The sequence below is a fragment of the Cavia porcellus genome, unplaced genomic scaffold (genome assembly GCF_034190915.1).
Source record: "Cavia porcellus strain 051 isolate PalLab524CR breed Dunkin Hartley unplaced genomic scaffold, mCavPor4.1 scaffold_22, whole genome shotgun sequence".
Classification (NCBI taxonomy): domain Eukaryota; kingdom Metazoa; phylum Chordata; class Mammalia; order Rodentia; family Caviidae; genus Cavia; species Cavia porcellus.
Genome location: NW_026947505.1, coordinates 22727255 through 22871433, shown reverse-complemented (window position 1 = coordinate 22871433; position 144179 = coordinate 22727255).

Sequence of the window (144179 nt, the reverse complement as noted above, 5' to 3'; positions counted from 1 at the left end):
TTGTTGTAGTGGGAAGCTATGGATGACAAATTATTTTATTTTTGTTTAACTGTGAAAAACTCATCTTCCTGTCTTTCTTTCTTGAAAGTTACTTTATGTGGCCATTAATGTCTTAATAGATCATGTAGTCCCTTCAGCTCCCTCAAACCTCCCTGTCTCTGCTTCTACAGGTTATTCATTGTTTCTTGACTTGCTTTGTTTCTGATAAGAAGTCAGAATCCGGGGCTGGGGATTTAGCTCAGTGGCATAAGTACCTGCCTTGCAAGCAGGCGGTCGTGAGTTCGATCCCTGGTATTGATAAAAATGAAAAAGACAAAAAAAAAAAGAAGTCAGAATCCATTCCTTCCATTCCTTGTTTTGAAGATTCTTTATCTACAATTTTTAAGATTGATACATAAAAGTATTGTGAGAACAACCTTCATTGTTATGAGAAATAAATCAAATAAAACACAGTTAGAATATGGCCTATGTAATTGGAGATCCTGATACACATTATTAATGATAGTTGTGTAATTTAAAATGGATACGTAAAAGGAAATAAAGACAGCAATTAGAATGTTGAGTCAAAGGCAATGAGGACCATTTGCATAGAATGTGCTCTATGGAGAATCACTGCCAGATGCAAGATCACTGAATCGCCCATCATTGTCCTATCTTGATGTCAAACTCAGTACAGCTAAATCAGAACTCAAAACTAAAGTTTTATGTTACCAACTGAACATGATAAGAAGAGGTGACTTTAAATAAAAATGTGTAAGGTGAGGAATTACCTTTTAAATAGCTATTAAATAGCTCCATGACTGTCATCTTGTTCATACTACAGAAGGCCACCCACCCACATATGCATAGTGGTTGTAGCCCACAAATCTGTGTCCTTGGCTTGCTTGTACATTGTGGTTTTCTCAAGTCAGTGTTGCACACTGTTGATGATTCTGTCTTACTGAGGTCTCTAGAGCAGATGTCCTGTCCTGGTTTCAACAGACAAACCAATAGAGAATCTCTGCAGTAGTTCTACTCCTGCAATACCTCTATTCCTATGCCTGGCTTCCCATATCTTTCTTTAAAATCTCAATGAATGTGAAAGTAATATCACAGCTTTTGCATTTTACATGCCTGCAGAATTATATACCACATGAATACAAACAAGAAATATGCAAAAGGGAAATTGAGATTAAATGCCAGACTACTTTGCAATAGCCAATCCTTGTGGGAACTAATGGGATCTCGGGATAACTAGGTTAATTCCTTCCAAAGATGGTACCTTTAGTGAATGGCTTCCCATTAGGCCTCACATCTTAAAAACTTCACCAACTCTCAGTATTGCCACAGCAAAAACTAAACTTCCAGTACATGAACTTTTGGGGGATACACCTCACTGAAACTATAGCACATATGAGAACACTTAAAATACTACCTAGGGCATAGTAAATACTTGATACATTCTACCTTTGATAGCATATAATTTATGAAAATAAAAAGATATTGGAGTAATTTCTGTAAAACAATGACACTTATTTGATTTAGTATATTTCAAGGTCAAACTTAAATATGTTAATGAATGTGAACAGAATGCAGTAAAATAATAGACATAAATTTGATAATCTAAAATAGCTCTACAAATGATTATGTATTTTAAGTATTAGAGATTATAATAGCTGGATAAGCATCTGTTATGTGAAGGAATACATTTTATAATTTTTTATTCAACATGTATAAAAATTGAAGGAAAATTGCTTTAAAAAAAACTAACAAAATATAAGTACTATGATTCTGTTATACACTTGTATAAAATTAGAAATACACTTTTTTAAAGTTTTATTTTGCCATATTAGTTTATGTAATTTTAAGAAGATAATTCATCGATTAATCATAAATAACAAATCAAATTTATTTCCCATATGTAGGCTCACTTTCATGAATTCATTATTTAATATAAAATGAGAGGAAAAAGTAAAATATAACTTTATATTATACTCACATATAAACTTGTAGTAATATGTTTTCTTTTTGAAAACATGATACTGTAATGAGAAATTTCTTTATACTGTATTATATTTCACAGGTTGAAAAAGTAAACCAATTCCTGCCTATATATTTCAATTTTTATCAATTTTAATAAATGTATTTTCTAATATTGGGAAATATAGTTGATATGAGAACTTATATTATTAAAAATTCAGCTAATCCTCAACTTGATAATGTTATTTGATACTAAAACATTGAATCTTGGGCTGGGGATATAGTTCAGTAATGTAAGTGCTGGCCTGTAGTGCAAGGTCCTGAGTTTGGATCCCAATAACAAAAAACAAACAAATAAGCAAACAAAACAAAACAAAAAGCTGAATTTTTCATTCAGATGGGCATGAACTTTTTAAAAACATCCTAACTTTCAAAAGACAGCTATTGTCCACTTCATCAATGATATATACAGAACTTGGAAGTCATTATTTCCATTCCTACAATAAGAAAAACAGGCAGACTCTGAAAATCAATGATTTTATTGATTCCAGGAAAAAACTGGGGTTATAGTGTGAGTTACCACCACAAATCTGAAGAGTGAGATGTTTCCAGACACACATAGCAAGATTACTTGCCTAAAGTAAAATCCAGCAGAGATATAGACTAGAAGGAAATTTAAACATGTGAAGTGCTCAGGTTGAGAAAAGGCAGCCACAAGAGTAGGAAGCTCCAAGGAGAGAATTCCAGGAAACCTCTAACAATTTTCCTTAGTTTTCTCACCAGAATTCTACCATTTTCTTATGATTAGAATCCCTAAGAGACACTTGTGGTCTAACAGAAGAGAGAACTGGCTTGAAACATACTTACAGCCTTCTTCTTCACAAAGGCTTTCTATGGAAAGCATCATGCCAACTGCCAGCACTCAAGCACTGTCCTGTCCATTGTCCACTCTTGCAGGTTTCCTTACTTATTGAAGGGAGTAAGAGAAATAGTACCACGGATTCAGTCATTCTGAGAAATGGGCGAGGGATGACATATACAGAGAAAGTAGAGATCAGGACCATGAAGAACAATTACGGCTGCAGAAAAGATTGAACACTGGTGAAGTCTGCATCCTTCACTGGTGAAGACTGAGATTTAATTGGAGTGTTAAAGACCATTCCTCTCCCCTCACCATCAAGGCTCTAGAATAATGAATGAGGAATCACATAGACATAAAATGTGCAGTTACAGACTCTGAGAAATGCTTAAAGAAGAGCCAGGTCAAAGAAGGAAGATAAAAATAACTGAACAGTTTTTACCATCTCATAGCTACATCTATGATAATCACTTAGCACAGGATTCTTTATAAAACTAGCATAAATCTTCATACTAAAGGATTATATACCTTAACTCTTTTTATTTAATCTACTTTTCTATTTAAAAAAATGACAAGACCTGCCAAAAAGGCAAGAAAAAAATAGTCTGGAGAAATAATGCAGCCATCAGAGTCAAATTCACATAAGACACAGATCTTGGAATTATTTGATATCCAATTTAAAAACAGCTGCAATTAATGTGTGCCCCTAAGTCTTCATATATTGATGTTCTAATCCCCAGAATGTAACTATGTTTGGGAATAATCTTCAAGGAGATGATTTCATTAAAGTAGATCTTTAGATCTAAGGTGCAAACCAAGGGGAAATGATCCTTCACTGCAGAAGGAACCAACCCTGTCAACACTTTGATCTGTGACTTTTAGCTTCCATGACTGTAGGGGAAAATAAAGCCTCTGCTATCAAAAACTTCCTAGTCTATGGTACTTTGTTATAGCCCACACAAATGAATACAGGCACTAGTAATTAGAAATTACAATTTGTAATTAGAAATTACAACTAGAAATTACAATTAGTAATTTCATTTGGAAAACAGACCATTTGATTTCTTTATCTAAATTTAACCTTTACCTAAGGGTAATTAAGAAATTCTGTTCTTTTCAAAAGAATAGATTTTATGTTATTTTCATTAAAACCTTTCTCCATAAAACTCCAAATTTCTAAAGCACATAATGCAATGAATTCACATTGTGGACAATCAATAAGCTTCTTCTTGATGTGCTACAGATACTTCAACACTGACATTTTACTGCCTTTCCTCTAGGTTGAACATGTCTTTCTCTGCATTGTTCATTGTTAGAAATCAGAGAAGACCCTACTTCCAGTTTAGAAGCTTAAGAATCATTGTGTAACTAATTAACGCTATAGATGTAGTTAAGAAATTGCCTCTTTTCTACGATTCCTTAAAGAGGTCATATTTGTTATAAAACATATATACTAATGATCAGAACTTTTGAATAACAATAGCAATCTTAGTAGTCATAACCACGTTGATTTTTAGAGTTTATGAAATCTTACAACTAATTTTTCATTCATTTAACCAACATGGTTGCCAAGCCGCAGAAATGATAAATAAATATGCTACCTGGCTCCAACCTATGAGCGAGGCATTATTAGTTTGGGTTCCCTGACTCTAGGTCCTTGCTCTTCCCACTCATCAAATGTTAATAATGCAAGTAAAATGTAATTTCAAACAAGAGAATTTAGTGAGATGAAAAGTTGAAATTATCTAAAGGAATCAGATGTTCTGCCTAGCACAAAACTAAATGTAATTCTTCTGTCACTGAAAATGATCAATCTCCATATGCAATGAGAAATAGAAACATAATAGCATGAAACCTTGATGTCTGTGATTGTTAAGTTAAACCCCTGCAACAGCAAAACAGCTGGCATAAAAAGGTAAAAATGACAAAAATGCTTTTGTAAGAACGATTTTAAATACTCCTACTTTTAGAGTGATGTCAGATTAAGACTGGCAGTAAGACCAGAATAGTGAGTTCTTTCCCTACACTGTTCTACTCAGCAAACTTGAGAAACAATAAAATGTTAGACGGTAGAGTTTACTTTTTCTGAAAAGAAATCAATTCATGCTCCCACGGTGTTGAACAACATGAAATGACAGCTCTTGTTTTATATCCAACAATAAACCAGAAAAGAACTACTAAAAATGTTATGTTTCTTTTAATAAGAAAACAGTATGTTTATGAGCTACACAGATACACACACACACACACATATAAACACACACACATATACACAGAGACATAAAGAGAGAGAGAGAGAATAAAAATTGGGTGATGTGGTAATGCATTAATATCTTCTCAGGATGTTGCTCACTTTAACAAAAATGTACTGAATGAAAGCAATTCTCAGATGAAAGCTGTGCATTCTACCAAAAGATTCTCTTAGTTTGGAAAAGTGATTATTTTTGTGATGTGTCCTGATCAAACAATAATCTCCTGGTGTTATGAGAAACAGAATTTTGAATAGAGCATGTTTGTCGCTCTGCTATTTCAAGTATCTTTTATTTTGTGGTAGTGTTCCCATGACACAATGATTTCAAACTTAATTTCAGCCCCTCTTCCTTCAGGAACTTGCTTTGGAATCCTCAAACTGTAAAGCATAGGAAAACCACATTGCTGCCTTGTCTCCTTTCTGTAGCTTTCCAATAAGAAAGGAGGGAATATGGGATTGTTGTTCGGTCAGGAAGAGTTTATATTAAAAATATTTTCCTCATGTTTTTAAGCCCAGTAGGATTCTGTGGTTTATTTAAAACACAAAAAGCGATATACCTCTTCTAAACCTTTCTACTTTTGAAAAGAGTGATCTAACTGAATGTTTAAAATCTTAAGTGAAATTATAATTTGATGCCTCGATCCAACTCTTTTCCTTTGAAGTATAGAAATATTTCATAAATGGCAAGTGCATAATTATTTATATGGAATCTTTTGGCAGCACAAGAACATCTTTCTTACCCAGCATGACTTTGAACAGGCAGGTCCTGCTTGACAGGAGAGATAATCACATTGACTGTTCTGAACCACAGGTTTAGAAAAATCGATCTCCAGGGAGAAGCAGCAGCCCTGCTTCAATTCCAACTCATCTTGGAAGAAATAAAGTGAACCGCTTCTCTAAATGGCTTTTCGAGGGGTCTGTACGTTTGAAAATACTTCTACTTGATCACACTTTGCTGTACATTAGCTACGTGTCCCTAATGCCACCAACATTACCATACATGAGCGATAGGCAAAACTGTCCCACAGACACCAATGAGACCTGTTTATCTCTAAAACATGAAGCAGACAAAATAAAAATACAGAAATGAAACCCAACAAGAAAAGCTTGTCGAGTTGTCCTGTTTATTAGCAAATGACCTTTCTCCTGTCTTTAACTTTGAAGACAGAGGAGTCAAGCTACGCTTTTTTGGTTTATTTATAATGAGAAAAAGACTACATACAATTCTGGAAAGTCTTTAATTTTTTTTCTTTTTTTTTTTTTTTTTTTTTGACTGTCACAACCCTTTTCCTAAAATTGAAAAGCAGTTTTATTGCACATTTTATAGACGGTCATTAACTTTGCCAAGCCTCTGACTATGTGGACTCCTCTTTCTTGCCATTACCCTGACCACCTCTGCTCTTCTGTGTTTAGTTTGACACCTCGTCTCTCAAGCATAGCACCGAGGCAAAGCATTTATTAAACATTCCTCCTCCACTTTCCCTAAGCCTCAAACTGATGATTCTACTCTATTGCTACCTCCATCCTTAAAAATCTCTTCAGAATCATCCATGAGAAAGTGCACTATTTAATAGCAAGGAGTTCACAGTATTTGTATTTAATTTCCATTCCTTCAATATAGTGTCTATCACATTATAAATGATAAATTTGTATGTCTTGCCATAATATATAGGAAAATAGACAAAAAACTCACAATTTTCTCCCAAAGTATTTAAATGTGTGTGATTATTGTAGTCACTTCCAAAATTATGAGGCCATTCAGTAAAATTCTCATATAAAAATAAATCTGACAAGGTTGTTATTTCTATTAACAAGGACTACTGGATTTTTCTTCTTGCTCTGTGCAAATTATGCTGGTCCAATTTGACACCTGCTGTCACGATCTGGCACTCATCAATCGTATCATGTTCCTTGCAAAGACTTCATTTTGAGTCTTTCCTAGTGAACTCAAAGTCGTTTTCTGTATTTACTGGTCCTGTGAATTTGTCCCTGCCAGCTTGCCTGCTTTCCTTTAATCCCCCAAATAACTGCAAATTCTCTTATATAATTTCAGCTTGCTCCTGAAATTTGTAGAAATGACTACAATTCTTTAGCCTTGCTAAAAATTATTTGCCTACATGTGTAGAATATGCCTTAAAAAACTGCAGTGGATTTTATGGTGCTATTTCTTCAACAAAGCAAACAACTAGAAAGACAGGAGAAAAAGATCTATCAGGCTAAAATTTCTGAGTTGTTTTGCCGCATTTTACTATCTGCAAAAAAGTAGTGAAGTTCATAATTAAATATTTAATAAACAAAGTGAACATCTATGGCTTAGCACATGACTGGCATTCCTAAACATTATCAATGATATTTCATCTCAATGGCTTATTTCTCCATAGAAAATATTTGTGCTTATTATCTGAACATACACCCTAAGGCATTTTTCACTGTTATATTAACTGTATTTGTCCAGCATGCCTCCCCAAACATTGAAGTAATGTCTATATTTCCCTATACCTCGTGACAAAGGAGTGGCATTCTTTTTCTTTGGAAATCTTAAATTCCCTCCTTATGTGGCAGTCCCTCAAAGTAGCTCTAGTTGTAATCTGTAAGCACTGATTTCTGTTGCATACTTCTCTCTAGAAAGTTCCCAGATGCTCTGTCCATTCATCTAGGAATGATTGGAATCCAAGTTAGTTCCAGCTAACTTTACATTTGTCATGGTTTATGTCTGTGGCCCCTGGGCCTTATGCCTTTGCATTATGCATCTGTGATTGGTTCATTTTATAGTGCTTGGATTGATGGTGTCAGTGCTACACCCATGTAGGGGTGGAGCCAGGATAGAATGTAATGGCAGGAAGAAGATGTGGCTCACTTTCTTGCTGGTTTCTGCCTTGATGTTTGCAGCTGCCATGAACTGTGGCCCTGCCATGCCTCCTTGCCTTGGAGCCAACTGAGTACGTACTAAAACCTCCAAAAACTGTAAGAAATAATCCTTTCCTTTCCCAACATTGGGCATCAGCTGTTTTGCCTCAGTGACAAGTAAAAAGTAACTAAGACAACATTCTTCAACAATTTTGCAGAAAAAGATATTAACAACAAAAGCGAGCAAACACACACATTTGTTAAAAAAGGAAAAAATTTACTCCTTCAAGTTGTATTTTTTTAATCTATTCTGAGTTCACCTGGCCTGTGGGAAATGTCATCTGATGTTCTCATCTTTGGAGTTTCAAATTAGATGAGGCCAGTGATTTTGAAATCTGAATATTTTGGAATCAAAACAAAATATTTTGGGTAACTGTTTTTTCAACACTGGGAATTGAACCTAGGGGCTTCATACTGAACTCCATCTCAGCCCTTTTTACTAAAGGATGGGATCTTATCAAGGTTTGCACTTGCCCTGGTTGGGCTTGAACTTGACTGTCTCTCGGAGAGAGTAATGAAACTACAGGTACATGACACCATTCGGAGCTGGTGTTTTGAAATAAAACCAAAATGAACCAAAAAACCCAACATCTTAGACTATGTTTCTTAAATGTTTCAAGTGCATGTGAATTACTAGAGGACATATCCTCTAAAATGCAGGTCTGTAGTAGAATAAAGCCTGACATTCTATTTGCAAACTCTCAGAGGAGGCACACCTACACACATCTTAGAAGAAAGGCCTCAGGAAGCACTTTCCACACTGTAGTCAAGATATCTTACCACTGGAAAGTTCATATTTTGAAGAGGTAGCCCTAGTGGACACATGCCGACTTATACACCTTCCCTGAACCAGTATTAAAAACAAATAGACTGACTCAACAATGAGAGAGCTATGAATGAGAACCAATAGCCTGCTGCAGTGCAGGTACTATAGGCACTACTGAAGTACAAAACCATTCATTATTTTTTTATGATTGAAACTTTTTATTTATATAAAAGCAGCATTCTAACAGGATATTTAAATAAAATAGTTCAGGTATATGTAGCTTGCGTGTTTATGAGTTTCAAAATAACAAGCATGAATAACAAATAATGTACATGTATGCTTAACTGTATGTGTACCAGAGTACTGTGAAATGATCAAGTATAATTTCATACCTATAGCTGAGATGTTTAAAAAACATGCTGTCACTACTCTTGAGGCTGTTACTATGATACATTTCTGGCATTATTAATGTCACACACCTGGCATGTTGCCACTTATCAGTTCTTATTATCTAATTTCAATTGGAGAAGCTTCTACCTTCAACTCAGTATCAGATATTACTAATGAAAAATTTGGGAAAAAAGATAAGTTATTTAAAGTTGCATAATGCATTGCTAAAAGATTACCTGAGACAGAGATAAGAAACAAATTGTCAAACAAATGACTGCTATTATATTTTGTATAATAAGTACTTAAAAAGAATTATTAAAGTAGACTTCACATTTATAACCAACATACAGCAGGCTTAGGTCATTTTAAGTAGTAGAAATGAATCTTTACTTAGTCTTAGTGCCTGATCTTCTTAGTAGGCACTTTGAGAATCACATTTTAATTTCAAGCTATTAATATACTTGGAGAATACACTAAAATGTGGCTTTATACTAATTATGCTATGAGCATGTGATTTATGTTGCATATTGGTGGCTGGTGCCATAGGATTTTAGGTGTTTTTATTAGGGCCACAATATTCAACTGTGCAATAATCAGTACAGTATTAGTAGGTGCCTGGAATTCTTATAGTCCCATAAGGAAAACAGATTAGAGTCCACAGGATTCTTTGCAGTCTACCGGACACCTTTGTTGATAAAAGACTTTAGAAAGTACTGATCTAAATAAAAATGGATTTCTTTTTTAAAAATATTGTTAGCACTGATTAAATCTTTATAATATCTGATAAGTAAAGAAATATGGCATTATCTTTCATTGGTATAAGTGGAGCATAAGAAAATGCGATCTTTTGAATTCAACTATATAGGTAAATATTACATACCTTGATTTCAACCAAGCATGGTGGAGCAAACCTGTAATACCAGCACCCAAGAGGTTGAGGCAGGAGAATCATCACGAGTTTGAGGTCAGTGTGTACTATATGGTTAGTCCAAACCAGCCTGGACTGCATAGCAACATCCTGTCTTGAAAGACAAAAACAAAAAAACATAAAACAAATTAAAACATTAAATAAATAAAATCTTGATTATATACTGTATACCACTCACTGAAAATTATACTGATATCTGGAAATTACTCTATTATGATTGCATGGCTAGCCTATGCATTTTGGCAAGAACCTATCTCAATCTAAAATTAAAAAGTGGTCTGTTGGTATAATTCTGTGATAGTTTGCATACCCAATATATGGGAGGCCCTGGATTTAATCCCAAGTAAAAATAATAATAATAATAATAATAATAATAATAAGAAGAAGAAGAAGAAGAAGAAGAAGAAGAAGAGGAAGAAGAAGAATTTTTATTTCTGTATGTACTTTTGGCATGTAGAACATTTCTGGATTTGGAATCTAAATTAAAAAATAGCTACTTTAGTACAAGTTGCTTTATTCATAAGAAATGATTTAATAGTTTTAGTAATAATTGTATGAAATTTTATTTTAAAAAATTAAAATATGCAGTGAAAATTATTTGTGACCTTTAGTGAGTACTTTGCAATAGTAAATATGCTTAAAACTAAAAATGCATTTAAAAATATAGCATCTCTAATGTATGTAATGCATCATGAGCTGAAGGAGAAAAACAAAAAGAGAGGTGTTTTTAACAAAATCATTAGAATTACAACAGCAATAAACCATACTATTTCTAGGTTTTAAATAGTTTCTGACAAGCTAGATTTAACAAAATATTCTACAGAAAGGATATTTAAATGTATGTCTAGTCCTTTTCAATTCTCACCCAATTTGTATCATTCTCTGGATGAATTTGTGGCTGGTTTATTTGGTTTTGAAGACCTGGCTCATATTAGTACATATTCATTTCTGCTTTCTTGCTATGTTGAGCTTTAATTCATTAGTTAATACAAAGAGTTTGCTTTCCTCAAAAATGAATTACAAAGGGATGGTTATGGTATCTCAGCTCTCAGCTTTGAAAATTGGGTGTGACTGATCTATAACAATGAGCAATTATTCTTTATGCTGGGCTGCTAGCAGGAATGGCATTTTAAAGCACTTTGGCATGTGGAAAATTTCCTGGTTTGGACTCTAAATTAAAAAGTAATTACTTATGTGCACAGTCACTTTATTCACAAAAAAACCATTTAACAGGCCATAGTCAATGGTGTGCAGAATATAACTCCACATTTATTATAGAGTTCTGGGCTGTTGGAAGCTGGTGAATAACTAAAATTATGTAATACTTTTAATTAGAATGCATGTAGAAGTAATACAAAACATTCTTTAAAGCATAAAGTGCTACAAAAAGTTAAGAATTATATTTGCATTTTAAAAATATTGCCAACACATTTAAGCAATGTAGAAGGCAGAAGAAAAAAATCATGATTACAAATTTAAGAAATGTTGGAAATTTTTAAAATAAAAGAGAGCACAGGACATGAGTATGCACAATGACTTATAAAAAATAGCAAGGAGATGTCACCTCCTTAGCTAGAATAGCAAGAACAGCAGCACTGTAACCAGCACCGATTAGGACACCCGACCCATTTCTACTACTCAGAAAAAGATAGCAGGAGAGCCAGAATTTAAAGCATAAGACACAGTTTACAGGTATAACAAAAATAATTGAAAAATCAATTCTACAAAGAATCTTGATATAAATTTTATGTCTTATTAAAACACTTTTTTGCAGGAGATATAAGGTAGCAAGAGTGTCAGCCGTGCATAATTACATTTCAATTATTAAAATAGACAAAATGATGACATGAAAACTGTTTAACAATCTTTTCAGTATGAAAGGGTGATATAAAGTAACTTAAGATTATAGGCACTAATGTCTACCATTCATGTAATATTATGATATTGAACATTGATTATGTGTCTGCCAAATGACATATATAGAATGTTTCTCAAAGTGGAGTCATGAAAATTAGAATAATTATTTTCAATGTTGAATAAAGGCTAAGATCTCAAGGTCACAGCAATAGTCTGCCTCAAGTTGAGGACTGAGTTTTAGAATCACCATTTTAGATTTTAAAGACCCCAATGATGTTAATTCAAGCAAATATTTTAGAGCTACTACTAATACAAGACAGCACTGGTCACATACACAGGAAAAAATAGACATGCATGCATTTATATGTGCATATGTTCTTATTAATTTCATATATGAACATATATAGTATATGTGCACATACCAAGATACGTATAACCGTAAGTACACAATATACTAATAGCCGTTACTATTTTTCATGATTTATTCCCTACTGTCATCAATATATCATTATAAACAGACTGGTAATTCTTTACCTTCCCTACTTGCTCATATTGCCACATGGAAAATTAAAAGAACTAATTTTTATTCATATTCATGTAACAGTAAATTTATCGTTTTGCCCTAGTTGGTATATAGCATAAATGGTAAAAGATATTCAGCTGTAGTAAAACTCTGCACAAGACATAAACATACAGGTAGAAATTCAAACAGTAGAGAATTATTACCAAACAATTATCTATATCATTTGATCATTTGATTGTATCTGAATGACATTCCAATTTAATATTTACATTCTAAACTGATACTCTGCGGTAGGAAAGTTTTAATAATATTGAATTTGCAACCTGATGATACACTGAGTGGTTTTTTTTCATAATGCAAACTCATTTAGGGAAAATCATGACAATGTAATTATTATTTGACATTCTGCCAGGAAACATCATCTTTGAAACTGCCAAATTATAAAATGAAGTTTCTAATGAAAATAATAAATATTAAACATTCCTGTTTGCACAGAATAATACTCACTATTAAAATGAGTTCATATTTATTTGAGCAAAGAAAGTTTTTCTGATAGAAAAACTTACCCACAATTTTGGCAGTATGTATGTGCTACTACATTATTAGAAATGTGTAGCTAATGATGTTATTTGTAGAGACCCAAAAATTATTTATTGAATATAAGAATCATTTATTATAATGAAATAATTATATAAACAAAAGTCTACCAGATGGTTCGACTTATATATTTCATGATGATTTCAGAATGTTTTTATGTGTATATTAATAAGAGACTTTTAACTTTAATGTTATACATGATGAGTTGGGTTACTATACTTGTATTGGGACATGTTTCTATGTTGCTTGCCTGTGCATCAGAGACCATGAAACAAAAACTACATCTCTCCTGAAGACAAAACCAAAAAAAAAAAAAAAAACACCACCTTACAAAGAGATCTACATGGTTTTTTTGCACTCGATTGATTCGTAATGCCCTTTCATGGCAGTTCAGAAGGATCAAAGTGTAATAAAGAAGTTTTACTGATCTTATCAGCATCAGTAGTTCTGATAGCTGTAAATTTATCCTGAGATTTCAGCTACAGTGCTATAATATGGAACGAACAAATGTGACACCTTCTTAATGACCCAGCTTTATGATTGTGCAATTCTCTGGGTAGCACAATTCCTAGGACAGTTCTGAAAATTCTTCAGGAAATCTGTTTTGCAAAATGCTCTAATGATTCTTCCCAAATTTTTTTAAAACTTTGATTTATGCTTTCTATTATCTGCAAATGAACTCTTATTATCAGATTAATGACATTTGAGAGGAATTTGAAAGCTTTTCTATCATTATTGCATATGTGACATTAATTTGGGAATTATGCAAATTCAAAGTCCTATCAAACTGAACCTTCCTCCATATAACATAGCACACTGAAGCAATAGCAAAAATAAATTTTCTACCACTTACCAAATTCCATAAGCACCATTTTATGTAGTAAGAAATAAAATGTGCATATCTCTTTGAAATATAAGATTATAGAAAAGAAGTATTCAGGGAGGAGCAAAGATGGCAGATAGATAACAACTGGCTGCAGTAGCTCCCTGAGACAGTCAACTTAGAATTCAACATACTACAGAGTGGGGATCCCCAAACAGAGGGAGATGAATTCTCTTGTCCCAAGAAGAAATTAAAGCGACTTGCCAACCATTCGGGGTCCCATAGAGAGTGGCCAACACTGTGACTTGCCAGGGTCCTGGCATGACTGGACGGAGTCCTGCTGCCACTGGCCGGGGCATGACTTGCTGGGGTCCTGCCATGACTTCCTGGCACCCTGCCGTGACTTGCCAAGTCATCCAAGGTCCCATCGCTTTAACTCACTGGAGATGCAGTTACATTGAGTTCAGGGGTTGGTGAGTCAAATGGAGAGCTGAGTTGGCAGGGAGCCTACATTGACCTGTGGTGAGTGACAGGAGTAGAGCCATTCCATAAGTAGGGGGCTCTGGCAGATGACATTCTGGGATTGGGCAGAACTGGCAAGTACAAGAGGCAGCAGTAACTTTAGTCAATTGTCCCCTTCCCGAATGGGATTGGTGGAGTGAGCTAGGCCTGGGTCACGTGACCTGGTTGAAACCCAATAGGTTATCCAAGGTCAAGTCCTGGCAGCGATGGCACACACTAACCACACTGCCCCAGTGGGGCCTCAGCGGTTTGGCTGGTCTGGAGGGAGGCAGTGCAAAATAATACAGTATTGCAGGCCACAACAGCTTAACTGATCTGGAGGGGAGGGGCCAACATACCCTGTCCCTGTCTGCAACTCACTAAAACAGTGCAGTGCGAAGGGTCATCTAGCTAGCGCGTTTCAGAATTGTAACCAACAAAGAAAGAAACTGGGGCCTCCTGGAAGGAGCAAAAAAGATGGGAAGATGAAGCAACAACAAAAAGTCCCCAAACCCCAAACCTGAGAACACTGACCCAGGACAGGTAAATGCAAAGGAGAATAAGAACAGCAAAAATGCAATATCAGACAAAGCACCAGTGGACATAAAGAGATATATTCGGGACCTCATAGATCAGTTCAAAAGTGAGATATTTAGCCAAATAAAGCAACGTATAAGAAGACTAATAAAAGAGACACTAAGCACCCCTCAAACAGACACAGATGGAAGAAGGGAGGAACTCAAAAACAGGAGGGAACCATTTGGTGAAGAATATAAAAGAAATATAGAATACATGAAGCAGATTCAAAGAGATCAACAGGAAATTAAAAAATCTATGGAAAGATGGCAAATCAGCTTGAAAGAAACTATGGATAGATTATCCAAACTGGAGGACAATTTTGCAATGTGAGAGTATGAAAGGGAAAACTTTGTAAAAATGACAAGGAAACAAGCAGTAACAATACAAAGGCTAGAAGATGACAAAAGGATCTATAACTTGAGAATAAAGAATGTAATTGAAGAAGCTGGAATATAAACCAAGGAACTACAAAGGTTATTCACAGAAATAATTACAGAAAACTTCCCAAACATAGGAATAGGAAATTATATTCTTATATATGAGGCACACAGAACTCCAGCCACCTACAACCAAAACAGAGCTACACTCAGGCATATAATAATCAAGATCCCAGATTCAATATAGGAACAGAATATTAAAAGATGATAGAGACAAGAAACAGATAACCTTGAGAGGAAGGCCCATCAGAATAATGGAAGACTTTCTCGACACAAACCATCAAGTCAAGAAGAGCCTGCAGTGAAATATTCCAAGCCCTGAAAGAAAATAACCACCATCTCAGATTGATATGCCCTGCTAAACTGTCTCTAGAAATTAATGGAGAAACAAGATACTTCCAAGACAAAGAGGAACTGGGGAAATTTGCAACCACCAATCCAACTCTACAGAGAATACTGCAGGGCATTCTAGAGAGAGAGAAAAATAATAGGACTCCAGGAACAGTGGGAGAGAGGCCTCAAAGAATGGAGCAGAAAACAGAATGAAGAAGATAAGCAGACAACTGATGGCAAAAAAGAGTATAACCGAAATGAAGCAGAGAAGATTTTATTCAAAACTGATATGATTGATGGTATCAAGTCTGAGAGTATAGGCAACTACACTGAAGATGACAAGACTCTACGATACACATTCTGGTTTGATAACTGCTGGTTTTTGAAGTTCTATGCTATGTACAAAGTTATGTTTTTATTAATACTGTTATGTATTGACATATTAAATTATACTATGTCTGATGATATAGCCAATTCTACTGTAGATAACAAGAGACAACACAGGAACCATGGTAGAATTCTTTGTACAATGGTCTTATATGTTTATTTTGTTTTATGTGTTTGTAGAATATGTTTTGCTTTGCCTTGCTTTGTTTTGTTTCTCCCTCTAATATTGAAAGGATACAAATACATGTTAAGACTAATGCATGTGTAGAATCCGTAAACAGGTTACGAGAACTGATCATATGACACATGATGACATGTATAGATACTTTGATGAAAAAGAGACACTAAAATACCCAGTGCTGAACTTGGAGTGTCATAATGTGAAACCCAGCAATAGTATTATTCTTTGTTCAGAGTGATATTAGCCTGCTTGGTTTATTCAGTCTCAACATAATTGAAGAGATGGATAACTGCATGTATGTTTAAGTGTATAGGATTGATAACCATATTTCTAAGTTTTTGTTGGATAGTTGAACAGTACTGGTTGCAATCTCACTGTTTGAATCCCCACTTTATATACTCCACTTTAGTGTCTTGGATAACTATTTGTAAGAAGACAATCTGTAATAATCAACTAGTGATTTCTTACTGTTTATTTTTTTTAAAAATATATATCATTTCTACCCATAATCTGTTTTAATTTTTCTTTAAATTAAATTTAATAAAAAAGACACTATAGTACCTAGTACTGATCCTGCAGTGTCATGATGTGAAATACAGCAATACTATTATTCTTTGTTCAGAATGATTTTAACCTGCTTTAATTTGTTTAATCTAAACATAAATGAAGCTATGGATAACTGCAAGTATGTTTAAGTGTATAGGATTGACAACCATGTTACTAAGTTTTTATTGGACAGTTGAACAGAACTGTGTGGTCTCGCTGTTTGAATTCCCCCTTTACATGTTCCATTTTTGTATCTTGAACAACTATTTGACAAACAACAATATGTAAACATTAACTAGTGATTTCTTAGTGTTTATTTTTTTCTCTGAATGTATGTATTATTTCTACCTATTTTCTGTTTTGCTTAGTCTTTCTTTAAATAAAATTTTAAAAATTTAAAAAAAGAAATATAAGATTATAAACACGTCAAATACAAAAGTAAATAAAGCCTTATTTAGAACATTCTTCCCTGAATCATTTGAACAGATTTTGTAGCAGTCTGCAACATGATTGTTTTAAATATTGTAGCAGATAAATCAGATATTTTTCTTCTACTGTGTATGTGAATTTGAAGGTATGTGTGAGTGCACATGTGTGCATGTGTATATATGTCTCATAGATTCTCATAGGTTTGATCTCAAGTGAATACATATATATATATATATATATATATATACACACACATTTCTGTTATTTGGTAGAAAATACAAAACCTCATGTTTGCCAGGCAGTCTCTGTGCCACTGAGCTACATCCCTGGCCCAAAAAATCTGTTTCTATACATAACCAATTTGGTTTAGTGATTATTCAACATAGTGGCAGAATTGATTAATCTGTAATTATCTTTGGAAAAAATTTATAAAGAAATCTAATACAAATGATCATTCTTTGTGGAATTTGAAATTAAAATTACCCTAGATTATCCTAATGTATATAAAATTTATCTTAGAAATCCAGTTTATAAATAGCTTGAGCATATCTTACAGGAAGAACTGCCCCAATAACAATGTATCTTGGTGTACCAACAGTGTTAGCCAACCAACTACTGGATGGGACTGTGATTTTATTATATTGCACACTTTATGTAATTTCATTGTTGAAAAGAATAGAAAATCTCAACACTCAATTCTTACGTTTCAAATTTTAATTTTACAAACATTTACTGAGTGTAGTATGTAGTGATGTTTGGAATTGGGTGTAAGGAGCTTCCTAAGGCCAGAATGAGGAGGAGACAGACTTCCTATGCAAATTCCCACAATGTGCTGTGTACACATTTATATTCAACAAAACCATGCATTCTTTCCATTTGTAATATGATCTGTAAAATAATTATCACAGTAAAACAGAACAAAAACTGTTTACTCATCCCCACAGAACTTGTTTAATGATATGTAACACCGCTTAGCTGTTTTTCCAAGTTATTAGAGCTAATTTGACTCATTTCAAATCTTGTCTCAACATTAACCCAATGGGATTCTATTTAATATGTGAGAGCCTAAAATATAAGATCATCCTCTGAAAATAGCTTTTTAAAACTATAAGAAGTCATTGCAGTTTAAATGGAAAAGTGTGAAAGAGCATTAATTTTAATAAAACCATATTCATCTCATTCATTTAAAAAGTAATTTAATTTAAAAAGATCAAATGATTTGATAGAAGTATATTTCCAAATGCTCAACAGGAGGGTATTGGTAATGAAAAGAAACCTGACTTTCATCTTTATGATGTGCCAAGCTCTAACATTTTAATGAATAGAGCAATTTATATGGAGTCACAAGCTTGCCATTTGATATTAAGGTCATCTTTTTAAAAATGGTTCATGTTTTCTCAAATTATATTTAACTTTGAAGGTTTTTTTATTTCTAGACTATTGTCAATTATACATCAGTGTAACTGCTAATTGGTAAGAAACAAAAAATAAAATGAAAGGTAAAGGTTTATCTTAATTACATTTCAATAATTAGAAACATACCCTTACTGGCACTAAAGAGGTCTTTGAGCAAGATTGTAGGTAATGTCTCCTTTCTTCCTCTTGGTGTGTACAAAGTGAAATTGATCTTTCAAAAGACATTGTTTTCTTTGATCCAACTGTGAGTTAACTTAGTTGAAGGGCAGTTTACAGAAATGGTTGATTTATGTCCAGCAATATTCTTGGTCAATTATCTAGATAGTTGTAGTAAGATAACTATTTTCTCCCTCGGTGCTTACAACTTTTCACAAACATTATGCTACAAATTGATCATACTGACTCAATTGCAATACAGTAGGGTGGAAAAAATAACAGTTTTCTGTCAGCAACCATGAATTTCTATCTAACATTGCTACTGTGTTTAGTTATTAGCTCTAGAGAAATAAATATAGCTTTCTCCTTTTGGAGATATATAACAAAATTCCTAAGATTAGTGAACTAGAAAATTAGATGCTTTTATTGTGCATATTTTAAATATGGAATTTATTAGTATTAAAAGCATGCGAAGAAGATATTATGTCTCTGGATTTACTCTTCAAGAAGAAAACATTGGCTGTGTATACCAACAATTCAGTGATACACAGTAAATTTCCTTTTCCCCTTACAGCTTACGGAAATTATAATTCTTTGACTTGCTTAGCATGAAATGGAATTATGTTATTGGTTTTTTTCCTTTTGGATTTCTTCCTTGCCATCCAATGTTTCACCCCCTACTGATTCTCAATGGTGAATAAATATTAGAATTCACTGTGGAGGTTGTTTCTGTAATGATGCTAGGATCTTGACTCTAAGAATTCTGATTTAATCATGCTTTATGGAACTTGGAATTAAAAATCATCCTAGACTGTCTTAATGTATATGAAATTTACCTTACATGGAAAAAACAGCAAACCGCCCTTAAATGTCCTATTTTCTGGGTTCTACATGAGATCTGCCACCAAGAATGATTAGGTGATATTTTAAAACTGAGTATCACAGAGTCAATTTGGAGCCATTGACAAAAGATGGAATTGTGGGGAGAGAATATGAGAAGCTTACATTATTCAAAATAGAAAGAATGTCTAAGTAATTATACATAATTTCTGAGTTATCTTGAATAAAGTTTAAGATTTTTATTATACTTTTACATATACTATCTAGTCTAGTATTTATTAGACATTTAAGTTATTCAGGATAATAACTTTATCATAAGTTTAGAGTTGGAATAAACTTGTCTTACAGAAGTGAGGAAAGGAAGAAGCAGATAAACTGTGTAAAGCCAAAATGTGAGTCTATCTTGCAAAATAAGTACTGTGAAACAAAGACGTATTTTTCCGCAATAAACTCCCAATCTTCCTAAAACCAAGTACTGTCTGTTCGTTCACCACTATTAGTAGGTTGGTAGACTGCACATCTTAAACTAATTTTTAGCAATAGTAATATAAATAAATGACTGTCACCTAACTCACAATATACCTTGTTAACACTGGTTTAAAATTATTTCAAAATCTAGGATACAAGCAATATATATACATTATTTCAGTATAAAACTCCAAGTCTTAAAGAAAACCATACTCAGGACACCAGGTTCCTTAATAAAAGACTATAAGTAACTCAAAACCTGAAACATGACAAAAAGTATTCATGAAGAATGCCACTAAATAAGCATCAACTCATTCTGAGATATTTTGCCAGGTGATTTATGTGTGTAATGAGTAAACCAGGATTGCCTAGTTTCTAGATGCAAGAGACAATGGGTGCTGCAATGATAGGTGTCACGGGTGCTATAATGAAGGCTACTATAATGATGGGGCTACAAATAATTATGCTCAGTCTCCAACATTTCAAAAAGTCATGCTTCCTGGGTTCCCACTTCTTTTCCCTTCAGCCTAAGTTTGAGCTGTGTGACGAACGTCTTACAGAAAAACTGATGGTATATCACTTTCAAGATAAGAGGCTTCCATCTTGATTGCTTGTTGTTGTCTGCAGGAAATCTAGACTTAAAGAAAAGAATTCTAGCCACTTTTGACAATAAATTAGAAGACAAGCCACCAGCATAAGGAAAACAAGCAGCAAACTGTCAGGGAATAATGAAGCATTGGAAAATGTTGGTTAAGGGAGTAGACGTGAAGGGGAACAAATTGATAAATCTGATGCAGGTGTAATTGAACGGAATGATGAAGGGAAGGAAGTAGGAGGAGAAATAACACTGACTCAGTTTCAGCCCTTGAATCATGGAAAGATCATGATTTATTTCATTAACTGGGAGTACCAGAGAGGGAAGGTTGGAGAAGGTGACGAATGATAACAAGACATACAAATAAGAAATTCTTAAATTTGTACAATATTTTGGCATTTATAAAGCAATCTGGGCATTTACAAAGTGACCCAGTGTATCAATTTTTCATTGCAAATATTCTACAGAGAAAGGACAAATCTCTTCCTTTGGGAAATGAAGAAAACTACGGCAATTAAGTGTAATTAACTCAGTCAAGGTTACAAAACATAAATAGCACATCAGGGACGAGAATTCATGATCAAATGTACTGTATACATTCTGTTACAATGGAATGGTAATGCAAGCTTATTAACATTCTGTCTATTTTTGGGGACTGAATGGTCTGGTGTGTAAATCAAATAATTATATATTTATTAGAAAATAGTATTCTAAATCTCAAGCTTCTTTAGGATGATCATAACTATGTATTTATTGAGAGGAAATTCAAAATCATAAATCATTTTTTTTTGGAGCAGAATGTTTGCAACATTATTTTATTTTTATTTATTTATTTTTTCTTTTTTTATCAGTACCGGGGATCGAACCCAGGACCGCCTGCTTGCAAGGCAGGTGCTTATGCCGCTGAGCTAAATCTCCAGCCCCTGCAACATTATTTTAAAAATAATAATTAAAGCAAACTTGAGTTGTGGTTGGTGAAACTGCACTGTTGTCAGTATAAAAATGAAATAGATTAGGGACTTCTGTGGAAAAGAGACAGGGATTCTAGGGCCTTGGTCCATGACATGTTACCCATTAAAGGTGAACACACATCTATTTCTCCATCCTCTGCTTACTAGCAAAGTATGAAATGCGACCTCCTTCCATTCCCCTATTATTACTATAAGGATGAGGAGCTCTGAAGAAAGACATTAGGATATCTTCAGTGGTGAGAGCAGCTACCGATCTATAACTTGCACATGAACAAAATCTCCCAGAACATGAGAAAGTAGTTCTAAAAAGTTCCATATTTAGGACCCAATAGAACATTACCAGGTCCCTTCAGTGACCACATAAAGGCTTGTCTCTTTCCTTTGGTAGTGTGCCATTATCATCTCCTCCTTCAGAGCTATATTTCTCCAATTTCTCTTGTCCTCAAGCTGAAGTCCTTTCCTCAACTTTTCTTCCATTTCAATTAAAGCTTTTGCTTTTAAGGTCATGATGTTATATCAGTTTTAATTTCCATTATCACCAAATCGAAGTTCTCATGAGTCTGGTATCACAAGGATAATTAAAATGACAAAGTGATTAAACCCCTTTGAAGAAAATAAAAAGACTTCCTTGAGAAAATGTTATTTGAAAGAGAACTTAAAGAATGGAAGAAGTTTGGAATGAGAACATAGTTCCCAGTAGAGAACATAGAAGAGGGAAGGCAATGAAGCATCAGACAGTTCTCATATTTCCTGATATGTAAGAAGTTTTGGATTTTAGAAAATAAGGTAAGACGTTTGCAGATGGATGGAGGATGTAGAGATGAAGAGATAGAGGAAAAGGGGAAGGGAAGAAAAATTAAAATGGATTAAGATGCATGCTTGCCAGCTTCCAAACATAAATGTATTAATAGTTTATCACAAACATGTAGTAACAAAATGTTTAAAAAATAAAGGTGTTTAAGTTTTTTTTTAAGTAGAATGACATAAGGAGAAATTAAGGAATGTAAATGAAAGTTATCAGGTTAATAAGATAGCTTGTAAAGCAAACATTTACAGATTTACTCATTATGAAGATTCATGTAATAATTTTATATAAAGGAATAATGAATTAAGACTACAGTGTAATGAAGCCAGTTTGAAAGACTAAAAAGAGAAGAGAGTTTTTATGTTCAAATGAGAAAAGAGGCCTGAATTTTAGTAGAAAGAGAAGAGAACCACATGAATCATTTAGAAGAGAGAAGGAGTGGTATGAATGAAAAAAAACATAGCTAATGGTGACAATCTTTACAATTGCTTTTCAGTAAAATGTATAAAAACAGAGACTAAACCTCAAAGACTATGTTTCTGTAGTTCTATCACGTGCAAATGCATGTTGGAGAATTATAAAAAGAGGGAGACATTCATCCCCAGGGAGACCTGTGGCCATGTTGGAAAAGCGAAGAGTTCAGGCAAATTAAATTGTAAATACTGAGAATCAAGAGCAATTAGGAAAATTGAGTGCACGTAAAAATACTCTGATGTAACAAAGAGTGATGAGAGTTTCAAAAACTAGTTTTACAGGTGCCATTCACATTGAAAAATGAGAACATAGATAAAAATACTAAGAAAAAAGGAAAAACAAGGATGTGGACAATAATGAATGTAAAACATAATGAAATACATATTGGATAGCATAAGAGAAGGAAGACAAATTTTTGAACTTTGAGGTATTCTGACTGATAATACAGGGTGTCTGTTTAAATATATGCACCAACATAGGACAATTCAGAATGAATTCGTGTGTTGAAAAACCACATGGCAATTCACACAGAAGGCTAATAGTTGTGCTCTCAGATAGTCTCTCTCTAAAAAAAAAAAAAAAGCACCACTTGGCAGTCCAAGCCAGATATTTACGTCATGCTGGGGAAATGGGTCTCACCTCCGTACACAAAGGTCACTGGCCAACCAGGTCAGTCCACCTTAAAATATTTCTTTTTATAGAAGGTACAGTAAGGAGGTATTCAATTTACTTCACCAGTTTCAGTTTAAGATTTTTTTCTTAGAATTAAGATCATATTTTCAAAATACTATAGAAATGTTCCTGTCTATCTTTAAGTATAAGAAATTTCATATCTATAGTGTATTTATTTTACTCTAGGCACTTGATTGAGCTCAACATTTTAGGCACTTTCAGCGTGAGAAAAGATAGAGTCCTTTCTCAGTCCACTCCTTTTTAACTCAAAAGATCATTTCATTATAAGTTTTATTACAGTATACACATCAAAACTCAACTTTTTCCAAGATACCAGAAGATTGGAAAATAGTTTTACTTGACTTAAGGCCACTATCATTACTGCTATTTCACAATCCACTCATTTTGTGAGTTGTTTAAACATAACACCAATTTCTAATATTTTAGGAAAGTGATCTTGCTGTATGAGTACATTACCATAGAGAAAGAGACATTTGCAAGGCTTTAATATTGCAGACTTTATCGAAGTCATTTTTAAATATTTGTATTTTTTATTAACTTGTTTTACTTATATATATATATATATATATATTAATGGAATACACTGTGATATGTCAACACATGCATACAACCTGCACTTTTTTTTTTTTTTTTTACCGGTATCAGTGATCAAACTCACAACCACGCGCTTGTAAGGCAGGCGCACACTGTTGTTAATATATTTAGCATCTCCCTGTCCTTGGTATTTATGTTGGAGCCTTTGATCACCACATTTCTAAATCCTCACCAAATATATAATAAGCTATTGTGAAATATAATCATTCCACAATGCTGTGAAACACCATAACTTATTTCTTGTGTCTAGCTGTTCGTTGGCATCTTTTGTCTGATCTTCCATTACCCAAGTTCTCTTCCCACTCATTTTAATAGCCATATTTCTGCATTCAGGCTGACATTTTAGTGGTAACCTATGAAAGAGAAAAAGTGGTATTTATGTATCTTTCTATGTCTAGCTTGTCTTCCAGATCCATCCATCTTAACAGAACTTGATTCCTTTTTATGGCTGAATACATATCAACAACTCTGTTATTATTTTCAATTCTAACTTTGATTCAACTCTGAGAATTATTTAAATGACTTCACCCTCTTTCAATCTGTTCCTAAAGTTATGTTTTTTAAGTAAATAATTGGTAAAAGTTCTTGGCCATATATACATCTTACAAGTATATTTTCCTAGTCAGCAAGTTTACTCTTTCAGTTTCTGAACTGCATTTTATGAAGAAAAATATTTAATTCTAATAAAGTCTATTAAGTGACATTATTAATCTGTGATTTTTGTTTTCATGTTTTGTATAAGTAATATTTGTCTGTACCAAGGTTGAAAATACCATTGTGCAATGTTTTATTTGAGGAGTTTTGTTTTAACTGTTACATACATGCAAACATACACACACACATACACACACACACAACTACATGTAAGTCCATGGTCAATTGTTAGATAATTATTTCATATTTAGCATAAATAATTCCTAAGTTTTGAAATCATTTCACCTCTTTATGCTTCTTCTCTAATGTATCATTCCCAGTAGCACATAAGCATGATGAAATATGAACTCCACTGTTAAAAAGACACACTCCATTTACAATATGATCTGCCTGTCCACTTCACATTTCCTCTTAGCTTTATATCTGCCTCACTCAAATGAGTCCTCTGTGTTCTTGGGTATTTCATTATTTCTATAACATTTTTATTCTTGCTTTTCCACTAAAACCAATCCTGTCAAAATCAGACAGATGAAATCCAATGGGAACTTCTCAATAAACAGCTCACTCCCATCCTCAACAGCCTTTGGCAGTGCATAAGTTTTCTTTTTTGATTTTTTTTTACTGTACCTGTCAGTGCATTGTGCAGTTTTCTTAAAACATTGCCTAATTTAATGCACAAAAAATTCTATCAGCTTAATACCAGGTTCAGCAGTTACTGTGTCATCTTCAGAAGTCATATGATATCTTTCAGTAAATAACAGGGCATTTTAAGACAGTATATTTTTATTTAAATACCATCTTTCCTTCCACAAATTCAGTAATCAGAGAAAGTCCAATTCCAGAGATCCACCACCTCTCCATGACCCACAGCAAGCTGGTTCTCTCACTGCCCCTTGTTATATTTACTGGCTGCAGAAGAAGACCCTTTTCCAGTTCCCTCTTAGATGGCCAACAGAGCTGTCTGGCCCACTCAGAAACAGTACTCTGAAGGGTTCAGAGATTCTGCCCAGGGGACTAAACTCTTAGCACTTGAGCCATTTCTTAATTCTTTGCTTAATGCATCAAGAACTTCAGTATATCAATAAATAGGTCACCTAAACTTTTATTATTTATTATATCTTGCAATATCAAAATTGGAAATAAGTAAATTTTTTTGTAATGATGTTTAAGAATATCAGACATTTCTTGTTCTCTCTGTGTGTATTTTGTCCTGTTTTCTTATTGCACGATAGAGTATTTGAATAGTAAAAAAAAAAGTGAAAGACATATAAATATACTTACATTCAGCAAATGAGAATATGTTAAACAGCACATAATAATCACCTTCAGGATTAGTTGGCATTTAAATTAGCTGCCCTAGAATCCACTAAAACTGAATTCAGCCTCATGGAATTCAGATTTAACATAACATTTTTTATTTGATTGATACTGAAATTACAACAAAGCTAAGTTATACCAAAGTCAGTTAAGAGCTTTACAAAAACAAGTTCAGAACATGTTGTTCCATCAGCCCTGGTGGTCTACAAAGGAGCATACAGAGAGAATGACTTACAAGGAGCACCGTGGACATTTATGAATAGATAGTATCTTTACATCTCCTGAAGAAGTAAGAATTTTGTTTTGCATTATGTCATGCACCAGAAAAACAAGAGGATTCCTCAATGTGTTCCATTTCAAATAATCATGTGGTTCCATGGTTCATAGCTTTTTAAAATGTTTATTCTAACATTTAAAATTTAAATAGCAGTGATTTATGCAGGAGTAAAAAATATCCAAATAGGTTAATATAAAGCTTAATAAAATTCAAAAAAATTATATAAAGAAAAATATGGAAAAATCAAGCAAACAGTGATACTGCTTTAGAATGCTGATAGAAGCCTGTGTGAACACACACACACACACACACACACACACACACACAGGCTTGTCCTGTGATTATTCAGGCTGTGTGTATTCTGACAGGATTTGAGAGAATGCCAGCCTATTAATAAAAGATCTCCCAGAGTAGGAAGAACCTAGAATCACTTTCCAGGTAATCTTCTTTAAAATTTATGCTGGACTAGAGTAGCTATTTTCATAATTAGAGATTACAGCCTGTTGACTACACATGTTTTGTACTATTTTCACAAAAAACAAACCACCACTAAAATTGCTGACTAGTACCAAATGAGTAATGATAAATATCAATTCTAATATTGCATCTGCATTTTGGCAGGTTAGAAGTGAAGCAGGATACCCTATAGTGAATGCGTTTGCTAAATTACTGATGAGGAAAATTGAATTGAGAATAAATATTAAAGGAAAAAGAATATGTGTTTCCTAGAGATTAATCTTTGTATTAAAGTTTTATTTAACAGTGCAGAAACATTTAGCTTTTCAATTTTTAAAACATGAAGAGTACAAATAATGAGTTCTCATAGACAGAGCATCTCAGGACATTGGAATAATAGCAGAATGGGTAAATCAGTAAGTGAATCAAAATTGGGGCCTATACTCTGTTTTATGTTCTTGTTACACATCCGCATACTGTAGATGTTAAGACTTATAGAAAACATCTGATTAATTTTCTTTAATTAATTTCAATAAATAATTTTGTTTAATAAGCAAGCATTATTCAGAAAACATTTGTGGAAATGCTGCCACCACAAAATTCTCTGTTTCATGCTCTGATATCAGATGGTAAAATGCATAAACATTTAACCATCTGTTAAATGATAAATTGAGAGAAAGGGAGACCAGTAAATCCATCTTGCATGATAAAATGTCATGATATACAAATCTTTTCATATGAAATGATACAACACGAATTCTATATTTCATGAAAAACTGTGTTTTTATTGGAACCTTAAGGCAGTTTGCATACATTTGTATTATAATTTGTAACAGAATTTAATGTGAAAAACAACATACAGTACTCATATTTTAAGGCAAATTTATACATAATTTGTTTTTCATTAATTTACTCATCAACCAGGTTAAGAAATATAACATAAACCTAAAATATATTTAACAAATCCCCTTCAATACCTCATTTATTGCATTCCTGTTCATTTCCCCTTTGGAGTTAATTACTATAGTATTATTTCACCCTTGACTGGAATATTTTTAGAGATTTATTTCCTTTGTTTCACTGAATATTATATTAATGATACGCTTATTGGAAGTTAATTTACCTGCAATAAATTTTACCTATTTTTAAAATATATTTAAATGATTTTCACTAGATATATAGAATTTTGCAATGGCAACCTAACTAATTTTAGAACAGTTCTATCATTCCCCCAAACTCTTCTTCTTAATGATGTGCATTATATCTATGGTTCCAATTGGTATTGTGCGTTTATTTCTGTAGTTTTGCCTTTGCTAGAAATTTCATTTACTTATGACAATACCATGTATATTCTGTGCAACTTCTTCTTTTTACAATTTCTGATGCTTCTCAGTATTTAGGCATGACTTAATGATTCAGTTCATTTTGTTGCTTAGTAGAATGCCATCATATGTCTAATTCAAGGCTTTATTTCTCCATTCACTAGTTCATAACTGTATGTTCTCATTCTTTGACTGATGTGGCTCTTCACATTTATGAACACTCATATTCAAAGTTTTATGTGATCATGTTTTCATTTTTCCTAGAAACCTAAAACTTGAATTATTAGGTAATGGTTTGTATCCTGGAACAATTGGATATCTAGAGGGAAAACATTAATCTATAAAGAGAACTTATACCTTTGAAAAGAACTCAAAATGAATTCTAGACCTGAATGAAAAACACAACACTGTGAAACTTCTAAACAACAGCATAAAAAGAAATTCAGGCAATTTTGATTGTGATGATGACTTTTTAGATTCAACACAACAAGCATGATCTATGAAAGAAAAAATGGTTTAGACTTCATTTAAATGAAATCTTTCTGCTCTGCAAAAATATATTAAGAGTGAAAGGACAAGCAATAGACTTGAAGAAAATATTTTCAAAACATAACTAAACAAAGACATTCAAAATATGCAGACTTTTTAAAAACACAAAAATAAAAAAACTTACTTTAAAATGGCATAAAAGCTGAAAAGCATCTCATATCAAAGATATGAAGATGATAACTATGAATATGGAAATATTTCCAGCAGAATATATTTTAAGAAATTTACAAATGAAAACTAAACAAAAATATGAAATACAGTGGTACCTTGGATCAAAATTTTAATTTCTTCCACGATTCTGAGGAAGATAGCTCTGGTTGTGTACCTCACCCAATGTAGAGTTTGCTAATAGAAGCAACATTTTGTCAAACACTTATGCTAGTGATCTGAATTGTTTATGAAAAGAAGCATTCATGAACCCAGGTATGACTGTTCCACTATTTACATATTAGAGTGGCTTAAATCCAAAACACTGAAAGTTCTGATGCTGACATCGATATGGAAAATAGGAATTCTCTTTGATTTCTAGTGAGATATGAAAGTGGTACAGCAACTTTGGAAGACATTCTGAGTTCCACAGGAGGATGAATGTAGTCTTCTAAAACTCAACAGTCACATTCCTACACATTTAATCAAATGAGTTGAAAACACATCTTCATAAAAATCTTCAAGTGAAGATTAGTATCAGCTTTAGTCATAATAATCCAAAGTGTAAACATCCAAAATGTCCTTTAGTAAGTGAATAAATAGTATACTAGACCCTTGCATTAGAATACTATTCAATGATAGAAAGAAATGAGCTAGTAAGTAGTGAATACATATAGGAACTTTAACATATGTTGCCAAGTGAAAGAGGCCAATCTAAAAATGCTGCACATTTTATAATTAAAATGATATTTTAGAAATGTTAAAAAACATAAAGAGTAAAAAGGTCACCAGTTGCCAGGCATTTTGGACAGGGAGAAGAAAAAAATGAAGCAAGAGAACAGCAGATTTTTTGGGGGTGATGAAATTATTCTTAATGATACTGTAGTGCTCAGAATTCTATATTTAACAAGATCCAAAAAATTGTGCAACACAATAAATAAGCTTCAGCATAATGTATAAATTTAAGTTAATATTAATATGGTTTATCAATTGTACAAATGTTCATAGTAATACAGAATGTTGAATCTGGAGAGCTGAATACATGCTAGGTGAGTTCCAGTACACAAGAATGAGCCCAGGGAGAGTCTAAGATCATCACTTCCTGCAGTAAAGTGCCTGCCCAGCTTCCAGACACACTGGCCTGGGATTGGGGGTTTCACAGCCAGACTAGACCATGCCCAGTGACCTTCCTTCAATCAGGGGAGTTGAGAGCATGTGAAGTGAGGTCCAGCCTGTTGGCACTAGTCCAGAGAGAGCTTTGAACCATCAACCACAGTGGTTAGGAGACTGCCCAACTCCTTGGAACATCAAAGTGGCACCAGAGGTCCTGCAGGTCTGACTGGACCATACTCAGCAACCTCCATTCAATCCCAGGAACTGAGGGCATAGCAGGTAACTTCCAAAACGCCAAGGGGAAGCTTTGGAACATCACTCAAAACACAGAAATATAGGAAAAGGACAAGACAAAAGATCAAAATGCAATCTCAAACCTCCAGCCCAACCCAGGGAAGCCTAGGAGTCATGTACATATAAGAAAATATATATCATACACCTGAAATACCTGAAATAATAGCAACTGAAATAAAGAAGCAACTCCATGAAGCAATAAAGGAATTCAAACTAGAAATAATCTCCCAGGGAAAAGAAGAAATGATAAAAGTAATGAAAGAAAGGCTGAACACATCTAAGTAAGACACAGTTAAAAAATTAGAAGAACAATGCAAAAAAATAGAATCCCTAAATGAACAATATAAGAAACAAACAGAATACATGAAACAGATTCAAAGAGATATACAGGAAATCAAAAATTCCATTGAAAATTGTCAAAACCACCTCAATGAAAGTAAAGACAGAATTTCAGATACTGAAGACAAGATTGCAACTAATGAACAGAAAAGGAAAGATCTTTTAAAAATAAGTAGGAATCAGGAAATGATAATTTAATAGCTGCAAGATGATGCAAAGAAAAGCAACATAAGATTGATACGGATAAATGAAAAAGAATGGGAAAACACAAATAAGATCAAGAAGCTATTTAGAGAAGTAATAGCTAAAAATTTCCCAAACATGAGAATGGAAAATGACATATGGATGAGGAAAGCATAAAAAACTCAAAATAGCCATAACTAAAGCAAACATACACCCAGATATATAATAATCAACATCCCAGAAATCTAACATAAGATTAGAATATTAAAAGCCATTAGACAGAAGAGACAGGTCACTTATAAAGGAAAACCTATCGGAATCATAGCAGACTTCTCAACACAAACAATGAAGTCAAGAAGAGCATGGAGTGAAGTAGTACAGATCCTAAAGTAAAATGACTTCCAACTTAGAATGATGTATGCTGTAAAACTGGCCTTCAAGATGGATGGAGAAATAAGATACTTCCATGACAAAGAACAGCTGAAGAACTTCATGATCACCAAACCAACTCTGTAAAGAATACTGAAAGACATTCTAGATACACATAGGAAAAAACCACTCAGCAAGGCAGACAATTAAACAATGGAAAGGTAAAGATACAACAGCAGAAAGATAACACGTCAACAATAAACAAATATATATAACAGTTATAACCATTAATATAAATGGTTTCAATTCACCAAGTTAAAAGAAACAGACTGGCAGATATATCAAGAAACAACATCCAACCATATGCGGTGTACCAGAAAATCATCTAACCCAAAAGGAAACTCATAGACTGAAAGTCAAAAGATGCAAAACAATGTTTCATGCAACAGGAACCCAAAAACAGTGGGGCTAGCTATTATGTTTGCAGAAAATGTGAATGTCAAACCAAGAATAATCGAAAGAGATAAAGAAGGTTAGGGAAAAACTAGTTAGGGGAAAAGTTCAAGAGGAAGAGATAACAATGTTAAAATATGCACCAAATTCCAGAGCACGTAGCTATACAAAGCAAGTATTAACAGAAATGAAAAATCAAGTAATAACACAATTATAACAGGAGACATTAACACACCATTGACACAAAAGAACAGATCAATCAGACAAATAATCAGCAAAGAAATAGCAAAACTGAATCACATCTATGAACAAATGGATTTGATAGACATATACAGAGTGTCCCATCCAACAACGTCAGAATATACATTCTTCTCAGCAGTACTTGGGACATTCTCTAAAATAGACCATATGCTAGGCCACAGAACATATTTAAGTAAATGCAAAAGAAATGAAATTATGCCATGCATGTTATCAGGCCACAGTTCCATGAAACTAAAAATAAATGATAATAGAAACTTTAAAAATACCACAAATACATGGAAATTGAATACTACACCCTTGAGCAATCAGCGGGTAGCAGAGGAAAGTAAGAAGAAATTTAAACAATACCTACAAGCAAACAAAAATACAAATAAAACTCACCAGAATTTGTGGGATGCAAGGAAAGTGATCCTCAGAGGAAAATTTATTGCACTGAGTTCCCACATCAGGAAAACAGAGCAAACACAAATAAACAACCTGATGTTATACCTCAAACATCTAGAAAAAGAAGAGCAAGTCAAACCCAAAGCCAAAAGCAGGGAGTAAATTATAAAAATCAGAGCAGAAATTAATGCAATAGAGACTAAGAAAACAATCCAAAGAATCAATGAATCAAAGAGTTGATTCTTTGAAAATAATTAAAATTGATAAACCCTTAGCCAACTTTAGTTTAAAAAAGAAATAAAAAAACTCAAATTCATGCAATAAGGAATGAAAAAGGTGAAATCATTACAGACTCTATGGATATTCAGATCTTCAACACCTATTTCAAAAACCTCTACTCTCATGTTTGATAACATAGAAGAAATGAACATATTCCTGGAAACATGAAATACCAAAGCTGGGTCAAGAAGATGTAAAACTGCTGAATAAATCAATTTCTATTAATGAAATTGACAAAGTAATTAAGTCCTTACCTACAAAGAAGAGCCCAGGCCCAGACGGATTCACTGCAGAATTCTACAAGAAGAACAAAGAAGAATTAATGCCGAAATTCCTCAAACTATTAAATGAAATTGAAAAGGAAGCAATCCTTCCTAAGTCATTTCTGGAAGCAAATATTACTCTAGTACCAAAACCTGAGAAAGACCTAACTAAAAAAGAACTACAGGTCAATTTCCCTAATGAACATAGATGGAAAATTTCTCAAGAAAATATTGGCAAACAAGATGTGGCAAATCATCAAGAAGATTATACACAGTGACCAAGTGGGATTCATTCCAGGCATGCAGGGATCAACATATGAAAATTAATAAATTTGATCCACCATATCAATAGAGCCAAAAGTAAGAATCACATGATCAATTTCTATAGATTCAGAAAAAGCTTTTAATAAGGTTCAACACTCATTTATGATAAGAACCTTACAGAAAATTGGAATAGATGGTCTTTACCTCAATATGATAAAGGTCATCTATAACAAACCAGTATCCAGCATCATATTAAATGAGGAAAAACTGAAAGCCTTTACCCTAAAATCAGGCACAAGACAAGGATGTCCCTCATCAACACTCCTATTCAACATAGTACTGAAAATACTAGCCAGAGCAATTAGACAAGAGAGAAATAAAAGGAATAAAGATAGGCAAGGAGGAAGTTAAATTATTATTATTTGTAGATGACATGATACTCTACATAGAAGACATCCAAAACTCCATTGAATGACTCCCAGATGTAGCCAGGCGTGGTGGCTCATGCCTGTAATCTCAGCACTCGGGAGGCTGGGGTGGGAGGATCATTGCAAGTTCCAGACGAGCCTGGGCTACAAAGTGAGCTCAAGGCCAGCCTGAACTGCATAGCAAGACTCTGTCTCAAAAAAGCCAAAAAAAAAAAAAAAAAAAAGATTCCTAGCTGTAATGAATAAATTCAGCAATGTAGCTGAATACAAAGTCAGCACTCAAAAATTAATACCATTCTTACACACTAACAAAAAATCACTGAGAGAAAATAAGAGAAACCACACCCTTCACACTAGCATCCAAAAAAAGGAAATTCTTAGAAATTAATCTCATGAAAGAAGTAAAAGTCCTATATAGGAAAAAATTATAATACCCTGAAAAAAGAAATTGAACAGGACCTCAGAAAATGTAAAGACGTCCCTTGATCATGGATAGGAAGAATATATATTGTGAAAATAGCCATTCTCCCAAAACTATTATACAGATTCAGTGCAATCCCATTGAAAATACCACTAACATACCTCCTATATCTAGTGAAATCACTCCTAAAATTCATTTGGAACCAGAAGAGGCCTTGAATAGCCAAGGCAATTCTAAGCAACAAAGGCAAGGCAGGAGGCATCACAATCCCTAACTTGAAGTTATACTACAAAGCTACTGTAGTAAAATCAACATGATACTGGAATAAAAACAGACCTGAAGACAAATGGAATAGATTAGAAGATAAAATCACAGCTAGAAACACACTCAACCACCTTATCTTTGATGAGGAGCTAACCATTTTCACTGGAAGAATGATAGTCTCTTTAATAAATGGTACTGGGAAAACTGGCTCTCCATATGCCAAAAAATAAAACTAGACCCATACTTATCACCATGTTGTAAACTAAAATCTAAATGGATCAAAGATCTAAATATTAAAGCAGAAACACTAAATATATTGGAAGACAAGCAGGTAAAAATCTTGAAGATGTAGGGGTAAGTAGAGAATTCATGAACTAGAATCAAACCACACAAGAATTACTTCCCAAAACCAGTAACTGGGATCATGTCTTATTAACGGGTTTCTGCATGTCAAAAGAAATATCCAGCATAGTGTAAAGAAAACTCACAACGGCGAAAAATTCTGGTGAACTGTCCCTCAGACAAAGGACTTCTATCTAAAACATGAAGAATTAAAAAAAAATCAGACCCCCAAAATTCAAAGACCCAATCCAAAAATGGATGTCTGGGATCAATGCACAGTTCCCAGATGAAGAAATACAAATGACAAATAAGTACATGAGAAAATGTTCACCATCATTAGTCATTAGAGAAATGCAAAGTTAGAACACACTGAGACTCACTCCAGAAAGAAGGGCCAAGATGAAGAAAACTACCAATAACAAATGCTGGAGGGGCTACAGGGACAAAGTAACTCTTCTGCACCTTTGATGGGAGTATAGACTGGTGCACCCACTGTGGAGGTCAGTCTGATGATTCCTCAAAAAGCTGGGATTGGAGACTCCATTTGACCCAGCTATTCCACTTCTAGGCATATTTCCAGAAGAACTGAAAACATTATACCACAGTGCTTTATGTGCACCCATGTTTATAGCAGCACAATTTTTCTAATAGCCATATTTTGGAAACAACCTAAGTGTCCATCAACTGAGGAATGGATAAAAAAAATGTGGTATTTTTATACAATGGAGTACTATTCAGTTATAAAGAATGATCACACTGAGATATTTATAAGTAAATGGATGCAACTTGAGACCATGCTCATAAGTGAAATAAATCAAACTCATATGCATAAATATCATATAGTCCTCCTAGTGTAAGAATTGGTAAGAGTACATAAGATTTTATAGTAATCATGATTCCCATTATATTGCTTTCATTCATTAGTTGTAATGACTTTATTCTGTTATGTTTGATTTTATTCTGTGTAATGATATGAACAGCTATTTGGAAGAAAACAAGATATTATGGCAGCCATTGTTGATTTAATATCATCTTTCCTTGAAGTCCTACCATGCTTTTGTTCTTCTATTTCCATTGGCTTGCAAGGCAGGCGCTTATGCCACTGAGCTAAATCTCCAGCCCTAGTTCTATTATTTCTTTACTGACTTTTTGTCTAATTAATCTCTTTGTGACCATTGAGTATAAACGTCCCCTGTTAAAATTGCATTCTTGTGTATTTGGTTTTTTATATCTATTAGTATTTGTCTTAAAAAGTTGAGTGCTCATGTATTTGGTGCATATATATTTATAATTGTTAGTAATTCCTCTTGAATTTTTCCACTAATGCGAATGTGGTGACCTTCTTTGTCTCTTTTAATCATTTTAGGTTTGAAGTTCACATTGCCTGCAAATATAATAGTTACCCCTGCTTTTTTCTGGGTTCTTGTTGCATGGAATACTGTTTTCTATCCTTAAACTTTTAATCTATAAGTTTCCTTTTGAGTCAGATGTGTTTCCTGTATACAGCATATTGTGGGATCCTGTTTCTTGATCCATTCTGTCAACCTATTTCTTTTGATAGGTGAATTGAGGCCATTTACATTTATGGATATAACTGATATGTACTGGCTTGACTTGGCATGTTATGTTCCAGTTGTTTGCTTTCTGCTTTGCACATTTGCTTAATTGCTTGTTCTACCTGGTGGTTTTTTTCTGTTGTTCTTGAGATTGTGGTCATTTCTATCTCTAGGTAGTATGTCTTTCAATACTCTTTCTATGGTTGGTTTGGTGGACATCAATTTCTTCCATTTTTCTTTGTCATGGAAGTATCTTGTTTTTTCATTAAATTTGAATGAAAGTTTTTCTGGGTAAATCAGTCTGGATTGACAATTGTTTATTTTCAAGGCTTTAAATAGCTCATTCCTAGCCCATCTTGACTTGGGGGTTTGTGCTTAAAAGTCTGCTGTGATTCTAATGGGCTTTCCTTGATAGATGAGTTGTGTCTTTTCTCTAGCAGTTTTTAGTATTCTGTTTTTATGCTGCATGTCTGGGATCTTGATTATTATATGTCTGGGTGTAGATTTACATTGATTGTGATTGTTTGATGTTCTATATGCCTCACTTATCTGCATATCAGATTTTTCCCCATGTTTGGGAAATTTTCTATTACTTCTGTGAGTAGTTTAGTTATGTGATTTGCATTGAATCCTGCATCTTCACTGATGGTTATTAGTCTTACATTGTTTCTCTTGGCTTCATCTTGAAGCTGCTGGATTGTCATTTCATGCTGCTTTGTTATTTTTAAAAGTTCTATCCTTTCATGATTGCTAATTGCAATCCTGTCCTCAAGGTCTGAATCTCTATCCTCAGCTTTATTTAAATGGTTTTGCCAGCTTTTAATAGAATGTTTTGTTTCTTGGATGTCTCTTTGAGTTTGTTTCATGAATTCTGCTTGTTTTCTATATTGTTCATTCAAGGTTTCAATGAGTTTCCCATGCTCCTGTACTTTTTTTTTTATCTATTTCTTCTCCAGCTTCACTGAGAAACTCCTTTACCAAGGTTACTGTTTCTGTCTTACATGAGAGATTACTTCTAATTTGATTTCCTCTATAGCCTCATGGAGTTGCTTTTTTATTTCACTTGCTATCTTTTCAGAGATTTCCAACGTGTTACTTTTGAAGTCCTCCATTTCAATGTCTCCTGTACTTGCTCCTGATGGACTAGATGTTTGAAATTGTATTTTGCTTTTTCCCCTTTCGGGTTAATATTTGGTCCTTCAATCCCACTTGTGTCAACTGTTGGTAGTGTGTTATCTTGGGATCCCACTGTAAGGTTGATGTTTTTCCATTTGCTGGGTCCCACAATGAAGAGGTGGGCCAGTCACCTGAATTCCCCCTGTAGAGCATGTTGTGTGAGTCCTATATTTTTCCCAGGCTGACAAGCCTAGGAGTATTGATGGAAACTAACCTTTGTTTCCTGCTGTTATTATGTCTTCCGGTTGTTCAGAGTCACCAGATCCCCCTGTTTATAGTGTTTGTCTCATCTGGGACCCTACTCTGTCTCTGGGTGTCTCATAGGCCCTTTTAATTTTCTTCAGGTTGGGAGAGGCCTTGTTGGCACCCTCCTCAACCTATGTAATATTCTCTGCGTGATAGAGGAAGGATTCGCGTACCCACTTGCCAAGCTCACCAATAGCCTACTTCTGGAAGGGCTTCACTATTGCTCCTGTTTACCCACTGAAGGTGGCAAACTCTATTCTTATTTTAGGGGCAAACTCACCTCACTGATGGAAGTCAGCTGAGTTGTTCTGTTAGGATGCGAGGTTACTGAGTCTCCCCTCAATGTTGCATGGCTAATCCACTGCTGTCCAATGTTCTGGGGCAAGATGTGGGAATTGAAGATCAAAAGCAATGGTAGGTCCAGGAGGCGGGGGGGGGGGTTCCTGATGGCAGCTGTGGGACTGAAGGGACACTCATCATGGGGTGAAGTTCTTAGGTCCTGAGGTAGGTGGCTGGTACTTCAGGGACATGGGAGGGATCCAATTCTGGCTCAGCATGCCTGCACCGCTGGCTGGAGTTCCTGGGTCCTGTTGGTGGTCTGCTGGAACAGAGGGGGTCACGACAGGAGCCTGTGTCTAGCCCGGCCCCATGTGAGCCTCTGGCTGGTATCCTGGAGTTCTGCATGTGGTCTACTGGGATGATCTCTTCATTATTTTTAAAAAAGCTTTCCTTTTCTGTTCACTAGCTGCAAGCTTGTCTTTGAGGCCTGAAATTCTATCTTTACTTTTGTTGAGGCAGTTTTGACAACTTTCAATGGAATTTTTGACTTCCTGTATATCTCTTTGAATCAGCTTCATGCATTCTGTTTGTTTCTTATTTTGTTAATTCAGGATTTCCATCTTTTTGCATTGTTCCTCTAATTTTTTAACTATGTCTTCTTTAGATGTGCTCAGCATTTCTTTCATTACATTTATCATTTCTTCTTTCACCTAGATTATTTCTGATCTGAGTTATTTTATAGCTTCCTGGAGTTGTCTCTTCATCTCATTTGTTACCATTTCAGGAATTTCAAGTGTATGGCTTACATTTTCTTCTGTGTCCATATCTCCTAGGCTTGCTTGGGTTGGGCTGAAAGTATGGGATTGCATTTTGCTCTTTCATTTGGTCACTTTTCTATATTTCTGGGTTTCAAGGAATGTTCCAAAGCTTCCCCTATGTGCTGGGAATCACCTAGCCCAATTTTGGCTCCGGGGGCAGACTGCAGGCAACTGCTACCTGCTTAGAGGTCACTGGGCATGGCCCTGTTAAGCTGGCAGGAGACTCCTGTACATCCCCCACTGATTGGAACACTGAGTGTTATTTTACAGGCTGAGAGTGATGTTGCAAAGCTTCCTCATGTGCTGGGATTCAATTCATGCATGTTTGGCTTCTGCGACTGAATTCTAAGGTAATTAGTTGGACAAAGTTTTTATCTACCCAAAATATCTCAGAATTCTTTCAGTTATTCATCTAACTGCCACGTTGAGCATATCATGCCACTTGTGTGAAAACTGTAAATCCTTTTCATAGCACTCCGCACCATTATCCTTCCCTAGGCACTTTCACCTATTCACAGTACTTTTGGTAGTGTGACAGTGTCTGCTGTGCATTATGCTAATCATTCCCAATTTACCTTTGAAGTTTGAATGCCATCACTTGGACTTTGCCACACTAGCATTCAGTTAATTTCATTGGATTTGTGTTTCCAAATGTGTGACTGCAATTCCCAGGATAAGGTTAAGCCAACAGAGGGAAAAATCAATCATGGATTACTTCAAGGATAGTGAGGTTCCCCTCATAAATCTATTTCTCAATATAGTGGTGTAAAGTATATCATACTAATCTCTCTAATGTAAAAGTGTAAGTTTTATGTAACAAATTCATTCAATCTTTCCAACCTCCCTAGGTCTTTGATTTTCTTCCTTGACACTAACACAAGGTCTGATAAACATCTCCAAATTATTTATAATGGGCCATGCTTTAAGCCATGTTTTATCCATCCAAGCAAACTGTTGCCACTTTTCCTAACACCAAACTTCAATACTAAATGCAGAAACTTGACTTAGTGATTCATATCCATAAATTCAGAGCATGTTCCTGGCCTAAAGCTTTACTGCACATCCCATACAAATTTTTAGCAGTCTGGTATTTCCCAATCAATGTCCTCACTTCTTTTGCCTGTAATTCTGCCAATTACAAAAGAGCTTATATCTGATTTTTCAATCAGTTTAATCTTACACTTATAAGAGAGAAAAGTTTGACCCAGGGCATATTTATAAACTTTTAGGCCATTTTTGTCCAACTGGAGCCAAGAAGCTGTGTCTCTAAGCTCATCTTTTTCTTTAGTCGCTTTGTCCAGCAATGCCAAGTGAAGCCAATTAATAGCATTATATTCCTTGTTTTTCCTGAAATGTTCAAAAGAGCAATGTACAGTCACAAACTCCTTTCATCAGTGATGAATTAGGTCTTACATCTTAAAAGTGATGAATAAAAACATTTATTTTGCCTCTTTCTACACATTGTTCATGCTATAGACTTTCAGTGTTCTAGAGCTACCATATTGGTACACATTCTTTAGCTTAGTCAAGTTAGTCATCCTCTAAAATTAATCATAGTCATTATAGCATGCAGTAGAGTCGGGTTTGATTCTTTTGCCTATAGATTTCTTACCATCTCAACATCTTTTATTGAAGAGAATTTTTCCTATGGTGCATTTTTGCAACTTTTCATAAAATTGATTAGCTGTACAAATGAATTTATTTCTAAGTTCCTCGTTCCATTTCTGAGTTTAACATTTATTTTCTAGTTCCATTTCAATAGTTTAACATTTATTTTCTAGTTACTCATTAGCAATAAAATCTCACTTGATTTATTACCAATGAAGATATACAGATTACAATATTTTGCATTTTCAAAAAGCTCTTCATTCCAATTATTTGCATTAAAAGTTTGTTCTACCAATTTTATTTATTTATTTATTTATTTTTCGTTTTTATCGGTACCAGGGATCGAACTCACGACTGCCTGCTTGCAAGGCAGGCGCTTATGCCACTGAGCTAAATCCCCAGCCCCACCAATTTTATTTTTTAGAACACCTGAAGCTTGCTTAAAAGCTCAGTATCTCATAATTGATTAAGTTTTATATAAACAATATAAATGATATTATGCACCATGATGCATATTATGATGAAATGTAAATATTATTTTTATTTTCCCAAGGAAACATTCACTCAATTTAGATGTGACATGCTCTTTTTATTATAAACAATCCAATGATAAATAATCATAAGTCATAATGATAAAGTTTGGGGCTTTACTTTATCTAGCCATTGAAAAATACCAGATTTTTGTGAAAGTTTTCTCTAAAGCCTTGCATGATAGAATACTTTCAAGTACTTAATGGTAATAGCCTATCTACTTCAATCAAAGTATACTAAATAATTTATCTTCTTGCTGATTTTGATACACAGAGCTAAGGCACTAAGTACAGTATTTACTCTTATCCTCTCTCAAATAAAGCAACTCAAAACTAGAAACACATTACATGCTCCTTCACAGTATCTTTTGCTAAAAAAAAAAGTATCTTCTGCTAAAAAATTCCAAGGTAAGTCATATGGAAGGTTAATTTAGCAATAGGATCAGTTTTCCAGAGCAAACATGCTTGCAAATCTGTTTTTCTCAGGGAGCATTAGGCAATAATTTCTTTGGAGTAGTCAGACTCAGATCAAGTGATCAGAAGGCTGATGTTTGTTTCATATAAAAACCTGCTTTCATAGTTATTCAGTCAATTTGTATCAAACATAACTTGAAGGCAAACATTGCCAAACTTTTATCTGTATTCCAGGAGTAGTATATCTAGAATATTCTCAAAGTACAGAAGTCCACTGTCTTCTAAAAATTAAATTTTGTATCCAAATGTGGTGGTTCACACCTGTAATCCCAGCATTTGGGAGGCTGAGGCAGGAGGATGATTGTGAGTTTGAGATAAGCCTGGGCTACAAAGTGAGCTCAAGACCTGCCTGAACTGCATAGAAACCCTGTCTCAAAAAGACGAAAAAAAAAGAAAGAAAAGAAATTAAATCTTAAGGCTGAGAATGCAGTTCAGTGGTAGAGCACTGACCTAGAATATACAAAATCCAACACACCACATTTACAGACAAAACTCAACACACCGCATTTACATACAAAACTCAACACACCACATTTACATACAAAACTCAACACACCACATTTACATTTACATACAAATCACACACACACATTGGTTATCAATGCTACCTATAACAAGTCTCCAAATTTACTGATGTTCAAATAAGATTTCAGTTACTTTAAACCATATATTATATGACTGTATGTCTTGGAATTACACAAACTGTGTGCATACAACATAGGAGTACCTTAACTGATCCATACTTTGTCACCTAAAACATGAGAGATGATGACATAAAACAGAATCTTAATATTGAGAGAGGAGGCATGTTGAGAAAATAAAGTGTAGGGATTTCAGCAAAGATAGCAGATAGATAACAGCAGGCTACAGAGGTTCCCTGAGACAGTCAACTTAGAATTCAACATAATACAGCATGGGGAGTGCCAAACAGAGGGAGATGAATTCTCTCATCCCAAGAAGAAACTAAGGTGAGAAGAGCCAATCAAACATACAGTCCTGGTGCTACTATTGGAACAGCTAAAGGTTCAGTGTTACACTGCAGTGCCAGAACTCACGCAGTGGCGACTTACCAAGCTGTCCGAAATCCCACCGCTTCCAATCACTGGAAACACAGTGAGACTGAGGTCGGGGATTGGCGAGCCAAACAGAGAGCTGAGTTAGCAGGGAACCTGCATCAACCTATGGTGAATGACAGGAATTAAACCATCCCACAGAAAAAAGGCTTCCAACAGATGACATTCTGGGATTGGGCAGGACTGGCAAGAACAAGGGACAGCAGTGACTTCAGTCAGTTGTTCCCTTCCCAAACAGGATTGGTGGAGTGAGCTTGGCCTGGGTCATGCAACCTGGCTAAGACCAATAGGTTATCCAAAATCAATTCCCTTAGGCAGCAGAGCACACTAACACAGTGAAAGCCTCAGCAGGTTGACTGACCCAGAGAGGAGGGGGCAGCATATGCTGCCCCTGTTGGCAACTCACAAGCACACTGCAGTGGGAAGGGTCACCTAGCCAATGTGCTTCAGAAGAATTGTAACCAATAAAGAAAGAAACTGGGGCCTCTGGAAGAAACAAAAAAGTTGGGAAGAGGAGACAACAACAAAAAGTTCCCAGGTCCAACCCTGAGAACATTGACCCAGGACAGGTAAATACAAAGGAGATTGAGGAGAGCAAATATGCAATATCACACACAGCACCAGTGAACATAAAGAGATACCTTTGGGACCTCATAGATGAATTCAAAAGTGAAATATTTAGCCAAGTAAAGCAAGATATAAGAAGATTAATAAAAGAGATGCTGAGTACCCCTCAAGCAGACACAGACAGAAGAAGGGAGGAACTCAAACAAAGGAGAGAACCATTTGATGAAGTATTTAAAGAAAATATAGAATACATGAAGCAGATTCAAAGAGATTACCAGGAAATTAAAAACTCTTTGGAAAGATGGCAAAACTGCTTGAAAGAAACTAAGAATACATTATCCTAACTGTAGGACAGGTTTGCAATGTGGGATTATGAAAGGAATTTTTAAAAAATAACAAAATAAGCAGTAACAAACACAAAGGCTAGAAGACGACAAGAGCATCTATAACTTGAGAATAAAGAATATGAATAAAGAAGCAGGGATACAAACAAAGGAACTACAAAGGCTGTTCACAGAAATAATTAAGGAAATTTTCCCAAACATAGGAAAAGGAAATGATATTCAGATGTATGAGGCATACAGAACTCCAGATACCTACAACCAAAACAGAGCTACACCCATGCATATAGTAATCAAGATCCCAGAAATTCAATATAAAAACAGAATATTAAAAACTATTAGAGAAAAGAAACAGATAACCTATAAAGGAAGGCCCATCAGAATAATGGCAGACTTCTTGACACAAACCATCAAGTCAAGAAGAGCCTCGAGTGAAATATTCCAAGCCCTGAAAGAAAATAACCTCCCTCTCAGATTGATATTCCCTGCAAAACTGTCTCTAGAAATTAATGGAGAAACAAGATGCTTCCAAGACAAAGAGGAACTTGAAAAATTCATGACCACCAATACAACTCTAAAGAAAATACTGTAGGCATTCTAGAGAGAGAAAAGTACTAGGACTCCAGGAACAGTGGCAGGCCTCAATGAATGGAGCAGAAGACAGAATAATGAAGACAAGCAGAGACAACTGATGGCAAAAAAAGAGCACAACAGAAATGAGGGAGAGAAGGTTGGTTATAATCTCTAATATAGATGGCCTTGATACTCTAAATTTAAAAAAAAAAACACGTAGAGTAGATCAGGAGGTAGGGTCCACTGAGATGCTATTTATAGGAAATATAATTAACACAAAAGAGTACATGGACTGAAAATCAAATATGAGAAAACAATCCTCTATGTGACAGAGAACCAGAGAGTAATAGGGGCACCTAGACCAGTATTTGTGGATAGATTGTAAATACAGGCTTTAATAGCTAAAGGAATATAATTAGAGATCAAGTCCAGAAGAGAGAAGGTTCGGAACCACTTAACTAAATAGCAGGTTGCCCACCCGTCATTTAAAATAGAGTCTTGGTAAAACCCAAAAATGCACAGTGTACTCTGGGGAAGTGAAAGGGGAGGGAGAGTCTTAAAAAAGATGGCATAAGATATTGTTAATAGTGTATCAGGATTTAAAATCCACATTACTCACACCACTCTGCTTAGATATATTTTATTCTTTCCCAATTAGTGTACTTGCATTAGATTTGAGGGCACAGACAGCTATCCCAAAAACATCAGGATATATCACAGTAATCATCTTTAATTTCCTATTTACTTAATCTGGAGCCCTGTATGGTTTATACTGTTTTATCATGACTGGTCTTAGTTAAATCTGGTTTGTTTGATTGCTGTTTGGTATAGACAGATTTTATTCAAAATGGATATGATTGATGGTATCAAGTCTGAGAGTATAGGCAACTACACTGAAGATGACAAGAGTCACTACGTTACACATTCTGGTTTGATTAGTGCCTGTTTTTGAAGTTGTATACCATATACAAAGTTGTGTTTTTATTAATACTGTTATGTACTGATATATTTGATTATACTATGACAAGAGACAACACAGGAACTATGGTAGAACTTCTTGTACAGAGGTCTTATACGTCTTTTTTCATTTCATATGTTTACTGGAATATGCTTTATTTTGTCTTGCTTTGTTTTGTTTCCCCCTCTAATAGCGAAAGGATAGAAATACATGTTAAGACTCATGCATGTGTACAACCTATAAACACTTTATGAGAACTGATCTTATGACACATGATTGAATGAACAAATACTTTGAAGAAAAAGAGACACTAAAGTACCTAGTAAGGATCCTGCAGTGTCATAATGTGAAACCCAGCAATAGTATTATTTTTTTTCAGAGTGATTTTAGCCTGCTTGGGTTTGTTCAATCTCAACATAATTGAAGATATGGATAACTGCATATATGTTAAGTGTATAGGATTGATAACCATATTTCTAAGTTTTGTTGGATAGTTGAACAGAACTAGTTGCAGTCTCACTGTTTGAATCCCCACTTGAAATGCTCCACTTTAGTATCTTGAATAACTATTTGTAAGAAGACAATCTGTAATCATCAACTAGTGATTTTTTATTCTTTATTTTATCTTTGAAATTATGTATTATTTCTACCCATTTTGTTTTATTTATTCTTTCTTTAAATAAAATCTAAAAAAAAGACACTACAGTACTCAGTGCTGATCCAAGTGTCATGATGTGAAATCCAGCAATACTATTATTCTTTGTTCAGAATGAATTTAGCCTGCTTTAGTTTGTTTGATCTCAACATAAATGAAGATATGGATAACTGCATGTATGTTTAAGTGTATAGGACTGATAACCATATTACTAAGTTTTTGTTGGACAGTTGAACAGAACTGTTTGCAGTCTTGCTGTTTGAATTCCCACTTTATATGTTCCACTTTTGTATCTTGAACAACTATTTGTAAGAGGACAGTATGTAAGCATCAACTAGTGCTTTCTTACTGTTTATTTTTTCTTTGAACATATGTATTATTTCTACCCATTTTCTGTTTTTAGTCTTACTTTAAATAAATTTTAAATAAAATAAAATAAAGTGTAAAAATATTGTATTTGAACAAAATTTGTACTTTGTTAAAATTTATAGTAGATGAATTACAGTAAAAATGAAATTGAAGCTATCTGAAGTCCAAACACCAACGCTGACAAAGAAAAATATCAAAATTGAGTATTTTCTAAAAGGAAGCAGGGACTCTGGGATGGGCACAAAGGTATGTGATCTGTTTCACTCTAACTGTGTCTTGTTTTCCTTTAGGCACAAACTTTTTGCCCTTTATTCTCTCTTGATTTCACTCTTTGAACCTAATGACTAAGCAATTTTTAAAACTAAATGAGCAACAGTATAATGTGTAACATCACATGTCTGTGTGTTAGGAACTGGGTTTCAAATTCTTGAGCCTTTTAATGGTAAATACTGTGAAAAGCAAGCCCCACAGCTTAATGTCTGAAATTATTCATATATCTATTAACAGAAAAGAGATAAACAATTGTGTGTCCTTAGAGTAAACTAAGTAAGCTCTGTAATAAAATAATAAGACAGAAGGGCAAGTAAAAGAATGTACTAATATGTATCTAATGTCAGTGGAGATTGTTAAATATGAACTAGCTGAATTTTTTTCCAAAATTGCTAATATATGTGAATTGTCATATACAGAGAACAAAATGATCACAAGTATAATAGATAAATGTCAACCAAATAATGGATTGCATTATAATGACAAGGAAAAAATATTGCAAGCCAGAAAGAAAATGCAGATTAATGATAAAGTAAAGGTAACAAACAAAACTGTAGTAAATATCTTTAAAGCAATAGTAAAAGCTAAATATGAAGAAATATGAGGCTATAAGATGGGTGCTTTGTTATTTATAATTATCTATGTAACACAGTACATAAGTTCTGTATAATACTATGCCAATTTCTTGAAAAATTAGACTGGTTCTGATCAATGGCATAGTACTTATGATACTGTTGGGCATTTATGCCAGTAAAATGAAAAGTTAAATTTACAAATTATTACAAATATTCATAAAAACTACAAATGACCACAATGCCCTTCACAGGAAAAATGGATACTTTTTGGAACATCCAGACCATGAAATAATGTTCAGCTATAAAGTAGGACAATTGTTTATACATACAATAATTTGAATGGATCTCAAGGAAAATATGGTGAGTGAAAAGTCACACATAAAATATATCATGAGGGATATTTAGGATTGCATTCGTGTAATTTGATTGTGCTGATGGATATGAAATACACACATTCAAATTGCATAGAACAAATACACATACATACAAATGAGCACAGACAACATTGCTGAAATCTACATAAAGTTGATTTATTTCATCACTGTCAATTTTCTGTTATGTTTTTGCACTGTGGTAATGCAAAATGTCACTATTAGGGAAAATCTTAAAGGATAGTGTTCTTATAAGAAGAGGGTACAGAGGATTATATATATAATCTTTAAAATAGTATGTAAATCTCAAAATAAAAAGCTTTCAAAAGAATTTATTGCAAAAAAAGACTTTTTTCAAAAAATTCTCCCATTAAAAGGGGAGAAGATATTGTCAGTTAAAACTTCAAATTGTCTCTTGCCATTACTCATTGCAAAAGGTTGTTAGTTTCTAAGTGTGTAATCAGGGTTCTTTAGTCCCAAAAGAAAGTAAATATAAACTTGAAATTTAATATACAGCTCAATTTTCTTTTTTAAAAAAAAATCAAATAAGTACTTATTTTTCCCCAGACTACTAAAATTGAGCATGTTTCCAACATAGTTCCCTGTTGTGGACTGAATTGTATCTTTCTCCACATTAAAAAGTATTCATATATTGAAACTGTAGTCCTCAATGTATTTGGGAGATAGGCCATTTATGGAAGTTATTAAAGTTAGAGGAGTTCTTATTCTTACAGGTTAGTGTCCTTATAAGAGGAGCAGACAAGAGAACTCTGTGCTCTGTACACAGAAAAGGGATAATGTGGTGACACAATAAAAAGGTTCTTGTACAAGACAAGAAGAAGCAGCATCAGAAACCAAACCCACAGCATCTTGATCTTGGTCTTCTAGACACCAGGACTGTAAGGAAAAAATGACAAACACTGGTTTTAAAAATAGTTTCTCAACTGAATTTGGTTATTAAATCTAGAGGTCTTTTGGTGGAGTTTTTGGGATCTTCTATGATATAATTTCATCTGCACATAATGATACTTTTGCTGCTTCCTTTATTATCTTTATTCTTTTAATTTCTTTCTGTTGTCTAATTACTTAAGTTAATGTTTCCAAAATTATATTGAATAGGAATAGTGATAGTGGATATCTTTGTCCACTATGTTTATGATCTTACAGTGAGAATTTTGAACAACTGAACATTGAATATGATGCTGGCTGTTGGTTTGTCATAGATGGCTTTTATCATCAGATTCAGGTAAATCCTATCTATTCTCAATTTCTGTAGCATTGTATCATGAATGGATGTTGGACTTTATCAAATGCTTTTTTCTGTGTCTACTGAGGTGACAATGTGAATCTTTATCTTGACTCTGTTTATATGGTATAATACATTTATTCATTTGCACATGTTGAACCATCTCTTCATCATTGGGATGAATTCTAAATGTCCATAGCACAGAATCTTCTTGATGATTTGCTACATTTTGTTTACTAGCATCTTACTGAAGATTTTTCAACTACATTTATTAGGGATATTGGCCAATAGATCTCTTTTTTGTTTGAGTCTTTCTCTGGTTTTTGTTTAGGGTGATACTTGCTTCCAAGAATGAGGCCTTGTTTCATTTCAAATTTAGTAAATATATTGAGTAGTGGCATTATATATTCTGTAAATTTCTTGAGGAATTCAGCAGTAAATCCATCGAGGATTTTCTTTTTTGGTAGTTTTTAATTATATCTTCAATTTTATTGACTGATATTGGGTTATTTAGAACTTTTATGGCTTCTTGATTCAGTTTTGGTAATTCATGTTTTACTTCTAATTAGAATAAAGTTTCTCAAAGTATGCATTAATGATCTTCTGGATTTCCACAGGATCTGTGCTGACTTCACCCTTTTTATTCCTAATTACATGAATTTGAGTTTTTTGTTTCCTTTTTAAAATAAAATTGGCTAAGTCACATAGCGGGATACATAGTCAACACTCAAAACTCAGTACACAAATAACAAATTCTATAAGAAAGATTAAGGAACTACATCTTTCACATCCAAATTAATGAAATAGCAAAGACTCAATCTAATGAAGAAAGTACATCTCTATGTTGAAAAATACAGGACTCTGAAAAAGGAGACTGAAGAAAATATCAGAAAATCGAGTGATAACCCTTGTTCTTGGCTAGGAAGAACCGACATAGTGAAAATGGCCATACTTACAAAATTGTTATACAGATTTAATGCATTTCTGATCAAAATTCCAACAGCATGTTTCACAGAATTAGAGAAAGTCATCCTAAAAGTCATGTGGAAAAAGATGAGACTTAGAAGAGCAAAGGTAATTTGGGACAATGAAGGCAAGACAGAGGACAGCAAGTCCCAGTCTTGGAATTATAGGATAAAGCTACTGTGACAAAACAGCATTGATACTGGAAATGAAACAGACCCAAGGATTAACTGAACAGATTCAAAGATGCAGAAAAAGCTCCAGACATAGTCAGCTACCTTATGTTTGACAAAGGTACAACACCTTCACTGGAAGAAAGATAACCTCTTATTAAATGGAGTTGGAAAATCTGGCTTACCAAGACTATAATTAGACCCTTGTATCTTCCCATGCACCAAACTGCAATCAAAATGAATCAAAAGGGGCTGGGGATTTTTCACTCATTAATTAGAAAGGCTTTATTCTGGGCTTCTTGATATGAAAATATTTGAAGCTAGAGTATATGAAGTTTTATCCAAATATTTCAAGGAAAAAGTCAGACACTATGGTAACTACTATTAAGTCGGGTTATATGGTGGTGAAGTACTAGGTTGCTGAAACAGTCATGCTTTGACCTCTATTGTTATATTGTTATGTCCTGTTTTATCTCAATCTCTCCCTTATTGTTTTAAAAAAATTATTTAGTCATTTCTTATGTTTGTCTTAATTAAAGGAAAAATTTAAAAAATTAGGATATATAAATAGTAACTCTTTTTGATTTCCTATTAACTTGTTTTGAAGTCCTGTAGTACTCCCACGATCTTGTTTTGACTGATTAGACTCTGTTCCATTCTATATGATAGTATCAAGTTTGAAGACATAGGCAACTACTTTGAAGGCAATAAGATTCACTAAGATACCCATTCTGGTTTGACTATTGTCTTCTTTGGAAGTCCTGTAATGTTTACAATGCCTAAGTTTTATTGGTCTTGTTCTCTACTGTTTTGTCCAACTTTATAATATCTAATGAGATAGACAATTCTTTTTAAGGAAACAAGGGACAACGTTGATAACCATTGTTGGTAACCTTGTACTCTGTTCTACACCATGTGCTATGTCTATCCTTGGTATTGACTGACAGCTTTGTTTTGCCATATTTGACTGTATTCTCTCCCCCCCAAAAAAAGTGTGTTTAGGGGTGTTAAATAGCTGACTATATCAATGTTTTTGGATCATTGAACACAGCTGTTTGCAGTCTCCCTGTTTGAATGTCCACCTTGTATTCTTTGATACTGTGATTTGAGCAACTATTTTCAAGATGATACTATGTAATCTACTAACAGGTGATTTCTTACTGTTATGTTTTTTTTTGTGTTGTTTTTTTTTTTGTAGTTCTGTATTACGTGTACCCTTACACCGCTTTGTTTTGTTTTGTGTTTTTCTCTTTTTCTTCTTAAATAAAAAAAAATAAAATAAAATGAATCAAAAAAATCTAAATACGAAAACAGAAAAATTAAATCTGCCAGAAGAGTCACTAGTTAGAACCCTTGAAGACATGCATGTAGGCAAAGACATCATGAACAAACCCCTATCCCATGGGAAATATTATAAAGAATCAACAACTGGGATTTTATCTTATTAAAAAGCTTTTGCACAGCAAGCAAATATCACCAACAGAGTGAAGAGACAACCCACAGATTTGGAAACACTTTTTGCTGGCTGTTCCTCAGACAAAGAAATAGTAACCCAAACATATAAAGACATAAAGAAAATCAGACCTCCAGAATTTAAAGACCCAATTCAAAAATGGGTATTTTGGAGATGAATACATACTTCCAAGATGAATTACAAACACCAAATACACATATAAAAATATTCCACATCACTAATCATTCAAGAGATCCACATTAAAACAGCACTGAAATTACATTTCACTCTAGAAAGAATGGCTATTATCAAGAAACCAACTAATAACAAATGCTGGTAGGGCTGAGAGAGGGAGGGAGAAGGAATCCTTCTCCATGGCTGGTGGGAGTATAAGCAGGTGCAATTACTGGAAATCAATATTAAGATTTCTCAAAGGTCTAGCACTAAAGTTTCTGTCTGATCCCAGCTTTTCTCCTTCTCAGTATCTTCTTTAAAGAATTAAAAGAATCATGCCACATTGATAGATGAACAACTGAGTTTAGAGCAGCATAGATTGTAATAGCCAAATCCTGGTAATGGCCCAGATGCACATCAACTGATGAATGCATAAAGGTTTATTGTTTTGTATAATGGGATACTACTCCACCATAAAGAAGGATGAATTTGAGACATTTCTAGGTAAATGGGTGCACCTTGAGGCCATACTCTTAAGTGAAATAAATCATACACACATGTATAAATTTCACATTGTCTTTCTGGCATGAGAAATTGAAAGTATAAATGAAGACCAAATATGAAAAATATATTTTGAAATAGGAAGAAATTGTTCAAATGGGAAGAGAAACTAAGGCAGGGAGGGGGAAATGGAAGAAATAGAAAAGAAAAATAACATCAGAAAAAAAATAGTTATCTCAATAAAATTCATTTGACACTGAAGACAGAACCTGAAGACAAAATCTAAATTTAAGGAGATGCTACGAAATGCTTAAGGTATAACATAATCACATATAAAGTAAGAAAATCAACAACAGTAAAAAAAAAAAAATTGTTAGAAACACCCATGTTGTATATTTGACTCACTAGAAGACAAACAGCAGGTCAGAACTCATAATGATTTTAAATAGAATGACCTCAGAAAAAATGTAAAATGTTCTATGTAAATGAAAAAAGATACAAGGAATTACTTAAAACATGCTGACTTTGAAGTTTATGGCAAAACACTCCTAGTTTAAGGGAAAGGGAATCTCTTCTTGTTAAACATGCAATATAAAGTGAGTTTGAATAGAGTGTCAAAATCATGTGTAGAATAAGATTATAATCATCTTGAATTATAATTAGTATAGATAAAGGTAAGGCTACAGGAAAAATTAATTTCTTCTTTCAGTTTTAGAGAAAGTTCTATATAGCAAAGATTTTCATTTTATTCACTTGTTTTGAGTGTAAAAATTCATCATGTAGATATGGGCGCTTACAAAAAACTTAGTTGCTTTAATTTATGAGAATCTCTTATATTTGTAAAATGAGCATCAAAAACGTATCCATACTTAGAAATTAAAGTGGTACCTTGAGACCATGATGTAAGTGAAATATATTGAGCTCACAAGCTTAAATTCTTCATGGTTGCTTTTATAGAAGGAAACCAAAATTAAAAGGCCAAGTAAAAGACTGTAGGAAGTAGGAAGATCAATCTTTCTCTGATGTCCTAGGCATCAAGAAATGGGTGTAAGGTGTTGAGAGGGAAAAGAGTTTTTAAAAGATTTAAAATGTTTTATGTACATGTACCAAGTCCATATGAAGTGTTAATATTAAATACTAAAAATATGTACTAAGGAATACAATAAACAAAAAATAAGTAATTGAGACAATATGATATATTCATGGATGTGGGGTTGTGAATCTCATTTCCCAATCTGCATCATTAATTTCATTTACAGTTTTATAATTGTTTTATTTCAAAATACTTATAGCAGCCCATAATTAAAAAGTCAACATAAAATTTTAGACATACTTCCATAAGAAAAATACTTTCTTTCACACAGTAAAGTTGTTTTCCTTAATTTTAAGAACAACTTTGAAATTGAGCACCTGACACATATCCCTCTTTCTTAGTGAGACTGCTTGAAAAAAAAAGTCTGCAGATAATAAATGCTTAAAAAATTATTTCCTATGTAGTTTATTACAACTTAATGTTTCATGATTCCTAATTATTGCTTGTAAAGCAAAAATGTAAGAGAAATAAAATATACCAGGATATATCCAGAAGTAAGATTTAATTATGTTGAAATTGTTGGATAGAACAACATTGCTGGATTAGCATCAGGAGAATACAAAGTGCCAATCATTCATTAAAAATAAAGAAATAAATTTTTCTTATAACAGTGGCAATTCCTTATTCTATTTGTGTTCATTCTGTCGATGAAAGATATATATTTCAATGTATTATCATTAGCATCTATGGTTTAGATATATTTGGAAAGTATCCTTCAAGAAGTCTTTTGTTGGAAGCTTGATATTCAGAGTGACTATGTTGAAAGCTGGTGGACTCCGTAACAGATGAGGATTAGGTTGGGCCGAGCCACGGGACCCCGTTTCCAGCCTTGCAGACCACCCTCTATCACTGAAAGATCATACCGCAGTTGCCCGCTGGGAAGAATGAGTTGGACCAAGCCCTGGGACCCTGTTCCAGCCTTGCGGACTGCCCTCTCTCACGCAAAGGCCACACCGCAGCTGCCACCGGAAAGAGGGAGCTGGGCCAAGCTGCAGGAAACTTCTCCAACCTTGCCTGTGATCTTCTTTTGGCCTGGAGAGCACCAGCACTACTGCCACCCTGGAGGAGGGAGCAGCCCTGCTGAAGAGGTTTGAGGCCTCCCTAGGCCATAGAGGGACCCTCTATCAGCCTGGGGAGCTTTGCCATCCAAGGAGCTGGATGGTTACACAACATCCAATCCCCAGGAGAGCATGAGATCCTTGCTTTAGGGGGTTGGGAGCCTGCTGGGCTTGCAGCCACACTAGATTGGGCTTAGCTGGATTTGGGATTGCCTGGACCACACCAGGGCAGCTTTCTTTACCTCAGGGAAGCTTTGCTGCCAAAAGGGAGAGCAGTATAGCTTGAGGAGGCTTTAGGTCTATCTGAGAGGAGCCTGGCAAGCTTCTTTTAATCTGGGGACTTCACTGCCCAAGGAGGTAGCTACACTACCAGAGGAGTCCCAGGAAGAGACAGTTTCCAACACGCCAAGGGGAAGCTTTGGAACAACACCTAAGAAAGGAAATATAGGAAAATGACAAAACGAAAGACCAAAATGCAATCTCAAGCATCCAGCCCATCCCAAGAAAGCCTAGGAGCCATGTATATAGAAGAAAATACATGCCATATGCATGAAATACCTGAAACAATAGTAACCAAAATAAAGAAGCAACTCCGGGAAGCCTTAAAGGAATTCAAACTAGAAATAATCTCTCAGATAAAAGAAGATATGATAAAAGAAATGAAGGAGATGCTGAACATATCTAAAAAAGACACAGTTAAAAAATTGGAGGAACTAAACAAAAATATAGAATCCCTGGATGAACAATATAAGAAAACGAAAAAGACAAAAAAAAAAAAAAAAAAAAAAAACCTCTACTCTCAAAGGTTTGTACAGAAGAAATGGACAGATTCCTAGAAGCATATGAAGTACCAAATCTAGGTGAAGAAGATGTAAAACTGCTGAAAAACCCAATTTCTATTAATGAAACTGAAAACGTAATCAGGTCCTTACCTACAAAGAGGCCAGGCCAGAAGGAATCACTGCAGAATTCTACAAGAAATACAAAGAAGACCTAATGCCAATACTCCCCAAACTCTTCAATGAAATTGAAAGGGAAGCAATCCTTCCTAAATAATTCCTGGAAGCCAATATTACTCTCGTACCAAAACCTGAGAAAGATCCAGCTGAAAAAGAGATATACAGACCAATCTCCCTAATGAACACAGATGCAAAAATCCTCAATAAAATATTGGCAAATGGCATGCAGCAAATAATCAAGAAGATCATACGCCATGACCAAGTGGGATTCATCCCAGGCATGCAGGAATGGTTCAACATATGCAAATCAAAAAATGTAATCCATTGTACCAATAAAACAAAAAGTAAGAATCACATGATCATTTCTATGGATGCAGAAAAAAGTTTTTGATAAGGTCTAACATTCATTTATGATAAGAACCTTGCAGAAAATTGGAATAGAAGGTCTTTACCTTAATATAATAAAGGCCATCTATGACAAACCAACAGCCAGTATCATACTAAATGGCCAAAAACTGAAGGCCTTTACTTTAAAATCAGGCACAAGACAAGGATGTCCCTTATCACTGCTCTTATTTAATATAGTACCAAAAATACTAGCCAGAGCAATTAGACAAGAGAGAGAATTAAAAGGTGTAAAGATAGGAAAAGAAGTTAAATTATCATTATTTGCAGATGACATGATACTCTACATAGAAGACCCCCAAAACTCCATTGAAAGACTGCTAGATATAATAAATAAATTCAGTAATGTGGCTGGATATAAAGTCAATACTCAAAAATCAATAGCATTCCTGTACACTAACAACAACGTCACAGAGAGAGAAATAAGAGAAGCCACACCCTTCACACTAGCAACCAAAAAAATGAAATATTTAGGAGTTACTCTTACAAAAGAAATGAAAGACCTATACAGGAAAAATGATAATACACTGAAAAGAAGAAATTGAAGATGATCTCAGAAAATGGAAAGATATCCCTTGCTCATGGATAGGAAGAATAAGTATTGTGAAAATGGCCATTCTCCCAAACCTGTTATACAGATTTACTCAAAAAAAGGTACCATCAACATACTTCATAGATGTAGAGAAATCACTCCTAAAATTCATCTGGAACCAGAAGACACCAAGAGTAGCAACGACAGTTCTAGACAGCAAAGGCAAGACAGGAGGTATCACAATCCCTGACTTGAATTTATACTACAAAGCAACTGTAGTATAATCAACATGGTACTGGAACCAAAACAGAGCCGAAAATCAGTGGACTAGATTAGAAGATACAACCACAATTACAAACACACTCAACCACCTTATATTTGATAAAGCAGCCAAACAGGTTCACTGGAAGAACGACAGTCTCTTTAATAAATGGTGTTGGAAAAAGTGGCTCTCCATATGCCAAAAATTAAAACTAGACCCATGACTACCACCATGTACTAAAATAAAATCTAAATGGATGAAACATCTAAATATTAAAACAGAAACACTAAATTTATTGGAAGACAAATTGGGTAAAAACCTTGAAGACACCTGTAGAGAATTCATGAACAGGACTCAAACTGCACGGGAAATACTTCCCAGAGTCAATAACTGGGATCACCTCTTATTAAAAAGTTTCTGCACGTCAAAAGAAATCTTCAGCATAGTGAAAAGAACACCCACAAACTGGGAAAAAATCTTAGTGAACTTCCCCTCAGACAAAGGACTTCTGTCTAAAGCATATAAAGAATTTTAAAAAATCAGACCCCCCAAAATTCAAAGATCCAATCCAAAAATGGGCATCTGAGATGAATACACAATTCTCAGATGAAGAAATACAAATGGCAAATAAATACATGAAAAAATGTTCATCATCATTATTCATTAGAGAAATGCATATTAAAACCACACTGAGATTTCATCTCACTCTTGAAAGAATGGCCAAGTTCAAGAAAACTACCAACAACAAATGCTGGAGAGGCTGTGGGGAAAAAGGAACTCTCCTGCACTGCTAGTGGGAGTGTTACTGGTGCAACGATTGTGGAGGTCAGTCTAGAGATTTGTCAGAAAGCTGGGGTTGGAAGCCCCATTTGCCCCAGCTATTCCACTTCTAGACATATTGCTAGAAGAACTGAAAGCATCATACCACAGTGATATATATACACCCATGTTTATAGCAGCACAATTAGTAATAGCCAGATCTTGGAAACAACCTAAGTTTTCATCAACTGAGGAATGGATAAAAAAATTTGTGGTATTTTTATACAATGGAGTACTACTCAGCTATAAAGAATGATCACATTGAGATATTTATAAATAAATGGACGCAGCTTGAGACCATATCCATAAGTGAAATAAATCAAGCTCACATGTAAAAATATCGAACAGTTTCCCTAGTATAAGAAATGATAAGAATACATAAAGTGTGTGGTAATCATGATTTCCATTCATATTTGGTTTGAAGCCATATAATGTTTTCACTCATTAATTCGAATGGTTTTAATCTGGGTTGTTCGATTTTATTGTCTGTGACAGTTCAAATAGCTATTTTGAAGAAAACAAGACCTCATAATAGCTAGTGCTGACCTAATATCATCTTGTTTTGAAGTCCCATCAAGCTGTTGTTCATCTGTTTCCATTGGTTTTAACATGTTGTATCTTACTATATTTTACTGCAGGTGATAGTATAAACAAAACTTTTTATAGGCAAAGAGATAATATAGAAACCCTTGTTTGTTTTCTGTTAGCTGGTTCTAAATATCCTGTAATACTTTCATTCTCTTGAATGGCTTCACAATGTCTTGATATGTTTGATGCTATAGTATATGAAATTATACTCAAATATTTCAAGGAAAGAGACACTATGGTGACTATTATTATGTCAGGTTATCTGGTGGTGAAACACTATGATGCCTAAATTGTTCGGTTCTGACCTGTGTTGTTCTGTTGCTATATCCTCTTTTATCTCAATCTCCCTTTTTTTTCTTTTTCTTTTTTAAATAGTTTGTTTTTTCTTATTTTTTTAATCAAGGGAAAACTAAATTTAAAAATAGCAAGATATATTATAGTAATGTTTTTGTTTTCTATTAACCTGATTTGAACCCCGGTAATGCTCTCCATCTTGTTCTGACTGATTTTACTATATTCTGTTTTGTTTGATAGTATCAAGTTGAGGGTATAGGCAACCACTTTGAAGGCAATAAGATTTACTATGATGCTCATTATAGTTGGACTGTTATCTTCTGTTGAAGTCCTGTAAGGTCTCCAATGTAGGTTTTATTGGTCTTGTTCTGTACTGTTTTGTTCAGTTCTACTATACCTGATGATATAGGCAGCTCTTTTTAAGATAGCAAGAGGCATAATGGTAACCATTTTTGATCACCTGGTATTCCTTTTTTGATTCATGTACTATGTCCATCCTTCTGTTCTAACTGACTCTGTTTTGCTTTGTCACATTTGGGTTTTTTTTTCTCTTCAGAAAAAAAAAAGTTATAAGAACTGTGGGAGCAATAAAACCCAAAAAGTGTAATTGTTATTGTAAAAAAGAGAGGAGAGGAGGGTGATCTAAAGGATACCACTGCCTGTATGTTTAAGTGTATAGGATAGAAAACCATATTACCGAGTTTTTGTTGGATCATTGAACAGAACTTTCTGCAATCTCACTGTATGAATGTCCACTTTGTATGCTTTAATTTTGTAATTTGGACAACTGTTTCTGGGATGACAACATGTAATCTATTAACTACTGATTTCTTACTGTATATATTTTTCATGAAATTCTGTATTACTTGTACCCTTTTACTGCTTTGTTTTTTGTTCTCTCTCTTTAAATAAAAAAAAGAGATGAGGATTAGCACAAGGTAATTAGATCATGAGGGATGCTTCTCTGGGAAGGAATTCAGTGTGATCTCTCAGAATACGTGGCTTCCTACAATAGTGTATTGTTATAAAGGAACAAGTCTGGCCTCTCCTAGTTTTCTGGTTTCCTAGCCTAATATTCAGTCTCTCCTTTTACACATCTTCTTGCCATGATGCTATTTGCCATATAATGATAAATCTAAAGGGCCTCAAGAAGAGAGTAGTGCTATATATGCAATGCTAAACAACCAGGAAGAAACTCTTGACTTCCTCTGTTTCCTACAGCAGTTGTACATGCTGTTCTCAAATGAGCTATTTCAGTAACCTGCAGCAAAGAGCCATTATCTCCCCTTCCATAACAAACCTGGCCCTTATGTTAGCACATAAACCTAAATCAAAGTACACCACCTCTACAAATTTCAAAGACTGTCTAGCCTTCCCCCATTTTCCTACATTCCCATAGTTTTTATCTAAAACCTAAAGGTCCCTCAGAAGTGCTCGTAGGTTTCCAGACATACATCATGGCAAACCACTCCCTCCTTCCAGGATTGTGCTTTTCCCATTAAGTATCACTGACCCTGCTCCTGCTAGCAGATTTTCCTTTGACTCACCAGCTGCTTTTCAAAGTCCTCATTAAACTTTCTTTTCTACACTTTACTTATGGGCCTCTGCAGCATCAACACTTACCTTCTGATGCTTTTGAGTCTCTAGAAATGTTAGTTAAGCCTTTCTTTATAAGTAATAAACTTCAGATATTTGTTGTAGCAACAAAAATGAGCTATTACAGAAAACTGATGCTGAAGGATGGGACCATTGATATAATTTTACAGCACATGAAAATGTAGAAATGGCTTTGGAATTAGCGACTTGGTAGAAGAATTTGAGAAGTGATTTAGCAGAACCCTTTGAATGTTATTAAGAAAGAATTGCAAGTGATTCTTGTGAAAGCACAGAAGAGGTAGAGACTAAGAAACTAATCTCAGATGAAGACGCTATCTGAAATTGGAGGGAAAGCCTTCGTTGTTATTAAGTAGGAAAGAACTTGGCTGAACTGTGTCTATGCCTAAAATTCCACAGAAGGGTGAACTGAACAATCATGAACTAACTTTATCTGGTAGAGTAAATTTCAAAACACCAAGACATTCAGGCTGTTGTATGTTTTTGACTACTTTGTGAGATTTATAGCAAGACTTAGAAGCAAAAGAAAAAGGAGCAAAAACATGTAAAACATGGAGCCCGACTAGGGAAAAAACACGTAAGATTTTGACTTCACCATCAATAGCTAAAGATATTACATGGATAAGATAGCAAATTGCTGATTTTCAGGACAATTGGCAGTAGGCATCAAAGACATCTTGAAAGTTACCTTTCTAATCACAGGTCCAGCAGTCTAAATGGACAGAATTGGGCTTTGGGAACAATTTATAATTCTGCTGCCTACATTCCAGCCAAGTATGCTTTGTGGCCTTGCCATGGTTTAGGAGGACTAGGCACAGCTCCTACAGGTATCAACATAAAATAACAATCCTGCTTAAAAGGAATCAAGAAAGCAGTTTGAGTTACAATGGCCTCTGCTTGTGTTTTCACATAGCCCAGGGGCCTCTTATCAGAGCCAAGTAGATGGTGGTAGCATGCTCTTGAATCTTCAGAGTTAAAAAATGAATGAACCTGCTTTCTTTATAAATGCCAAGTTTAAATTATTTTATTTATAGCAATGGATAACAGATTGGTACAACTTAGTTTGCTCAAACACGTCAAAAAACTTCAGAGAACATCAGTGACAATAATCATTCCACTATGACATTAGTCTATATCCTAGGTTGAATTGTGCCTCCTCCAAAAACTTATTGAAGTTCTCAAAGTAACTTTCTCAGAGGAAAAAAGCATGGAAATATACTAAGTGCTGATGAAGGCAGGACAAAGACCAGAGTGATCAGTGTTTAAGTAAAGGATTGCTAGCACTACTGAAAGCTAGAAAAATACTTAAAAGAAAATTTCTTGAGAAATGGGTACATCTTCCTGCCATTTTGATTTCAGGCTTTTGGTTCTTTAACATCAGAAGAAACTATATTTTAAACCTCTAAACTTGCAACAGTTTGCTATGGGAGTTGCAGGAAATGAATACAGTATTTTTAATTTTAAATGTTAACAGACATTGAGAAAAAATATATGCTAATCATTGTTTGGGGTGCTTTCCTGATTTTTTTTTAATGTTCATTTCACTGGATGAGGAAACTGTGACCCAGAGTTTCAGTGTAATTCTTGAAATCATATTTGCTGAAAAGTGGTAAATCATAGATTAGAATCTTAGATCTGAATACAGGTCCCATATTCATCACATTATATTCCAGAGAGATTTCACATTATATTTCACTTTTGAACCATGTAAATTGAAGAAAAACTATATCTTATTTCTTTTACTTTTAGGAAAACAATAATATTATCACAGACAATCAACATAATTTAGTGGGAAGTATATAATTTGATGGCAATTTGAGGGCATAGAACCTACACAGTGATGACATACCTTTTAGAGACCAAGTGTCCAAGCTACAACCCAAAACTCAGCTCATTATAGCTTTGAGAGAACAATTCAGATATCAACATGTCTTAAAAGCAAAACACGATAACATACATGCCATAGAGTTATATAGTTTCCAGCTCTAGTTTTGCTACCTTTTCTATAAACTTTTTAAAAAGTTAAATTGTTCAACTTTTTTAGTTTCAGTATTTGTTTCTAGAAGGAAAGAAGTTAAATAAGATGTCCCCAAGGATTTTTAAAAAATATGATGAAATATTGAAGCCATGGTATTTATTTACTACTACCAGTATGTTTCTATCACTGATTAATAATTAATCATTAGTTTAATTAATCATCACTTTAGTAATTAAAAATAGCCCTAACATCACCACATTAACCACTAGTTAATAAAATTACAGTTATTTATAAGAGGAATTATATAGTCTTGAAATAATTGAAAAGTTCTTAACATACACATGTATATTTCAAGAATTGGATTGACTCAAGGATTATTAAAAGATGGATGTTTAAGAAAAATGTTCATTAAGATAGAGAATATACATATTCAAATTATTGTAATTTAATTTTGGAAACCACTAATCTTTTTAGTCTTTTCACTATATGAAAAATTAAAATTTATAGAGATCTGCCACTTGCCAGGCACTGCCACTGGAAGGCCCCTTTCTACAAGCAGCCAGAGCAGGCAGAGAGAGCCAGCATATCCACCTCTGCCTGCTGGGCACCATCACCAGAACATCCTTTCCTAAGTGTGGCCAGGGAAAGGAGAGAGAGCCAGCAATCCACCTCCACCACCTGGGTGTTACCACCCAAAGGCCTCTTCCTACAGGCGGCCAGCATGGGCAGAGAGAACAAGAAGATCCCCCTCCCCCTGGCAAGCACCACCACCAGAAGATCCCTTCCTGTAGACAGTCAGTTTGGTCATGGAGAGCTAGACAGATCTGCCTCTACCTCCTGGCTACTGACACCGGAAAGCTCCTTCCAGCAGACATCCAGCAGGATCAAGGACATGCAGTCAAGTAAGCCCATGCCCCTGTAGGCTACCATTGGAAGCCCTTGATTCCTTCAAGCAGCCATCACTCCACCAGGAGAATCAGACAAAAACACACCTATGTGCCTGCCACCACCATGGGACTTCCCATACAGACTCCCAGGATGAGAGAAGCAGCTACACCTCCAAATAACCCTGAACATAGGGGAAGCCCCAGTAGAGCTGCATAGGTCTGGAGAAGCCAACCCCGAACCCCGCTACCTTCCTGTAAATCTGGGGTCAGAGGAATCCAAGTGCCTGTCCCATTCCCCTGCACTGCAGAGGGGAAGCCAACATGGGGCCACACAACCAGCTTGTTGGGAGGAAGCCAGGAAAATATCAAGACAAAGAAGCAAAAGGCAATCTCAGACCTCCAGCCTACACAGAACAAGTCTGGAAGACACAGTTTTGGAACAAAATGGAAATCACACACATGAAATCGCTGAGAGGTTAGCAACTGAAGTAAAGAAGTAGTTTCATGAGATTGTGAAAGCAGTCAAATCACAAATAATATCTCAGGTAAAAAAGAAATCACAAGCATAATGAAAGAATTGTTCAGTATGTCTAAAGAAGACATAGATAAAAAAAAAGAATAGCATAGGAAAATGACAGAAACCATGAAGGAATATAGAAAGGAATAACAATGCATGAAACAGATTCAAAGAGAAATACAGGAAATTAAAAAATAATTCAAAAGCTGGCAAACCTGCTTGAAAGAGACTGAAGATAGTCTTTCAAACCTTGAAAATAGGTTTGTAGCTAGCAATCATGAAAAGAAAGATCTCTGAAAAATAATAACGAATCAGGAAATGGCAATTCAATGGCCACAAGATGATGCAAAGAAGCATAATTTAAGAATGATAGGTGCTGGTGAAGAAGCAGGGGTCAACACAAATGAAATTAAAAGGTTATTTACAGAAACAATAGCAGAAAACTTCCCAAACTTGGGAAATGGATGTGGTATGCAGATAAGTGAGACATATTGGACTCCAACTAGCCATGACCAAAGCAAATCTACACCCAGATATATAACAATCAAGATCCCAGATACTCAGCACAAGAACAGAATACTAAAAGCTGTTAGAGAAAAGAAACTCATCACCTATAAAGGAAAACCAATCATAATTGCGGCAGACTTTTCAACACAAATCATCAAGTTAAGAAGAGTTTGGAGAGAAATGTTTCAGGCCCTGAAAGAAAGCAACTTCCAACACAGATTGATCTACCCGCAAAACTGTCTTTCAAAATTGGTGGAAAATAATATACTTCCATGATAAAGAACAACTGAAGGAATGCATGACTACCAAACCAACCCTACAGAGAGTGCTAAAGGATATTCTAGAGAGAGATAACGATGACTATGTTTCCAGGAACAGTAGCAGAGGAGGGTCACCAAACATGACAGTCAACTGGATGAAGGAGAAAAGTGCAGGGCCAACAACAGGAGGACAGCATGACAGAGACAAACTAGTATATGCTGGTTGTAATCATTGATGTAGATGGCCGCAGTTTAGCAATAAAAAGAAACACAGGGAGTGTAGATCAAGAAACAAGATCCATCGATATTGTATACAAGAAACACATTTAACTGGAAATAAAATTCATAGACTGAAAATCAAAGGAGAAAAAACAATTGTTCCACGTGACAGGAGATCAGAAAAAAAGCAAGAGTACCGTGCCCATCAACCACAGATTTAATAAGAAAGATATGGTATTCCATGCATTGGAAAGCTCCCCAGCTAGAATAATCTCAAGGCTCTTGTAGGTAAATGGATGCAACAGGAGACTATATTCATGAGCAAATCAGTTTGAACTCACACATATGAATCCCAGCATAAGAAACAGAAAGAGTTAATGGGATACAAAAGCAAAACAGTTATTCTAAGAGTGATAGGGAAGGAAACACCTGGGAGGGAAAAGTAGTAACTGCTGTTAATTTCTTCATTTGTTTGTTTAATTGGGTTTATTGTTTTGTTTTGTTTGATTTTATTATGTTTGATGGTATGAATCATTATGACATTATGATAGCCATTGCTGGTTTCCTGTCATCTTGTTTTGAAGTCCTATCATGCTTTTGTTCTTTTGTTTTGAATGGTTCTATCCTGTTGTGTTTTATTTTATTTTATTATGGACTTTTTGAGGAAAATGAGATATTAGCAGCCATTGTTCACTTCCTGTTACCTGCTTTGGAAGTCCTGTAATGCTTCTATTCTTTGGATTGGCTTTATACTATTTTTTTATATTTGATATTTTTGTGTGTGAAAGTATGATCAACTATTTTGAAGAAAACAAGAGACATTACGGTAACCACTGCTGATGCCCTGTTGTCTTGTTGTGAATTCCTGTGTTGCTTGCATTGTTCTGTTCTGATTTGCTTTGCTTTGTTTTCTTTTCTTTTGTTTTGCTTGCTTTGAAACAAAACTTTTAAAGGAAATTAAAGATTATAGTTTAATGGCACAAACACATATTATACAATTTCTAATTCCCTTCTTATTCTCTGATCTTATGAAAGATTAAGAAATAGAATTTTCAAACAAAGGAGCAAGTTCTTCCTTCATGTATCCAAGGAATATTTTGAATAGTGTGACAACAGAGACTATTAGAGTTAAGATGTACAAAGGTGAAATATTTCAAGACTCCATGCCCATTAAGAAGATATATCAGAAAAAAATGATTTGCCAGTATGATAGAATTACTTACAAATATGATCAAAGAACAGTCTAATGAAAAACACTGAGAAATGAGGAAAAAGAAAGTAAGTACTAAGAACCTAAAAATAAACTAAAAAAGAATAGGCCCCTACTTCAAGATCCAATACAAAAATCTAGATAAATTGCTTGTTCAGAGAGGGAAAGCTACTTGAAAAAGAAAATGGCTGATAGGTTTACTTTTAGAAATTAGTATTCATTTAAGTGAGGCAGTTGAAAACTGGCTCATTTCAGAGCTATGTTTGCCAGGGATTTGCTGGTGTTTACAAGCATGATTCTTGAGGATCAATTGATTATATTGGAATGCTATGAACTTCTATTGCTGGTAACTTGTTCATATGGCCAAAAAATAATCAGTGTTTTTCCAAGGAGAATGGGAAATTTTAATTCTGAGAACACATCTCTTTGCTATGTTGCCAACTTTCTAACCAGTAACAAATAAACTTTAATTTGTTAGCACATAAAGAGAGATACGTATGTACTTTAGAAATACATTTGATTTTTATTTATGAAAAACTTGGAATATGTTATAATGGCATATGTAAACATTTAGTCAAGTATTAACTGGCAATATTTTCACTTCACTAAAAATAGAGTCTTCTAAGCAATAACATTTTAAAAAAGAAAGCTACAAGCTCACTACCCTAGATCAAGAACTGTTAATGAAGATGTGGTGGTCTCTTGAAAGGATCAGATCTAGAGACTGAATATCACCTCAGCTCCTCATTAATTGTAGTGTTTTGAGAACTTCAAAAACCTATTCATATATGAAGAGACATATGCTCAGAGTATAATTAAGATAGAGTATAATTAATATAGAGGCCACTATATTCATATCTTTTGCATTAACTCCCAAACTAATTGATCTATGATGGTGAAATAGAATGAGAAATGTGTGAATCTCAAGGAAGTCTTTGTCCCAGTTTTTAAGATTCAGGATAAAGTTGTGTTTCAGCACCCTGGCCCACATACCCAGGCCTTGATTTTCTCTCTGATTTTCATGAACTATTTGGTCTTCTAGGACACTGAAAATGAGATACATGTTGACATTGTAATAGTCTATTTGGTAGAGAGAAAACTAAGGAGGTGAGATTGAGTAGAGGCAATTAAAAGAAAGCCCCTTTTTTTCTAAGTGTAAAAGTGTTTGGCTTTGCAATGAAAGTAAAGATGAGCAGTTTCTTCTGCTGGCATTTTTGCATTCCATGGCATTTGTAATGCCTTGGGAAGAATTCCAAAAAGCACACTTGAGCATGGTCAAAAAAGACAAATGAACCTGATTCTCTTCAATCACAGTTAACCCTTTCACTTCTGGGTTATGTATTTGGTCTCTGATATTCTCGGGAAGGTATACTTCATGCAAATATATGTATTTAAAAGGAAGATAAAGTAAAGAGAGGTTCCTCAGGAGCTCTTTAAATTATGAAATTCTAGACTTTGAACTCCATGTAGTTGCTGACTTCAACTAACCTGTGAGATGCAGCAAGCATGTGGCAGCCAGCTAGATCTCCAACTCATGATGGGCCATCCTACCACTGGTCAACAACCCTGATATTAAACTAATGGTATTTAACAAAGGAAAAACTAAAACAGGGTTTTACAGCTGGCTAAATCAACTTCTTTAATGGGAGTACCTGACCTTTGAGTTAAATACGTTATGATTCCCATGACTGTCAGAAAAAAAATGGTGAATGTTAGATTTTATCAGCCCACAGCCAAGATGAACTTTAAGGAATCGGGTTTAATTTGAGTCATAAATTTTCAAATGCTCTTGATTGGTGACAGTATGACACTTTGAATTATTCCCTCATTCAAGAGTAAGAACATATGTACTCTAAATCTACTTCCTCTGCTTAAAAATGGGTCACTTATTCTGTCACCTTTGAAAATTTCTGCTTGTGAGTACAAGAGGCTTTGGGGGATATCTGGATGTAGTCCATAATGGAAACCAATGCTTGGAGGACTTAAGGAGCATACTGAAAAATGTTCACTTAATGAATGGCAGCACTGAGATTTAGGCTCAGATCGCTTGAGCCCCAAAGCCTGTGCTCTTTCCATTGTACGGCGGATAGGCATAATATCAATTTCTAATTGGAGAAATGAGAAGAAAGAGCCATTATCAAGTATGGTATACTGTGTATCCACATAAACATTGGAGAAGTAACAAATAAGCAAGGGAATATTAGAATTGTCTGAGGAAAGATAAATAGTATATGATCAGTGACAAAAGTAACATTCAGATTTTGCTAGGACAGAATTGCCTCTAAATTATGTTTCTATCAATTTATCTAGCATCCATAGAGGTAAGCAGATGAGATTTTACAGCTGAGTAAAATCTCTTTATGGTGCCTAGTGGTTTCTATAGAAAAAGCCCAGGGTGTATGGAAAAGGATAGATTGTTTCTGTTTGTCACACAAATGTGTGAGACTTCATGACTATATATATATATATATATCAATCGCTTGATAAGGTTCAAATTTCCTAAAGTGATATTTTATGTGAGACAAAACTAGGATTTCTAGATGCTAAATCAATGTTTTCATTTGGCCAGGCTGTGTTTAAAAAGCTAACATCCAGAGTCACATTTGTGATAAAACATTCACTGTTAAAGATATATTTCATTAGCACTTACAGTTTCCTATTCCAAAATTACATGACCAAGTTATAGTGTCAACCCACAGAAACTTACACCATTGTATACTTTTCTAAACTGTCAGAAATTTGACTCAGTTAACAGCGTATCTAGTGATACCATGCCAGTTATAAATAAAAAAATGCATTTTTAGCTTTACTTTTTTTGGTTTATAATAACACTTTCATTGAACTGCAGGCTTTCTGGCCTTTCTGATTATCAAAATCAAGTTTCTAACAATATTAAAAGAATTTTTATCAACTCTTCATACATTTTCTCATACATCAAAGACATTAGGAGCCTGCGACTGTTCTATGTGCTTGGATATGCAAGAAAATGCAACTGAAAATCTTGCTCATTTGAAGTTTAATGCAACAAAAAAGAAAACAAAAGCTGTAACACATAAATAAATACTATGACATGTCAGAAGATGGTGCAAACTCTGAGACATGAGTGATGGATATCAGAGTAGAGGATGATTTCAGAAGTAAAAGGGAACTGAGCTACATTAGAAATTATGGACATTTGCAAAAATTGGGATTCACACTGAGATGAAGGCCATTTGCAGAGATTCACCAGAAATGTGGCACATTCTGATTTTCATTTTGAAATAAAGACTCTAAGTCACTGCATTAAGATAGCATATATGTCAAGAGTTGAAGTAGAAATAGCTGACAGCAAGCTGTCACATTTTCTAGTCAAAGAACTGGATTTTAGCTTTGCCTTAACTTTTCCTTGGCTCTTTTTTGAGTCATCAGTGCTACCTTTAGCAAATCACTTCATCTTTCTAGACATAAAAACGCTCACACTTACAAAGAGAACATTGCTTCAAAAAATGTAACTCTCTTAGTTCTGACACTATATTAACCATGATTCTGTCTATTTTACATAAACCAGTTTTCCCTAATACTCAATAAAGTACCGATTATTTTAAAGATCACTTTTTAATTTCCTAGTCTTTTGGCTGATAATCATTGACTTTTCAATGAACAAGTTGTTGAGAAATTGCTGAGAACTTAGCTATAATTTGATAAGTACATGCTGAGTTGGCTCAGACGCTACAAAAGATCTACTAAAAACTATTCTTATGTATGTTATTATTTTGTCACAGGAAAAAAGGCAGGGGAACACCCAGTTTGAAGTTGTTAGGTTAGATGATTGTAAAGAACGTTGAAAAAGCTGGAAAGAAATAATAATATGAACCAAAAATCAAATGCTATACTTACTCATATAGATTTAAAAAGACTTAGAAAAGACTTAAGAAAAAAGAAATGATGATTTAAATTTTAAAAGACTCACCCAATTTAAATATTGGGGCATTAGAAATTATTTTGGTGTTTAAGAAGCTACTTGATTTTTATTACAAAAATACTGCCTTATAAATTGGTGAGAGGCATTAAACATTTGTTTTTAGTTTCTTCATTAGTTTTGTAATTCTTAATAAAGCTTTAAATATGGCTCTTTCCAATAAGAATTATGGAAAATATTTTAAGGTGTCAACCATAATTTTTAAGAATAATATTTTGTAAATTAAATACAATTTCAGATGTACCAATTGAGATTTTTCTCAGCAACTCCCTGAAATCAAATTCTTATTTGGGTAAAGAACAGAGAATATCCAAGGTTTCAGCTTAAATATCTGCAGGTTTCAGCTTAAATTATGATTCTGAGTTCCACTTACTCTGTGATCTTAGAACATGTTTTACTTTGGATACTTTATTTCCCTCTAAGGTGTCTAGAATATGTTTAAAGAACATAAAAGTCCTCCAACATTTGATATTCATTTTTTCTTTATTTCCATAGAAACCTGATGCTAGAAGAGATAGAATAAGAGGAGGTTTTATTCCTCACAATCCTATTACAGGATTTTTAAAAAGATGACTAAGAAAAGAGAAATAGTAGTGACAATTTGTTCTGTTTTGGTTTTTAGACTTTTGAGACAAGGTCTCTCTTGTTATGTAGTTTAGGCTGGTCTTGAACTTACTCTGTTTCCAGACTGACCTCAAACTCAGTGGTCCTCCTGTTGCCCTGCCTCAAGTTCTAGGAATACAAGTGCTCACTACAAAGTCACTTACTGTTTCTTGTCTTGATGATTTCCTACCAACTTGCTTTCAATATTGTCCATGAAGGGCATATAAACTGGTATTAATGTGATGAAAATATATTTTTTCATTCTGTTGTAGTCAAGGGTTGTGAGAACAGTTAGAATCAGGACACAAAATTTATGAATAGTATTTTATGATGGTCACCCAGAGTTAACACAAGAAAGTGTGGGAAACCTGTCCAAACACTAAAGACCTAGAATATTCAGTCAAGGGCCTGAATCCCACAGCATTGTCCCACATGATTCCAGATGAAGACCTAGAGCCCATAACAATGCCTCCAACACATCCAACTGGAGGTCAAGAACCCATGAGAAGGACTCATGCCAGTCTCTTTTATGGGTCTGTGCTGGAAAGACCCAAAGGTCAGTGGTGGAAGCTAGAAAGTCTATGCCAGCAGGATGAATGAGCTGTGCTGATAGAGTGTTCTATGCTGGAGCCTTGAAGTCACACTCAAAACAAGAACCAAGGCTGTCCTGAAAAGCACCACAGTCATCCTCAGTTATGCGGAGGCCTCCAGCTTCTCTGACGATAAAAATAGTCACGTACATGCCAAAAAGCCAGCATGACGAGTTTGTCTTGGAGATTAAATGGCACATGTATTCCCCTCTAGAGCCAGGAAGCAATGCTCAATGTAAAGACCAGAGCTCCCCCAAAATGAACCACTGCCACTCTCACCAACAAGGTGCCAAACTCCTCCAATGACAATGGTCAGACTCATACTGGGGAACCTAGTCATGATATGAACTCCTCCAGGACAACCAACAGCTCAAACAATAACACTTAGAGAAACCCAAATCACCTTATTTCTTCTTCTTCATGTATCTATCTATGCTGGCAGCTTTCCTCAGGTAGAACATCTATGCTCAATACCATGCTGATTTAATTCAGCTAGCATTAAGTTGACCATTCGTTTTTAATCCATAACACATTCCCAGGCTAGATAAACAAGCAGAAGTCATTTAAATTGTGTATTACTACCACTCAATGGAAAATGGGACAAGTGTCTAATTGAATATGAAACACCTCTGTTAAACCGTGAATGAACCTATGTGATATCTAACAGACTCATGAGAATTCAGTGAATTTAAACCTGAAGGATGACCATACTTCGGTTGACATGTCATGAAGAATCAATAAATTCTATTGAGTGACACTTTCAACTAAAATGACTCATCTTCAGTCATATATTGGATAGTTTTGATCTTGCATGTTAATTTTTGGATCTTCACTGTTCTTTTCAACTAGTATTTCCATAGTGTTTTATGAATATTTCCAACCTACATTGAGTAAAAACATACTTGCATTGATTTTTAACACATTAAATAATTGCTCTTAAAGCAGAAGATAGTACTTAAGATAATTTAATGTAAAGAATTATTGACTATCATTAGTGATTGGAGTAGGTAGCAGGCAGTTACTAATGGATTACAAGAACTGAAATGAACTCAGAAACAGGAGAACTTAAAAGCAGTGACTGCATCCGTGAAAGAAAAATATGAAGAAAACTCTGAGAACTGGAATTCATATTTTCTTTGTTGGAAAAGGTGCAGCCTGACCCATTGGTTAAAAAATTTCACTGAGAAGTCTCTGGCAGGCTGTAGGAGAGAATGGTAAAGAAAACTAACATAGATTTCTTAAAACTCTTTATTAAACAATGTTAAGTGTTCTGGGAAAGTTGCTCACAGGAAGGTGTTATGCCAACAAGCTGCCATAAGCTGAAGAATAAAGGAGCATAAGAGGACCAGAAGAAAAACCCCTCCTTTGCCATAACTTCCTCCCCTGCCATCAGCACCCTCCTTACAAGGCCTAACATCCTGCCAGGTGTTCAACCTGCTCCTGCATCAAAGGCAAACAATGAAGGCTGGACTAGGAACTGGCAAGCAGGTCAATAACTGACATGAGGTTCTTCTTTAGAAAACTAGCACCCGAGAGCATTTTCACAGTGATGACAGCAATGTATTTTTGTCTTTAGTGTTTTATAGCACTCAAAAGTCCTGTTATTTTTGTTTCAATTCTGATGAGCACACAAATCATTTCTAAAAGCCTTTGCAGAACGTGCTAATGCCAGACGTTTGAAACTTACTAAATATGAGGATTATTGCAACAGTAAGGTTTTTGCACTTTATGAAGAAAATGCTAAGCTGATACTTAAAATTTTCATAGCATTTTGCAAAACACTCTTTCGGACATTTAAGTTGGCCTCGTGGTTCATAGAAAGTTTACTATCTTCGATACTGAAAGGAATTGAGCAGAATGTGACATTTATTTTGTATGCGTCACCCAGTAAGTGCTTTTATATACAAAAAATCTTTCATGTCATGGCAGCAGACCTAAATGTTAGCTCCTACTTTTCAACATCGGAACCCAACGACATGTCTAAAATGTTAACTGTTAATTGGAAGCTGAGTTTAAGTCTATCACAATCTGTGCTGTTTCAGATCTACCTTTGTCAGTTTAAGAATGATGTGAATCCACAGTTTAACACTGCCTGAAAATGGGAGAAATGGAAAAATATCAAATAATACCTGAGAGCTATTGAATCAGAATCTGTGATTTCTGTGTGTGTGTGTGTGTGTGTGTGTCTGTGTGTGTGTTAAATGCACTACTGTATGGCAGGTGGCCTGTTAACCAACCCTGATAGGATTTGTGTATTTTAATGTTCTGTGCTGGGAAATACTGAAATGAAATTTGCAGTAAAATCTGAAATTAAGCTTTAGAATTCATTAGAAAACTTGATTATGATACTCAGCACACACACATGCATTCACATACACAAATGGACACATGCATATACATAGCGGAGGAAACCAAATAAAAAGATTTACTGAGAAATGTACCGAAAACATTTGCATAAGAGGTTGATTTAACAATTATTTTCTAGAATTAGTGTATTTAACTTATTACGGTTAGTAGGACAATAAGCAAAACAATTCGTTTCATTTGAGAAATACGAAATCTACCTGAAAAATAACGAGAAACTACAATAAATTGCAGGTATGCTTGTTCCCTCATTCCCAGATTATTGATTGCCAGACTCTTCATTTTTCTCCACTTTATTAAAACACTGAATGGCTTCCAGGCATCATTTACTCAGCGTTTGGAAAGAGCTCCCAGTGTCAAAATATTAGGCATATTTATCACTTCAAAGTCGTTGCCTTGTGATCTTAGCGTGTTTTTAATAAAGTTGTAAGCATGGCAGAAACAGTAGAACAGCCCACACAATAGAAAGCACTGAATGAGGAAGGAGGTCAGACGTACAGAGCGGTAATGTGATCGCAGAAACAATGGGTGAATAGCTCTGCTACGGTACATTTTCTGCTGCTTAGTTTTTGTTGGCCAAATTCCCTTTGATTTCGTCATTTTTTCTCTCAAAAACTTTTTTTAAACTTTTTGAGCCAGGGTCTTGCTATGTAATTCAGACTAGCATTGAATTCACTATGTAGCTCAGGACACCTTGCCTCAAACTCATGGCAATCCTCTTGCCTCAGCTTTCTTAGTACTAAGATTACAAGTGCATATTGACTCACCCAGATCTCAGAAACGTTTTATTTTAAAAATATTTTTGATTCTGAATTTTTTAGAAATATTTTTATAAGTAATTTGAGGGAAGCAGTTTTTCTATTTATTAAACAATCATTGGGAGTTGATAAAGATGGCATTGAATCTGTAGATAATTCCAGTGGTACTGACCTTTTAACAATATTAAATCTTTCAGTCCACAAATATGGGATGTGTTTTTATTTTTATAAGATTTAAAAATTTATTTCAGAGATAATTTGTGTTTTTCAGTGTACAGGTTTTTAACTTCTTTAGTTTATTCCAAAGTATTTTATTCCTTGGATGCTATCGTAAAAGAAATTATTTTTATAATTTCCTTTTCAGATTATTCATTTTTAATATATAAAAAGGCAATTTTTATTGATTTTGAATACTGTTCTATTGCTGAGTTCATAGTTATTATAATATTTTTATGAAATATCTTTGGTTATACATATGAAATAATACCAGTAGCAGATAGAGATAATTTCACTGGGGGAAAGGAAACAAGGGAAAAGAGAGAGAGAGAGAGAGAGAGAGAGAGAGAGAGAGAGAGAGCTTCATTTATTGTTTTATATCTAGAGTGTCCTTTATTTATTCTACATATATAAGTGCTCTGTCTAGAACTTCCAGTGTTATGTTAAAATTAAGCTTGTGAAATCAAGATTTCTTGATTTATTCCTGATTTTAGAAGTGTTTTTGGTCTTTTACCTTTAAGCGTGATGTTTGTTGTTGGTTTTTCAGGTAGGTCTTCAGTTATGTTCAGGTAGTCAGCTTTACTCTTGCTTTATTCGATGTGTTTTACATAAAGGGGCGACGAGCTTTATCTAGTGCTTTTCTGCATCATATAAGATGATCTGGTGAGTTTTTCCTTTCATTTTGTTGTACCCAATGCAGTATAAAGGATATATGTTTTTCTTAAACCAAATGTAGTCTTCTGAAGGTAAATGGACCTAATTCTTCTTGAAAGAGAATTGATTCACAAAGAATGATTGAACTCAGTAGATATCAACTGATCAACTGGAACATATGTCAGAAGTAAAAGGCTTAGAAAAATACCTTGTGAGAGGCAGTGATTATCTGAGCATGTTATGATGATTGGCAATGTCCCAAGCAACCTGTGAAAGCTGTCTTTACAAACAGAGGCCAACTGACATTTAAATATCTGATGCACAAAAGCATCTGATACTAGTTTAGAGCTTCTAAAGTTAGCTAAAATATTCATTTTTTTCTTTTAACTCTACCTCACCACACAAAAACCAGTTCTGAGATTTCCCATGAATAGAAAGCAAGAAGAACTGAAGATCAGAAGTGGACAGTTACCACCACAGCTCACACTCCCCTTTAGCAGGTGCTCTTAGATGTCAGTTAAGACAGAAGATAAATGCAATATTGTATATCTATATTAACTATATTAGAATGCTTATACTTATGAACTACAGAATGTTTATTAAATCTATTTGATATTTTAGCAAAAACTGAGGGAGTTATTTACTACAAAGAAAATTTTTCAAAAAAGATATATTGATTGCCATTTCAGCTTGTTCACTCCAAAGAAGAGTTCTTTCAATAAACTGGCTGCACTTTCAGTGGTGAGATATTTTTCTTTTAAAAGTAAAGACAAAGACTATACAGTAATTATCAAAGGAAAACAAAACAAATTAAAATGAAATGATAGAAAATAAATCAAATATCACATCCATAATTTATAAAATAATTTTTAAAAAGCAAATGATACAGCAAAAAAATGGACAAAAAATGTGTGTATGAGAAATTTACATGCAGTTGAAAATCAGTGGTAAATAAGTAATATTTTATCTCCTGTATAATCAATGAAATTCAATTTCAAATATTAGTGCTATATAAATACTCTAATCACACTAGCAAAATAAATGGTTGTTGGCCCTGTAATTCTATTGGAAAGTCCTCAAGTATTTTGGATAAGCAATTTATTCTTATCCTTAAAAACTGAGGCATTCAAGTTTACTTCAAGTAGTATCACTATTCACCAATAAAAAAATCAGGAGACACATATGGGTTAAACAAGGAAAATTTACTTTATAAAAAATTATTAAACTGATATTTAACAAGAAACTGAGATAAGGGAGACTCTGATACTTTAGAACTGGAGGGAAGTGCCCAGAAAAGGCAACTTTGGAAGATTATCGAGACATTAGAGAAATGTAGCACTTTTTCCCAGGAAATAGGTTCACTGTTTTTCTCAAGTTGAAGCTGATCTGCAGTCCCTCACTAGCATAAGCCATACTGTGAATGGTAGGCAGGGACCAGCTGGTTGGCTGCAGGAAACAGAATCCCTTCAGAGCTACAGCTGAGCTGTTAGCTGTCTATAGAGGCATTAAAATGCTAGAGTAGACAAGGCTCCTTCAAGAATCGGTTTCTCCATCAAGAGGACTGCAGCACAACATCAGGATGAAGGAAAAAATAATCACTGGGGAACAGGATGCACAGATGGGGCAGAGTTCTGTTGTCTGTTCTTCCATTCAAACTGCTGTCCCATCACACAGCAGCACAAAAGAAGGAAAACTCATCTTTCTGCAACACCCCTTTAGAATCCTTCACTAAGAAAGCATGACATCGTATTCACTGTAAAGACAAGAAGCTTAAGAGAATTCTGTTCATTACTAATTAGTATCTATTGAAACAATGTTTGGAACAAAGAAGTAATAATCTGATAACAGCACAACCTAGTACTGAAAGAATCAGTACAAATTAATAAACCTCTAAGAGCTTGAACTTTGTTGCCCATGAAGTGAAAAAATATAATTCATGATTTTTATGGATAAAATTTTTTGTTGATGAGAAGAAAAAACCAATAAATAAAACACATTATTGAAATTAGTGAAATAGATTAAAGAAATGCTTTTCCAATGGAGTAACAGTAGAATCTGCAAATCGGAGGAAGAACCAAGCCTCTGTCAGTGCTCACTACAGAAACAGACTTAATGGATGATATATAAATACATAAGGATTTTCGAACTAGGTTTACAATGGTCACCCAAAGGGTCAGGTGTGGAAGAGTACAGAAGGGCTGCTTATGTGCTGAGACAGCTGAAGAGCTCACTACAGTGTCCCGTGCAAGTCCATATCAGGAGATCAAACAGACTCTGATGGAAGGCTGAGGGGTTTTGTACCAGAAGCCAAAGATAACATCCAAGGTGACAGTGAAGACTGCAGCTCCCCTGAAGAACGTGAAGCAAGCCTTCCTTCTTCCTTTCCCTTTTAGTCCATTCAGACTACAAGCCTACCAATTGGTGCCACTCATGCCCAAGGTACATCTTTCATCTTCTGTAAATTCCTTCAGCCACAACCGGAAGTATGGTGACCCAATTTAGTTGGATGTTTCTTACTCAAGTTGACACAATCAGTTAACTATCACAAAGCCTTTCTCTCTCTAGTAAGAATACTGAAAATAAAAAATAAAAACAGAAAGAAGAGACTCTCTCATGAAAAAGAAAATTATCAGCTGTGTTTTAATCTGTTGAAAAGATTAACAAAATGTGAAATAGTAAGTACTCATTTATTCTTGGAAGACGAGGTCATTATTAGTCTTTGAAAGAGCAGATTAGATGCAATGGGAAGAGGCCAAATAAAAAGTCTTTCTCACCATCTCCACTATCATGTGCTAGATATGATATTCCGACATCTTTCTCTTCCATTGATCGCTCACTTTCTTGCTTAGCCATGTTACATTTCTCATCAGATCCTGAAAAATTCATTTGAGGATTGCTGTGACTCCACTGTAGTGTACATGTGCATGTAGCCATTTTTGTTGTTGCTACTGTTAAGGAAAAAGGATAAAGGAAAACCAGAATGAAAAAATGAGATGCTTGCCTAATTTATAAGGACAAAATCTCTTTTCAGTTTTATTCTGCATTAAAATTAATCCAATATTGATTTCAAAATGTACCATCTAAAAGTTCTTTTTTCACACAGATGAATATTGATCAGACAAGTTTGTTTGTAAATGTGAGAAAAAAATTGGTTCAAATTTAAATCATGTTACTTTCCAAAACTAAAGATTTTTTTCAATAGAATACTTTATTTCTTTGAAAAAGAGATTTTATTCTTGCTACAGTTAACCCCTTAATGGGGAGAAAGCTATGATTTTATAAACCTAATTAAATTATTATAACAGACCTGTGAACCTAGAAATTGTTATTTTCAATTCTTGATCTTCTCTAAAATTAAATGTTTCTTTTAGCATTATGAAGGGCAAAATTTCAGCATACAGTGAAAGGGCAGAAAACTTTACCCACTATCATTATATATACTGGTTACTTGACATTTAATTGCTATGATTTGTAAGTGTAATAGGGTAAGGAAAAATATTCATATTTTGTTAGCTTTAAAATCATCTGCATTGTCGCTAATTATATTAATTACTTGGGCATGTGCCAGCTTATTTATAACTCTCAGGATGGAGCCATGATCTGATAAATAGGTGAAGCATATTCTTCTTGTTGTGGATGACAGTACAAGATTTGGATTGAAGAAGGCTGAGGATAATTTGAATAGAACAGCTACATGAAATCAATGTTAGTATGATAAAAACAATCTCTCACAAGTACTCCAAATCCTATTTTGCAAATAAAGATTTAAAAACTTTTCTATCAAATACGCTTTCTGATTAAACCATGTTTTACTTGGAATGATTCCCCCAACTTGTGGTTCTCCTTCTACTCAATGATAGGTCATTTACACTGATTTTTCTGTTTATTAAAAAAATAAAATTTTATTGCTTAAATAATGAGTGCATGAAATATGTAAGTAAAATGTATAAAGTAAAAAAGCAATGTTTATGTGTTCACTATCAGATAAAGTGTCAATAAGTCATTAAATTACCCAGGCTGGTCTCAGCCCTGCATCACTCCTGCCTTAGCCTCCGAAGTGCTGAGATTACAACCACATGCACATATGCATATCTTCCTTATGCTAGATTTCCTTTCCAACAGAATGGTTTGCTTCTCCATCATTACAGAAATTTTTATGCCTTTAAATTTTATTGTTCTTGCACACTCATTCTGGGATGATTGCTAGACAACGATTATAAATATCATATTTAATTAAATTTATTTCTTTATGATTGTTCCTGTATATAAAAACATTTGGTTTTTGATTTTTATTTTTGTTTAATAGACATGATAAACTCTTTGATTAGCTCTAATTATAAGTTGGCAGACTTGAAATGTATACATGGAAATTACACTAAACTTTTAATCTCTTCATAATTTTAAAAAATATTATAATTCATATATCATAATGTATATCTTTTAGCATACATAGTTCAATGTTTTAAAGTATATTTGCACAACATTATCACCACTGTTGCTACCTAATTTTAGGTAATTTTTTATTACCATAAAAAGAAACTATGTGTTAGCAAATCCCTGTCTTTTAGACAGTCATCTACTTTGTGCTTCTATAGAGCTGCTTATTTTGGATATTTTATTTAAAAGGAAACAACTGGTATGCAATATTTATTTATTTATTGTGCTTTGTTCTTTTCACTTAATATGGTGTTTTCAAGTTTCATACATGTCGAAGCATCTACTTGAACACTCCTTTTTAATGTCAAATGATACTCCATTGCATACAGATACACTATTTTTCTTTACATGCTCATCAACTTATGAATATTTATGTTTGTGCCCATTTTTCACTTTTTATAAATAGTGTTGTTCCTAATATTCATATGCAGAAGTTTTTGTTGATGTATATTATCATTTCTCTTGAGTACAGCTCAAGGAATGGAATTCGTGGGTTTATACTGAGTCTGTGCTTAATAATTTAAAGAACTGCTGCACTATTTTAATATGGATGTGCCTTCTTAGAGATTTCTTTCCCACTGTAACTTTGAATATGTCTTCTGCCTTTTCTTCTGATATTCCATTATACATATGCTATAAATTTTGAAATTATCTTACAAGTTTTCGAAATCCTGTTCTCTTTATCTTTGTCTTTCAGTAATTAAAGTTCCCTTTTGTACATCTTCACATTCACTAATTCTCTAGGCTGTGTCTAGTTTATTGATGAGTACGTTAAGGATTTTTGTTTGTTTCTGGCTAGTTTTTGTGAATGTATACATTTCTTTTGACTCTTCCCTTGTGTGTATGTATTTCTGCCTGCATTGCTCTTTCATTCTTGCATGATCTTTTATCCCTTGGAGCCCTTGATGTACTTACCAGAGTAAGTCCAATGCTAGTTGAGCGTGTTATATTGTGCACTAGGGCTGAGGTAAGACTGAGAAGGTGAACTCCTGTCAATGTTTCTTGTGGCTGCAGGTACCACAGTTTTGAAATTTCAGCTCTTTCCTTGTATTCTTGACTTTGGTTTCCTCTAAATATTTCTCCTCTGACAGAGTCTGTGCCTTTTAACTCTTATTCTGAATCCACTATTATTTTGTGAAGCCTTGCTGATGTAGTAAGATATGAAAAGAGTGAGCTTTGTAATCTTTCAGTTTAGCCATTAGTCTTTGAATTGGGCTGTGTCTTTGGGCTGTCATCTAAGCATGCTTTTCCACAGTACAATGGTATATTCCTTCCTGTCCCTTCCTCTCTTCTCTGGCTCCAACATAACAACCTAGTTCCTTGAACCCCTACATCAGTTGACTTTCTTTTCCCTTCCTTTCTGAAAGAAAAAGTCTGGACATGGTTGAAGTGAGAGGAAATCTCTCCCCTTCACTGAATTAAGGCTCTGGAAATACTTTGTAAACTGGCCTCTGCTACCATGCAGAAGACTCTGACCATACTCCCCTGCTGGTCTTATATGAGCACCAAAAAGTTTTTGCAGATACTGTAAGAACCTTGATGGCTTTCCACATGAAACATGTGAAGGAGTGAGTCCTCTAAGCTCATAAAATTACATTATAAAAGCAAACAATTCAATTTAAAAATTGTCAAAAGGGTTTAAACAGACATTTCTTCAGACAAGATATATGGATGATCAATAAACAATGAAAAATGCCCCAAATCACTAACAATATCCATTTCTTATTTTAAAAAAGCTACAAAGAGAAAAGTAGAAAGAAAAAGGGAGAAGAAAGGAAAGAAAGAAGAATAGAAAGAAGGAAGGAAGGAAAAGGTAGGAAATAGGAGGTCTTGATGATGATAAGGAAAAGTTGTTTGCTGGAACTTTTGTGCATCACCTGTGGAAATATAAAATGGTCCAGCTGCAAGGAAAACAGTATGTCAGTACCTCAACAAACTAAATATAGAATTATCATATGATCCAGAAATAATTCTTCTGGACTACATATTCAAATGAATTGAAAGTAAGAATTGAAACAAATATTGGTACATCAATGTGATTAGTAACATTTTCATAATAGTCAAAGAATATTATTTCTATTTTTGTGACAATTTTTTAAAATTGCCATTTATATGTCCCTATTAGTTTACAGTTACAGTGGTTTCCATTCTCAGTTGTTTCTCTCTGATTTCACCTCTGTTTCTACAGATTTCAGGGTTTTTATTGGCACCGGAAAAATCAGTTTTTTGATAGGTCCAAAATATAGATTATTTTCATTCAGCTTGTTCAGCTTTATCTCATATGCAGACAAGTGACGGCTTCCCCACTCTGGGATGAAGTACTACATTCTCACCAGTGATGCACAAGGGTTTCATTTTCTCCACACTTTTTTCTCTTCAGTATTTTAAGTCCTGTTTCTCCTTCATCACAGTATAATGATTAATCCATCATAATATCAATATAATGGCAGAACAGTGTTAACTTACAACTGATATAAAGAGAAAAGCGTTCACTGTTTCATCACTATATATATTTACTATATTTCTGAGAATGTGTCACACTTAGATAAGCATGTTACAGTGGTAGATTTCATGAAAAGATTTTTGTCTCACTGTGAACTAATTATTCCAAATATTGATTATTCCATGGGTAGATTTTTAAAAGTAATATTTTTAAATTAAAAAATAAAATTCTATGAAATTGAGAAACTATTTAACAGGTTTAATCACACAAAAATAATTTAGGATGTTTTTGCCTAATGCTTTTGTAATAGATTGTAGGAATTTTATGACCTAATAGTATTTTCTCATTTATTTCATTCATTCATGTCCATTGAAAACTTTTTTAAAAGTTTATAGCCATAATTATTTCAACTTATGGAAAAAGTGAAACTTTGCTTTATTAAATATTTCACAAGAAAAACTCATTCTCATAAAATAAAGGATATATATATATATATATATATATATATATAAAGATTTAAAATTAGCAAGGATTTAATTGTGTGATGATTTACTTTACCACTTGGGTAGATTCTTTTACAGCTGTAATCATTACAAAGTAGTTAACATTTTTACTCACATAAATTTTCATTTATAAAATTGTAGTCCCATTACTAGAAATATTGTATTTTTTAAAAAAAGATTGTGAAACTACACAACCGGATTAGAAGTAATATAAACCAAATTGGTTTTATTAAATTGCCTTGCTAGCTCATACTAATATGGTAAATTACTAGTTTATTAGATTATTTCATTGTAGTTCCCAATTCACCAGTGCAATTTACCAGTTCTATTTCCTGTACTCTGGAGCATTTTTATCTTTTCAGCTTAATGGGTTTAGCTTTAAGGTAAATTGAACTCCTAATCCAATCTTCTTTTTAAAACAGGCTTCTTCTCAGCTGACTATATTTTACACCTTTAACATTGTTCAGTGGATGTTCACATTTTAAATTTTTAGGCAGAAATGATCCATAATGTCAATAAGTATTATTGGTACGTCACTTTCTTTTTTCTATGGATGATTAAATAACCGGGAATTTAAATGCATTACATCTTTGCCAAAATAACAATAACTGAGTGGAAATAAAACTATTCCAAGTAACGGGTGACAGAATATTCTATAATGAATAAATAATAAATCTTGGCTACACAGTGACTTCTGTGATATATTACACATATTTGGTAATGGACGAGGTGCTCATAGTTTACTACTTTAATAATATACCTTTTATACTGCCTCATATTGTTTCAGATTTTTTTGTGTATTATTGCTAGAAATTATATTTAATGAAACATTTCAAAGTGAAAAGGTTTTGTGTTCGCAATCAAAATATGCATAATTTTTCAAGAGAGTGATAGTATCTACAAGTGAAAAAACACACTTTGACAGAAGAGTTTTACCATATTTAAAATATTCCCAAAGTGTTTTATTTTGTTTTTATTATCTGGACCTTGAGATATGCTTAACACGGTGCAAAAAAGAAAAAAAAAAAAAGCACATGAGAATAGTTGAAAATCAAGTGCTATCTGGGGCTGGGGATTTAGCTCAGCGACATAAGCACCTGCCTTGCAAGCAAGCAGTCGTGAGTTCAATCCCAGGTACCTGAAAAAAGAAACAGAAAATCAAGTGCTATCAGGGGAAATATTGGCTTTTCAGTGGGTGAAACATACATTGTATATGCAATATATAACATTAGACATTATTAAACTGCAACATTCCCTGTACTTAAAACTATATGCTAATTGATATATGAATAATCAAGTCTTTGGAACAAAAGAGAAAACAGAAACAAACATTAAATCAAATAGAAATTTTGTAAGTGATAAAGTTGACATATCAAATCATTAGGACAAAAATTAAAAATTAAATGAATTGTGTTATGACAGCTGAAAGCCATTTGTAAATATATACATTTGAATTAATTTCTGATGCAGTATTAGTTGAGGTTTGTAAGAGAGACAGACCAGTTAGAGATAGACATGTAAAGTAGAAAATAGAAATAAATACTACATGAGAATGAATTTATTAGGAGAATTGGGTTGCACAATTGAACATGCTAAGAGGCCCTATGCAATCCATCTGCAACTGCAAGTCTGAGATGCCTGCAGTGTGTCTCAGTGTAAGTCTAAAATGCCTAAGGACCAGGGAGTCCCAGTTGTAACTCTGAGCCCAAGGCTGAAGCCCTGAGAACCCAGAAATGAGTATTAGTGTAAATCTTGGAGCTCAAAGACCAGGGATCCGCACCTCTAAATCCAAGACAGGTGGAGGAAAAGTGTATCTAAGCTCCCAGGTTGATAGAAACATTTTCCTTTTCTCTTTGTTTTACCTGGCCCTCCAGACAATTGAATGGTGCTCTTTCATGCTGATGGCATATGTTATCTAGTCCAAAGAGTCCACTCAGAGTTACACATGAGTCTACTGGAAACACCCTTATGGAACACGCAACTATAGTGCTTTACAAAGTTTCTGGGATCCTGTAATTCAGTCAAAGATATTCCTAAAGTTGACCATAGCACATGCTGTAATCAGGAATAAACTCTGAATGGATTGTAGGTCTAAATGCAAAACATGAACACAAATGCTAGAGAAAAGTACTGGTGAAAAGCTCTATGGCAAGGTCATAGGGAGAGATTTTTTTTAAAAAATATAGACTTAACAAAAATGATTAATAAGTTCCCTCACATAAAGGGCAGACTTTGCATGAAGTAAGGAAAAAGTTCCATGAAAAAATTTAAAAGGAAAATGACAAATTAGGAAAAATGTTTGTCGCATACCACAGAAATGTTTTTTGGAGCTGAGATCTGTTCATAAATATATTATTCCGATAAAAAGAGTTAGGGATCATTGAAGAAATCACTTAACCCACTTCTGCCCTCCAAAAAACAAAATATTTTGCACATTGTTACTTAAACATATCGTAACAGAGAACATGGAAGTACTCAAAAAATGTGAACAAATCAAAATGACACAAGCCTCAGCTTAAGGAGATTCTCGTGGCCAAATCAAAGATGACTTGAGCACTGATATTTTTTTAAGATAGTGACAGGTTGAATAAAAGAAAAATCTATAAGTCCACATTTACACTTACAGAGAAATACCAAGTAATAAATGAAAATGGACTTATAGAGCTATACAAAATAATTTTCATCACATGGTGATAAACATTTCAGGAAAGACTCATCAATGATATTAGAACTATTGTGTGGAAAGCCTGAGGAGGAGCAGACCCTATGCACTAATGCTAAATATCTCCAAAAACACTAATTATTAATTTTACACCAAACAGTGGAAACCCAACAGTGCAATCCTGACAGAGCTCCCTTAATCAAGTGAAAGAAAGTTAACATCAGTAATATTACAGTTTTATGCCTCCTGATAATCCATCCTATTGATTTCCCTGACCTAAAAAATAAGGACAAAAGGAAAGTCAATAATGCCTTTAATCAAATAAGATCAGAAAAGCAATCTTAAAAAAGAAGTTCCAAGTAACCCAGACCTTAATAAACTTTTCCTTAAGGATCTTTTGTCCTGAAACCACTTCTTCCATTCACTTCAGTATCAGAACAGGGCCAGAGAAGCAACAGCACTAACAGGTATGGGGTAATAGATTTTTGTGATCAGCCTTGATTTGCTAAAGCAGATGAATCACAGTTGGGAAGAAATACCAGGTTTGAACAAAGGAAAATGAGGACACAGTGGAATCCATAAACTCTAATAGGTCCCAGGAGGGCTGTGTAAACCCTTCTTCATCCTTTCATGCTCTGACCTTCGGGATGTACGTGGCCTGCAGGCAGTCCATTATCTTGGAACTGTAGGATTGAAGAAGCTGTGGACCTGGATGCTGACCCCACTGACTGGTGTATCAAGTTAACAGTGGTATGCATGAGCTCCAACTGGGCCTGACAACCCAGACTGACACCCACATATGATGCCACCATGGCTTTCCTTTCAATCTCCAAATCATAAGCAAAACTTCTATGGTCAACTTCACGAAGAAGCAAACAGAAAACAAAGTTCAAGGAAAAACAGCCCCAGTGTAAATAGATCCAATATAATAACTTCACAGCACTATCCTCAGAGAAATGAATAGGTTAGAGGTGGGATAATGGTAGGATAAGATTGTTTGTCCTCAAAGGCTCTGCTTCATTAAATTTATCAGCCAGACAATGAGTAAAATTATATGGTGTGCACAAACGAGTAATGGCCGTATCTATTTCATTTCACTTTCTTTCTCTGGAGTATTGTGAAGTTTGTTGATTCTCCTGAAGCACACATACACAAAGTGGATTTTACAAAACTTTATTTCACAATACTTTAAAGACTCATTAAAACACAACTCACAAAACACAACCAAAATAAGAAATGCATGAGGTTAAGGGCAAGATCTCTTGACCAGATTTTCTAGTTGTGAAATGCAGCAGCCCTGTGGGTATAATGGAATGCCCACTTCCATTTTGCACCCATCAGTTATTTTTAAAATTGAAATTAAAATTAAATTTAAATTTGTATTGTCATGATATGCTAGCTCCTAAGACTGAGCTCCTATACCCCCATACCCTTACACTTCAGGGTTTTAGTGCAAGCTTTTGTTCCAATATTTGTTTGATCCTAGTTCCTGACTCAAAGCATACTTGGTTATTTCCTAGGTAATATGGTTGATACAGAGCTCTCTTGCAATGTCCTAGGTGACAGGAACAAGTTTTTCTCCAATGAGGTGACTCTGTATAGCCTCAGGATAGGACTTAGCTGTCAGGGGAACCCTCAGCCTCACACCCTCACCCTTAGAGAAGGGAGACAGTTTCAAAGTCAAGTTAGTCTGAAAATGGCATAATCTTTTATGTCAATGTAGTAGAAACTCCATAAAAACTCAAAAGAACAGGGTTCAGAGAGCTTTTAGATTGCTAAACACTTAGAAGTTCCTAGAGAAGTAATGGAAGTTCTACCCTGCTTCCCACATACCTTAGCAATTGCTTTACTCTTTGTATTCTTTCTCATAAATTCGATAATAGGATAAACTGCTAAGTGTGTCCTTCAGTTCTGTGAGGAATCTAGGAAAATTAGTGAAAAGCAGAGGAGAAGGTTGTGGGGGAACCCAAGGTCTTACCACTAGTACCAGGAAATCAGAAGTATGAATGACTTCTACTGCTTGTAATTGCTATCTGCAGTAAGGCAATTTTGTTGGAATGTGTCCTTAACTTGTAGTATCTGACTTAGTCTCTAAGTAGAGAGCATCAAAATTCAGTTAAATTTCAGGGCACCTCCCTGAAGTCCACTGTAGAATTACTTGGTGGGGAAAACTCCACATACATTTTAGTGACAAAAAATAAACTATTCTGTGCTATATGTTGAATTAAATGCAACAATAGAAAAAGAAAGATTTTTTTCATCAGATCAACATTCAAATCAAAGGTATAGTGGCATTTTATAATTTAATGTTAATTTTTCTCAAGCCATACTATTTGAAAAATTTTCGAGTCCCTTCTAATTATTTAGTATACGTGAGTTTAGTCTTCATTTTCATGAGATGTATCAAAAATAAAGGTGACATTTCAAACTTTTTAAAAAATTTATTAAAGTGAAAGACGTTCGCAAAATTTATGCCATTACTTTGAACACACTTAACTCCATTTTTCTGGCTACTTTCTGAGGTAGTTTTGGAAGTCATGTTTAGCTGTGATGCATTAGATCATTTGTCATATTTATTTGATGGTTTTTTTTTTTTTTGCTTCACTATTCCAGGAATATTTCAAAAGGAAAATAATTCCATGGAGAGATTTTTATTGAGCTAATCTAGATGATTCAGTAATTATGCCTTTGGATATCTTTTTTATCCTTCAGGGTTATTGTTGCTGTTGTTGTTGTTTGGTATCAGGAATTGAACTCACAACCTTGTACTTGCCAGGTAAGTATGTACTGCTGAGCTGTATCTCTGGCTGAGTTTTTTTTTTTTAAAGAATAATCCAAAGCATCTTATTTTCAATGACAGCTAAAGGTAATGTACAATAAATTAATAATGGCATTTGTTTAGAAAAGAAACAAATTTTTGAAGTCTACTCTAGATACTAAATGTACATTGAGTAGACAGTACCTATATATTAAGTATAATATTGACGTAGAAATTCAAAGTTTACAGAAAAACATATTTGTATTACATGTATAATGTATGAAATTCAAATATATAATGATAGCAATTTAAATGTAAAATCAAAATATGTGACCTGGTTATAATTCAATGAAACAGATGCATGTTTAGCATCCCTGGTTTGATCTCTAGCACTTATATTTCTCCCAGTTTTTAAAATGAGATAGGGAAATACAGATATAAGAAAACACAAATTGATATTGAAATATTTTTAAAACTGTAGCAAATATATTGACTTTAGAATTTTTCCTTTTCACTGTGTTTCTTCATTGTGACTATAGTTTTCACTGAAATATGGGTAGATTCATTTAATGTTCCTCTTGAGTCTTATGACACAACCTTAGAAATCAGTTAAAAGTAAAACAACTGGGAAACTTAGTTGATACTTTGATATTTTCTGTGTTAAACAAGCTAAATTCAACTCTGTCCCTACCTCTTAATTTATCCTATCATCTCTTGGCACCTTGCTCTGATGTTTCCTCCCATTCTTGCCCTTCTTGCTGTCTTTACCATTAGTTGTCAGAAACATGTTGCCTCGTGGTTATACTTTGTTTGTTTTTCTTCCATTCAGTCTTCTACAAAAATCATGGCATGCTGCTCAAACAGGCCTGAAATACTAATATCAATTTGTTGTTCATTTCCTTACTGTCCTATTCATTTCCCTTACAATTTATTTCTTAATCACTGTCTGCTTCTATGCTCTAAAAGTTTCTTTCATTTACTTACCTTTAAAATACTTAAAACTATAAATTATTGCTTTATATTTATTGTATGTTGATTCATAAATGTAAAATTTTTCAAAACATGAAACATTTTCCAGAGCTTGCTCTTACATGCCCGCTTACCTCAATCTATGCCATACACAGTTCTACTCTCAAACAACTGGGCACATCTTCCTCTTATTAAGAGATTCGTACCCTCTGTGGTCCAAGATTTGCGACCTAAATGCTATTAGTATTTCATTCTCCGTTGTCCCTTACTTACATTTATCATCAATCAATCTTATGTTGCTCTATAATCTGAATTCTGTATAATTTTTCTTTCACTTTTTCTAGCAAGCTCCCTGTAATTGAGCTGTATGCTTACCACTCTTCTCACTAAGAAATCTTCTATGAAGACTTTTTCTTTATAGTAGGAGTTGAAAGCACATTTAACAATCTATGAATGATAACATTTATCTTGAGCTCAGCTTTTATTTACAAACTCACATATTCTGTCTTGCATTTCAACTTGATTGTTCTAATAAGCAAAACTTTATGTAACAAAGCACAAATATTGATCTCACTCTCAAATTTTCTCAAAAAGATCAAAAACCTGAAAATCACAGCAAGCAGTGTCAGAATGTCTGGAATGACTGTTGAGCAACACACAGCCCCATGTCTCACACCTGGAATACACATATGTAAGTGAAGATAACTCCTCACTAACATGATGGCTCAGTCATTTTCACAGTAAATATCTTTCCATCCCTACTAATTTGAGATTTAGCAAATTCTTGTGATTAACAGAGATTCTCAGGAGAGGAGAAACCAAGGGAAAAGTAAGGGTGTAACTGGCCTGCAAATTATGTTGATAAATTGAGCCTCTAGGTTCCTCTTGATGAGTATTCTTGGCTATAGTTTTAGTCCAGATCTGCACAACCAGCTATCACAGGAAGTGAGGGTTAATAGGATGCTTTTAAAAAGTCCACAAGCTTAGTGTTTAGGCATTGCTTTGATGATTTCTCATCCTAATTACTTCTATGACATTTAATCAAAGTCAGTGTGAGCTCACCTAAGGTTAACCGGCCTCTGTAGTTCATTATTTTGACTCTTACCTGCTGGGGGTTTAGGGCTGCTCCTAAACCAGGACAGAGAGCACAGCTTGGCACTGAAATTATGTAGCTACAAAAAAATCGTTCTGACACATTGATGCTGTGGATAGGCCTTTGTAAAATCTTAAAGAATCCTTAAAATTTTTCTATTTAACAAGAGGTCACAACTAAGAGAAATGTCCTGTCCTAGAATGCCTTCAGCAAATACTTTGTCATTGCTGAATTGATCTACAGTGTGGAACACATTAAAAAGAATGAATTTGAATTTATGACCAGGTAAATGAATGCATGGTCAGGTCCAGAATATAATGACTTGAAATTGCATATTCTACTTGTGTTTAAAATGAGAAATAATAAAAAGTTACTCCCCCAGAGAAGATATAATCCTTTTTTAAATTGTGCCCATAATTATCAGTTCATAGAAGAAATATTGCCAGAGGAAATAGAGAATAAAGTTGAAAGGAAGAAAATTAAGGGAAAAAGGAAAGTCCAGGAAGGATGGAAAGGATACCAAGAAATATAAAGCACTTGGGAAGATAAAACATCTTTTCATATCACAAATGTATCACCTAGTTTCTCATGGACAAGCAACATTTGGCAGATTCTCAATTCTAAGCGAGAGAGAATGGCAAAGTTGTGTTCTATTTACCACCATGTACTTGGGGAGTTTCAAGGTACTGAATGATCCTGGCAAGTTCAGAAAATTGGTTGCCAAAGAAACAGTACACCACAAGTAGAGAAAGGGACTACTTAGGCCAGCAATAAAATGGGTGCAATGACTTAGAAATGCAGAAAATAAAACAAAACAACAGAAAATATCCAGGGAGCTTTTCAGGAGACAGCTAGAAGCTTCCGGTATCAACAAAATGGTTTATTTCATCACAAGCGCCTGTGTACAGACAGCCTCGGCCTCAGTTCTCAACACATTTAATTGGGTATGCCGTAAAGGTGCAAACTATAAAGTTTGCTGATTTACAACCTGATTAAAATTTATAAAGCAATAGCGTCACTACCAGGGGTCATCCCTGCAAGCACTTAAAAGGTTATAAAGAGAGAAGAAAAGAAATGGGCCAAGATGGTAATAGGTCCCCTAACCCCTGAAAGAGCACCAAGAAGAGCTGGGACACGAGACTAAGACCTTCATAATTTCTATTTTTTCATTTAAGAATTTGTTTAATTTTTAAAAATAATTAGTGTTTATATTTAGATGTTTCATCAGTTTTACTGTTTCCATTTTAAATCACATTTGACACCTCCTTTTTAAACTTGTTTTTAAGTAAACTTGTTTAAATTAATGTCTCTTTTCCTTTACATACACCAATTATTTTTGAAACTATTCATTTATTTAAAAATCATCTGCGTATTCTATCTCTTCTCCTAGAATTTATTCTAACTCATAAGCAGAAATACAGGGCTGAAGTTAGCCACTGTGTTTATCCTTCTTCCAAATGTGCCCATACATTATAATTCTTGAACTCTGATCCACCACTATGCAACCTCTGTACTCTTCCCTTCCAGCAATTTATTTCTAGATGGTTTCTCCTGAATGTTATTCTATATTACTCTTTGATTGCATAGCTTGATTCAAATAATAGTATGGATATACCTACAAATTTACCACTTTTTATATACTTTCTTTTCTGCAGTTTACACTTTCAAAGCAGGAATTCATTTGACTGAAATATCTTAGTGAGATTTCTGTTGGTTGTAACGTTTCCATATTTTGTTTCTCCGAAAATGATCGATTAATTCTCAAAAAATAATATAGCAAGACCAAATTAAAGGTTCAGAGTTATATTTGTTTAGAATCATTATTAGAACTTAAGATTTGCTTTATTGCAGAGAAGACTTAGAAGTCAGTCTAATGCCCATTGTTTTATAGATAATTTACTTCTTTGTTATTGTGTTCATTTATTTGTGTTTCCTGTTCTTTATATCCACTATAGCATGTTGAGGAATGTATTTTATCCAGTGTGTACAGTTTCCAATATTCATAGCAAATCTCACACGTAATCTTTTTGAGTGTGTTACGCCTTTCCAGTGTTCTACATTCCCGACCTTCTGAAACTCTTGTGCAGATAAAATATTCTCTTCTACTCAGCATACAATTAATCTCTCATTCCATTATTTGTCAAAGCTATTTCTCTGTGGGAAATATTCTGGACAACTTCTTTGCAATTTTCACCTAGTCTTTCAGGTCTCTTTTTGGATTTGTTTAATCTGCATTTTAATTCACTATTTTTACATAAATAATATATATTAAAATATGTAATTTAACCTACATATTTACACAATTATATAGTTTTTAATTCTAATTCTTATAGTTACTAGTTATGGTGCCTTATTTATGACACTCTATTATTAGAGTGTCATAAAATATAAAGTTAGAATTAGTCCCATTTAAAATATTAACAAAGATGATGCAATATTTAAGTGCATATAACAGAACATATACTATTTACATGAGGAAAATTAGAACAGTCCTAAATGAGACCAAGTTACAATTAGTTGTAAAGACTCTTCTCAATAGGATATCTCAATCTCATAAAATGTAATTTTCTTTTGCTAATTTAAAAATTTAACAAATTTAAATTTAGAAGCATAAAAACTTCTAATATTGAATGAAAATAAATTAATGATGAAATTCATATAGAAAAATAAGTCTCCAAGAATAAAGTAGGGGCTCTATAGTGTCCTAAATTTTACTTCCAAGTACTCTGCTTATTTCTCACTATGAAATTCGTCAATTTATGCTTTCAGAATGGAGAGCAAAAAGAGGAGTATACCCAAAACATTCCCCTCTTAGCACATTTTTCCCTCAGAGGAAAGTATTTTGTCAGTACCTGCTGAATAGGATTTTACCAAAGCCCAACCAAACAACCCTGGAGAAGACAAAGATCCAACCATAGCACATGCTAGGCTTCATCTTCTAGCTCAGAAAATATCCAACTCTAGGAACTATATCCTTTAATGTGGGAAAGGGAAATATCCAAATTAGGATCACTAAAATTCTGAAACCTAATCATAGCACTATGAGTTGCTTCCCCTCATCCCACACCTCCATACCAAATCAATCAAGAGGAAAAAGTTATCTGTGCACATATATATATATATATATATATATATATATATATATTTATATCTTTCACCATATATATGAATGTACAGATATTATAAATATATATACATATATTGTACTATATGTGTGAAATATACTTATCTGCAATTCATATAGATATAGATATAGATACACATAGATATAGATATAGATGTAGATATAGATGCATGAATTTAAAATTTCAGCCTTCAGGTTCTATTTAAAAATTCTTCAGGAAAACCAGAAAACAAGGATCCTAGAGGAAATTTTAGCAACAGACAGTAACACTGCAGCAAACAAACACAAATTACTCTGAGCCAGATAAAAATACCATCCTATGATACAGACAAATCTCACTTCTTTTTACTTAATACATGATATCTGGCTTTCAGTGAAAGATTCCAAGACATTCTAATAGGGATTAAGTACAGTCTGAAGACACAATGCAAACCTCAGGACCTGACTCAGGAATGGCTGATTTTGGAATTATGAGATTAAGAGTTTAAAATAATTTTGATTGATATGGCGGAAAAATTGGATAACATGTCAAAACATATAAGTAACATAAACAAAGAAATGTAAATCCAAAAATCCAAAGAAAATGCTAGATACCAGAAAGATTGCTGCAGAAATAGAGAATGCCTGTGATGAGCTCATTGATAGACTGGACATGGTTGAAAAAATAAGTAATGAGCTTGAGAAAATGTCCTCATGAACTTCCAACAGTGAAATACAAAATAAAAAAGAATGCAAAACCTGGGCAGAATATTTATAAACAAAGGAGCAATTACAAAAGATATAGTGTATATGAAAAGAAAATATTAAAAGGAAAGAAGAAAAGAATCAATTTTGGAAGTTAAAATGACGGAGAATTATCCAAAATTAGTATCAGCCATCAATTTATAGAACCAGGAAATCAAAAGAATACGATGCACAATACACATCAAAAACTCTATATCTAGATATATGATATTCAAACCACAGAACATGAGAAACAGAGAATGTTGACGTTATATCAAGTGAATGGGAGAGGGTACCATGTCTATAGAGTAACAAGGCTAAAAATTACATTAGCCCTTCCTTCAGAAACCATACAAGAGAAACAAGAGTGAAATAAAATGAAAAACATCTCCAGTTTAGAAATCAAAAGATGTTAAAGGAAGTACTTGAGAGAGAAAAATACTAAAGGTTAGAAATTTAGGGGTATATAAGGGAAGAACATTTGATAAGGAATAAGTGATGATAACAAAATATTTTACCTTTCCTATTCTTAATGTAGCAGAAGTTTGTCTAAATTAATAATAGCAATAGTACATTTAGTAATTACATCTTATTGATTCATGAAATAATGGCGGGGTTTTCCTCAGAGTTGGACTGGTGTACTTTACCCTTGCAGTAGTTGTCGACATATGCTGAAGACTTTGTAAAACCACTATAAAAAGCAAACAGAAGCATAATAGGTATGCTAAAGAGGCAAGAGAGAATTCTATAAAATACTCAAAGCCAGAAGGCAGAAAACAGAAGACAAAAATTTGGTGACTCTTGAAGTAATTAAGGCTCCTTGCTGTGCTGTACGTGCTCATCTCATTTCCTTAAAAAAAAAAAAAAAAAAAAAAAATAGAAGGAAATTTCTTAAAGGGAAAACAAGGACGAGAAAATTTTGTGCATTGGATGGCAATGCAATTGCTCACGATTCTCAGGATTCCTGGGTGCTGCCATCCTTCCTGGCAACAACCTCGTTTATTACTTTTCTCGATGGTTCCTAACCGAGCATGGCTGTTTGTTAGGAACGCTGTTTGGGACATGTGAAACGGAACTGCAAGTCTTCTGTACTCACAGTCAGGAATATTCTTGCATTATGTGGCTATCTGCCAACAAATTGGTAAAACTGAGTTTCTCACACAGAATGTGAAAGAAACAGATCCTGCTTTTCTGAGCAAGTAATAATTTGGAAGATTTGTTATATCCTATAGGCAGTTAAGCAAAGGAACTATCTAATTGGTTTGACTCACATGGGAAATAAATAAATCTCATAATTTTTAGCTGTTCACCTGTTTATTGTTTCCTTCAGGGGGATTTAATTCAAATTCGTTTCCTTTTAGTAATTGTTCCTCTCTTTGTCATGGCAGGAAAATGTCTCACAATCATTCTAAATGTAGGTTTAAATAAAAGCATCAACATTTATCATATCTGATATTAATAGTTTCTTGTTATTAAAACTTCCTTTTATTAAGAGGTTTATAACATAATTATTGATTTACTTTGTGACAAAATTAATAAGAAACATTTCATTGTTTCACTTTTCTGGCATTGACCTCATTGTAATCTACATTTGTCAAATGAAAGATTCTCCAAATCAGTGACATTTTTACTTGTAGATTACTGAAGGCAATCAGATGAAATATATTGTTTATGATAGAAATAATTATGGACAGCAAGTACATTCATTAACTTTCTAAGAACTGAGCAAAATTTCTTGAATCTTTGGGTTAAAGTTAGAAATGGTGTGGAGAATTTATTCTTGTGGTGAAAATATAAAGTTGTCCATTATACATGAGCCAGAGAAAAAAGTTTGTGGCAGGAGAAGACAGTGAAAGTCCTAGAGGGCATATCCAGCTCAGTTAGCATCAGGAAGACTCAGAAATGAGTCACAAACAACAGATGAGTTAGGTCTCTAAGTCACCGAGGAGAGAAATATGACGAATAAGTGCTACTCACAGAAAGTATTAAAATTCTAGTAGTCATAATAATTGTGATCAGGTATATTGTGACAGCAAGAGAATTGACAATACACAGGCACACAGAATCTGAATTTTGAGTTATTATTTGACTGGAAATGTTATTATGGCTTCTTTACCTAGAAATAGATGGAAAATTAAAGCTTGGTGTCACTTTAATTTGCACCTCTGATTTAGACTGCTTTTGAGCATCTCTTTAAAGTCTCGTTACCCTTTGATGGTTTCCTTTCTTAGTGGCCCTATTTTTTATTGATATTGATGACTTCCTCCTCATTATTTGCTGGCACTCCTGATGATGTCTGGACAAAAAGCTGTTGGCTTCACGTTTTTTCAATTATTTCTATACCTTGATCACAGTGCTCTTTATTAGATAAAATCTTCAATATCATCCTTAAATCATCAATAGTTTATCTTACATTATGTGATTTCTAATTTTGTTTTATAAGTTCTCTCCCATATTCAGAATACAAAAATAGACTCTTTAACTCTTCTCATACTTGTTCTACAATTTTATTTTTACATTCAATTCTCTCACATTAAACTTTTATTGAAGTCCATTTTGCTTTTCTTTGTAAAGGAAACCAGTTTCCCAATTATACGTTATAAAAATTCCCTATTGACCTGCAGTACCATCTTTTACTACATTGTAGACTTGGGTTTGTATGTGCTTACATGGACAACTAGTTTATTTTAGTATGTGTTTGTATGTGAGTTTATAGTGTGGTAACTTTCTGTTTCTGTTAGTGTGGCGTGTGAGAATATTGTAATATTTGCCATGATACCTTATTCCTATTTTTGTTTCTATTTGCGATTTACTCATTTACTTATGTGGACCTATCGTCTTTTACTAAACATGCCATCATTGTTTTGCTAAATCTTTAAAAGAACTGGAATTTCAATTTAAAGATTTTGAATTATAAATTAAAATTAAAAGAAAAAGATTATTTGAAGGTAATTGATCTCTTTATAGTATTAACTCTTTTTGTCCAAGTGACAAAACTATACTGTATCAAATTATATTCTAACTTCCTTATTAGGGGTTTTAAAGTTTCACATAAATAATACTAGTATTTTCTTAGGTGAATTATCACACGACTTACAGTTTTTAGTGTTGTTATAGAGAGTATATGGCTTTATTCTTTTGTAACTAGTTTTATTGCCAAACATTCTTTTGAATTTTACATTGATTTTGTATCACAAGATACCAATGATATCTCTTATTTATTTAAAGAGAATGCCAATTGCTTTGTTGATCTACCAGGTATATGACTAATAAGAACGTAGTTATATAATTTTTGCATCTTTTCATTCAAATTCTTATACCATTCTTTCTTTCTTCACATATAGCCAAAATTTCCTAACTTACATTGAATAACAATAATAGTAGTTGATATTCTTGTCTTTCGATTTAAGAGAAATGAAAACAAAGATTCTTTTTTATATTTTAAAGAGAAAAAAAAAGAAAAAAAACTGAAAAATCAAGAAGCAAACCAGCAAAATGACAACAACAACAAAACTCTAGCTATATACATTTTCAAAACAAGAAGACAGGAATTTAACAATGATTGTTACATTTCATACTGTTATCTTCAAAATAGTTGCTCAGGTTACCAGGCACAGGAATAAAACAAAACAGTAAAACGGATCAAAACATTGGATTTCAAAAACAAGACAGAAGGAAATTCCCCACGGTTGACACAATGCACACTCCCATCCTCCAAGTAGATGCCCAGACCACCAGCACCAGGCCTGCAAAGTCAATCAAACAATACAAATATCTAGCTCCTCCATTCACCTCAGTTGCTATCAAGTTCGTCCAAATCAGCCAGTTGTTTACCAAGGGTGGGAGGCTGGGTGTGAAGGCCTTGAGGAGTAGGAGGGGTGGTTTTTTTGTCTCCCAGCCCAGGCACTGGCTGGCTCACCCAAAGGCATGGTTTGTTTTCTGGATTCTCTTTCCATTCTGCATGGCAGTCCCTGGCTCACAGGAAGCTGTGGTTTCATCATTGGAAAGAGTTCAACAGATTAGTGCAGAAAATTTACAAACTTCAGGAGTTTAATCTCTAGCAGTTGAGCATTTTGCTTTTCTAAATCATAAGAAAAAAACTGAACTTTATCAAATAGCTAGCATATGTTGATGTAATAATTTCATCCTCCACAATAGCTTAATAATGTTATAGACTAAACAAATAAGTAACCTAATATTGATCATTAATGAATTTTAGAATAAACATTTCCTGACAATGATGTATTTCTTTTCATGCTTGTTGGATTTGATTATATATTGTATTGTTTCTATTTTACCATTGTCCTTTGCAAGTGAAATGCATAAGCAAACTTCTTTATTCAACTGTTTTCCCTGATTTTGTAAAATAATCTGCGTGATAAGCAGATTGACCTTGCAAAGACATCTGTTTTATAACCCCTGGGCATGTTAATATATTATCTCACATGACAAAAGAATTTTGTGTGCATCGTGAAGATTACAGATTTTTATTATCTAGTTAGCTTCATCCAATCATATTAACTCTTACAAGCAGAAGATTCTGAGTCTACAGTGAGAGAAAAGGAGTCTGAAATCTCAAGTGGATGTCAGAACTGTTCTATTAAAGAGAGAAACTTGACAGGCCGTAGCTAGCTATGAGATATAGTGTATCATAAGGAAGGATCAGGGGGATCCCTGTGGGGTTCCAGGCTTCCCTAGGCTGACAGAGCAGTAAATTGGACTTGGTCAACATCTGAGTGAGCTTGGAACTGAATCTTTGCTCAACTGCCTCGTAAAGGTTCATCTAGATTACTGACCTATAGAACTAGAGATAAGGTAGACATGTTGGTGTAATTTGCTCTTTTCATAATAATCTTACACAGCACTAGAAATAGAAATAAGGGGCCAGGGATTTAGCTCAGCAACTCAAGTGCCTGCCTGGTAGTGTGAGGTCATGAGTTCAATCCCTGGTAACCAAAAGAGAAAAAATTAAATAGGAGCAGGGTGACAACTGTAACAAACATATTCAAATGACTTTAGAAGTGAGCAGTTGGCAAAGAATAAAAAAATTGCATACCATTATAGAAAACTTAGTTTTTCTTGAAGATTACTTGAACAGCTTATCCACAGAAATAGGCACATTTGTGGCTTGTGATGAGGGCCCAGCTGCAAGTCAGAAACATTGGAAAAGAATACTACATAACTTTAGAGAAGACCCAATCACTGAAACACATGATAAGCAGAAAACATTTAGAGACGATGATGCTGAAGGCAAGAAGGAAATGCAACAAGCATTGGAAGAGTGATCTGTGTCACACAGCAACAAAAAGTCTTTGCAGCGTTTTTTCCTGCAGTTATGTGGGAACATGCACAGTACATATAAACAAACACGATGTTAAACTGGGATTTTCAAGCGAAGTGTTTAAAGTACAAGTTGGTTTCTTTTTATTGCTTATGGTAAAATGTAAGAGGAGAGAGGTAAATTAAGGGAACTACAACAAACCAAATAAGAACTAAGACCAGATGATTTGAATATTCTTAGTGAAAAAAATTGAGTTAGCGCATTCCTTCAAAATGTGGCATAAAAATCTCAATTTCAGATTTACTGCTTTTTGATAAAACGTCAGGAAGATCAGACTCAGTTATATTAAACGTTTGAGGTAATTAAGAGCATAACTCAGTATTCTTCCCAATCAAGCCAGGGAGCTTCTAGGAATTGTAAAACTATTTATTATGCCTCAGCTGCTTCCGCAGGAAGAAAAACCATAGAATGAATTCTATAGAGAAGATCTGTAGACAGCCTTTCCCTGGCAGGATGACTCTCCATGACAGATACTGGAGAGCACTGTACTTTCACAGCAGTTACATTAGCTATGAACCAATCCACTGCTTTGGGAAAAAGATATACATCCAAAACTTGAAAGTTTTTCTTCTTTGGACTTTTTGGTAATTGAATGCTTGTTGTATATTTAAAGTAGGCCTATGTATTTTATTTTTTAAAATCTTGTATTTAGCTTTGGTTTAACAATTATAAGGGCCAGAATTATAAGCAAGCTAATTTAAGCAAAATGTTGTATAAGTTTATGAAATTTTTTTAAAGCATGAAACACCAAATAAAGGAGTATCTGGGATGATTTTCAATTTTAAAAATAGCTGTATTTATAAAAATCACATACTATAGATCTACCTTTTTAATATTGTCTTGGCACATCTCTTTTGGCTAGCTTTATTTTATTTTATTTAAGGGAAGAACAAAACTAGAAATAAATAAAATGGAGTTTCAAATCAGGTAAATAGAAAAGTAACAATAATTAATACATTGTACATTGTTATCTTCATAGTAGTTACTCAGAATACAACATATAGTCATAAAATACTGTCCAGGCAATATTAGCACAAATTTTTCTTTTCAGTAAAGAAACTATGCAGCTTAACTTTCCCCTTTCCCTGACTAGTTTCTTTTATGAAGAGTCTCCTTCCAAATCAAAATATCTGTTGTACATTTTGTATATTATTTATTCATTCAACTTCTCACACTAGTGAGACAATGTGGTATTTACACATATAAGTGTTTTCCCACTCTGTGTACTGTTTTTCAGTTAGTAATACCTTTTTTTGTGCAAAGGCTTTTTAATAGTGTGAAATCCTATTGGTTCTTTTGGTAGCATTTTCCATGTAGTTGGCTTTGTTCATGAAGTCTTTGCCTGTACCTAGGTTTTCAAGAGTACAATCAATTTTCTCTTCCAGTAGATTTAGTGTTTCTGCGTTAATATTCCAACCTTTCACTGTTTTACTTTTGCTTAGTGTGTGATGATAGGCATAAGTTTAGTTTTAGTCTTTGGCATGTGGAAAGCCAGTCTCTCCAGCACCATTTATTTAAGAGGCTCTTTCTTCCAATGGACATGTTTGGCTCCTCTTCAAAGATAAGGTGGGATGAGGGTGTTTGGAGTTGTGTCTCAAGCTTCTCTTCTGTTCCACTGACCTCCAAGTCTGTTTTTTTCTTGCCAGTACTATGCTGATTTTATCACAGTAGCATTGTACTGTAATTTCAGGTCAGAGACTTGACTTGCCTTTGACACCCAGGATTACATTTGCTATTCTAGATCTCTTCTGGATTCAAATGAATTTTAGGAATATTTTCGGTAGACCTGTGAGATATGCTAAGAGTATTTTGATTGAAATTGCATTAAATCTGTTTAACATTTTTGGGACTGTGGCCATTTTCATAATGTTGGCTCTTGCTATCTATGAGCAAGGGATATGTTTTCACTTTCTGATATTCTCTTCAATCTCCTTTTTTAGAGTACTGTAATTATCAATGTAAAGATCTTTTACTTCTTCCATTTGATTGATTCCTAAGTATTTCATTTCTTTTGGATGAAAGAGGTTTTGGGAGAGGTATTGGGAGAGGTTTTGTTTCTCTAATTTCTCCCTCAGTGAGTTTATTATTTGTGTACAGGATTACTATTGATTTTTTGAGTGTTGACTTTGTATCCAGCTATGCAACTAAATCTCGTTATTAAATCTATAAGTCTTTTGGTAGATTTCAGGGAGTGTTTAACGTAGAGTATCATATCGTCTCCAAATAATGATAACTTAACTTCTTCCTTCTCTATCCTGATTCCTTTTATTTCTCTCTCTTGTCTAATTGCTCTGCCTAACATTTCAAGAACTATATTGAATAGGAGTGGTGTATAATCTTCTTGATGATTTGCTGCATTTTGTTAGGTTGGATTTAATCCCTACAAGTTCAGAATAATTTTCTCTCCATTGAGATAAAGAAACATAATCATTTACATATTCCAAGTGCTAGACATTATGACCTAGATTTAAGAGAGCCACTGATATGAAAATATTTCTGAGTCAGTTTTATGTATCATAAGGAACATATCCTCCCTAAATGATTCCTGGAGGCAAGTATTACTCTGATACCAAAACCAGAGAAAGACACAACCAAAAAGGAGAACTATAGGCCAATCTCACTAATGAACATTGATGCAAAGATTCTCAATAAAATACTGGCAAATAGAATGCAGCAAATCATCGAGAAGATTATGTATCACAACCAAGTAGGATTCATTCCAGGAATTCATAGATAGTTTTAACATACGCAAATCAATAAATGTAATACACCACATCAACAGAATCAAAAACAAAACCATATGGTCATCTCAATAGATGCAGAAAAAGCTTTCAATAAAGTCCAACACATGTTCGTGATAAAAAAACCTTCAGAAACTCAGAATACATGGTGTCTTTCTCAATCTTATAAAGACCATTTATGACAAACAAACAGCTAACAGCTACTAAATGGACAAAGCCTGAAAGCTTTCACTCTAAAATCAGGACCAAGACAATGATGTCCACTATCAGCACTCCTATTCAATATAGTTCTGGAAACACTAGCCAGGGAAATCAGACAAGAGAGAAAAATAAAAGGAATAAAGATAGGAAATGAAGAAGTTAGATTATCACTATTTGCAGATGACATGATACTCTATATTAGAAGATCCAAAAATCTCCATTAAAAGACTACTAGAATGGTAATAATCTTAATCAAATGTTATGCTGCAACAACACTTAATTTTTTAAATGAGCGTATGAATAGGATAGTGGAAAATTTCAATAACTAACCCTTAGTTTCTCAAATTGTCTTATGGTTACAGTGTCACTCAATCTTTTTCCCACATGTTATTCGTTGTAATTTATTGCAAAACAAGGAAAGTTCATATTTCTCCTACTCGCCTTATTTTGGCCTTTCTATATTCCCATTTTTCCATGTCCTATAAATTAAATTTTTATTTTTGTTTCTCCACACTTTGGCTGAAATATACCTCTGTGATTTTCCCCATTACCACCCACTAGAAACTTGGGAGAGTTACTGGAAGTCAGTATTGAAGAGTTTGATCTGCATGTTGCATGGTCTTAAGTAAAGATGTTTCCAGAATTTATTAAATAGTAATAAGCAATTATAAGAACAATAAATCTACATTATATGAATATAAGCATGTTCCAAAGAGTCAGTTTAGTATTATTGCCTTTGTTTATGATGGAAAATTTGAAATTATTTAAGGATTCATTTGAAATGAAGAAGAGAAATTGGTTTCTAGAAGTGGACAGAAAGAGTTGGTATGTAAATACTGTGAAAAATGCTCTTTGTGCTTGCTAGGAAATACATAATTAAATATGAATACCTTCTCTATCCAGTTTTGTAAAACTCTGTGATGCAACATTGATTATTGTGTGGAACCACATACTTTGCCCTACATTTTCAAATCAAATTGCTTATGTGGTGAAACTCTTCCTTCACAAAATTTTTACCCAGGGTCCTGCGCACCCAAAATCAACTTTGATTTTCCTCTTGTAACACTGACATTTTGGAAATCTTTTAAGATAAGCACCTTAAATCTTTTAATGATGAAAGATAAAATTAAAATTTACCTCAAATCTTTTTACATTTGAAAAAATGTTACTGCAGAATGAAAAGTTTTTATGAAATTTGTTTTAATTTTAGTTTTATGAGTCTATGTAATCAAGACACTAAATGTATGCATAGATTACTTATTTAAAGTCATGAAAGAATCATAGAGATTATACTACATGTGGTATATTTTAGGGATCTGAATTAATTCCTTACAAAATAATAACAGTGAAGTAGTAATTCACAAAATTTATTTTTAGTTTTACATACAATTCAAATGTTATTGTACAATGATATTTCTTATGTTTTTAAACATGCTTAACCTGTTAGTCTTTTGACAAATATATTCTTTGATGTTTTTTTAAAAAGATCTCTAGAGATTTTCTAGTAGCAAAAGAGATAAAATTTTATTTTCCTGAAATTTTCTCCAAAGAGAAGAGCAATGAAGAAGCAATTGTCTTTGAAAAACTATAAAGTTTCTAACAGATTTCAAATTGTTAAAAATTCCTTTTAGGTGTTTAAGAAAATATATATATATATATATGTAATTTGCTTTGTTCCTTTAGAAAAAGTTTTCACCAGTAGATTTCCTTTCTGTAACAAAAATTTGGGTTTTTTTCTTCTCTCCATATTTTCACAAATTTAACATAAAGCAGTTTCTAAAGCTAATTAAAGGCAAATTCAAAGCAAAGGGCTTCCAGAATATATTAAATAATTTTCGCAATTGCTGTCTTTTTCATATCAAAAGCAAAGTGGGATTTTTGTGTGTGTGTGTGATTTCCTTACAACTATTTGTTCTCTGCCAAGAATAAGCAAGGGAAGAAATACTCTTCCAAAATATCAAAAGAATACAATAGAACCTTTGCCTTTTATACTCACTGACACATTTAGGAAGCCAGTGCAGGTCTGGGTAATGAATCATTCAAGACAGAAACATGCAGATTAAATGTAGACTTGCCAGGAAAGAAAGGATAGGTTTATCTCTGTTGAAGGACAGAGCAATCAAATGTATAATAGCCTAAAAGAGGATAATAAATAAGTCAAAGTGAGAAATCAAGAGATGATGTATTAGATCTTCAGAAAATATAAAGGCTGTTAGTAAGTGAAGTGCATATTGTGATATATACTAGATATATTTATTTTACCCAACGTTATAAAATTATTCTTGATCAGCCTCCCCGTTCCCGGCTGTGCTTGGTGGACTGTGGAGTTCTAAGCAAGCAGGCAGGCGCCCCCAGATCCAGAGGCCCGGCACCTGGCATAAGTGCCCCACGCACTGTCCCCCAAGTCCAGCTTGTTTGGGACCCTCGTGGCTACCGGATGCACTGGAGCAGCCCAGCAGGTCCAGGGTAGGGACATCCGACTCCCCGTTCCTGGCTGTGCTTGGTGGAATGTGGAGTTCTAAGCAAGCAGGCAGGCGCCACCGGTTCCAGAGGCCCAGCGGCCTGGCGTAACTGCCCCACACACTTTCCTTTGAGTAGAGCTAGTTTGGGACCCACTCTGGGCCCCAGCCAGGAAACCTAGTGGCTTCCAGAAGCACTGGAGCAGAGCGGTAGGTCAGGTGAGCCAGCATCAACCTCCCCTCTCCTGGCTTTGCTTGGCTGAATGTATAGTGCTAAGCGAGCAGGTGGGCACCATCCAGTTCCAGAGGCTGGGATTGACATGGCCAGCTCCACCCCTAGTGGCCCTCTATCAATCCGGGGAACTGGGTGCAAGAGTACTAGGAGCTGAGGGTATAGAACAGGATTTCCAACAGACCATGAGGAAACCTTAGAATAATAGTCAAAACACTTGAAATACAGAAATATAGGAAAATAACAAAATGAAAGACCAAATTGCAATATCAAACCTCCAGCCCATCCAAAGAAACCTTACGAGCAATATATATAGAAGAAAATATATGCCATACACCTCAAATATTGGACATAGTAGTAACTGAAATAAACAGGCAATTCCAGGAAGCTTTAAAGGAATTCAAACTAGAAATAATCTCCCAGGTAAAAAGAATGACAAAAGCTATGAAAGAGATGCTGATTATATCTAAAGAAGACACAGTTAAAAAATTGGAGGAACTAAACAAAAAGATAGACTACCTAGATGAACAATATAAGAAATGAACAGAATACATAAAGCAGATCCACAGAGATATACAGGAAATCAAAAATTCCACTGAAAGCTGTAAAAACCACCTCAATGAATGTGAACATAGAATTTCAGACCTTGAAGACAAGATTGCAGCTGGTGAACAGGAAATATGTTAAAAAAAAAAAAAAACAAGAAATCAGGAAAAAAGAATTCACAAGATGATGCAAAAAAAAAAAAAAAAAAAAAAACCCAACATAAGATTGATAGGGATTAATGAAAAAGAAGGGGACAACATAAAGGATGTCAAGAGGATATTTAGAGAAGTAATAGCTGAAAATTTCCCAAACATGAGATCAGAAACTGACATCAGGATCAGTAAAGCGTATAGAACTACACCAAAATAAAATTACACCCAGGTATATAATAATCACAATCCCAGAAATTCAACATAAGAATAGAATATTAAAAGCCGTCAGAGAGAAAAGACAGATCACTTATAAAGGAAAACCTATCAGAATCACAGCAGACTTCTCAGCACAAACAATAAAGTCAAGAAGAGCATAGAGTGAAGTATTACAGATCCCAAAGGAAAATGATTTCCAACCAAGACTGATGTTACCTGAAACACTGTCCTTCAAAATCGATGGTGAAATATGATACTTGCATGACAAAGAACAGCTAAAAAAATTTGTGATCATCAAGCCAACACTGCAAAATATATTGAAAGACAGTTTAGATACACTTAGGAAAAAACCACTAAGCAGAGCAGACAAACAGAACAGAAAGATAAAGATGCAACAGCAGAAATATAAAATGTCAACAATAAACCAACATATAACAGTTATAACCATCAATGTAAATGGTCTCAATGAACCAATTAAAAGAAACAGACTGGCAGAATGGATCAAGAAACAAAATCCCACCATATGCTGTCTACAAGAAACCCATCTAACCCAAAAGGATACTCACAGACTGAAAGTCAAAGGATGGAAAACAATACTTCACGCAACAGTAATCCAAAAAAACAGGAATAGCCATTCTGTTTGCAGACAATGTGAACTTTAAACCAAAAATGATCAGAAGAGATAAAGAAGTTCAATACATACTTGTTAGGGGAAAACTACAAGAGGAAGAGAAAACTCTCTTAAATATCTATGCATCAAGTTCCAGAGCACCCAGTTATATAAAACAAGTACTAACAGAAATGAAAAATCAAATTATCAGTAACACAATTGTAACAGGAGACCTTAACACACCATTGACACCAAGAAACAGATCAACCAGACAGAAAATCAGCAAAGAAATAACAGAACTGAATCACACATGTGAACAAATGGACTTGAGAGAAATATACAGTGTTTCATCCAACAACATGAGAATATACATTCTCAGCAGTACATGGGTCTTTCTCTAAAATAGACCATATATTAGCTCACAGAACATACATAAATAAATGCAAAAGAGTTGAAATTATCCCTTGCAGGTTATCAGATCATAGCGCTTTGAAATTAGAAATTAATGATAAGATACTGCAAAAATCCCACAAACACATGGAAACCGAATAACATGCTCTTGAGTAATCAGTGGGTCACAGGGGAAATTAAAGAAGAAAGTAAACAATACCTACAAGCAAATGAAAATACAAATAATACTTAACAGAATCTGTGGGATGCAATGAAAGCTGTCCTCAGAGGAAAATTTATTTTACTGAGTTCCCACATCAGGAAAACAGAACGAATACAAATAAATAAACTGATGCTACACCTCAAACATCTAGAAAAAGAAGAGCAAGTCAAGTTCAAAGCCAAAAAAGGAAGGAAATTATAAAAATCAGAGCAGAAATCAATACACTAGAGATTAACAAAACAATCCAAAGATTCAATGAATCAAAGAGTTGGTTCTTTGAAAGAATAAATAAAATTGATAAGCCCCTAGCCAACCTTATTTTAAAAAGGGAAGAAAAAGCTCAAATTCATGCAATAAGAAATGAAAATGGTGAAATCACTACAGACTATACAGAAATACAGAAGATCATCAACACCTATTTCAAAAACCTCTACTCTCAAAGGTTTGGTAACACAAAATGAATAGATACATTCCTAAAAACATATGAAGTACCAAAGCTAGGTCAAGAGGATGTAAAACTGCTGAATAACCCAAGTTCTATTAAAGAAATTGAAAATGTAATTAAGTCCTTACCTTAAAGAAGTGACCAAGCCCAGATGGATTCACTGCAGAATTCTACAAGAAATACAAAAAGACCTAATGCTTACACTCCTCAAGTTGTTCAATGAAATTGAAAGGGAAGCAATCCTTTCTAAGTCATTCCTGGAAGCAAATATTACTCTAGTACCAAAACCTGAGAAAGACCCACCTAAAAAAGAGAACTATGGAACAATCTCCCTAAGGAACACAGATGCAAAAATCTACAATAAAATATTGACAAATAGGATTGCAACAAATCATCAAGGAGATTATACACCATGACCAAGTAGAATTCATCCCAGGCATGCAGGGATGTTTCCACATACATATATCAATAAATGTAATTCACCATATCAATAAAGCCAAAGTAAGAATCATATAATCATTTCTATAGATGCAGAAAATCCTTTTGATAAAGTCCAACATTCATTCGTGATAAGAACTTTACAGAAAATTGGAACAGATGGTCTTTACCTCAATATAATAAAGGCCATGTATGACAAACCAAGAGCCAGTATCATACTAAATGGCCAAAAATTGAAGGCCATTACTTTAAAATCAGGCACAAGACAAGGATGTCTTTTATCACCACTCCTATTTAATATAATACTGAAAATACTAGCCAGAGCAATTAGACAAGAGAGAAATAAAAGGAGTAAAGGTAGGAAAAGAAGAAGTTAAATTGTCATTGTTTGCAGGTGACATGATACTCTACATAGAAGATCCCCTAAACTCCATTGGAAAACTCTTAGATATAATAAATAAATTCAGTAATTAGCTGGATACAAAATCAATACTCAAAAATCAATAGCATTTCTATACACTAACAACAAATTCAGAGAGAGAAATAAGAGAAGCCACACTCTTCACACTAAGAACCAAAAAAATGAAATATTTAAGAATTAGTCTTATGAAAGAAGTGAAAGACCTAAACTAGGAAAATTATAATACACTTAAAAAAGAAATTGAAAATGATCTCAGAAAATGGAAATATGTCCCTTGCTCATGGATAGGAAGAATAAATGTTGTGAAAATGGCCATTCTCCCAAAACTCTTATACAGATTCAATGCAATCCCACTAAAAATTCCATCAACATCCTCATAGATGTAGAGAAATCACTTCTAAAATTCATCAGGAATGAGAAGAGACCTAGAATAGCAAAGACAGTTCTAAGCAACAAAGGCAAGGCAGGAGGCATCATAAACACTGCCTTGAAGTTATACTACAAAGCAACCATAGAAAAATCAACATGACACTGGAATCAAAACAGAGCCGAAGATCAATGGAATAGATTAGAAGATACAACCACAACTACAAACACACTCAACCACCTTATATTCGATAAAGGAGCCAAACATGTTCACTGGAAGAATGACAGTCTCTTTAATAAATGGTGTTGGAAAAACTGGCTCTCCATTTGCCGAAAACTAAAACTAGACCCATGTCTATCACCAAGTACTAAATTAAAATCTAAATGGATCAAAGATCTGAATATTAAAACAGAAACACTAAATGTATTGGAAAACAAATTTGGTAGAAACCTTGAAGACGTAAGGGTAGGTAGAGAATTCATGAACAGGACTCAAACCACACGGGAAATACTTCCCAGAATTTACAACTGGGACCACCTCTTATTAAAAAGTTTCTGCATGTCAAAAGAAATATCCAGCATAATGAAAAGAAAACCCACAAATTGGAAAAAATCCTAGTGAACTCTCCCTTAGACAAGGGACTTTTGTCTAAAACATACGAAGAATTAAAAAAAATCAGACCCCCAGAACTCAAAGATCCAATCCAAAAATGGGCATCTGCGTTGAATACACACTTCTCAGATGAAGAAATACAAATGGCAAATAAATACATGAAAAAATGTTCATCATCATTAGTCATTAGAGAAATGCAAATTAAAACCACACTGAGATTCCATCTCTCTCCTGAAAGAATGGCCAGCAGCAAGAAAACCAACAGCAACAATTGCTAGAGTGGCTATGGGGAAAAAGGAACTCTCCTGCATTGTTGGTGGGAGACTGATGCAACCACTGTGGAGGTCAGTCTGGAGATTTCTCAAAAAGCTGGGATTAGAAGTCCCATTTTTCCAGCTTCTAGGTATATTCCTAGAAGAACTGAAAGCATCATACCACAGTGATATATGTGCACCTATGTTTATAGCAGCACAATTTGTAATAGCCAGTTCTTGGAAACAACCTAGGTTTTCATCAACTGAGGAATGGATAAAAAAATTGTGGCATTTTTATACAATGGAGTACTACTCAGCTATAAAGAATGATCACATTGAGATATTTATAAATAAATGGACACAGCTTGAGACCATACTCAAGTGAAATATATCGAACCACATGTATGAATACCGAATAGTTTCCCTAGTGTAAGAAATGATGCAAATATATAAAAGTATGTGGCAATCATGATTCACCATTATGTGGCTTTGAAGCCTTATAAAGTTTTCACTCATTAATTGGAATGGCTTTATTCTGGGCTGTTTGATAGTACTGCCTGTCATGATATGAACAGCTATTTTGAAGAAAACAAAACATCATAATAGCTAGTGTTGATTTAATATCATCTTGTTTTGAAGTCCCACCAAACTGTTATTCTTCTGTCTCCATTGGTTTTATCATGTTGTATCTTACTGGATGTTCTTATATGTGATAATATAAACAAAAATTTTTATAGGTAAAGTGATAATATAGAAACCATTGTTCATTTTCCGTTAGCTGGTTCTAAATACCGTGTAATACTTTCACCCTCTTGAATGGTTTCACACTGCCTTTATATGTATGATGCCATAGTTTACGAAGATATACTCAAATATTTCAAGGAAAGAGACACTATGGTAACTACTATTAAGTCGGTTTATCTTGTGGTGAAGCACAAGATTGCTGAAATTGTTACGATTTGTCCTGCATTGTTATGTTCTTATGTCCCCTTTTATCTCAATCTCCCCCTTTTTAAAAAAAAAATTTATTGATTTTTTTATTATTATTTTTAAATTTAGAGACAAAATCAAAAAAATTAGCAGGATATGTTATAGTAACTTTTAGATAAAAGCGTGATGGAAGGCCATAGCAGAAGAAAGCTGCACAAGTCATGGCAAGCAGAAGGGGGGTGTGGGGGATGCATCCCATCAAGTTCTGTCTCCCATCACCCATCTACAGTCTATCACCAACTCTTAGTAACACATTCAACTATGAACTCTTGTGTAATCCACTGATGTGTGTGTCATTCCCATGATCCAATCACCTTCCAAAAACCCCAACTCTGAATATTGAGACTTTAGGAGACATTTTAGATCTAAATAATAACACATATAATTCTGAATCTTTGTTTTGTAGTATTTACTAGATGGAAAGTTATAGTTTATTGGAATTCACAAATTGCCTTAACAAGGTTTCATTTGTGAAACACCTTTTAAGTGTTTTTCATTGTACTATGATCTGTATAAATTTCAACTAAATCTTTATCATTTCTGCTAAAATGTCTGTTTAGATATTTCCATATTCTCTCAAAATTTATTCTTACTTTGTTTTAACACACAGGTATCAACTTTATGTCTTCACCTTACTTAAGTAGTGCTCTTATATTTCTATTTGATTTTAATGCATTTCATGTTCAAGTTAACATTTGAACAATGATTCCGCAGTTCACAAATGCAGTTCGCTCCACAGTTCTGGTCACAGACTGAACTAAGGGGAACCAAATCTGATTTCCCCATAAGGTCAACATTGATGCTAACCATTGGATTTGATTTGATTCTCATCCAATCCAGTTTGCAAGCAGAGTAGTGGAAAGAATTGGATTCATGAATCAAGGCACCATTAAACCATGTTTCTTCTGCCTACTCTATGCCAGAAAATCTTTTGTATGTTTTCTGTGCTAATTCATTTTTCACTTGTCCTTGCTTTAGAGATACAAGCACTTCTCATACACATTTACAAATTAAAAAAAAAACTGACTAACTTGGAATTCAGTTCATGCTACCCCAAAATTTGACCATAAAATAGCAATGAGCTTTCAATAACTGATTATTTTTAGAAACTTTGGGCACTGACACGGTGAAAACAGCCCTTTTGGAAGAGAAATTATAAATCTGTGAAAGGCACCAATTTGTAAGGGTGTTTCCTCCTCTGCAAGAGAAAAAAGAAGAATGACTAAGTCACTAGTGGCCTTTATCCCTTGAGAAAAAAAACCTTAAATCTGCAAAATAAATGTTGCTTTTCTTGGTTTCCTAGTCTTAATTGGGCTTTTACCACATTGTTAATAATTTCAGAAAACTATGGTACTATGGTGCTTTTTTAGAGACAGTGTTGCTTGCTTGAAGTCTGCCCTGAAGGTTTACTAACTTGTGTTATCACCCATATGTATAGGAGATATTTAAACTTCTGGGATATTTAAACTTTTTTTCATTTATTTATTTTTATTACAGGAGTCTCACCTAAAAACTCACAAAAGTCAAGAGTAAATCATTTTCTCTCATGATAGAACATTATTCAAGACTATAAAGCTTATAGTGAGGTCACCTGGATTAACATTCAAGTGATACATTTCTAATACACATATTTAATTATTATTGCCACACTGGTCAGAAAAAATGTCAAGTATTATGGGAAGTAATAACTTGAGGGATTTGGGTTGATAGGTGATAACATTTGCTCAAGATTTAATTTGTGATATTAATTCAAGTCATGAGAAGATTTATATAGAATGTTTGCAAAAGTAGTAGAGATAGTTTGCTTGTGATAAGCATAAACCTTATGTATTTCTTCTGTATAAGTAATCACAATGTACTTGGACTTAATTTATAGGCTTTTCTCATGGAATTCTGCATGATATTTTACAGAAAGATATAAGAACGACCCTAAGACTATATAGACTATATCAGATGGCCATTTTCCAATTCAACGGTAGACATGGAAAATTCAGATGATAGATGTATCATTGTACTCAGGGAAAATCAGACTGGACATAACATAATGCACAATAATGTTTCAAACCATTAGAAACTGAGATTTCACCTAAATATTAGATCTATTGCAGAAATACCCGGAGCAGTGTTGGTAAATATAATGAAATAAGCTATTTTGACTTCCTATCACATATATTTAGAACATAAACGAAACAGTTTAGGGCATCATACTATTTCCACAGAAGCATGATGAGTGAATATTCTTTCAAATAAGTCACTTAGTTCTTATTCTGATTGAAGGTTTTTACTGAGTAGTTCAAGAAGATTATCATATGACTGATCAGAGAAGACACATTTGAAAACACTTTTAGAGTTGGTTTTTACCTATCTCACTAGTTCCTTAATTCTGTGGAAGGGACAGACAATTTCCTATGTTACATATGAGTAACAGGGCTTTCAAAATGTTTACCATAATCCATGCATCACAGGTGCTGAGACAAGAATTAGAAATCAGTGCTAATATGTAACCTGGTTATTGTGCAGGCCAAGCCAAGGAAACCAAATGGTCAGGCAGACACTATACCAATCTTACTTTTTAATTTGCTTATATTTTATTGTTATAAAATTTTATAAATAATGAAATTTGCAATCTGAAATGAAGTCTCTTAGTGTATCCTTTTATATACACGTGCATATGTAATGTACACACACGTGAGCACACACACACACACATATACATGCATCCAAAATTAGAAATTCATAGTCCCTCAAATTTCTAAATTGTCTCAAGTCTCACACTTACCTTCCTACAACACAATCATTAATAAGATCACACAAAATTATTTATTTAGTCCACACATAGGTAAAAACATTTATACTTACATATATGCATATTAGTCACAATAATTTTGTAATAGAATAGTATTTGAAACAAGCCATCAGCAAGCAATTGTCAGATACAATATGGAGAATATTTATTTGGGGCGACAGAAGGCAAACAGTCACTCTGTGAATTCATATGGAAAGATTTTTAAGTTATTTTATTAAATAAAACAGAACACATTTAGAATAATGTTATCTAAATAACATACAAGGTGTAAGAAGAATATGTAGTGAATTTAAAAACGTATTACAAAAAAAGCATATTGGCAGTAATACCACTCAAAATACTCCCCCTTGCTCAGAATACACGCATCCCAGCATACCTGGCAGTTTCTGAGCAGCTTTGAAAGTCCTTTCACTGATGTCTTTCATGTAAATACTATGGATGCTGCAGCCAAATGCCTTCCAGGGGAAGGAAAGACTGAGAAGCATTCCACTGTGTCCTCATCTACATTATCCGGCACTCTGCAAATTCAGACTCTTCCTCAAAACCAAAATAACTACGAAAAGTAAATGCTTCGAATTGATTCAGGGTACTGAGGTATCACAACAATGCAACAAAAAACACTCAGAAAAGAAGACTTCCAGAACTATTCCAGAAGGTGGCCAGAATGATGGGATAAGTGTCTTTGAAGTGAGGAGTATTTTGATGGGACGTAAGAGCAGTATATATTTTACTACATAATTTTTTAAAAATTTAAACATTCATCATATTTTTCAATCACATCTTGTATTCTGCATACCTCCAAACAGTTTCAAAAAGTGCATACTGACTCTAGGGAGACGCCATGAGGAGCCAAGTCTCCTGAGGAACTGAGGCTCATAAAGAGAAAGAACATGCTACTCTTACATAATTTTAAAACTACAATATATGCATATATTACTCATTAAAAATTGAAATATGATCTAGATAAAATCTTCTAAGTGACTAACATAGATATCATAATAGCAACTAATGTAGATATCATAATGTTTATAAGTAAGTGTTTCCAAAATTAGCAATTTTGAATGCCAACCTTGTTCTGGATTTTAAAAAAACAGAAAATTTCATGATGAAAATATGTGTAAAGATATAGATGAAATTTTTACCTTTTGCACATTCTGTATGAGACTTGGACATTGCAGGCACTGATTAACTGTTCCGTAAAGGAATATGTTAGCACTGTTTCATAAGATGTATTCACCTTTTAAATCCTTTTTTACTAGATAGCTTTTAATATTAAAAGTATCATTTTTAACAGTACTCTTCTAAAGAAATATAGTACTGCTTTATGCTAAATTTACCTATGTGTAGTGGAAAGTTTATCATTTCATTGTTCATAATTATTTATTTTTATTTTACATACAAACAGGAAGAATCCTTTGCATTCTGATCTCTAAATTATAATAGAGCAGGAGATATATTTGGAGGAAGAAGCAGGTTTGCAAATAGCTTGGAAATGCTATGGTCAAAGAAGATATGGGACAAATGAAAATGCACCATTATATAATTTGTGATGAATCTCATTTGAATAAAAACAAGGGAGTAATAATTACTTGTAATTGTTGTGCAGAATAACTGGTGTCATGCTGAAGACATATTGGTTGGCATGATTCGTAAAATCAAGACACCCTTCAGACAGAAGAAATTGCAGGGTCATTCTTGAGACAAGAATTAGAAGTCAGTGCTAATATGAACCTTGGTTACGGATCTAATCATATGCACACGTATTTGTAAGCAGAAGGCACTCTCCATAAAATCGAAGTTTCATGCTGTGTTGCCTTAGTAAAAGTGGTATACTTAGTGTGTGATTCAGCACATGGAAAGCTAACTGCAAAGCCTCCTCGCACTTTATCTGAATAAGCTACTTACAAAGAAAACATATTCTGATTTTGGTTCCCATTAAAAATTGTTTCAAACAGAACAGTGTTAATTTGAATGGTTATTTTGATGAAATAGCTCTTAAGACATTCAGTTGCCTTTATTTTAATTCATTCATCAACCACCTTCTGATCTACCAATTGTATCACTAATGATGCATATCTTTTTCAAATTAAAGAATCTAGATTTCAAACAGCCATTATCTTTCATACTTTATCAGAATAAAAATGTATAAGTAAAGTTATTTTGTGTTTTAGATTTCCATTGAAAGCTGCTAAGGGATAACAACGTATTTCAAAACAATTTAAACAGAGACATAAAACTAAAAAGTCATCCAATCTCTATAAATGTCCAATTTAGTAGATACTTAATTTCTTATCACTTCTGGAAAATGCTTTTATGAATGATCAGTTAAAAAATGAGCAAAAAGACACAAGTAATAAAATTAAACATATCCCAAAATAAATACAAAATGAAAATTCACTTAGCCTAAAACATTTCAAGTTTTATGTCCTTAATTCTTATAATTGTTATAATATATATCTAGTCTCCCAACTCCACAAATTCTACGTCCACAGATTCAAACAGTTGTAGATGAAAATGTTTTAAATTTTCATTTAAAATATTACCAATTAAAAATAGTATAGTATGACAACTATTCATATAGGATTTCTATTCTGTTAGGTAATGCAAACAATCTAGTGATAATTTAAAACAGTAAAATATTGTGTAAGCTGTATGAAAATACTACACCATTTTAAATAAGAGACGTAAGAATGCAGGAATTTTGGTATCAGTGAAGGTGTCCTATAACCAGTCTACAATAGGTGATAAGAGATGACTAGAATTTTTAACCTAATTTCATTTTGGTTTTTCCACTAAACTATTGTAAGTTATGAAATGCGTATGTTTTTCCACAAAGAAATATGTGTGCACCCATGTGCTACCTGAATAGAAATATTACAAGGCAAGCATTAACTTGATATTGTTTAAATATCAATACAAGTAAGATAAGCCAGGAAAAAATAGTGTAATTTTGATAAGTAAATTTACTCTTACCCTTTTTTATTTAAGTGATTTCATTAATGCTATTAGGTTTTTATTTTGCTTTTAGTTCTTGCTTTTTGAGTACAATTACAGCAAGAGAGAGAAAGAGATACATTTGTAATTACTATCAGAGTTCTGTAGAGAAGGAAAAACAAGAAAAAAGAAGTAGCATTCAAACAAAATGTGCTTTTGTTTAATGGAGCAAGCATTAGATTTTTCCTTACCTTACCAAGCAATAATTTTAAACCATGAAAATATTTTTCCTCTAGAAATGACAAAATGCATCATGAAAATTAGTGCAATGTAGGGAGTAAGGCCTCCAGGGAAGTGGCAATAAAATATTTTAGTTAATTTAGGTAAATTATTTCATATTTTATATTTTAGTTAGAAAGAATATAGAAATTTTTAAGCAATAAACCTTTTAGGCAATAAAGCAGGGGGAGGGGCAGGGACAGAAGTCCTGTGACTTACTTTCTTTGTGGAGACTGCTCACATTATATAGTCTGAACTGTAGGCAAGCCAAAAATAACTAATTAGACTGGAGTCATTCATTTCTCTATACTGAACTGAGCTTTTAGGAGGATTTGACAAGAGGTCTACATCAGATCTAATCATATACATATATATTTGTAAGCCGTTAGAATCCAATTACTGGGGCAGAGACTTCTCTGACTGAATTTTATGGTTGAGAACAAATCGTTTTCAGGAGAAAGTGAAAACTACAGTTTAGTAGAAAGAAATGTGCTTCAGCACAGAAAGAAATGTATCCTCCGGCAGCATGGTGACACACAAGAGGTATTAAATCAAATCCAGGTTTTAACTTTAGGTAGCTTTGTGACTGAGTCACTAGCTTCTCTGAGCCTTAGGCTTAATATCTATAATGTGATATCTCTATAGGAATTACAAAGCACTTAACAGGGGACTTTTGTTTTTAGAAAATAATGCTACTCAACCTTTTTTTTTTAATACATCAGTTTAAATTTTTTCTAAGAACAACTTTTTTTATCATTTACATGCATGTCTGATAATTTTACTTGGCTCAAGCATTGTGCAGTCCTAATAATATATTTCTAATCCTCAAATTTAAAATGTAAGTTCTAGCTTCCAACTATATGACAAACTAGAGGCTCATTTTCATTATTTTTCCCTTAGGAGTTATATTACATTAGAGTCACAGAGCATAGCTTATGGCTGGTACTATTTGAAATTATTAGAATTTTTGAAACTTGTTTATGGCCACAAACACAAATTCATAAAACCACTCTTTACTTTCTAGACTATTTGAAAATCTATATTTGCTCCTATTTCAGATAAAACAATATAAGTAAAATAACATAATTTTTTTGCTTTTCTAATTCTATTTACAAAGAACAAATCATTTATTTTTCTAATCTCTATCAAAATAGCTTTCTGAAGTCACTATGACTGTGTCTTGTTAAATGTTCTAATTCTATCTGATAATCAATATTTGTGTCACACTTTTTGAAAGATCCTTTTTGTTGGTTTTGCAGTTTCACTTAACATTTTTTCTTGCTGGTGAATTATCCTGTGGTCTGACCCTTGGTGTTGCAATTTGGTGGATATCTAATTGCTTTTCTCCTATAAACAGTTGAACTTTGTCTCTAAGCTGCTAAGAGTATCAGTCACATAGGGAAAAAGTTCTAAATGGGCATCGATGTAAGCTATAGAAAAATTGTTTTCCATCAACTAATTAATCTATTTTTATGTCTGTTTTAATGTGGAAGCCTGTTAAGGGTTGGTTTCAGGCATTTAATTTACATGGAGTTTTCCAGGGATATATTTATATGTACAAAATGAGGAGAAACTATGTACTAATATTGCCATTCATTTAAAATGATAATATTTAGATGATGAAATAAGATGATTTTAAAAGCAAATCATCTTCTAATCTTCAAAGTAAATTAAAAGAATGAAATTCACAAGTATTCAACAGAAGTATGCAACTATGTCCTGATACCAAATGTAAATCTAAGTTTTTATTTTATTCAGAACTATATATCCCCTAAAACAGAATTAATAAAGAATAATAAATAGAATCTTACATTGAGTGTAAAAAACATAGAATGTGATGTGAGTCACGTCTCTAAAACTGCACATCAGGGCACCTCTGCTGACAGTATAATATCTTGTCATATGCGTAATTTCACAGAATAACTGCAACACTCTGAAATCCTTTCATCTTCATTTTAGAGATGAATATTATGAGGACTACAGAAATTAAACTACTTGTATGATTTTCCTCAATTAGTGTATGCTCTGCTTTAAATGGTCTTGTCCTTCACAAAAGTTCATGTTGAAATTTAATCTTCAATTCAATATTATTGGGAGATATGATATTTGGGAAGTTACTGTAATTGGAGTCCTGATGAACAGGATTGAATATGCTTATAGAAGGACTTAAGGATTTTGCCCCACATTCCCTTCCATCTTCTGCCAGGCAAGGACAGAGCATTCTTTCCTTTAACACAATAGAAAAAATAGAATGAAAAATGGCTTTGTTTCCTAACTCATACTTTATATCCTATAATTATTTCATGAACTTAAATCTTAAACTAAAAACACTTGTTAGAAAACAGAGAAGGAAAAATATTTTTAAACTTGGTTTTAAGTAGCTTTTAGAAATGTTAACCAAGACATTGTAAATAAAAACTACAATAAAGGAAATTTTCAGGATTCAATGTTTGCTCTGTGAAATAATAGTTAAAATATAAAAAGACTAACTACAAACTGGAAACAACTATTTTCAAGTCATATGGCCAAAAAAGGGTTCATATTAAAAAATATAAAAAACTATAACACTCAACCATAGGACACCAACCAAGTGTCTTTTTTAAAAAGTCGAATTATTTAAACAGACACTGAAAGAAGATACATGGATAACAATCACAAGAAAAGATGTTCAATATCATTAATTATTAGGAAAGTGGAAATTAAAATCACCATGGTGTTCAATTACACAGCTGATAAATTAGGTGCAATAAAACTCTGAACATAAATGTTGGAACTGAATTTCATTGCTGATGTGAAACAGTATGTTACAGTCACTTTAGAAGACAGTTTAATTGTGTCTTATAAAACTAAACCTACACTTACCATAGTAAATAGCAGTTGTAGTTCTATTTAGAGAGGCAAAAACATTTTCATACAAATAGCAGTAACAAGGCAGAGTGGATCAAGAGGTAGGGTCCACTGAGATGCTATTTATAGGAGATATAATTAACCTGAAGAAGGGTATATGGACTAAAATCAAATATGAGAAAACAGAACGCGATGTGATAGGGAACCAGAGAGTATAGGGCCAACTGGACCAGTACTTATTGATAGGTTGAAAAGATATGCTTTAATAAGTGAAGAAATACAACTAGAGATCAAGTCCAGGAGTGAGAAAGTTTGGAAACACTTAGGTAAATAGCAAGTTGCCCCCCCCCAATATAAAACTGAGAATGTTTGGGAGACCCAGAAATACACAATATATCCTGGGGGAGTGAAAGGGGAGGAATAGTCTTTAAAAAGACAGCAGAAGATATTGCCAATAGTGTGTCAGGAATTAAAACCCTTACTACTCGCACCACTCTGCTTAGATGGAACTTGTTCCTTCCTAGTTTGTATACAAGCACTGGATCTGAGGGCACAGACAGCTGTCCTGAAGATATCAGGATATAGCTCAGTGGTCATCTTTTAATTTCCTATTAACTTAATCCAGATCCCTGTGTGACTTATACTGTTTTATCATGTCTGATCTTAGTTAAATCTGATTTGTTTGATTGCTGCTTATTATTGAAAGATTTTATTCAAAACTGTTAGGTTGATGGTATCAAGTTGGAGAGTATAGACAACTACACTGAAAATGTCAATGATCACTATGATGCCCATTCTGATTTGGTTACTACCTGTTTTTCTATCTCTACACTATCTACAAAGTTGTATTTCTATGAATTCTGTTATGTACTGATATATTCAATTATACTTTATTGGATGATATAGTCAATTTTGTTGATGATAACAAGAGACAGCACAGTGACCATGGTAGAACTCCTTGTACAGTAGTTTTTTTATGTCTTTTTAGTTTTAGATGTCTATAGGAATATGTTTTGTTCTGTCCTATTTTGTTCTGTTTCTCCATCCAATATAGAAATGATAGAAATACGTGTTAAGACTCATGCTTGCGTAAAACCTATAAACAGTTTATGAGAATTGATCTTATGACACATGATGAAATGAACAAATACTTTGAAGGAAAAAAGGGGCACTGTAGTAACCAGTAGATTATGGAGTGTCATGATGTGAAATCCAACAATGCTATTAATCTTTGTTCAGAATGACTTTAATCTGCTATGTTTTGTTTGATCTCAACATAAATGAAGATATAGATAAATGCATATGTCTAACTGTATAGAATTGATAGCCATATTACTTAGTTTTTGTTGGATAGTTGAACAGAACTATTTGCAGTCTTCCTGGTTGAATTCCTATTTATATGTTACACTTGTGTATCTTGAACAATTATTGGTGGGGGGACAATATGTAAACATCAACTAGTGATTTATTACTGTTTATTTCTTTTCTTTGAAAGTATGTATTATTTCTGTACGTTTTCTATTTTGTTTCATCTTTCTTTAAATAAAATTCAAAAATAAAAATAAAAAACAAATAGCAGTAACAGATTATATCATCTGTATTCATAATCCTTCCAAATTAGTAAGATTTAAACTGTCTTAACTATAGAATCAATGAACAATCTAAAACACATCTGCAGTGGAACCCAATCTTGCAATTAAAACTGGTAAATTGATAATACATCCAAAAAGATACATGAATTGCAAATGCATTTACTAGGTTAAAAAGGATTAAACAAAAAGTCTAGATATCAAATTCCTCAGTACAGGTCAAGTGTACCTGTAATCTCAGGAGGCTAGAGCAGGTGGATTGTCATGAGTTCAAGGCTAGCCTGAAGTGCATAGGTAAACCCTGTCTCAAAAAGGCAAATAAATAAATACATAAAATTTTAAAAGTCCTTAATATGGCACTGTACAAAAAAAAAACAGATAAGAATGAAAAGATGACTGCCAGGTTTTAGAAGTAAGTTCTAAAGTGAACAATGAAAGTGAAATGGAAAAGGATTTTGCCAAATAATGAATATGATTGTGCTAGATGCACTGTCAAACCCACAGAAGCTAAAAAAAAGAGAAATTTACTATACAAAAGTTAGAAAAATATTTTAGTAAATAAAAACCTGTATACACAAGTCCTAGTTAGGATCTTAGGAGAACAAATTCAAAGAGAAAATTTTAACAAAAGCTATGACCAGTTACCATAAAGAGTACTTCTGAAATACATTATGATTATATTTTCACTAAAATTTCTGTAGCAACAGTAGAAGACAGAAAGTAGGCAAAAGGATCATATTTTTCACAACAGTGAAATAGCTATATACACTGAAATAGTCATCCTTAGAGTGAAGTTAAAAATAGTTCTTCATTCTCCTCAAAACAGAAGAAGAAGGCTTAAATCAGGACAATGTGAAGATTGACACTCTGGTTTGTTTGTTTGTTTATTTGCTGACACTCTTACACTGATAAACAGAACACACAAATATCATAGCATAGTTATTGTGGACAGTCACAAAAATTTCTTTGAAAAAGTAGAGAAAAATAAACAAACATAACAAAAGTCTTTCTTGTCATTACTTTTACTCAGCTTTTTATTGGAGATAGCAGAAAGTACAATAGAGAGTCACATCAATTTATAAAAAGTAGACATAATTATAATTACCTTTATGAATAACATTATCAACATGTAAAAGATGTTTATGGATAGTTATTACCCATTAGGAAAGAGTTATTACCCATTTATCAAGATCAGTAGTTTCAAGGTCAACACACATATATTATTTATGTACATTTCTAGAGTTTTAATATATCATTATTAAGCAACTAATATACATAATAAAAAATTCACAATGAAAATTCATATTCTTAAGACTCTCACAAATGCTTTGAATCAAGGATATATAAATAATTTTTGAAAAACTTAAAATTATTATTAAAAAATATGTATCAGTCAATGTTTTACTAGAGAAACAAATACAACACAAGATACAGAAATGTATATGACATTACAAGACTGGTTTATGATGGTCAGTCACAGAGTTGGATGATAAGCACAGAGACTGTCATGGTGACTGGAAAGTAGAGGCAGCTGGTGAACAGAAACAGAAGGGCTGGAATTTGATAGTTATCAACATGATTGACCTGAGAGCTACCTAAGGTTTGAGTCATGGAGGGCTGACATTCCCAGAAGATCTTAGGTAGCACTCAGATAAATCAAATTGACAATTAGCTATCAAGTTCAACCTTTGTAAACGTGATTGCCTGAAAGTCACCTAGAAGATTAGTAACAAACATGTCTCAGTGGATCACAGAGGCATGACCTTGGGTCTATATTTGGTCTCTGGCCCATCCACTCTAACAATGTTTTCCTGTTCTACTTTCCAGCTATAATAAGCAAATCAGTTTTTCTCTGCCACATACTTCACTGTAATGCTTCTGTCTTCCGACAGTCATGGATTGAATCCTCTAGAGCCAGTTAAATAAACTTCTGTTTTAAGGTATGGGTGTCAGGTGTTTTGTCCAGTAACTGGAAATCTGAATAATATAAAAAAATTGTGACTGGAAAAGTGCGATTGTTCCTGAGGAACAATATACTTGACTATGTGTTTGAGAAACTTTTAGAACTGGTTTGCAGGAGGAGTTGGGAAATGTTTGGTAAGACAGATTAGAAAAAGTCCTGTATGCTGTAAGCAGAACATGATGAGTAATTTTGGTTAGAGCTCAAAGGATTAGAATGCTAACAGAAATGTGTGCAGTAAAGTCCAAGATCTGGAAACAAAGCTCCTCTTGAGAACTGAGTTAGAGTCATGCATGTCATACTCTGGGGATAGCATTACAGACTTATCTGGTAGAGGAAATTTCAATACAATTAAATGCACAGGCTGTAGTACAAACACTGTTGCCTTCTTTTGGTCCAGAGATACAGTGGAAATCAGGAGTAAAGGGCCAAGGAAAAATATCTGAAAAACTTAACTTTTTAAAAGAAACAAATCACATTCAAAGTTTAGGCCTAAGGAGATGCAGTTGATAAAGAGATTAGTACCATTTAAAATGAATTCAAACACTTGGACAGAGAAAAACACCTTGAGGGCATCTCAGGAATTTGAAATGCCCCATACCATCACTGAGTGAAGGATGAAAAGTATAAACATCTCATTAGATAACAGAGCCCTAAGAGAGAGAGAGAGAGAGAGAGAGAGAGAGAGAGAGAGAGAGAGAGAGAGAAAGCAGCCTTGGGATTCCAACTTGAAAAGAGCTATCCAGGGAATAGGTTCACTGGAGTTTATTTTTCCATGTTCACCCATCCAGATGCCCAGAGGCCAATACAGCCATGGTGCAGGGGGTCCTGGCTACTGTTTGAGCATCATCCAACTGATGCTGATTTTTCAAGCATGCAAAAGTTTGGGGTAAGAGAAACTTCCATCCAGAGTTCAGTAGAAGGTCTGGGAGGCCAAGAAAAGTACCCTTGAGTGGGGGACGTATAAAGTTCTGAAAATGAAGCTAAAGGCACAGTGGATGCCCAAGGAAATTGGAGATACCCCAAATGTGTAACATCTGCCAAGTTGCATGTAATGAGCAGAGCCAATGAGAGAAAAGAGGTCATGTGAACTGTAACCAGCAAGGCCAAAGGGACAGAGACACTGAAATTCTTTGTAACTCACATGTCACCACCATGTGCCCCAAATGGTGTACATAGAGCAATAAGGCATGTTTTCCCAGCCATATCTCAGTCTTGGGTAGTCTAATTCTTTCCTATTCCCCAATCCTCCTTTTGTAATGGGCAAGCTTACCCTGTGCCTTTGTAACTGAATATCATGTAACTGCTTTTTGTTTTTACAGAGATTTAGAGCTGAGGGTTTTCTTTAAGCCTCAGAAGAGACATTGACTTGATCTTTTGAGTAATGTTGGAACTGCTGAGACTTTATCAAAGTTATTACTGCTTTCAGTTGTACTAAAATAGTTATATTGCATTAGGTGGTCTATGATCTTGTCTGCTTGAGATTAAGTATGTCTTAGTCATTTTCCCTTTGTTAAGACATGATACTTGCTACCCACAATTGCAAAAAAGGGAAAGTTTATTTTGGTTTACAGTTTGTAGAAGTTATAGTCCATAGTCAGCCAGCTCTAAGGCAGAAGAGCATGAGGAGGAGGGAGAGGAAAGCTTCTAACCTCCTAACATTCAGGAAGCATAGAGTCGAGGGAAGATCTCAGAAGGGAGTTATATCCTGCCAGGTCCCATGTAGAATGACTTACTTTTCCAATCAGACCCCACTAACAGCAAGTGAGCTATAATATCCCCATGATCCAATCACATTCCAAAACTCCTCCTGTGATCAAATGAGGTTTTAATGGGATAGCTAGATATAAAGCACAATGTGGATTTAAGGAGATGCATTTGAGTGTCAGTTTACAAGTACTAAATGTGATAGTTAAACTTAATTATCAACTTAATTGGCTTTCAAGTCACCTACAGAATTAGTAAAGCACACTTCTGTGTGTGGGTCATGGAAACATGCCCTGGGGTCTATATTTGGTCTCCAGCTCTCTCTTTCTGGCATAATTCTCCCCTCTGCTTTCTGGCCACCATAAAGTAAACAACTTGTTGCCACCATGCCATCTGCCATAAGGTTTCTGCCTTGTAGCCTGCCAATTTCAGTCAAACCTCCAAACAGTGAGTAAAAATAAACCCCTTGAGTTTATGTTACTGGTGCAGGTATTTTGCATCAACAGTGGAAAATCTGACTAGTGTAAAAAAAAATACAAACCACATTCTTCAAATTATTAAAATTAAAATTATTATAATTAAACATTAATATTATGGGAAAATACGTATATATCAAAATGGAGAAACTAAATATTCATAGATGTCTCAATTTCTTCTTTTCCTCTGTGAAAAGTAGTAGATTTTATAAAGTATGTTTTAAAAAGCCTTGTTTTTCTGAAGATTATTTGAGCATAATCTATCATTTCTTATATTAAAACTTTTAAATACAGGCTAATAACTCCGTGAATATTCCATAACTATCATTACTAAGAGCCTACACAATCAAGAATATGACACTTGTTTATACTTTTAAAAATCTTTGTTGATGATCTGTTAATATCAATCATAGGACATTTCAAAGTACATTTTGACATAAATCTGATACAAATATTACTCATTTTGTTTTAGAGTTTTGAGGTGAGAAATAAATGTGAGAGGTGAAACTCGTATAATATCTCAACCTACTAATAGGAAACTAAATGCTGAAGGATGTTTTGCAGAGCCTGAATAAAAAAGTAATATTTCCAAAATAAAATGTACATTGTACTTAAATAATTACAGTCATTTTCAAAATAATGCATGCACCCATTTACACACATGAGCTGATCAAAAAATGAAGTGTGTGTTTGAATAAAAATTTACTATAGTAGAAGACATTGCCATTAAGCACATTCAAAATTGTTGTAGAAACTTTCTGTATGTCCTCTTTCTTGAGTATCTTTATGAGGAATGACCATATACATGATGAATGCTATGGCTGAGTGCTTTTTGACAGGAATGTAAGTTTAACAGCATTATGGTATGTATGCATCCACCTCTCACTGAATTTTGCACCAGGTAGCTTCTGACTCTTCCTCAAAATGATGACAAAAGGGAAATATTTCAAGTAGATTCCGGATGCTAAGTCAGCCAAAAAAGCATAATTAAAAACATGAAAGACAATGTCCAAAATTGCCTCAAAATGTTGCAAGAATAGTGATAAATATATTCAAAGTGAGGGTGATTTTTAAAATTCTAACATTCGTCATATTTTTGATCATGCATTGTATATATCCATGTTTATATTTAATATACAAACTTATTGAGTAAATATGAAAATATCTCCCAAAATAGTACAGTTGCGACTCAGTTTATGAACTTAATTCTTTCCGTGTTTCTGATTGCAAACTGAGCTGTACAACAACCAAATCAAATTTCTACATAAGGTCAACCTAACCATTGACTTTATCTCAGTATATCATAGTATTATAAGGCCAGTTTACAAAGGTTAAAACTGGATGCAAATATTTATCAATTTGTGAATTTTTAAACAGGACTACTTAGGATATAATAGACAGTGGTTCAGATGTAAGATAAAACATTTAAGTAATGACAGACAAAATGTAAGCCATCACTTTCAATGCAATATATCAATGGTATTGGGTGCTTGTTATTACTCAATATCCGTTTTCTTCTTTTAACTTTTTTGGCACATGGTTGTCTAGAATATAAATAGGTGTCCCACTTCCCTCTGCAACTAGATACACTCAGAATAGTGCAAATATATTATATATGAGAACTCTCCCCACATACCATTTTACAGAACAGTAATAGACTGGCTTTTTGCTAAAAATATATAATATATGATTCCCAGTATTTTGTGATTGCTGATATATTTTTCCCCAATCTACTTATTTGTTGAATAATTTGGGGGACTTTTATGGTTTAGATATGTGTTGAATGTGTTATAAAAGAGATCATGGGTTGAAAATTAAATTAAATATCACTTTAAGATATTTACAGGGTAGTAGTTTAATTTGACTATGGTGTTTAGAGATGGAGACTTAGAGAGGTGATTAGGATAAAATAAATTTTTCAAAGTGGAGTCTGCAATTTAATAGTGGTGACTTTTTAAGAAAAATGAGAGAGAATAGAAGATACACATACACACACCTACACACCACCATGGAACTCTGCTTGCAAGAAGGTATCACCAGACCCCTACCTGGAGGCATTGCTGGAAGGAGGCACTCCTTGGGGCTTCACCCTTAAAGGTGGCCTGGAGCACGGAGAGCAACTGATCATCTCCAAGGCCAAAAACTTTACTGCTGAGGACTGTGGATTTCTAAGCAAGCAGGCGGGCACCCACTGTCCCTGGAGCCAAGCCTGTTGTGGGACCCTCGCACTGTCTGAGTGCAGTAGAACAGGTAGGCAGGTCTGGGGCACCTGAAGCCACCTCCTCGTGTGTCTGGAGGACTGTGGAGTTCTAAGCAAGCAGGCCAGCACCACTGGTTTCAAAGGACAGGCATCCTGGGGTAAGTGCCCCACACACTTTCCCCCAAGCCCAGCTTGTTTGGGACTCTCCAGCCTTCCAGGTGCACTGGAACAGCTAGGTAGGTCTGAGGTTCCTGAATCCGCCTCCCTGTTCCAGTAGTGCTTGGAGAACTGTGGAGTTCTAAGCAAGTAGGCAGGTGTCCACTTTCCCCAGAGCCCAGCTTGTTTGGGACTGTGGAGTTCGAAGCAAGCAGGTGAGCACCACGGGTTCCAGAGGCCTGGAGGCCTGAGGGAACTGGGTGCCAGAGTCCCAGAAACAGCAGGCATAGAAGTAGATTTCCAATACACACTGAGTAAGCTTCCAAGTAACACTTGAAACACAGAAATATAGGAAAATGACAAAACAAAAGACCAAATTACAACCTCAAAACTCCAGCAGATCCCAAGAAACCCTAGGAGTTATGTATATAGAAGAAAATATATGCCATGCACCTCAAATATTGGACATAATAGCAACTGAAATAAACAAGCAACTCTGGGAAGCTTTAAAGGAATTCAAATTAGAAATAATCTCCCAGGTAAAAGAAGAAACAATAAAAGAACTGAAAGAGATGCTGAACATATCTAAAGAAAACACAGTTTAAAAATTGGAGGAACTAAACAAAAATATAGAATCCCTAGATGAGCAATATAAGAAACAAACAATACATAAAGCAGATGCACAGAGATATACAGGAAATAAAAATTCCACTGAAAGCTGTAAAAACCACCTCAATGAAAGTGAAGATGGAATTTCAGACCTTGAAGACAGGATTGCAGCTAGTGAACATGAAAAGAAAGATATTTTAAAAATAACAAAGAATCAGGAAATAACAATTCAACAACTGCAAGATGATGAAAAGAAAAACAACATAAGATTGATAGGGATTAATGAAAAAGAAGGGGGTGACATAAAGAACGTCAAGAGGATATTTAGAGAAATAATAGCTAAAAATTTCTCAAGCATGAGATCAGAAACTGACATAGGGTTAAGTGAAGCATATAGAACTCCAAACAGTCATAACCAAAGTAAAACTACACTCAGACATATAATAATCACCATCCCAGAAATTCAACACAAGAATAGATTATTAAAAGCCGTCAGAGAGAAAAGACAGATCACTTATAAAGGAAAACCTTCTTCTCAGAACAAACAATAAAGTCAAGAAGAGCATGGAGTGAAGTAGTCCAGATCCTAAAGGAAAATGATTTCTAACCTAGACTGATGTACCCTGTAAAACTATCATTCAAAATCAATGGTGAAATAAGGTACTTCCACGACAAAGAACAGTGGAATAACTTCATGATCACCAAGACAACATTGCAAAAAATATTGAAAGACAGTTTAGATACACAAAGGAAAAAACCACTAAGCAAAGCAGATAATTAAACAGAACAGAAAGATAAAGATGCAACAGCAGAAAGACAACATGTCAACAATAAACCAACATAAATAATAGTTATAACCATTAATGTAAATGGTCTCAATGCACCAATTAAAAGAAACAACCTGGCAGATTGGATCAAGAAACAAAATCCACTCATATGCTGTTTACAAGAAACCCAACTAACACAGCAGGTTACTCACAGACTGAAAGTCAAAGGATGGAAAACAATACTTCACTCAACAATAATCAAAAAAAAAGAAAAACAGGAATAGCCATTCTGTTTGCAGAGAATATGAACTTTAAACCAATAATGATCAGAAGAGACAAAGAAGGGCAGTACATACTCGTTAGGGGAAACTCCCAGAGGAAGAGCTAACTATTTTAAATATATATGCACCAAATTCTAGAGCACCCAGTTATACAAAACAAGTATTAACAGAAATGAAAAACCAAATTATCAGTAACATAATTGTAACAGGACACCTTAACACACCATTGACACCAAGGAACATATCAACCAGACAGAAAATCAGCAAAGAAATAACAGAACTGAATCACACCTGTGAACAAATGGACTTGATAGACATATACAGAGTGTTCCATCCAACATCAGAATACATATTCTTCTCAGTAGTACATGGGTCATTCTCTAAAATAGACCATATCTTAGCTCACAGAACATATTTAAATAAATGCAAAAAGTTGAAATTATCCCTTGCATGTTATTGGATCATAGTGCTTTGAAATTAGAAATTAATGATAAAAGATACTGCAAAAATCACACAAATATATGGAAACTAAATAACACACTCTTGAGTAATCAGTGGGTCACAGGGGAAATTAAAGAAGAAATAAATAATACCTACAAGAAAATGAAAATACAGATACAACTTACCAGAATCTGTGGGATGCAATGAAAGCTGTCCTCAGAGGAAAATATATTGCACTGAGTTCCCACATCAGGAAAACAAGGATTACAAATAAATAACCTGATGCTACATCTCAAACAGCTAGAAAAAGAAGAGCAAGTCAAGCCCAAAGACAAGAGAGGAAATTATAAAAATCAGAGCAGAAATCAGTGCAATAGAGATTAAGAAAACAATCCAAAGAATCAATGAATCAAAGAGTTGGTTCTTTGAAAGAGTAAATAAAATTGATAAGCCCCTCACCAACCTTACTTTAAAAAGGGAAGGAAAAGCTCAATTTCATGCAATAAGAAATTAAAATGGTGAAATCACTACAGACTCTATAGAAATACCGAAGATCATCAACACCTATATCGAAAATCTCTACTCTCAAAGGTTTGTTAACACAGAAGAAATAGACAGATTCCTAGAAACATATGAAGAACCAAAGCTAAATCAATAGGATGTAAAACTGCTGAATATCCCAATTTCTATTAATGAAATTGAAAATGTAATTAGGTCCTTAACTACAAAGAAGAGCCCAGGCCCAGATGGATTATCTGCAAAATTCTACAAGAAATACAAAGAAGACCTAATGCTGACAATCCTGAAACATTTCAGTGACCTTGAAAGGGAAGCAATGCTTCCTAAGTCATTCCTGGAAGCAAATATTACTCTAGTACCAAAACCTGAGAAAGACCCACCTAAAAAAGAGAACTATAGACCAAACTCCCTAATGAACACAGATGCAAAAATCCGCAATAAAATACTGGCCAATAGGATGCAGCAAATCATCAAGAAGAGTATACACCATGACCAAGTGGGATTCATCCCAGGCATGCAGGGATGGTTCAACATATGTAAATCAATAAATGTAATCCACCATATCAATAAAGCCAAAAGTAAAAATCACACGATCATTTCTATAGATGCAGAAAAAGTTTTTGATAAGGTACAATATTCATTCATGATAAGAGCTATTTACAGAAAAATGGAATAGTCTATACCTCAATGTAAAAAAGATCATCTATGACAAACCAACATCCAGTATCATACTAAATGGCCAAAAATTGAAGGCCATTACTTTAAAATCAGGCACAAGACAAGGATGTCATTTATCACCACTCCTATTTAATAGAGAACTGTAAATACTAGCCAGAGCAATTAGACAAGAGAGAGAAATAAAAGGAGTAAAGGTAAGAAAAGAAGAAGTTAAATTATCATTGTTTGCAGATGACATGATACTCTACATAGAAGATCCCCTAAACTCCATTGAAAGACTCTTAGATAGAATAAATAAATTCAGTAATGTAGCTGGATACAAAATCAATACTCAGAAATCAATAGCATTTCTATAACTAACAACAAAATCACAGAGAGAGAAATAAGAGAAGCCACGCTCTTTACATTAAGAACCAAAAAAATGAAATATTTAAGAATTAGTCTTATGAAAGAAGTGAAAGACCTAAACAAGGAAAATTATAATACACTTAAAAAATTGAAAATGATCTCAGAAAATGGAAAGTTATCCCTTGCTCATGGATAGGAAGAATAAATTTTGTGAAATTGGCCATTCTCCCAAAACTCTTATACAGATTCAATGCAGTCCCACTAAAAATACCATCAGCATCCTCATAGATCTAGAGAAATCACTCCAAAATTCATCAGGAATGAGAAGAGACCTAGAATACCAAAGACAGTTCTAAGCAACAAAGGCAAGGCAGGAGACATCTCAATGCCTGACTTGAAGTTATACTACAGAGCAACCGTAGTAAAATCAACATGGTACTGGAATCAAATAGAGCTGAAGATCAATGGAATAAATTAGAAGATACAACCACAACTACAAACACACTCAACCATCTTATCTTTCATAAAGGAGCCAAACAGGTTCACTGGAAGAATGACAGTCTCTTTAATAAATGGTGTTGGAAAAACTGGCTTTCCATTTGCCAAAAACTAAAACCAGACCCATGCCTATTACCATGTATTAAATTAAAATCTAAATGGATCAAAGATCTGAATATTAAAACAGAAACACTAAATCTATTGGAAGACAAATTGGCTAGAAACCTTGAAGACATAGGTGTAGTTAGAGAATTCATAAACAGGACTCAAACCGCACGGGAAATACTTCCCAGAATCAATAACTGGGACCACCTCTTATTAAAAAGTTTCTGCATGTCAAAAAAATCTTCATCATAGTGAAAAGAAAACCCACAAACTGAGAAAAAATCTTAGTGAATTCTTCCTCAGACAAGGCGCTTCTGTATAGAACATAAAGAATTAAAAGTAATCAGACCCCCAAAATTCAAAGATCTGATCCAAAAATGGGCATTTGAGATGAATACCCACTTCTCAGATGAAGAAATACAAATGACAAATAAATACATGAAAAAATGTTCATCATCATTAGTCATTAGAGAAATAGAAATTAAAACCACACTGAGATTCCATCTCATTCCTGAAAGAATGGCCAGGATCAAGAAAGCCACCAACAACAAATGCTGAAGAGGCTTTGGGGAAAAAGGAACTCTCCTGCACTTTTGATGGGAGTGTAGACTGGTACAACCATTGTGGAGGTCAGTCTGGAGATTTCTCAAAAAGCTGGGATTGGAAGTCCCATTTGTTACAGCTATCCCACTTCTAGGCATATTCTCAGAAGAACTGAATGCATCATACCACAGTGATATATGTGCACGTATGTTTATGGCAGCACAATTTGTAATTGCCAGATCTTGGAAACAACCCCAGTGTCCACTGACTGAGGAATGAATAAAAAAGTTGTGATATTTTTATACAATGGAATGCTACTCAGCTATAAGGAAGGACCAATTTGAGATATTTATAAATAAATGGGTGCAGCATGAGAACATACTCATAATTGAAATAAATCAAACTCACATGTATGAATACTGAGCAGTTTCCCTAGTGTAAGAAATGATTCAAATATATAAAAGTATGTAGCAATCATGATTCCCCATTATGTGCCCTTGAAGCCTTATTAAGTTCTCACTAATTAATTGGAATGGCTTTATTCTGGTTTCCTTGATATTATTTCCTGTGGAAAAAATGAACAGCTATTTTGAAGAAAACAAGATATCATAATAGCTAGTGCTGATTTAATATCATCTTATTTTGGAGTCCCACCAAACTGTTACTCTTCTGTATCCATTGCTTTTATCATGTTGTATCTTACTCGATGTTCTTATATGTGATAGTATAAACAAAAATTTTTATAGGCAAAGAGATAATATAGAAACCATTGTTCATTTTCTGTTAGCTGCTTCTAAATACCCTGTAATACTGTCATCCTGTTGAATGGTTTCACATTATCTTGATATGTTTGATGCTATAGTATATGAAATTATATTCAAATATTTCAAGGAAAGAGACACTATAGTAACTACTATTAAGTCGGTGTTTTTGGTGGTGATGCACTAGGTTGCTGAAATTGTCATGCTTTGACCTGTATTGGTATGTTGTTATGTCCTCTTTTATCTCAATCTCCCTCTTATTCTTTAAAAAAAAATTATTTATTTATTTATTTTTTTAATTAAGGGAAAAAATCAAAAACTTAGCAGGATATATTATAGTAACTTTTTGATTTCTTATTAACTTGATTTGAAGCCCTGTATTACTTCCACTATCTTGTTTTGACAGATTAGACTCTGTTCCGTTGTTTGATAGTATCAAGTTTGAGGGTATAGGTAACTACTTTGAAGGCAATAAGATTCACTATGATACCCATTCTGGTTTGACTATTATCTTCTTTTGAAGTCCTGTAATGTTTCCAATGTTTAGGTTTTATTAGTCTTGTTCTGTACTGTCTTGTTCAATTTTATTATACCTATTTTATTATTATTTATTATAATGATATAGGCAATTCTTTTTAAGGAAGCAAGAGGCATTATGATAACAATTGTTGATAACCTTGTATTCTGTTTTTACATCATGTGCTATGTCTATCCTTTGTTTTGACTGACTTCTTGGTTTTGTCATATTTGGTTTTATTCTCTTCAAAAAAAGTAGTAAGAGCTATGGGAGTAATAAAACCCATTTGTTCTAAAAAAAAGAGTGGGAAAAAAAGTGCTCTAAAAGCTACAACTGCAAGTGTATATAGGTGTGTTAAGATAGATGACCATATAACTAAGTTTTTTTTGGGTCACTGAATACAACTGTTTGCAGTCTCACTGTTTAATGTCCACTTTGTAATTACAGTTAATCCTGTAACTTGAACAACTATTTCTAAGATAACAGTATGTAATCTATTAACTAGTGATTTTTTACCTGTTTTTTTTTTTTTTTAATTCTGTATTACTTGTACCCTTATACTGTTTTGTTTTGGTTTTTTTCTTTTTTTCCCGTCTTTTAAATACAAATTTTTTTAAAAATAGAAGGTATCACCAAATGCAGATCCTTGAACCTATAAAATTGTGAGCTGCATGAACATTTTTTCCTTATAAAATTAATCAGCCATAGGTATTTTGCTACAGCATGAAAGGGATCAATACAAGAGTTATGCAGGGGCAGGACAAAGGTCAACAAATATTAAGGGCTTGGGCAGAAATGTTTACAAAACATTCAAGAAACAACACAGAAGTCAGTGTGAGTGGCATTGAGTGAACTGGAAGAAACATTAAATGAAAACATTGATTAACCCTTTCAGAACATAGACCATTATAGCCTAACGAAATGGAAAACCCCTGGAGGGCTCCTAAGTAATGAACACTGAATGACTTCTTAAAATGAAGCATATCATTTACTTGAGGACATTGATAGAATTTTTAGTTATCTGACCTGAAGATTTTTAAATTTTTGTGTTAAAATATATATCATAAAAATTATCATGATAACCATTTTCAGTAACACTAAAATTCACATCAATTTGCAACCACTTTCCAAGAACACTTTTAACTCAAAAAACTGAAACTTTGTGGCCACTGAGCAACGCTTCCCTGTTCCCCTCAGCCCCAAGCAGACCCTGCACCAACCATGCTACCTTCTGTTTTTTATGTTTCTACTCCAATTTTAAATAGAATCATACAGCTAAAAAGTAAGACATACCCCTAATGAAATACATTCTGATTTGTTTCATTTTAGCTGATTATATTGCCTTTTGTTTAAGAATTAGAAATTGTTCATGGACCCACAAATGGATTGCCATTCACCATTGTGTTTGTCTTTGGAAGCAATCAAGACAGCAGTATTTAAGAGGATCAACTTTAGAAATCCATGCTGGTACGCATCTCAGCTTGGGCCTCTTAGCTGTGTGTCCTTCAGCAAATGACTAGAAGTTGACGCGCATCCCTTCCTTCATTTAAAGCAAAAATTATAACAGTTCTTGCCTACTAGGATTTCATAAAAATTAATACATGAAATAATTTACCAAATTGGCATATATAAAAATGTTTATGATAGTTATTTTGTCATCGGTATTTTTATTGTTATTGGTGAATCTTATCCTTAGCTTTATTGAAGAATTCAGAAATGTAAATGCAGGTAAAGGAAATATAATGACCATAAAACATGAAGTGTGGTGTGTAAATGACAATGAAAATTAAGGTGGTGGTAATGTGGCTTTACCTACATTGGTTTTCAAAATCTTGGGCTACGCAAACAATGTAACAAAACATAATATGTTTAAGAGTCATTATTACTGGTAGGTACCAATTAGTCATTCTTGGTATAGACCTTGTCATTAATTTAGTAACAAATGGGCCAAACAAATGTTGCTTTGACACTTAGATATCAAAATTTAATTCCATTAGTTAAACATATGATATTTCCACATTAAATTTTATAATTTGAAATCTTTAAGATTTGAACAAATCAGCAACAGTGTGTGTTGATTATATATAGAATTATATAAATCAACTGTTGTAATTGCTTTATTTCACCCTGGACATTCTCTTACGGATTTTTTTTGGACAGTTCGATTATAATCTACCACTTTTCCTTAATTAAAGAACATAAAAGTTCTGAATTTATTAAGAACTATTTAGAAATATTCTTGATAGAAACTCTAAATATCTAATTAACTGGTACTTTAAGTGTGAAGCATTTTATCTTGTCACATTATCTTGTACAAAAGGTAGTTAATATGTTAGAAGCTTTTCAGAAGAGCATTAATGAACAGGAAATTCTATTGAAATTTTTTTCCCTAAGATTTGGCACACACACACATACAAATATTTCTGGCATTAACTGGCAACAAAATTATTTTAATTTCCTTTCACTAAGATAATTGCTATTGAATTTCTACTTGCTGAAGATATATCCTACTTTTTTTACAAAAGTTCTGATAACTTTTTAACAAAAAATTAGTATTCAATTAATTTTATAATTTTCTATGCTTTATCTTTCAAGTCCTGCGCTATTTATTTGGAACAGGAGAATGCTAATAAATAATATTGAAAAAGAGAAGAAATGAGAGTTATGAGAGTCTCCCAATACGTCAACTAGATTAAACCACAGTTCTTACTCATTTCCTCAACACTTCTCGGTAATGATGTGAAGCTAGTCTGTAAATGGAGTAGAGGCCATAATCAACTGATTTAAGTAAGATGATTTAAGTAAGCAGTTATAGATGATCTGCTTGGTCTTCAGAGAATTTGCTGAAGGTTGCTAAGGAAAGCTGGGGGCCTCCCTGCCCTGCCCTGGAGCTGCAGCTTGAGGTGCCAGCATGCCCCTCCTCCTGGTTTGCTTGGCGTGCCAGTCTCAGCAATCACAAAAATAATTCCCTGAAATCTCATAATATAATTGCCTTCTCTTAGTAGCAAAACTACCTAAAACTCCAAATAGTACTGAACCTCTGTATATATTATGGTTTTTTTTAAATGCACACATATAAATGTAATGCTTTTTCCATTTTAACTAAGCTCTTACCATGTGTTATGACTTTTGTTGTTTGAAATGTGACAGCAAAAATAGTATGACTTTCTTGTATCTTCTTCATAATCTCAGGAATAAAATATCCGCTCTTACCCTACATCTCAGCAATTTAATTACGCAATATTTTTTCTTAATAAATTCAGAACTTTTATGTTTTCTTTTAAAGAAAGAATTATGGCTCATCTTTGGAATATCCCAATTGACAACATCACTAGGCTTCTGCTTACGAGCAATTAGTAAGGTAAAGTTACCTGAACATCAAGATTGTAAGACTAGGACACTAAGTATTCTAACCGCATCAGCTACTAGGTGACCAATAAGAGGGGAACATATACCGTGTGGACATGGTAGACAAAGAAATGACACACATTATGGTCAGAGCAAGGCCGTGGAAGATTTCATCATGCTACTCAAAGCAACATGCCATTCAAAATTTTAGAAATGTTTATTTCTAGAATTTCTATTTAATATTTTCAGACTTCAGTTAAACATTGCTAAACAAAAGTAGAAAAAGAGAAACTATAAGCACTAGATATGGTAATATAATACAAAATATATACTAATACATTTAAAACATAGAAACTTAGGATATACATATATTCTCTCTGATTGAACCTTTGTTTTTCTTTTTGGTACCAGGGATCAAACTCACGACCTGCACTTGCAAGGCACACACTTATGCCGCTGAGCTAGACCCCCAGCCTCACTCTCTGATTGAACTTTAACTCACATAAATTTGGTGTTCCTTGTCTGACCAAATTTTTTCTAATTTGTTTATTTTTATTAGCACATGTTTGTAGTATCTACTGATCACATTACTCATGAGGATTTGACATGTACATAACACATTTCATTTCTCTTTTTTTGCTCAAATATTAAGGAATACTTTAATGTCACAATTATCAAAATTATGTGATCCTAGTACATGTATCAATATATAGACTAGGGGGACAAAATAAATACTATATAATTGCAACACATGAAAAAGTGGAATTCTAAATCAGTAGAACTTGTAAGAAAATACTATAAAATCCTGACCATTTTCTGCATGTTGGGAACACTTGTTTTCTTGTTTGTTTGTTTGTTTGTTTGTTTGTCTCAGATAGGGTCTGACTACCTGGTTCAGGCTGGGGTTTAACTCACTGTGTAGCCTGAGCTAGCTTTGAACTTGAGGTGTTCCTCCTGCCTTACCCTCAGGTACTGGGGTTATAAGTATGTGCCACAACATCTGGCAAGAAATATTTTTAAATATTATATAGGTCACCTATAAAAGAAAAATGAAAGGTGAATGGCAATAAGGTAAAGGTTCTAAATTTTATTATTTAAAGATTTAGTAATGGAAAAGTTTATTCACAGAATTTCTTCTAGAACATTCACTAGGAGTAATAAAGCTATTTTTGTCAATGCTCGTTTTTGAAATATCACAACCCACCCACATTTTCATTGTTCCCAAGGAGACACAAATAATATCTAATTTTCCTCAAATGATAAAAACCAGCTGCAGGTAAACAAAGCTATGTTGACTCTCCTTTCTACCTACACTTTCGCTAGATTTATGCTTTGCCAGAAATTCTTTATTTTGATGGAAAATATTGAGACAGTCATTTGGCTCATGCTTTTCCTCTTGTTACACTTCTGTCATCTAAAATGAATACTCATTGTGAACTGAGCTCACGTCTCTGATAATTTATTAGTTAATGAGTATGTTCTTCCTTTGGTTCATTAAATACAATAATTTGGTCTTTCCTTGGCAATAATTTCCTAAGCAACAGCCTCCTATAAGAGGAAAAATCTTGATAAAAATAAACATTAATAAGATTAGTCTTCTAAACTAACAAATTAGTTGCTAATTATTGCCCAAACATATTAATTTGCTATGGTTTAGATATAAAATGTTTGCCAAAAGCTCCATGTGTTCAGAAAGTGATCGGATTATGGGGCCATTGTACTTGTCACTGGGCGCATCCCACTGATGAGTTCAGTAGACAAGTTTGCTGTTAGAAGGTAAGACCTGGTTGGAGGTGTGTCTCTGGAGAGGTAACTGGAAGAGTGTATTCTTGTTCTTGACTCCTCTCTTCAGTCTCTAGTTTCTGGCTGCCGTGTGATGAGTGGTTGTCCTCTTTCCAGGTCCTTCAGATATAGGGGAATGAAACTCCAGACCTGCTATGTCCCGTAGGAGCTACTGTTCTCTAAAATTGAAGAATTAATTTTAGGAACAACGGAGGTGAAGAGCAGAACATATTTTTGAGAGAAAGAAAGCTTCTGTCTAAGGGGAGATAGAAAGGGTCCCAAGCAGGTTGCCAAGGACTCTGTGTTATTTACGGACTTTATAGAGTAAAACCAGGTTTCAAGGTGGGGGAAGACTGGGAGCTCACAAGGTAGATGGGCATGAGATGGAACATAACTATAGTTAACCAGTAAGATCAATAGTTCAGGTAAAATTGATTACATTAGGGACAAATGGGGAAGCCAGTCATATTGAAAGCGGGCATTCCTAAGGAGCAGTGACTCTTTCCTAGGGGGATGGGAACTACTTAGGATATCAATCCCAGGATATGGTGCATTTGTATGGTCTTTTGTCTTGAGGCCTGGCCCACAGCAGGAGGCATCAGTCTCCCTGCCAGATTTCTGCACTGGTTCCACTGAGGACCTAGCCCTGTCTCATTGTCTGTTATAGTTCTAGCTAACTCAGCTGCCTGCAACACTTCCACTGTGGTGCTTCTGTGCTGGAGTCAGTCAATCACCGAGTGAAAACAGGAGCCAGCATAAACTCCTCCTTTACGTTGTGAGTGTCAGATATTGTGTTCAGTGATGGGAAAACGACTTAAGACAACTACAGGCAAAGCAGTCTTGCTCACTTTTATACAAAGACCATTCCAAATAATTATATGCATAATTCAGACATTTAAGTTCATGGTTAAACTCACATCTGATAATTCAGAATGAGTTGTATGAAAATGTAGGGCTAATTTTTCAAATTTTAAGTTTATATTAAATATTTAAGTTATATGCTAAAACAAATATAAGCATTTAAAGCTTAAAGCATCACAAAACATTTTATATTTTATTATTAAATCTAATTAATTTCAGTTTATATTAAACTCTAATTTCTTCTAATAATTTTTAAATCTATTGGTGTATACTCTATAAAATGCAGCATAAAATAAATATATGTGGTATTCATGCCTATATATTCAGTGCCTTAAAATTTTGCTTGTTTGGGACTGTTTTGTGAATTTTTCTAAACAACAAGATAGTTTGAATTAGTCAATCAATTTAAACTATTTAACAACTGAAAATATGTTGTTGTTTGCCATTAGTGAATTGGATCACTAAAACTTGTCAAGGTTGCAGATGATCTATTTTTCTATTGCTGACTAAATCTATCAGGTCTTACATCTTCCTTCTTAGCAGGATTTAACCTTGATGATGAGTCAGACTGTACAGTTTTACCTACAAAATAATTATGTAAAGATTGAAAACATCCAAATAATGTAGCAATATCCTAATTATCAAGTAAAAAAACTATCTTACTCCTTCCACTCTACTAAGACAACTACTATCCACTGTGTTACAGGACTGCGAACTTTCCACACAGGCATTCATGTACATCCCAATCAGTATCAATGTTAAGTATTTTAAATAAGCTTATGAAAGTATTAAAATATAAGAAAGCAGACAACAAAGTATCTTAATAAAAAAGGTAATTTGATGATAAAGGAAGGGTTTATGCTGGTGATCCCTAAGATAATATCCAAAGTTTTCCCCCTGCATTTTTGGCTCATTGATGTTTTAATTATCTGTCCCAACACCTGGTAACTCAGCTGTCTTTCAACTCCACTGATCTCCTGACAAATGATGATTCCAAGTTATGGTAGAGATGAGCTTGAGCCTTGGAAGGAAGCCACCAGAGTTCTGTGGGCATTCTGCTACTCTGTGGCAAGCAATTTTGCTTAAAAAAAAAAAAAAAAAAAAACTTGTGAACAAGTGAAAAATCAATAAATGTTCAAGTGGAGGACCAAATAAAGGAATAAGAAATAACACATGGAAGTATTTATATATAAAAATTATGACAATAGAAACTGACCTTAAGATATCTGTATTTAAGTTTTAAAAATATATTAACTTAGGTATGTAAAAAAATCACACAGTAAATAAAAATAAATTTCACAGCCCAAAGAAAAAGAAAGCAAAAGAAAGAAACTGACAGCCAAAAAAGATACATATAGCTATAAATATATATTTAAGAAATATTACTGTAGAAGAAACCAGGAAAAAACACAAAATAGTGAAGGAAACACGTAATGAAATCTTTTTCCATTTTATGCTCTACTACTCATGTTCTGTTTAAAAAAATTCCTAGCCTAATCTAATATCAAAAAGAACCTCTTCTATGCTGTCTTGTGTATTTGTTTGATTCACTTGAATTGTCATGTGATATTAAGAATTTTGTCTTACCGTTTTGCTTATGAAAAGCTAAATGTTGTGGCACCATCTGTTGAAAAAGATGTACTTCCCCACAGAAATAACTTCCCATGCATTTCAAAAGTTAGTTGTCCCTGTACCTGTGGGTCATTTTCTGAATTTTACTTTCATTGCTCTTCTGTGTCTATCCTTTTATCCATGCCAGATTTTCTTGTTTACAACTGGAAACTATTTTTCTTGTCATGATAGTGATTAATTACATGTCCACATTTCCCACATGCTTTATTAGCTTTTTGTATATCCTTTTATAACATTTCTTTAAAACTGTGCTGATTTTGGATTATTAATATTTTTCTTCTTATTGTATAATAATTTTTTCTATATTTATCATGCATTTAATTCAGTTAAATAGTGTTTTGCGTCTTTTATTAATTTTGAAGGTTTAAGATCATCTTAATTTTACATTGTGGCTTTTCTCCTTCATTGATGCAAAATTTCTTCCAAACACTAACTTGCTTATTGTGCATCTACATTTATCTAGAAAACTATTTCTGATTAACTTTTTTATTTTTCTACTTTTTTGTGTGTATAATTTTTCTTTCAATTTCTATTAGTATGTATTTTAGAATATGATTATATTTCTTGTGTGTGTTAGATACCTGTACGTAACACATTATAATTCTTTTTATATCTTTTCCCATTCTCCCTCTTTCCTCCATCTTATGGCTGCTTTACATTTGCAAAAGATCTACCTCCCATGGCTGGTTGTTGTGACACATCCCCGTAGTCTCAGTATTTGGGAGGCTGACAGGAGACTCTCTGTGAGTTCAAGGCTAGTCTGGACTACAAAATGAGTTCAAGGCCAGCCTGAACTGCATAGTGAGACCCTGTTTCAAAATAAATCAATAAATAATAAATAAATACTCTTTTCTCATTTCCTATTATTTATCTTTTTATTTGCTTTTTATTTATATTTTGGGTTTCTCATTTGAGAGGAAGTTTGTGTGATTTTAGCTTGTGCATCTGATTTTTTCATTTTATGTTATTGTCTCTTGTAATTTTAAAATACTAGTTGATGCTGAAGGGGTTCATGGAGAGAATGAAAACAGCTGAGCAGAGCGCTCTTTGGACAGGACCGTGGTAACCTCAGCAGGCTCTCAGTGCCCAGGCAGAATGAACAGTAAGCTAATGATGGCATGGCAAGAAGTCTGGTTGCCGAGTTTCAGTCAGCACAAGAGAAATCACTGTCAGAAATCATGTCAGGCCTGCATCCTGTCCAGCTTCTCTTAATTCCAAATACTTTAGACATAACCCAGAAGAATGGGAAGAATGACTCTCAACCTTCCGTGCTTAATGATAAAAGTTTTTTAACTCCTAACAACAGGCACAGCATGAAATACTAAAAACCTTGATTCAAGAAGAGAAAATCAAATCATATTTGTAACAACTGATCATGTTGTGTCAACCTGATTAGATTGAGAAATATACAGCAGATCAGCAAGATACACATCTGGGTGTGCCCATGGAGTACTTCCAGGAATGCCTGGCATGGAGCTCAGCAAGCTGGTGGAGAGACTCATCCCAGTTGTGGGTGGCGTCACCCAATGCACCTAGAGACAGATGGAATAAAAGGTAAAGATGATGAAGCTAGTGTGCACTGAAAAGCTACTTTCATGAATGTATCTTCATTACCACCACCTGTGCATATCACACTACAGCTTCTTCGGCCTTCTAGAGCAGACTCATCTCAGGAAGTTTCCAGGCCTTCTGTGTTGGACTGGTGCTGCATCCTTGATCTCTCTTGTTCCATGACTTCCAGCTTCTTGGACTGAACAGCTACAAGATCCTTAACTCTCCAGCTTAGAGATGGCCACTGTGGAATCCTGCGTCTGGTCATATGCAGCTGCTTAAAAATACAGAGAGGGGGAGAGAGAGAGAGAGAGAGAGAGAGAGAGAGAGAGAGAGAGAGAGAGAGAGAGACTGTATCAATTTCCCAAAGAAAAAATCATCCACAATAGACAGTCATGGGATGAAAAAGCTCTCATACTGTGTTAGTCTGTGAAAGAAATAAAAAATTGCTTGTGGAAATTGAGTCCTGAGGCAGATGTAATTTTTTCTTCATATTTCTACTTTCATAGCCTTCCAAATATCCTGAAATTTAATTTGTCTTCCATTCTATCATTGTTTTTAATGTAAAAATGTTAATGTGAGGGCTTTCAAGGAACTGTGATTTATAAGCCATAAATATTCAGATTAGTCATAGTCCAGGAAACTGTACAGTATTGCTTTGAGATGATTAAATATTTCTCATTACTAAATTCTCTACAATGCAAACTCTGTAGAATCAAATCTCTTGTATTAAAAAGTAAAATAACAAAAGTTGTTAAACCCTCTGTGCTCAAAACAATAAGCTGTTAGTAAGTAGAATAAAAAAAGATCACATCTCACTGTTGACATAGATGTATAATAGTGTAATTATTTGTCTTTCATCTTCCAACAATAACAGTTTATGGAATTTATTTGTTCCTAAAAAATGTGATCTTATATAATGAATCATTTTTTTCCTAACACACATACTTTAGAGAATAAAAAATGGTTCTATTTTAGTTATTGTTATTGTGACATCTATATTATAAAAACTTTTAAAGCTTTATTCAGAAAGTCTTCATTTTCTAATACACAGAAGAAAATCTGGCATACATGTTATTTTTCACTAGAAAATATTTTTCAGTTTTTAAAATTTTTACTGTTAAGAATTTAAATGCAAAGATCTTGTCTCTCCTTTGTGGTTGACCTTGACTGCAAGTCTCTTTTTAAAGAAGACAGGAAATACACAGTTTATATTCTTTGCTTCCATTTTTAACACTCAAAATGCAAGATTCTTTTGATGATTATGCAGTAGAAATAGAGAGTTGCATCTAATATGCTATTTACCGTGCTAATTTTCCATCACTACACATATACACCTGAGAGAATCCACTCATCTGAAGACAAAACGTTTATTTTGGCTCACAGTTTTGCAGGTCTCAATCCATGGTCAGTTGGCCTCATGGCTTTTGAGCCTATGACAAGGCAAATCTTATAGCAAAGCAAAGTTGCTGATCTCACGGTCAGGAAACAGAAAGAGAAGGAAGCTGGAGTCTCACAGTCATCTTTGAGGGCATACCCTCAGCGATCTAAAGACTTCTCACCAAGCCCTGCTTCCTAAAGTTTCCATTACTTTCAATGCCACTATCTTGGGGGTCAAGCCTTATGCATAGCCTTTTGGGGGTCACTCAAGATCCTATTGAAAGTGTTAACAGATAACAGTAGCACATAAGGTTATTGAAATGGTAATTTTCATCCCTCACCCTTGACATCCATCCCACTCCGTTCAAATTAGCTAATGTAGTGATCTCAAATCCAGTGAAATATTTGTAATTCTCTTCCTTTCTGGGTTTTCTACATCATTTGACAAGTGTTAAATATAAGACTTGGCATTTGAGAACAGTAGCATGGATTAAAATTTCCATTATTTTTTCTTTAAAAAAGACTCCTGTGCTAGCAGAACTTAGTTTTTCAGAATCAAACTGGAATGCTCACATTTTCCTACTTTCTGCCTCCTGTGTCCTATGGCTTCCTTATTCCCTTGTAGCTCATAACAGAGCTCTTGATCTTGACTTTCATGTTAGTGTGGTGCTTCCTGAATGTGGCCATCTTCCTCAGCATCTGTTGCTACATCACTTCCCTGCATGTCACTGACACAAATATCCCCATCTTTCCTTACCAATCTGACTGAATGACTTGAAGATTTTCCTTAAATGACCCCCAGAGCCAGCTGCCTGGTTGTAACTTCTTCATACATCCCAACAAGTTACCAGTGCTCTGTAGTTTTATAGTAAAGTTAAAGATTAAAATTTAAAGATGTTTCCTTCATGTGTACAAGTTCATAATGTATCTAGTGTATGGCTTGGACCAAGTCAATTAATCTCTTTCCCTTGGTTTCTCCATCTCCAGTTGTTATTTAAGGAAAGATAAATATATTCCCAGTCTGATATTTTCTTTCCTATACTGGAGATTGAACACAGAGCCTTTACACTATGCTGTAGTCCCAACCCTTAATTTTCTTTATGAGACAGGGTCTCACTAAACTGCTAAGTTGCCCAGGCTGAATTCAACGTCATTATTTGCCTGAGCCTCCCAGTGTGCTGATATTACAGGTGTGTGCCACAATACCCACCTTGTCTGCCACTGTTTAAAGGTCCTTTTGTTTGCATCTCTCTGACACTTGATTACTGCAGGCTTTCAATATTGTTGTTACCAATTAGCTTCCTGAGCAGGGAGCA